The sequence below is a fragment of the Euleptes europaea genome, chromosome 14, assembly GCF_029931775.1.
Source record: "Euleptes europaea isolate rEulEur1 chromosome 14, rEulEur1.hap1, whole genome shotgun sequence".
In the NCBI taxonomy this organism is placed as follows: Eukaryota; Metazoa; Chordata; class Lepidosauria; order Squamata; family Sphaerodactylidae; genus Euleptes; species Euleptes europaea.
The window spans coordinates 35,912,272-36,024,777 of record NC_079325.1 but is presented as its reverse complement, the minus strand read 5'-3'; the positions used below and the strand labels follow the sequence as shown (position 1 = coordinate 36,024,777).

General features: G+C 44.8%; 1 protein-coding gene across 4 annotated transcripts; it reads right to left on the bottom strand.

Moving 5' to 3' along the window:
• Positions 1-3,741: 3,741 nt before the first annotated feature.
• STRBP (spermatid perinuclear RNA binding protein) lies at positions 3,742-95,646 on the bottom strand. Of its 4 annotated transcripts, none has more exons than XM_056860048.1 (18): positions 95,551-95,646; positions 49,112-49,296; positions 47,613-47,830; positions 40,803-40,968; positions 39,608-39,752; positions 33,360-33,454; positions 32,784-32,879; positions 31,872-31,983; positions 30,072-30,169; positions 28,869-28,980; positions 23,576-23,668; positions 21,932-22,131; positions 17,254-17,412; positions 15,974-16,108; positions 14,787-14,927; positions 11,635-11,758; positions 9,445-9,495; positions 3,742-4,110 (listed from the first exon to the last, which is right to left on the bottom strand). In XM_056860048.1, the coding sequence occupies exons 2-18, from the start codon at positions 49,112-49,114 to the stop codon at positions 4,016-4,018; spliced, it is 2,043 nt and encodes a 680-aa protein (XP_056716026.1). In that variant the 5' UTR covers positions 49,115-49,296; positions 95,551-95,646; the 3' UTR covers positions 3,742-4,015. The 4 variants fall into 4 exon arrangements, with proteins under 4 accessions (XP_056716026.1, XP_056716027.1, XP_056716028.1 ...); XM_056860049.1 differs by having other exon boundaries at positions 33,360-33,451; XM_056860050.1 differs by lacking the exon at positions 3,742-4,110 and adding an exon at positions 6,325-6,834.
• Positions 95,647-112,506: the final 16,860 nt, after the last annotated feature.

Sequence of the window (112,506 nt, the reverse complement as noted above, 5' to 3'; positions counted from 1 at the left end):
GAGGGAAGGGCTCCCTGACTGCCTGTTAGTTTTATCACTTACTCCTAAATCAGGTTTAGGTAGTGTAGATAAAAACACCACAGTGGGCGGGAAGGACAATGCATGGCAATAAGAAAGGTAGACACAACTGCTTTGGGCCCTAAAAAGAAGAAGCAAAGCAGAAACTGGTGTGTCCTGGCTTGGACTTTGGCCCATTAAAATTTCTTTTAGACTGGTAGGAGAAAGCTCTACAGCCAACCCACCCCCTTAATTGCACTTGAAGCAAAACGTTGCCTGTTTTCTCCAAGTGTCTCCCCATTTGGGAACACCTTTTTAAAAGCAGTGTGGAAGCCATGAGTTACAGCAGTAACATGCTCCATAGCAAGGGCTCAAAGGTGTAGGGGAAGTTAAGAAAAAGTTAATGGTCTTGATGCTGTTAGATTAAGGCTTTCATGCTTGAAAAGTCAGTCTGAATATATAAAAGGCAAGGCAAGAATGAGCAGGAAAAGGTTAGTCCCAGCCTGTGGTGAAGAACATGGGAGGGAATGAAAGAAAGCAAATCAATGTGGCAGCCTTTTCTAACAAGAATGCAAACTACTTTGTGGCTGTTTACAACTGTTCTGGAATATCAGCAATGGAAGTCTCCGTACATTTTCCAGGAAAAGAGCTGTGAGGAAGGACTTGGAAGAGATGGTACCTGGTCCTCACACCACTGGGCATTTTGGTTCTGCATTCTGATGTTCTTCCAAAATTGTCAGAATTTCCATTTGTACTATGTGGAATGAAAATTAAACTGGGCTGAATGTCGTACTGGGAGGAGTTGCCTTTTCTCTGGGCAGCTCAGCTGAGCTACCCAGGCATATCCGTTTCGTATTAGAGGAGGGCAGAACATCCATGGCTGGCTGGAAAGGAATAGGGTGACCTTCCTGGAACTTAAAAATACTGGTCTTTTTGTAAGAGAAATGGCATTCAGTGTGACAGGCGACATTTCTAGAAGTCACAGTGTGAACTAAACATAAAAGTTATCATCCCAAGCAACACTGAAGAAAAGTGTTCTTTAAAAAGAAATCGATCAGTTGCCTTTAAAACAAAACCAGCCGCAGCAGCTGGCCCCTCTGCTTCCACAGCCCTCCTGTGCCATTGTCCATTCTGCTCCCTTCCAATAGTGACTTATTAGTGCAAACTTAAAACTCTCTTCCAACACCACTCTCTCACACAACCATAGGATTTAATTTGCTCTATTTATAAGCTGCTCTCTATGGATTTTTAGCTTTAAATATTCTATTTTTTTTTTAAAGCCCCAAACCATCAGGGCTTCAAATAAGAGACCAGCTTCAATTATTGATTTGGGGGGGGGGGGAAATATTAGCTACCGGTACTTATTTACGATGGTCCATCAGTTTCTTCTCTTTAAGACAGTTTTGCATTGATGTTTCTCACAGCAAGCCCTAATGGGGAACCATCAGGAAGTACAGCATCCCATTTCCCTCAGTGGCAACCAGATACTCTAGTAAGAAATGTAGAAGCAACGCATGCAACCGACAGCATCCTTTCCCAGTAGCTGGCACTCAAGATACACACTAACCGTGTGCATGGAGATTTCACTTAGTCATTAAGGCCAGGTCATTCCTGACCCATGGGGTGACGTCACATCCCGACGTTTACTAGGCAGACTTTACCGGGTGGTTTGCCAGTGCCTTCCCCAGTCATCTTCCCTTTACCCCCAGCAAGCTGGGTACTCATTTTACCGACCTCGGAAGGATGGAAGGCTGAGTCAACCTTGAGCTGGCTACCTGAAACCAACTTCCGTTGGGATCGAACTCAGGTTGTGAGCAGAGCTTGGACTACAGTACTACAGCTTACCACTCTGCGCCACAGGGCTCCTTGGTTGGCCTAGCCTCCATGAATTAATCTAAATATATTTTGAAAACTATCTATGTAAGTAGCCATCACTATGTCTTGTGGTAGTGGAGTTCTGTAAGTTAATGTACTGCATGAAGCAAAACTTATGTTTACCTTGAATCTACTACCCATCAATTTCACAGAACACCTCTAAATTCTGTTTTGTTTCTCTAACCCATCCACCATTTGTGTCTTTTTTTTTTCAAAGCAAAAAGGCCCCAAGTGTTTCCTTGTCAGGAAGGTGCTCCATTTTTCCCATTGGTTAGGATTCCCTTCTTTTGCCCCTTATCCAGTACGGCTTTTTGAGATGAAGTAACCAGAACTGAGCACAATATTCTAGATGTAGTGGTACCTTAGATCTATACAGGGGCTTCCTGACACAGGCCATTTGTTTTCAACCCATCTAATCTTTCTTGGCATGGAATTTTGCCCTTTTCTCCAGGTGGCCTTGTGCCTGTACCCAGAGCAGTTTGTTTGGATGTTCTTCCAAAATTGTTAGACCACAGCACCAAGAATTTCCACTTGAACTATGTAAAATGAAAACTAAACTGTGCTGAATTTCATAAAGGGAAGAGTTGCCTCAAGAGAAGTTTTTGGACAGAAAGGGAGCAGCTGAGATCTTGCAAGCTGAACTCTTCACACACACACACACACACACACACACACACATATATATATATATATATAGAGAGAGAGAGAGAGAGCCATGGAACAGTCCTCACCATGATCCAAGACTGGGGTAACAGGATTAAAAATGAAACAACACAGACATGTTTTCCTTCAGGTTGTTTTCTTGAGCATGAAACTTAAAAATATCATTTGTCTTTCACCAAATAAAATAAGTTTTAAAAAAAAGTTGGCAGTTTGGAAAAGAACGGCCCTTCCTGGGGCTGCAGGACTCCTCCTCCTCAAATATTTACATTCCGTTTTACAGTTCAAAACATAACAGCGGAGGACATATTGAGGTTCAGCAAGATAGCAAAATGATTGAAAAGCAGCAACAGAAATAAGTCTCTAGGCCAAAAACAGAAGTGCTTACCTCTTTCAGACACCCCAACCTCGGCACACAGCCACTGCCTTTCTGCTTATTTTACACACAGAGAAGCCTACAGGCTACGGCCAGAGTGGAAAAGGAAATTGCCATTAACCTGATTAGCAAGGGTTCACCTGCCCCATACAGAAACCTCACCTCCACTGGGAAATAAGGGCACGATCCACTGGGATCTTCTCTCGCACAAGCTCTGTTGGAACAAATGAACAGGAGTCTTGCGAGAATAACAGCTGCACTCTGGGACACCAGTAATTTGAGGGGGGCTTGAACGTCTTATGTGGGGTACACCTTTTTAAAATTTCTGTCCTCACAAAAAACCCTATGAGGTAGGTCTAATAATTCATGTTGTACAGAGAGGGGAGGGCTGGCTGCAAATATACCCCCTTCTTCCCAATCCAAGCTCCACAGTCTCCCTACTGGCATTTGCGGGCTTCACAAGCTGCACCCTGCCCTAAGACGTTCATCGTAGCCATCCCCAAGCATTCCTTTTAAACCTAAAGCAATGTCAAGGGGCCACTGGAAAGGCCATTTGCTTCTGAAATGGCTTGTTTGGTTAGGGCTGATGCTTTCAGAAGAGGCTCTGCAGACACGCCATTGCAGATAAGGCCAAAAGCCAGAAACCTTCCACCACGTTGCTACAGGGGGGGGGGGGGGAAAGGTTAAAAGCTTTCCCACAGCCTCTGTTTCGTTATGTGCTTCCCATTCAAAAAGTAAATCAGAATAGTTAGCAAGCCAAAAGTCGAGTTAAAGCTAGCTAATTCGATTGAGAGCCAGGCCAGTCTTCAAAGTGGAAACATGGTTTAAAACAATCCGTTTCTGTCTTAGTGCAAAGTAGAAACAGCCAAGCGATGCTCTATGTACATCTATTGCTGTGGTTCTGAGAGCAGGGGGCTTGTGAGTATTGCTTTTTGGAGTTCAGGAAAGGAACAATTAAAAAAATATAAATAAACTTTTTTTTTGAAAGAATTCCCAGAGTCCCATTCTGATGTTGAAGGCTCCTCCCACAAACAAGTCACATTAAGCTCTTGCTTTTAGGAAGTAATTTATGAAAAAGCACTTTGCAAACCACATAACCTGCTTGCTCTAGAAGTCAGAGAAGAAATCTTGAGGGCCCAAGTGAATGATAAAAGGAGCGATGTTGAGAGGTTGGCAATAAGGGCTGTCAATGAAAAAGCCACCTACAGCAGAGAGAAGAGCAGAGAAGCAAGAAAAAGCGCAGGTTAATTTTCAAAAGGGGATGACGGTTAAATTTCTCTGCTCTTTCAAGCTGTACGTGGGGTTTTCATTGCAAAACTGGGCACTTTTGGAACCCCCCTTTTAAAAAACTAAATAAAGTAATACTGAATCATCCTCTACTAGCAATCTCCAAAAACCGGTTACCCCTTGTCTGTTTTTATATTTATGCATATAAAACAAGGAACCAACAGCTTATTAAAAGGATTTCAGTAAAGCAGAGAAATATAAAATGTGCAGCAACAGGGCAAGTTTACAACGTGGGGTTAGTAACTCCCGACATGACAAAAATAAATGGAGAGGGGGGAAAAATGACTTCATATCAATCATTGAAAATGACGGCCATCGTGTTGGAAAAGAGTAGAATGCCAGCAGCACCAGTGGCTGGCCAGAAAGAGATTCTCTCTGGTGAGGGAAGCCTTTAGAATGTCACAGAAGGTATTGTGCACGGTTTCAAAACAGCGTAAGAGATTCATGACATTAGCAAAAAAAAAAAAACCTCCCCTCAATTTACAAAATGGCCAATTACCCAGAAAGAATAAGTATTACTGTATCATCAGCCATTCTTTTCCAGCTCCGTGATGGCTTCTTTTCATCCATAGGCCAGCAAGACGGTCAACACTGTGGTCAATACTGTTCTCAATTTGAAGGTGTCCCCCCCAAAAAAAAATCTATCCTGCTCCACCCTCCTTTTTAAAAATTTCTTCTGCGCTAAGGTAAGGGAGAGCAAATAGCATCCTTGATGCTTCCCGTGTTTTATTAAAGCACCACCACCACTGAACTGCAAGCAAGAGCTCCGGCACAGTGTAAACAGTTATGAAAGATAGAAAAAAAATGCACATTCCAAAAAGCACAAATATTTGGGTGCTCGTTTTCTTCTCCCTCGTCTTCACCTCAAACCACAGGTGTGGTTAATTCCAAGGAAAGCTGCATGTTTATATACTCTGACTCTCAAAAAGACAGCTCAATGATTGCTCTTCTATCTTCCCCCACCCCTGTTTTCAAGGCCCACCGTGTCCCTGTTCCAGTCACCTGGAGGAGAGCAGAGTATATAAAGGCATCCACGGCCCAGAATGAAAGTATTATGAATGAACCACAAATGGGTGACCTTTGAAGAGAAAAAGAGAAACAGCAACACTTGTGTGTTTGTGGAGGTGATGCCTTAATAGCAATCCATGCTCCCTCATCTTCACCAGCTTCAAAAACATCCCCCACCCCAGAACAGCATTCCTTTCTCAGCGGAGATGATATACACACTGGGCAAATCTCACACACCAAGAATTGCAAAACCCAGAACAAGACAGATACTGGCCTATGGCTGAAACGTCTTTTAACTTTTTTCACAGCAGCACTGAACAAGACCAGGGACAATTAAAGTAGCAAGTATTCTTGGGGACCGTGTTGCTGCTTTAGATTCTTAAGAGTTGGTCAAGGTTGTGGGGGAGGGGAAATTAAAAAAAAGGAGCACCCTTCGCTTTAGCTCTGAAAATCCAAGGCTGAGTGAGGGAGGCCACAAGAACATGAGTGCATTTGATTATCTGAAGTTGGTTTCTTTCTTGTTTTTAAGTGGGAGAGATTTAAAGACACTTCGGCGTGGAATTTATTTATTTATTTTTAACTAAGGAGCATCCTCAATTTGGTAATGATTTTCATAAAGTGCTGCACTTCTTTTGTTTACTGTGCCGGCAGTTGCCTTGCAAAAACGAAACCATCCTCAGGGAAAGGATTTCTCCAAGGCCCCTTCTGTTCTTGCTCATCACATACTAATGCAACGTCCTCATCCCTACGCAATGGTTTCCGTTCCGGGGTATGGTTCTCCTTTGTGCCAGTGCAAGAATCATAATGATAGAAGGGTCTACAAACTCAGTCCGCTTACAAGACAGGCATGGGCATGCTCTGATTCTAAGAGCACAAGGCATTTCTCATGTGTAAACAAATCCCACATTCCTCAGGATTAGACCCTCCCATGACGGGGGTGGGTGGGTGTTAACGCGACAGAGGACGAGCCCTACAGTAGCCCTCCAATTGAACTAACGCTAAGCTATACTTTTAGAACAATAAGCTAGAACAGAAGTAGTTAATTTTTTGTTGGTTTTATGTTTGGTGCTATTCACATATTAAAAGTCTAATGAGGCAAACTCCAGCCAGTGGCTCTAAATTAGGAAACAGGCAAAATACTCCATTACAACAAAAAGCAGGTTTTATTTTATGATCGGCGTATTATACTCTATACATCCTTCACAAGTTTTAAATTTTTACATAGTTCGAATACTTCATTTAAAACATAAAAGGTTTTTTTTAGCATCTAAGTTTCTTCCCTATAACAGAAGGCTGGTATAAGTTATTTTGAAAAAAATAAAATAATGAGGTAACCATTTTTTTCACAGACCATTGTTTTGTTTTTCTTCAAGTTTTAGAGAGAACTAAATTTGCATTTTGTTAAAATAAAAAAAAAGTAGGAAACGATGTTTCTTTACAAATGGTTTTTCGCTCAAGTATCTGTTCAAAGAAAACCAGGCTTTAAAAAGGCTGTGTGTCTCTGAACTGTACTGTGGCATTCGGTCAGGGCAGGGAAGTAGTTTCTCCCGTTTGTTAAAAGAAAGAATAGTGGGGCATAGGGTAGGTAGGAAGCTTCATTACTGGCAACAGAAGCATTCTCTTGGGCAAACCTACAGAGAGAAGAAACCAAAAGTACTCCAGATAAGTTCTTAACACTCTTTAAAAAAGCAAGATTAAAAAAAAATAACCCAAATCCTTACAGCTTTATAAAGCAATCCCTAAGCAAGTTACTCAGATCTATTCAGATCTATTCAGTGGGGCTTATTCCCAGGAAAGTGTTATTAGGAATGCAGTTAGTTTCCTGATTTATTTGGCAAGGGCTCAGCAGCCAGTGTTCAGAGGTAAGGGTTACCCTCCCAAAGTCACCCCCCCCTCCTCACCAACCAGACAAGAAATGAAGAGGGACAAACCAGGCCTGGCTCATTTAAGGCCTCGGCCCAACTGTCAGGATAGAAGGAAGAAGATAAGGCAGATAAGGGCCAGGCCAGGGTTCAAAGGGACTCCATATGATCAGGCTTGTTAATAGGGGGCAGATACGGCACCAACCCGATGCTGTGAGCAAGGACAAATGCTACAGAAAGCCACATAGCAGAGCGTGACACACCTCTCCAGATAAGGCCTCAAAGCAAGCACTGGAGATGCAGCCCAGAGTGAAATATTCCTGGGCGTTTGTGGCAGAGGAAGGGTAGCAATTTTTTTTTTTTAAGTCTCTCTGTCTGATCTGATTTCAGATTATGTTAACATTCTTGTGGCCTCACTAAAGATGCTTGTTTATTAGGGCGGTAGTTTTTGTTTGGTTTTTAAATCTGCAACAACAAAAGGTTCCTGGTTGATGGTCTCTCAGTCTTTTCGCCTGACATATCCATTTTAGAAATCAGAAAGCAGCAACAGCAGGTGTTCCAAAAGGATCAAGATGATCAGAGTGAAACTTTCCCAACATGCAAACAGCTTCACAGAGGCAGAGAAAGGGGGAGGGAATACCTTACAGCCAGGAGCAGCGCTTCTGTCCCAAGACTTAGCACCACAACCAACCAACCAACCAGACATTTAAGATAAAAACAACCAGTAAGAGATTTTCTTTATGCAGGGAATGAGGGAAGCATTTTGAACAAAGCAGGTGGGAGTCAGTGATGAGCTATGCTAGACAGGGAAGGGGGCAAAGAACAATTTGCGGTTTAGTGACAAGTCATGCCCCACATGGCAAAATACTGCAGCAGTTCACACGCTCATCTGAACGGAGAATGGGGGGGGCACCTTTTCACTCCCTCCTGACCTACTTTTTGAGGGTGTATATGTATGAATTATCAGTTCTCAGAAGCCCCCCCCCCCCAGTATTTATGCATGGGTCATTGATCTGACTGGGTAGAATCAGGCCTCTAGCAGCAACTTATACAGAGGCACAAAAGGCAGTCTCCTCTGACCTGTTGACTCTGCTGTGATGTGATAGAAGTAATTAGGGATCCAGTCATACCCAAAGCAGAGATATGAGGTGGCAGAATTCCTCAGTGGGTGCTAGGTCAAGGGAGTGACGTCAAAGGAAAGGGTTTAATGGCCACTGGGATCTGAAAGGGATGCCATCCTGAGTGCTGTTACCAGAAGGGATGGAAGAATCCCCCAAATAATTGCATTTTTAGCATTTAGCGTCAGCTGCCTTGGGAATCCTTCTGGCTCAAAAAGCAGGGTAGAAACCAAGTAACCAGATAACTGCCTCTGCAGGGCATAGCTGGGGCCTTCTTTTGTGCTCTGGCATGTCACATAGTCTGGGGAGGCCTGCCTCAGGGGATTCCTTCTGGGGAAATGGGTTGGGATACATCACTGACTCCAAACTGCTCAGCCCTCATTGCTACATAAAACTACATTCAAAGAAATCCAAAGGGCCAGTTTTGTTTCCCGCTAAAAAGAGTGAGGTGGATTCTTTTGGTTGGGGGTAACAAATGGGAAGAGAAACCCACATGTCAAGTAGCACATGCTGGAAGGAAGGCAGGTCTTTTGCACTCAAGACCACATGGTGCTGCCTGGTATAGGGAGCAAGCTGGATGTAGTTGGTCATACCAGCCTCCCCCCCCCCACCTCTGTGGGCAGAGTTCACACAATATGCTGGTCAAACAAAGTTTAGAACTGGGAGGATGCCCAGCACTTAAATGTGTGAACTCCCCACCAGAAACAATTCCGTTTGTCTGGCGAAGAACGGAAGGACTCAAGTGGCCATGTGGGTACCACATGTGCCCTGGTGGGTTTATGGTAAACAGCTGGTTCCCAGCAGACTGCAAAAAGGCAAAGGCTCCAAGCAATGCCTGCCAAGAACCAGCCAGCATTCGATCAAGGTAAAGGGGTGGCAAGAGATTCAGATCAATTATATAAGCCCAATTGAGAGTTTTGGCCCTTCGGGGTGCTTTGAATGGAGTACAAGATGGCTGTAAGAAGACAGGAGAATTACTAGGGTGGGAGAGATTCATTCAGTTCTGATATGAAAGGGAGGCAGGCAGTTAGAACAAGCAGGCCCTTCCACAGTCAGGCAAAGCAAGAAGGCAAGAAAGAAGCTCCAACCAGAACGAGAACCACACGGGTTACAGCCTTCAAGAGACAAAACCAAGTGCTACAACTGCCACATTTGAAGGGAGCTGCTGTTTGCCCCCAACCACCTGCACACAACTGTTGGGCTGCCCTAAGAGTTAACAAAGATATCCCTGCGCTTTAGATAAGCAAGATGCTGTACATACCATAAGCTGGTGTGGTGGCAGCAGCACTGTACCCATAGGGTGCCCCGTAGCCTGCAAGAGAAATATATGTAGGGTTGGTTAAGAACATAAGAAAAGCCATGCTGGATCAGACCAAGGCCCAAAAAGTTCAGCAGTCTGTTCACACAGTGGCCAACCAGGTGCCTATAGGAAGCCCACAAACAAGACAACTGCAGCAGCATTATCCTGCCTGTGTTCCACAGAACCTCATATAATAGGCATGCTCCTCTGATACTGGAGAGAATAGGTATGCATCATGACTAGTATATACTTCCTTTTGTCTGCTTTGAATCTATCACCCTTCAGCTTCAGCAGATGACCCCGTGTTGTAGTATTATGAGAGAGGGAGAAGAGCTTCTCCCTGCCACTCTCTCCATACCATGCATAATTTTATAGACCTCTATCATGGCTCCCCTTAACCGCCTTCTTTCCAAGCTAAACAGCCCTAAGCGTTTTAACCACTCCTTATAAGGCAGTTGCTGTAGCTCCCTGATCATTTTAGTTGCTCTTTTCTGCACCTGCTCAAGCTCTGCAATATCTTTTTTAGGTGTGGTGATCAGAACTGTACACAGTATTCCAAGTGTGGTCTCGTCATAGAATTGTACAAGAGCAGTATGATAGCAGCAGTTTTATTCTCTATTCCTTGCCTAATTATGGCCAGCATGGAATTTGCCTTTTTCACCGCAGCTGGGTTTTCACAGTCACTGGGTTAACATCTTCATCGAACTATCCACTACCACCCCAAGATCCCTTTCTTGGTCTGTCGCTGCCAGCATAGATCCCACCAGTGTTGGGATTTTTTGCCCCCTTATACATCACTTTACAGTTGCTTACACTGAATCTCATTTTCCACTTTAATGCCCATTCCTCCAGTTTGAAGAGATCCTTTTGGAGCTCTTCACGGTCTATTTTTGTTTTAACCACTCTAAATAATTTGGAGTCATCTGCAAACTTGGCCACCTCACTGTTAACCCCCAACTCCATGTCACTGATGAACGTGTTGAAAAGCATCAGTCCCAACACAGATCCCTGAGGGACCCCACTGCTCAGTTCCCTCCATTGTGAGACTGACCATTGATTCTTACTCTCTGCTTCCTATTTTTCAGCCAGCTTTCAATCCGTAAGAGGACTTGTCTTCTTATACCATGACTGTGAAGTTTGCTTAGCAGTCTTTGGTAAGGGACTTTGTCAAAAGCCTTTTGGAAATCCAAATCCAAATGCTCACTCCTGTCCACTTGCTTACTGTGGGCAGCAGAAGGGCAAACACTAGGTTCAGCAAACAAACACACATGCAAAACTTGGATTTCTAAAGGGGAAGTGAAAAACAAAAGACAAAAATTTACCTATGGAAGCCCCCTGCCCATAAAAAAAAATACTTAGAATCTTCCAAGCATTCAATTTACTGAAGCTGAATGTGCCAATTCAGTCAGAACACACACTTCCTGCAAACAGGCACACTCTGAAAATGTGCATTAATGGCTGCTGGTCCCTTTTTTGTTGCCACAGAGGCCATTTATGCTTGGTAATTAGCAGCACGTTCCAGGCTGAATTGCCCAGCATATTTTTTTGAATTTTTTAACACTGAACTGTCATTAAGGAAGTGACTGCAGTGACTGCAAAGCCGGCGCATATCTGCTTACCATTACTTAAGAGCCCCTTTAACATGACCTTTGATGTTTGCTCTGCCCCTGCCACGAAGAATCCCCTGAAGGAACCATGCAAAATAACAGTGGCGCATTAGCTATGCACATGCTAATGGCTATGGAGACAGGAACAAAGGAGCAGGTAAGTGGGGTGTGTGTGGAATTTCTCCTTTTGCGTTGGGACCACGAATAGTCATTTTTAAAGTCGCATTTTAAAAAAAAGCTTTGAGCATCAAAATTGATTGCATCCATGGCCACAGAAATGTGGCACAAGACTCAAGGTGGAGTTAAGGCTATATGCCCAAATGTGACTGTTTATAATGAGAGAAGGAGGGCAATGTCACTACTTGGACCCAAAGAGGCTGAAGAACCAGAGGTGAGCACCCACAGTCTCTCCCATCTGCTGCCTGACACCCTGGGAACCAGACCATGGATTTTCCACAGGCAAGGACTGTTCGTAGTTCCCTCCTATGTAGGTTGTGCCCCTGCAATGGTTGTACTCATGGGATAAACCGGGATTGGTCAATACCTGGTGCAAGATAACTAGTAGCAGCTGGTACCCCAACAAAACCACCTCGCGTGAGAGTACCCCTCCCTCTGCCTCGAGCCGCCTGGACCGCCGCCGACATGGCTGTGTTGACGATTCCCTTTGTCTACACAAAGAGAACCAGAGATTAGTACAAGTGCCTGGTGGAAAGCAAACATGCCACAGGATGTGCCCCAAAATACCCACTCTGTCGTGCAGGGGGCTAGTACTCAAAATTTGATGCTGGCTCCTAAGATATTTTTTTTCTGGTTCCACACATTAGCAACAAAGTTCTGCCCTCCTCAGGACGACGGGGCTTTCCCCACTAAAGCTATTTCACACAAGCACATCAGGTGTTTGGCACTTGGCTCCCCTGGTTGCTGTGAAAAAGCGTGGGTTGTGTTGAAAGACCCTGGTTCAGAACCTCAGCTCTGGGGCCAAGCTTGTTTGTTGCAGGCCTTCGTCTCTCCTCCTACCTGGTCTCCCTTATTTTGTAACCTGCTTTGAACACATCCACAGAGAGCAGCAGGAAAGAAATTGAAACTGTTTGCTCTCTCACCATCCTGTCTCTCTCCAGTATGATCTAGAAACTGAGCCCACAGTGGGGCTATGCAGACAGGAACAGTCGGAAAGACGCTTTTGGAGCAAGAAAAACAACAACCAGATTATCAGCGCATTCCTGAAAGGAATCCCTGCGCCGGGTTTAGGAGGCAAACTAGCGGCACCGCCTCCTAAAGAGGTTTCGGCACTGCCAATACCTCTGCCTGGCGCCAAAAACCCGTGCAACCCTCATAGGGTTGCATGGGAGAAATGCCAGCTAAAAGCTGGTGTATCTTGACAAAAATAAAAAGGCGTTCCCGAGCCAAAAGTGCTCAGGAGGCCGACTAATGTCGGCCCCGCCCTGCAACCGGCACCGGAACGCCCTGGAAACACCTCCCAGGGCGCCGGAACGCCCTGGAAACACCTCCCAGGGCGCCGGAACGCCTCCTGGCTCACTGCTGCAGCCTGTGCCAGCATCCGGAGGCTGGCAGGAGGCTGCGGCGGCATCCAGGCCCAGCGCTGCCGCAGTGGCAGCCAGGGACTGGTGCCCGAGCCTCCACGCCAGCGCTGGGGCCACTCACGCTGGCGTGCGCCTTCCGGGTGCCGACGGTGTGGGTCCCTGCGCCGGCAGAGGCCGGCGGAGGCCTCCTAAGGGCTTTCGCCCCAAATTTCAGGAATGGGCTGTGAGTAGTTTAAACCAATACAAGGTTCTCCCTTAGCATTAGACATAGGATGGGGTTCTTGTTAGTCTCCTGAAGACCCCTTTTGGTTTCCCCTCCTCTTCCAGAGAAATGTTTTGTACCCATTGCTATTAGGAAACACTGAGAACCTTCAAGGTTAATTGCTCTTAACCTCAGACTGTGCAGGAGTCTTGTAGAAGAGGCTGTATCCTCTACATCCCTCCAGAGTTATCTTATTTGTTAATTACCTTTTGGCTCCATCTGCTCTACTCATCCTCAACAAAAATTCTGCTCAATTCCTGTGCCTGATTTTAGAAGGCAGAGGGGGTTGCATACGCTGGTAATTAGGGTTGCAAACCTCCAGGTGGGGTCTGGGGATCTCCCAGAATTACATCTGATCTCCAGACCTCAGGCATCAGTCTCCCTGAAAGGGCTGCTTTGGAGGGTGAACTGTATGGTATGTGGCGAACCACAGTGGCATAGGGATTAAGAGCAAGTTATTCTACTCTGGGCTATATTAGCCTCCCATACAGAGTTCCCTTCAACAGTGGCAGCCCCTGCTCCAAGCCCCAGGGCCCACAACGCGGGAACCCTGTTTTTCCATCTGCTTCCAGAAAAAGGCTCCCCTCTCTGAAGAGATGGCAGGCTGCTGCTGCTGTTGCTAACAGGATGTTGGAATCAGTGCAACAGCAGGAGCTGACGCCATGTTGGCAGTGCCAAGGAGCTGCTTTGCCAAGCATGTGTTACTTCTCCTTTGCCCTTTCCCTCCCTCTTAGCATGTTTTTGCACTTAGGTGGGTGCAACAGGGTTTGAAGGAAAGAGGGGCCCAAAGGAACCCTAATTCTACTTAATCTGCCTGTTGAAGATCAAAGTGCTAATTGCCAGGCCTCACTCCCAAGTGTGGTTCCCCAGAAGAGACTCTGAAGCTTTTGTTCTGTTCCAATGTTAATCTGAGAGAACTCAGAGAAGGGTGCTGCCTCTCTGTAATGACTCCGAACGTTCAAAACAGGATTACAAATTTATATCCCCTCATTCCACTACATCAGACAGTACTGCACAATCCAAAGCTGAATATTGAACAGCTCACAAGGTGTGTAGGAGTAACAACGCAGCTGCAGAACTAGAAACTGATGGCAACTCTAGCAAAGCAGCACAATTTAAAAGGACAAAAATGTAGCTGGACTTGGTTAAACTCAATATACAATGGAGCAGAACTTTGTTGGATACCAGAGTCCGCAAAGCTAGAACAAGATGCTTCACAGCTACAGATAGAGGCCTTAGCCAGCATGACACCCAGCAAGCACTAAATGTGACCTAGTTCTCAAGACATTCCAGGCTTTGGTTTGATACATAGACAGACGAGCTCCTTTCCATGTCAAGTCAAATGCACTCATGGCCAAGAATACCAGACCAGGACAACTCTAACTTGGATTGACCTGACTTCCTCAGCCTGGCCTCTTGCTCTTCTTCACTGAATCCTTAACTTTACAAGCTGACTCTTCAGACCTCAGCCTCAGCCACCATCCAACTATCTCGTGCGTGTGCTGTCAAGTTGCAGCCAATTTATGATGGCCCCAGAGGGTTTTCAAGGCAAGTGACTGAGGAGGATGGCATAGCGAACCATCTCTGCTCAAAGTCTTCATTGGTGGTCTCCCATCCAAATACCAACCCTGCTTAGCTTCCAAGATCTGATGAGGGCAACCTATACTATACCATTTCACATATCTCATGGCACTCACCAAATCCCCAAACAGCAATGGACTGAACTACAAACTCCAAGCTGTCATTCTAAGTATATCGTTATTCAGGGTCTAAACATCTGCAGGACCAGCTTCTGACATCGCTCTCCCCTGTGGTCTCTTGGCTTGGGTATTGCTGCTTCATTGGCCAAGCAAGAAGCTCTCCCAAGTGGCAACCCATCTCAATGAGCCTCACCTGGGGGAGAATCTTCTTCTTCTTGTTGGCAGCTGCATTGGGGCCAGAGAAGAGTTTTTCAAGAGCGGCCAATGCAGCACTGGCCTTGGCCACCTTCTTGTTAGGACCAGCGCCTCGGAACTTCTGCCCATCTACTTCAACCTGGAAATGAGATGATGAACACATGAAGCTGCCTTATACTGAATCAGACCTTGGTCCATCAAAGTCAGTATTGTCTACTCAGACTGGCAGCGACTCTCCAGGGTCTCAGGCAGTGGTCTTTCACATCACCTACCTGTCTAGTCCCTTTAACTGGAGATGCAGGGGATTGAACCTAGGACCTTCTGCATGCTAAGCAGATGCTCTAGCACTGAGTCACGGCCCCTCAATGGTGGTGATGGATTTATACCCAATGCATATCTCCTGTCAGGAGCCATCCAGAGCATTTCAGAACCCATTCCAAGAAGGGACAGGAACACATTCATGGTCTAACCCATGGGCAAGCCTGAACAAGTGTATTCTTCAACACAAAAATATTTTTAATTTATGTATTTATTATATTTTTATCCCGCCCTTCCTGACTAAAGCCAGGCCCAGGGCAGCTAACAATGTGGAATTACCATTAAAATAATAAGTATCATATAAATAATTTTAAAAATTAAATTATTAATAAACAGTAATGGCACCCTGATCATGGCTATCAGATGATATTGTCGTTTCCAGGTTTGGAGAAACCTTGCGTACCCAGTGTGGGAAGCCACAGGTGTTAAAGGGAGGGCATAAAACAGGGTTAGGAAAAAACATGTCAGGAAAAGGGAAAAGAGAGAAGGGAAGTGGGGAGGAGGGGAAGGGAAGGGATACACATAACCACAGATTTTCATAAGCTTTGACCTCTCATCATCTATTGATAGCTCGAACAATCCTTCCATCCCACTATTACTTCCCTTCTACTGGCCTGTTACAAGGAACCAAAGCCAGATCTGTCACTAAGCATACACTGAACACGCGCAGCAGCCATTCCAGATCACTCTCAAGGCAATTTGCGTGATAACAAGTTTAAAAGAGAGACATCTGCATTCACGCTTTAAAGTATACATGTGTACAAATGGGTACACTCGAATATGCAATGTGTGAAGAAGCCCATTTCTCCTCGTTGCGCACAGCCCCTTGTGCACTGCCAAGATGATATGCTTCCCTCCCTCCCTCACCTCCATCACAAAACGCTTGTCGTGGCTGCCGCCCGTCTCGGAAATGAGCTCGTACTTGAGGCCTCTCCGTTTCTCATTCAGCTCCATCACTGGGTTCTTGCCGCTCGCTGTAAGGATGGGACCCTGAGTTCTTACCTAGGAAAGACAAGATACCCTTTAGAGGATGGCACGCACAGATGCAAGAGCAGTAGATATCGTAGAAGCAAAGAAAAGGGGGAAGCAAAGAAAATGGGGCAGGCTCTGTGTCCAGCAGCGGCTTGATCCACATCATGGCTGTGCAAACACTCGCTTGCAACACAATTGTAAGTGCACATTTCTAGTATGCAGAGGCCCTCCAATTTATGGAACGTGGAAGGGAAACAAAACCCTATTTAGAGCCACATTCCAGACTGGCAGCCCTAACAAACTGCTTGCTGTCCTTTCTGACTGTTCCCTCACCTTCCATTCTGCCTGAAACAGAAGACAGGATCTGAAAAATTTAACTCCTGCCTCCCTGAACATAGGATGATAAGACCCGCTGATGATGTCCTCGAGCCTCAGTTGGAGAATACCTGGCTCAAAAGGCCAGCTCCTGCAGGAGCAGTTGCAATCCAAAGTGTCTAGTTACCCCAGACACCTGCTCCAATCCAGAACAAGGGGATCAGCTTACTCATTCCTTGCTCCTGACTACAGCCCCCTGACTCACACAATCCCACGCTATGACAGATTTTGGTCTAACTACACAGAAAAAGAGCAAGGCTGATCAGAGGAACCATGGAGACGCCCCGGAACAGCTACACAGCCCTGCAAGCACCGGGCCATTACTGTGCAAGCACCGGGTTATTCCTGACCCATGGGGTGACATCACATCCCAACCTTTTCTATGCAGACTATGTTTACGGGGTGGTTTGCCAGTGCCTTCCCCAGTCATCTACACTTTAGCCCGAGCAAGCTGGGTACTCATTTTACTGACCTCGGAAGGATGGAAGGCTGAGTTAACCTTGAGCCGGCTACCTGAATCCGACTTCCATCGGGATCGAACTCAGGTTGTGAGCAGAGCTTTTGAGTGCAGTACTGCAGTCTTACCACTCTGCGCCATGGGGCTCATTGCAGAGAGAACCTAGCTATCCCAAAAAGCTCAATTTTCATTTTTTAAAACCAATTAGATCTCATGAAGAAAAACCAGGGAACAATAGTGCAAATTTCTCAAGGACAATCAAGATAGTAGGAGACCTAGAAAGGATTTCCTATGGTTGGCTGTATGTGTGTGTGTGGGGGGGGGGGGGAGATGCAGCACCAACCTCCAAGGTAGCAGAGGTGTCGATTGTAGAATTTCCAGTATTATTGCTTGAGTTTGAAAACATTGTCTCATTTTTGCCTTCCGTATCCGACTTCTCATCAGAGCTTGTACATTCCATGTCTACATCAAAACCAGTGGGGTAGCCCATCGCTTGCAAAACCTGCAGTAAAGAGGGGGAAAAATCATACGGGGTAGGTCACTGAGACATTTGGTTCTTAGATTTCAGAACTTGATCTGTTGCGGGAAGAATCAACCTCTGCTACTGAAACATGGGACCACTACGACCCTCTGTGCCAAACATCTCCCTTCTTCTGCTGCAATTGTCAAAGTTGCCTGTGCATCACAAGTAGAAAAGGAACATTCTGTCCTGAGCCAAATCCCGTCTGCATAAATTATGCTACTCTGCATAATAACGCCTATTACTTTACATAATTTATTCTTTTTAAAAAAAACTATTTGACCTCACTTATTCTGGTCTTGCTTGTCATAAGGAGGGAACGAGAAGTCACGCAAGGCACTGAAGCCGTATCCCAAACAACCCTGGAACTCTGCCACCCTTTCTTGTTTCCAAGGTTTTGGCAGCTGTAGCAACGCACTTCCAAGTGCATCTTCACAGCCACGAGGGCTAGAAACTTGCCAAGTTTTTAAATGGACAGAAGAAGAAGAGTTGGTTTTTACATGCTGACTTTCTCTCCCACTTAAGGGAGAATCAAACTGGCTTACAATGACCTTCCCTTCCCCTCCCCACAACAGGCACCCTTTGAGGTAGGTGGGGCTGAGAGAGCTCTAAGAGAGCTGTGACTAGCCCAAGGTCACCCAGCTGGCTTCATGTGAAGGAGTGGGGAATCAAACGTAGTTCACCAGATTAGCGTCTGCCGCTCATGTGGAGGATTGGGGAATCAAACCTGGTTCTCCAGATCAGAGTCCACCGCTCCAAACCACCACTCTTAACCACTACATCACGCTAAGTTTAGATACTCGGGAGACTGAACCCTGCCCCTTTTCTGTGCTCCTACAGAATTCTAGCACACAAACAGCCCTCATCACATGTTTCAACAACACAGGAGTTGTGGGACTTTCTTCCTCAGGAGATGCTCTTCTGAAAGATGCCTGGGCTTAGGCAACGATAGGATGCTTTTGTGAGCCTCACTTTCTCACACTGCAGTTGATTTCAGTATTTGTTCCCTTCTTTACCCTATTTCTAAATTGTTCATTCTACACAGGAAACCATCTTTCCCATTGTTACTTGCCCTGAGAATATATGATAACCTCATCTACTGCTTTGGAAATGAATTTCCCCAATACCCCAAAACTCAGATACTAGATTCTGCCAGTGAGGTACTCTACCCTCCTCCCCAGTCCATGGCTCAATACAACATGGATGGGAGAACAGCCAGTGCTTTGCAAGACAAAATATTAAAATGTTTTTGGGGAAAACGGGGAGGAAGAGAAGAGAACCAATTTTAACAACTGGGTGGGAGGAACGCTGTCCTGAGAGAGGAAGAAAGCTGCTATCAGATATTTTAGGGGTACTTTCATGTTCAAAGGAAGCGAGACCAGAAAGGAAAATTCCTCTCAGCTCCAAAACCAACAAGAAGGAGCCAAGTGTTGCCGAATGAACTTTCTGAAAATGAGAATCTCTTTCAACATCAGATGAAATAAGCCCGAGATAAAAACGACAGATGGAACAGATATGGAGCTCCTCGCCTTTGCAGCTCTGCCAGCTCAGAGAAGAGAATTTCCTTCTTCTTGTTAAAACTGGATGATGATGATGAAGAAGAAGAGCTGTTTTTTATATGTCGACTTTCTCTACCACTTAAGGGAGACTCAAACTGGCTTACAATCACCTTCCCTTCCCCTCCCCACAACAGACACCCTGTGAGGTAGGTGGGGCTGAGAGAGCTCTAAGAGAGCTGTGACTAGCCCAAGGTCACCCAGCTGGCTTTGTGTGTAGGAGTGGGGAAACACTTCCAGTTCACCAGATTAGCGTCTGCCGCTTATGAGGAGGAGCGGGGAATCAAACCCGGTTCTCCAGATCTGAGTCCACCGCTCCAAAACACAGCTCTTAACCACTACACCATGCTGGCTCGTGGTGCAGGTAGGCTGCAGCCCATCTTAACACTGGCAGACCCTGGAGCAGAGCCTATTCTGCCTCTCTGGTACCTGGAAATGTATGCCTGTTTCCCAATGTGTGTGTCTGTTTCCTAATACTGCAACCAACACTTGCAACAGAAATGAATGGCTCCAGACAGCCAACTTGCATTGTCATCACCATCATTGCCTCCAGAGACATTTTAAAAAGCTACTGCTATTTGCCTCCGACCTCAGCTCAATCCCGACGGAAGTCGGTTTCAGGTAGCCGGCTCAAGTTGACTCAGCCTTTCATCCGTCCGAGGTCGGTAAAAGGAGTATCCAGCTTACTGGGGTAAGGATAGATCAGTGGTTCTCAAAGTGGGCAGTACCACCCCCTGGGGGGCGGTGGGATTACCTAGGGCGGCACTAAGAGACAAGGGTGCAGCAGAGTGGGCGCTAGAGGTGGGCCCCTTCAGCTGTGTCGTTCCGTAATTTACAATAGATCAGGCTATGGCACCATGCTGGCAAATTTGGTGGAAACAATCAGAGTTTTTTTCCAGACTGAAGAGCTGGTACCACTGGATCAATTTCATCGGTTTTACTGAATAAATTTCAACTAAAAGTTTTAATTTGATTTTGAATAGATGTGCAACTAATTGTTACTGTTCTGAAGTGTTATTGTTATCATCTCCTTTAATGTGTCATGCAAATCCCTATTTTGAATAATGCTTTTTATAGGATAGGGTAGGGGGTGCTGGAGTTGAGTTTGTGGAACCAAGGGGGCGGTGGCCCGAAAAGTTTGGGAACAACTAGTGTAGATGATTGGGGAAGGCACTGGCAAACCACCCCATAAACATAGTCTGCCTAGTAAATGTCAGGATGTGACGTCACCCCATGGGTCAGGAATGACCCGGTGCTTGCACAGGTGACTACCTTTAACTTTTACCTAAGGACTCTAACCTGACATTGGTCATCGTTCCCATTTCACAGATGGTGAAACTGAAACACACATGTGTACCATTTGCATATCCCACTTTTGTGGGTTTCCTTGATCATAGCAAAGAATCTATTTCAGAATTGGGACTTCAACCCAGAAATGCTACAACCATCTTCTGCTAGGATGTACACTGTGTAATACAGATTCAAGTTGAACAACCCTAAAATTTGGTTGAGGGAATAGTGGTTGTTTGTGTGTTGTTTTTATTTTGTTTTGTTTGGTCGAAGTTGGAACCCGGAATATGTTTAGGAGGTAGATAATAGCTAAACAGAACCTTTAGATGCCAGTTGCTGGGTGACAGTGGTAGGGGAGGGCTGCTGCCTTCACGCTGTGCTCAGGAGGTTCCCAAAGGCCAGTAAGGAACACGATGCTGCATTAGATGGACCTTTGGTTTGAACCAGCAGGACTTTCCCTATGTTCTTCATTTCCCCAAAAGTCACCAACCCAGAGTCACTGAGCCAATGCAAAACTAACACCCACTGATGTTAAAGGCTGAGCTCTGTTTTTCTGTTCCCAATGGTGACCTCAATTCCTGTGCCATTTCATTTTCTACTGAGGAAAGGGAGTTCACGTACTGTCTCTCCCCCCACCCCACGACTCACTCTCTCTGCCAGACCCAGCAGCACCTCCAGCTTTGTGCCACAACTTTTGCACAAGCGGGCTGCAGCAGCAATAGTTTGGTTCCTGTTCTTGAGGCCACTAATAATTGTGCCCCAAGAGATTCCTCTTCTGAGAAGGTGCCCTTTAAGGGCTCAGGGCTGGCTGTCAGGGAACGGACCACCAACACTTAAGGAGGGTGGAGCCTGGGAAGGGTGGGAGAATAGAAAGCCCCAAAGAATACTAGAGGGGGGTGAACACATGAACACATGAAGCTACCTTATACCAAATCAGACCCTTGGTCCATCAAAGTCAGTATTGTCTACTCAGACTGGCAGCAGCTCTCCAGGGTCTCAGGCTGAGGTCTTTCACATCACCTACTTGCCTAGTCCTTTTAACTGGAGATGCCGGGGTTTGAACCTGGGACCTTCTGCATGCCAAGCAGATGCTCTACCGCTGAGCCACGGTGGAGTGGGATGGGGAAAAGGAGTAAGATGAGGTCAAGGTGGAAGAATAAGAACCAGGTACCAGTCTTGGTCTGATATACTTCCTGACACCTGGTGAGTCTTTGCCCCTAAGCTATTTGGGGCAAGGCAGATGGAAACACCAGCCCTAATAGCATATTTGAGGGCCCAGGTGTAACTGTATAAAGATGAAATAAAGGACACGGTGCTGATTTTATTGACTGCCTGGTTATTACGATGGAGAAGAAGAGTTGGATTTTATATGCCGGTTTTCACTACCTTTTAAGGACAATCAAACCGGCTTACAATCTCCTTCCCTTCATAGGTGAGGCTGACAGAGCTTGAAGAGAACTGTGACAAGTCCAAGGTTACCCAGCTGGCTTCATGTGGAGGATGGGGAAACCTACCCGGTTCTCCAGATTAAGAGTCCGCCGCTCCTAACCACTATACCCACCAAAATGCAATGGTCCTATTTAGGAGCAAATAACTTGAGTTACTAGTATTTCTCCTTTGTATTTCTGAGCGCTGCAGCTCTACCATAATCTTACCTTCACCGCAACATGAAGCTTGGCTGTTTTCTTGGAAGGGCCTGAAGCTTCATACGTCGTACCATCCACATCCACAGACATTGTGAAGACCGGGGCATGGACAGGGCCCGACTGGGACAGTAGCTTGTACTGCAAGCCGGGCCGTATCTGATTCAGGCGCATCAAAGCGTTCATGAGATCTATTGCTTTGCTGTCGAGGACTGTCATGGGGGAAATCAGAGAAAATGAGAACGGAGGTGGAGCAAGGCTGGGCACCACTGAATGAAGAACGGCAGAAAGGTTTGGCAGTTCTATTTTTCAGAGCTTTCTGCACCGAACAAAAGCTAAGCTTCATAATTTACTCCAAGAAACCTTAACACGTGTACCATGCCGTCACAATGTACGTGACACTCCACAAAGAAACACAAGCAAAAAAAGCAGGCGGTGTCTGCTCCAAGTAACTTCCAATCTAAATTATGACAGTAGTGAAAGGCAAGGAGAGGAAACAGCTCATATAAAGGAATAGGCTTACTCAAGCATCTCCAAAAACAGACTACCTACTGAAATTATGCAGACTGCCTATGGAAAGGTTACCAATCATTTGCATTAACTTAACTCAGTACTGGGCTGAAAACATTTCCCTGGGCCCCACTTCTGTGCCTTTAATAGCAGCCTGACACACAGGAAGTAGGTTGCTGCAGGTTTCTATCCCCCCCCCAAAAAAAACAAAGTGTTAGGAAAAGCTTCACCTGCCATATTGCTGTGTGCCAGGAGCGAGGCCAAGAAAAAAAATCTGGAAATCCCTTCCACGTACAAAGAGGGAGCTTCTTCAGTGGTCCCCACCCATTGTAGCTGGGCTTTGCCAACCCGAATGTAGTCCCACCCCTGAGTGATGACATGATAATGGTGATAAGGGAGGGGACAATGGAAAGACAGGCTTTGGTTGCCAGGATGCAGCTGCAGTTGACGGAACCCTGGCTTCCATAGCAACATTCCAAATGTTACTGGCAATACCCAGTTTTCCTCATGCCCAATGGAAATCAGATGCAAACAGGTAGAATATTTCTGCATGCATCCTTCAGGTTCCACCTCATGCATCTGAGGAAGAGGACTCCAGTCCTCAAAAGTTCATACTAGAATTAAAATGTTAGATTTTACGTTGCTGTAGGACTCCTGTTGGTTTCCTCTTGAAACAGATGGGGAATTTATTGGTCACCAAGTGGTACGCAACAGTTCACAGAGCTAGTCTCTGCATGAAACCAGCATTGTCTAAGTGATACTCCAAGCTTAGAAATTCACGGGGTGGGGGGGGGTGCTTGTCCCACAGGTTAACAGCTGCCCAAGGAGTAGGAGAGGGGTCAATCTGATGATAAACGTTTGTGCTTGTTACAAGCCACATCATAAAAGCAAAGATGGCATTATTGGCTAGGGACGGCAGCTGCTGAAGTGTTACAACTTGCCAGATACCATAACAGTTGTGTTGGTTCATGTTCCCAGGATACTGCAGCAGCTCATTTTCCAGGGTTCCCCCACCTGAAGTTCTTAGTAATGTGGTACTGTAGAAGGAACACAACAGTGTCTGATCCCACGTCTTTCAGAATTTCCTGACAATGAAGCTCCTTCAAAAACATAACCGGGGGGTGGGGGGGGTGGAAGCTTCCTTACTTTTCCTCAGGTTACGCTTCATCTTCTTATTGGGATCTTTATCATCCCCCAACCCGTCTTCAAAAGGCCTCTTCAAAGCAGAGGAGCCTGCACCTAAAAGAAAACACTCTTCGTTAGAAGGCTTAGAAGGATGATGCAAACTTAGCTTAGGTTCAAGTACTGTTACTAATTATTGCCCAGGATGCAAGTTCTGTGTGCTCAGAACTAATTAAAATCCTGTGCCAAGAAAAGCTGGCATAAGAACACACGGAGCTACCTGATCGGGAGCACATCCTTCGATTCATCTAGCTCAGTGTTGTCTCCTCTCCAGACTCTCAGGTGGAGGTAGATCCTTCCCAACACCTGCTAACCGCAATCCTTACAGTGAAGATTCCAGGGACTGAAACCGGGATGCAAAGAGGCATCTGGACTATCACCAAGTCAGGGGCCTTCCTCTCCCCTCAAGGCAATTCCTTCAGCCTGTGTTAATTCGCAGGATTTCTGTTTTTGCTTCTCTGGGAGGAGAGGCAAGGAGCCTTGCAGGGCATTGACCATCTACCCCACCCCTTTCCCAATTGCTAGAAATCTTCTTTAGCCATCCCTCTGGTTTCTGCAACTTTAGCAGCTGTTCACTACACACCACTAACTCTCATGGCTGTGAAGATATGCTTGGAAACTTGTCATTTTTCTAAAGCAAAAGCCCAAAAATCAAACCAGCGCCTAGTCCCATATTTTGCGGGCCTTCTGTGCTCCCACAGAATCATGATGGACAGACTGCCCTACTTACTGCTTTTAAAACATGACCATATACTCTTGAGACAGTGCAGAGATGGTCTCAGCCTCTCCAGTCCAGGTCCAGCTTCTTCTGTGTAACACAGATCACCAATGACAAGCCTGGCCCACCTAAAGCACACAGCAGGCTGCTCCCTCCAGATGATCCCTTAGCCGCTTCCAACAACAGTGCATGCAGATGCATGCAGGAAACACGTGGGCTTGTTAGTGGTATCCAAGAGGCTGACTGTGTTTTTGCTGTTTGCAGTCAACAGTGTATGGCAAAATCCTCACCACTTGGTAGAATGATATAGACTATATTACCTTGGGGAGAGTTCACATTGGGGCAATTTGATCATTGAGTTCCAGAGCTGCATAGGACCTTATAAGCCATCTAGTCTACACAGTAAGAGTTGTTCAACAGTTGTTGTTTTTTACAGTAGTTGTTGAACAGTGGAATCAGCTACCCAGGGAGGTGGTGAGCTCCCCCTCACTGGCAGTCTTTAAGCAGAGGCTGGACAAGCACTTGTCAAGGATGCTCTAGGCCAGAGATTCCCAAACTTTTTGAGTCATGGAGCACTTTTCAGGAGAGAAATTCAGCACGGAGCACTAATTTTCACCTTGCACCTATATACTAAACTGAATGACAGTAGTATTTTTCTTTCCAATCTCTTCATGCAGCACTAGGAGATGTTTTGCAGAGCACAGTTTGGGAAGCTCTAGGCTGATCCTACATTGAGCAGGGGGTTGGACTAGATGGCCTGTATGGCTCTTCCAACTCTATGATTTTACCATCCCCCCCATGAAGAAAATCCAAAGCTAGAATGTTCCATATTGATGACTGCCCAGCCTCTTCTTGAAGACCCTCACATGAGGTCATCACCTGTATGGAATTCTTCTCTCTTGCCAGGGTAACATAGGCAATTGGCTTGCCAAATGTTTACCATATGCCTCCTAGTAAATGACCCCAGTAATATGAATTCAGCCACACAAAAGAGAGCACCAGTGTAGTGCAGCAGGCTACATTTGCACTTGGGCTACAGAAGGCTCATCTACAAAGCTGCCTTGGGCACGTCTAACCTCTGGCAACAGACAAAAAGTTAACTGCATATTAAAAAGGTAAAGGTAGTCCCCTGTGCAAGCACCAGGTCATTACTGACCCATGGGGTGAAGACACATCCCGACGTTTGCCTTCTCCAATCATCTACACTTTACCCCCAGCAAGCTGGGTACTCATTTTACCGACCTCAGAAGGATGGAAGGCTGAGTCATCCTTGAGCCAGCTACTTGAAACTGACTTCCTTCAGGATCGAACTCAGGTTGTGAGCAGAGCTTTTGACTACAGTACTGCAGCTTATCACTCTGAACTAAGGGGCTCTAACTGCATGTTTACCTTCCCTTAAAATTTAAGGGTTAAATTTAAGGCTTAAATAGTTGTTGGCAAGGCAAGAGACAAGATGGATGAAACTAAAATAAGTCCAGGGTGAAGGTCCCCCTACTCCCACTCAGGTCATGGTTTCCATCCTGGCCAAGCGTGTCCTTCTGCCCAGACAGCTCCACATTGTGGGAAGGACTTTACTCTGAACTCAGCTAATTCTATTTTTAAAGAAGCCTTAATGTTAAAAAAGAGACTGATGAAGTCAGGAAATGAAACCCAACAAGAAGAAAAAACAAACAAATACGAGGGACAATATTGACTGTGCTTTTCAGTAAATCTCAGATTTATGGCTAAATGGAGAGAGCTTTGCTTGCCTCCGGTGAAAGGATGCAGCACTCGACAGTGTGGGACTTCATCTGTGCCAGGCGAGCACCACAGCAGAAGTCAGTTTTGCCAGCAGCTGGCTTCAAAAAGATCTGGGAACTAAGTGAGGCAGCTAAGAGAAACTGCACCTGCACCCGCAAAGCCCTGAGGTGGTCTCCTTCCCTTTGCAGACCCATTCTTCCCCCATTCTCCAATGCAGCCTTCAGGAGAACACCCTCTGGCTGTGTCACACATGCTCCCAAGCCTACATAAAACAGGTACACCTGGCGGCCCCATGACTGTGGAACTCCCTATGTCTGGAAGAAAAAAAAACCCAAGCCTGAGCATCATTTGGAGATACTACAAGACCTTCTAAGCTGTGACGGTTTTTCTTAGCTAGAACTGAAAAACAACAGGATAATTTTAATCCAGGGGTGTGTTTCATTATATTCTTCAGTGCCACATTTTGACACTGTGTGCTTAATTTAGTTTGCCCCTCATTAACTGTCATTCTCACCTCATTTGGACCTCTGCTGTTCTTGACAAGTTTGCAGGAAAGCTGCACACCCAAACAGCAAGGGTGCTGCATACAAGCATGCTGGTTCAAGCTGGGGTAAACACATGAAGCTGCCTTATGCCTACTGAGTCAGACCCCTAGCCTATCAAAGTCAGTACTCAAAGTCGGTCATTAACTGGTTAGAGCTCTCTAGGGTCTCACGTGGAGATCTTTCGCACCACTAACTATTTGACCCTTTAAATGAGAGATGCAGATGATTGAACCTGGAATGCTCTGCATGTCAAGCAGATGCTTACTGCTGAGCCACAGCCCCACCCGAGTGTACTTGCTTAACAAAACTAACAAGCACAGCATTGAGAGGACGACAGAGTCAGAACTCCACTTCCTAGTTTTGTTCAGGGAAGTGATGCTTTAACAAGGAATCAACTAATTTTGTACAATGTAGGCAAACTATACATTTATCACAGGATAAAATCTGTGCTTCTCTAACACCTTTCCTGAAGGAGAACTGAGAAGCAGAACCCCTAATTAGGGACAACATCCAGGATGAACAGCAGCCTCCACTAATTGCTCCCCCATGTTCCAGAGCAAAACTTACTGAAAAGCCAACGGTGAAATCAGATCATTCACTTAGGTCATTTATGCATGGGTACTTGAACTCACATTCACCCCGTCTGACTCAGTTGTTCCTTGGAGTTCTGCACATGTTTTCCATCCATTAGAAATGACCTCGCTGCCAGCCCTCACAATGTCCAGGTCTTCCCATTCCTCTGTTAACCTGACTCTTCCCTCTCCCCTGAGCTCAGCCCAGCTGAAATCTCTGTGCAGAAGGCAAAGCACAGGCCACAGGAAGATTGGCATCTCTCACAGCCAATCACAAAGCAGTGTGTAAAGAGACCGGGATTCAAACGCTTCCTGCTTCCTCAAGGCTCTTTCTGAGCAAAATAAAGGTTTTTTAAAACCGAGGCTTGGCTTTCTCCCCCCTCTTTCTTTCAAATTGCTACATTTTTTGTTCTTTGTTCTTAAAATGCTTTTTTATGTGGCAATTGGGTTTTGGGGCGGGGAATCTTCTCTCACAGAGAGCACTGCAAAGTAAGCCAATTACAAAGCAACATTTAAAGGGGCGGGACTTGATTTGAGTTTGGAGAGAGCTTGGTGCAGAGATTCCCAACTGGAAATTACCTTAACTGATTTCATCAGATTATACTGTGTTCTCTTAGCTTGGAGGTTGAGGCAAGCTAGATAGGCACATGAATAAATCTCTCTTTCTTTAATGCTCACATTCCTTAATGGTTAAAGGACTGGACAGTGAGGGACCCATGAACCATAACAGAATCAGAGGGACAAAGAGCTTATTTTCCCTAGTTACCAGGTTTAACGAAGCCTTACTCTACACAACAAGGATAGCTGAATGTCTGTTGATCATAGAGCAAGAGAGATGTCCTGTTTCCTCACTCTCCCCCAGTTTTACTGGGTACTAATAAAATTAAATCCAGTTCAAGAATCCTGCCAGTGAGTCTATCAACATGCAACAAGAGGTCAAAAGACAGAGGGGTCTGCTTGGCACCTAGGTTCCCGTCACAGGACACCCCCCCTCCTGCACCAAACACCCACATACTCTACAGGCAGCCTGCATCAGAAACAGCCTTCTGGGGGGTTACTCAATGAGATCAGCTGTAATTATCGATGCAGCCCCTGCAAAACTACTGATCATGTCATGGCAGCTGGATATGGTATCCTTAACCATGAGTAACCGGCCCAAGCTGTTGTTTCTTGCGTGCAACGGGAGACAACAAGGAACATATACATCAGCAGTTTGCAGGGAGCTTGAATAGTGGAACCACAAAACTAAGAAGTGTTCATAAATTAATCTTGAGTAGTCAAGAGGAACCACACTGCTTTGAGGGGGGAAATGATAGGATTTCTTTTGGTTTTTCGTTTTAATTTAAATCCTGATTCATCCTATGCTCAAGGCAGCTTCTAAAGTAATTAAAAAACAGACACCTAAACTTAAAAACCTGTTTTAAATTTCAATAGGTCAGCATAAAATATCAGCAAGCTCTGTCCTGCCAAAACACAGTGTACTTCTTCTGCAAGTCCAATAAGAAGGTGCACTGCCCAGGTTCTTTGGGTAGCTGACTCCAAACCCATGGGGCCACCACATTAGAGTTCCTGCTCCTACAACCCCTATTCCTACCAAAAAGAAGCAGTCCAGTGCTTAGTCTTGTTCTGAACAGCATTCATTGATGCTCCTGCACCAATCTGCTTTGCCTCAAGAGACCCACCTTCTTTGTCGGTTCCTGACCAGGAATATTTCTGGAACGACTTATTAGATGGGAGAGGGTCCATCTCCAGCACCTTATAGATCTGACCAAAAGCCGACAGTCTCAATGCATGCTGCAAAAACAAAACCAGTTATTCTCAAGGGATGCTGACCCAATACTCTTCCATATTCATGACAAAGATGGATACAAAGCACTCAGGAAATAGTAGCCACAAGCCAACAGCAGCGCAGCAAAGAGCATCCCATTCCCAAACTAGCTGTCAACAAAGAATAGCTAAGCTGTAGGCAAGAGGATGCTGGCATATAATGCCCTGCAAGGAAATGACTTCACTTCTGTGAGCAAATCTACTTTCCTAATCAACTAAAGCACTGTGAGGTAACCAAGTCCCTGGGGCAAGAAGGAAGCCCACTGAAAAGAGGGATGGGCAGGGAAACTGGTGATACTGCACCCATTCTTCCCTACCTGCCTCTTCTCCCAAAGGAGAGATATAGACCATCTACATGGGATCCAGCGTAGTGTAGTGGTTAAGAGCAGTGGTTTGGAGCGGTGGAGTCTGATCTGGAGAACCCGGTTTGATTCCCCACTCCTCCACCTGAGCGGCGGAGGCTAATCTGGTGAACTGGATTTGTTTCCCCTCTCCTACACATGAAGCCAGTTGGGTGACCTTGGGCTACTCACAGCTCTGAGAGCTCTCTCAGCCCCACCTACCTCACAAGGTGTCTCTTGTGGGGAGGGGAAGGGAAGGAGATTGTAAGCCAGTTTGATTCTTCCTTAGGTGGTAGAGAAAGTCGGCATATAAAATCCAACTCTTCTTCCTCTTCTTCCACATTAGTAACGGACAGAGGAGAGCCAGGGCAGGGTAGCGATTACAGTGCTGGATTAATACTTTGGGAGACCTAGGTTCAAATCACTACATAGCCACGAAGCTCACCGGGTGACCTTGGGCCAGTCACTCACTCTCAGCTTAACCTACCTCACAGGGTCATTGTGAGGATAAAAAAGAAGGAGACCATGTATGGAAGAAGAATGGGGAAAGACATGAAAGATAAAGGCAGCCTCATTTCATAAAAGGGAAATTTCTAAGACGCATATCATGAAGACACGCACTAAGGACAAAACTGATTGGCTTATTTCTCAGCACCATAATAGATGGTCCAAGGGATGCTTGAAATCTCCTTATCTCAAACTGCAGAAATATTTTACCTGGGCACTATGGGTAATGGCTTCTCGTTGTTGAACAGTCAGGTTGGACAAGGCATCTGTCGGCTCCCGCTCGCAGGGGTCGTGCACGCCAGGCCCACCTATGGGGCAAGAACACTGGATGATTCGTGTTAACACAGACGGCGTAACTCATTTCTTCCTCACCAGGCTGTCATGAGGACGCAAGGTGGCGGCACGAAAATTAATTTTGTTCATGAATAAATGATAGACCCTGAGAACGTGTTTTTGGAATACCAGACAGGCCCACCTCCTTTTGAAAGCTGCTTCTAAACTTTTGTTCCACCAAACGTTTAAGCTGATTCTTTGCTGCCAAACTGCTGGTTTTATTGATTAATTATTCTTACATGTTTTGTGCGCTGCAGCGTTTTAAGTGGTTGAAATGGGTTTTCAATCTTGAGCGTGCCACAATGAGGCAGGGAGCAGTGATTAAAACCTGGAAGGAGGGGAGCTAAAGAAGCAGCTATGTTAAAAGACCTGTTCCAATGTTGTTTTCTTGGGCTAGTGCTTAGACTGATTGCATGTAAAATATCTCGCCCCCAGTGCTTGGAAAAGCAAACAAATAAGCCTGAGTCCCTCTCCTTATCCTCCAACTGCAGGAAAAAGGGCTGCATCAGAGACTGACAAAATCCTGAGGCACCAAAAACACCACTGGGGCTCAGTTTGTGATTCACTACTCAGTGAGTACTGCCAAGTACAACTCTTGTCTACCCCCCCCTTTTATAGTTTTGTATGGCAGCACACTAGGGTTGCCAACCTACAGGTGCTAGCTGGAGATCTCCTGCTATTACAACTGATCTCCAGCCAATAGAGATTAGTTCACCTGGAGAAAATGACCTTTTTAGCAATTGAACTCTATGGCATTGAAGTCCCTTCCCTCCCCAAACCCCACCCTCCTCAGGCTCCGCCCCAAAAATCTCCTGCTCGTGGCGAAGAGGGACCTGGTAACTGTACAGCACACTAGTATCCTCATAGAAGGTGCATGGGCTTTTTCGGCTTGGGCTAAAATAGGATGCCTACCCCTGGTCTGGACAGAAGATTACATGCCTCCTAGACCAACCACCTTTGGAGACTTTGGGTAAGTCAACCTCTCTCTGCTCAGTTCCCTGCCTGTGAAATGGGAGCAACTAGCAACCTCCATCAGAAGGTTGTGAAGACAAACAAAATTAATGTAAATACATCTTATCTGATAGAATGATAGAAATGATGTAACTGCTGGTATTGCCTATATTCATGGATCTGTAAGCACAGAAGCCTGCTAGCACAATCCACAAGGGGGAGGGGCTGAAAGCACTGAGGAGGTGCTGGCATAAGGGGCATTTATGACGGCACTGGGGAGTGGCGTGGCAACGCCACGCATGGGCACCACCACAGCCACACACACCAGTGCACCTCTGAGGCTTGGACAGGCGCCAAAGGGGGCATGCCTGGGGGCGGGTGTTAGTCAGTTCCCTGAGCCCTTTCAGCACAGGAACACCCACATTTGCTGGTGTGAACGTAAGCCAACAAAATGCAGGCACAGCCCATTGAGATTAGTTCATACAGCCCATATGAGATTAGCCCATACAGCAGATCGGGGAATGTCCCTGTTAGGTTTCTGGCTGCAGCACAGCAAGCTGCTTGGAAGCCCCCCACCCCCACCCCCGGAATGTGCTGTGCATGTCCTATAAAGACAACAAAATAGCCCTCAATCAGTCTATGTGCTTGAAGAAAGACTGTGTGAAGGAAGCCCTCACAGGACTGGAAATAAATAGGGTGGCACACAGTTGCTGGGGCAGCTCTTACCAGGTAACAGGATTCCCGATGCCAAACACTCCATCACTCGCCTCAGAGCTTCACCGGCACCCAAAGGTCTATTGCATGTGCCGATTGCTTTCTCACATATAAGCTCCAGTGGCTACAAGACATTGGGATTGTGGTCAGTGCTGATGCCACTAATGGGGAATGGCAAACATTATCTGTATCATTTTTGTTAAAATCAGTTCTACCACAAGGGATGGAGACAGCCAGTAATGGGACCTTGGAGGCCACATTTTATGTGGCCTGTGTCTTGAGGGGTTGGGGATACTGACAGTGTGAACTACTGGGGCAACTGTACAGTTGGGTTGAACGTTTCAGGGCTTAAGATGGGAGTTGCACAGGCTGTATTTTAATTAATGTAATTTAGGCAAACAAACCACACATGTGACGCGAACACAGAGATTTAAACCCCTCAAAACATGCAGTACAATGACCGCTGCATTTCTCCACATGTGCTTCAGGCCAGCAGGCAATAGGAGCATCATCTACAGACATCTCCCATCCAAGCTCCAGTGAAACAAACGGGAGCTGCATCAAGTTCCATTCACTTCAACAGGACTCATGTGACAACTCCCCAGTGGATTGTACCCAGTGTAGAATAATATAATCTACTTCCCCTAAGGCCTACCAAGGAACTCTGTGCCAGTAGCCAACAGCTAAAGCACTGTTTAAAAGGGAAGAGACCCAACTGAGGGGCATTTTCTAAAGGCACATCCTCATGGCAAGTCTGGGATATGCCAACAAGAGGAAGTGTCTTCAGACGTCTCACAATTAAGGAACAGAGTAAGTTCCTTAATTGAAAAGTCAATTCTGCACAGCATCCTGCTTTCGCCTTTCTCCACAGGCATCTCAACAATTTACCAAATGCTATTGGTTCTGCTCTACCCCAGTACTTACCCATCCTTTAAGCGGCACCCAAGTGGGGACTCTGTTGCACAAATCTCGCAGAATACGCAGCACAATTACACAGGACTTTAGTCCATTTGCCCTGGCCTAAAACAAACAGAACTGTTCCAATACACCTGCAAAACACTCAACCTACACAACTCAAAAAATAAATTTAGGTGTTTTTTTTAAAGATATACAGAGTTTTTAGGAATAGGCTTTTGGGGGGGATTACTGTATTAGCACTTTTAAAAAAAACATGCAAAAATCAAAAAACAACAATGAAGTTAACCCCCCTCCAAAAAAGACAAAGAAAAGAAGAGAGGGGAAATTGTTCATTTTTACATAAGGCTGGCTTTAAAAAGATGAAAGCATAAGCATTATGACGCAGCTTCACAACCACACTAAATCAGCTGGCTTATCTGCCATCAACATTGGAGAACCCTGTGCTCATAAGTCTGTAAATACTAAGTTATTGAGTAGAGAGGGATACTGAAAAAAGCTAAAAATTAAGAAGGAGGCATTTCAGGAGGGGTCTCAAATAAAAAACCTTGCAAGGCTACGATAAGGAAAGAACAAAAAGCCAACCTGGAACCATTTGGCGTGCCGCAGAGATGCCAAAGCATCAAGGCATTTCTGCCTGTCCAGTAAGTCCGGAGGATCTTTCATCGCAACACTGTCTACTGGGGAAATGGGAATATAAGAAAACAAAAAGAAGAGACAGACACAGTTTGACCAAGGGGTTTCTGTCACAAGTACACAGAACAGCGGCAGCATGACGGGGAGTTAATAAGGCTCCCAGAATTTCTTGCTTTTCCCCCCCTGAAGTACAAAATGTAATTTTTAATTCAGCTTTTTTTCCAATGGTTGTGAATATGCATAGATGGAACAGAGGCAAAATTAAGGCATTTGTTCAATGGCCGGTAAGTCAGTCAATCTGGGATCTTACTAAAAAATGTAACACGTTTGGGGCAGACAATATAAAGTGCAGCACTTTGCCTGATTCCTTCCAGTTTTAAAAGGTTTTCAGAGCCAAGGGGAGGATCAGTATGTTTCAAAATGTTGAGTGACATTCTGTTTCCTGGGACTGTCAGGGAGAGGGTTGCCTTCCTGGATGCAATGCTAATATTTTTGAAGGGTTAGATTATACAGTTTCTGTTCATATCCTGAAAGGCTCCTTTTCCCCAACTTGCAATTTATTCAAAGAGTGACCAGATGTTGCCATAAATATCTCATGGGGCAGGGAGCCCTGGGGGCTCAGAAATCTGAGGATAGTACTCAAAAATGATTTTTTTCCCTTTTAGCCCAAGCTTCAACCCAGAAGCAAGATTTTGCCAGTTGACAACAGACATCTCTGCTGAAATGTACACTCTGCTATTAGGGAGTTACTGTTTGAAATGATGGAACACAGTTTTTGACTGAGTCAACCAGATTTATTTTTAAAGGGAAATATTGAAAATACCACACTATTTTAATACATAGATAATACAGGTGATTGCTGCTGCCAAGGTGTTAAGAGAATCACATGGGGAAAGAGCCTTCTCATCACTGAGTTACTGAGAACATAGCTTTGTGCTTGGGGAATGTCCCAGGTTCAATTCCCGGGTAAAGTATCTCAGGGAAAGACCCTTGCAACCAAGACCTTGGAGAGTTACTGTCAATCTGTGTAGATGCAACTGACAGATCAACAATCTGACTTAGTACAAAACAGCCTCATACCTTCAATGTAAAATCCCACCATCCCTTAGAGGGTGGGGGCAGGCAAGTTCTGAAAAGTATACACAGCCTTTTGAATTTCAACGGAAGCCTCTTCTAAACCAAGTTGAAAAGTCTGCATCTGTCGCATCGGCAATACGTAGGCAGTTTGTTAGAACACCAGATATTCTTGGAGTTCTATTTTCTGTCATTCGCCCAAAACACTGATTTGCAAGGTAGCACCTTTATCTACTTTTATTGGTGCAGGAAGATCTGGAGGTACGGGAACAAAAAGGGGGTCGCTTTTATAATAATCTTATCTACTAGGATAGCTGGGAGGTGACAGAGGACCTTTTCCTCTGCAATTCCACAAGGAGACCCACCTTGTAGTTTGAGGAATACAACAACCATAAACAAGTGGAAGGATTTAAAATCAGCAGAGTGTAACCCTCAATGAGATGCCATGTCTGTCTTGGCTTATGCCCCTTGGCTTTAGTGCTGGAAACAAGCAGAAAAGCGCCACACAGTTATTGTCCGACCCCGATTAACTTTGCAGCAGATATTTGTATTGTGTTTGCAATACCCTCATCACCAGAATTGCAACAAGATTAATCTGTGCTACTCCCAATAAAAGCTGCAAAGTCGTAAATAGGATTAGCCGCTGAGTGGTTTACAAGCAAAAAAAAAAGTACTTTGGCCATTTTAGTTGCTGTTAGGGTTTTCCCCCTCCCCACTTTTGTCAGCATCTTTTAGTCACTGCCGGAGGAAGGGCTGTGCCATTTGCATTCTTCAGCGGTTAAACCAGGATCTGTTGTGTGAAACAAAACATTTGATTTGGGGGGGGGGGACAACAACAGAAACATCTGCTTCAAGAGCATGCTTTTGTACAAAACAGCAACTGTCAATGAGTGAGTAGAATCTCTTTCAATAGTTAGGAAAATGACAAGTAATTGACCGGCTGCAAGGCTGTCCTGCCAACCATGCCGAGATTACGCGGCCCCCATCTCGCAAGAAAATCGTGCAACCGGGTAACCATTAAAGGCTGCTGGCAAAGCAAGTGCAAGCTTGGCGTGCCAGCAACTGAGAATTTTGCTCAAGCAAAACAGATCCTCCCTCTGTGCCTTAATGCATCACCCGGAGGAAGATAACCAATGTGAAAGTGCAGAATCGACTTCAACGGTGTTTATTCAGTGAATAGAAGAGGCCACGTTAGGAAGGCCTTTTGAAAACAGCGAGGCCATCAAGAAGTTCAACCTCTGGGTGCTCTTGTGGTAGCATTCCCCACCATTGCAGACAGCCAATATGTGAGAATTAAGTATCATAGGGAAACGGAAAGATGGAGAGGGAAGAGGAAGCAAGGAGAGGTGGGTGGCTTGCAGCATCAGGAGTCAGTTTTAGCAATCCTCACTAGAGCAGCCGTGTCGGTTCATGCTGTGCCTGCCAGTCAGTGCAGGGGAAAACGTTTGTAAAAAGGCACTCCCTTCTGTCCCACATTTGACATTAACCAACTTACTCCATCCTGGGGGAAGGTAGGGAGAAGAAGGAGTTGTGAGCCACAATAAAAACAAAACCAGGGTGGAATGCCATTGCATGAGACTGATCTCCAACCTTTACCTATCTCCTGTCCTCATTCCCTATTTTTTTTTGGTCCAACGGCCATTGCGTGCCAGCTCTTTAAGAGCAACAGAAAGGTGGGGCTCACAGCTACAGGGCAAAACAGGTTCTCTCATCCAACTTCCACCTAGCCAATTAAAATAGCTACCCCGCTTTTGTGGACATGGTCACTCCTCCCAAGATGAAAGGGAGGAGGCTCCAGAATTCCACATTTACAGCCAGAGGGTCTTTTCCTCTGTGTTAAAAAACAGAGGTTGAACAGAGTTCAGGGTCTGCTGTCCCAGGAGAACTGATGGTGTAAACAGACTATTCCTTAACCATAGAATCTGGAGGAGAGAGCTCGTGAGGAGCAATGAGACTGGAATACTGGAATGCACAGACGGCTTTTCCATACAAGACAAGAAACAAAATCCATGTAATACCTTTTATTAAGGCCAACTAAAATAACACAAAACATTGTGCCAGCTCACCAGAACTCTTCATCAGGCCAGATGTAACAAAACAAAAAGAATTTTTTTTACAGGAGGGGGGAAAGCAGATTTTTCAGATCAAGATTTTCAGACCTGGCTTTGCAGCATTTGGTGCTAAATTCTGCCAGGGTTGAGATTTTATTGTTGCTGATGTTAGATTACAGCATTTGCATTCTAGGAAGAAGGAGCAAACAATTTTTGTTAGAAAAAAATAGAGTCCAGCAAAGTCTATGGGAGACCTTTAAGAAAAATAATTACGACCTTGTTTATGATAAAATGGACTTGTTTAGAGTATGGTTCAGAAAAGGAAGATCATCAAACATCATAACCAACTGGTGTCTGCTTGTTATCTTCTGCTACAAATACTAGAATCAGAATATTACTTTGCAAGACTGCACTCCACCATTTACCGTGTCCTTGGTTTTTTAAAAGTCACACTTAAAAAAGAAACCCAGGAAACCGACAACCAGAGCATGAACCTAAACATGGCACTTCCCAGAACACCAAAAACTGCTCAACACGCCTTCTCCTGCTCATTTCGTTAGAAGAGAAATTAGTTGACTAATCAGACCATACTGCAAGAAACCTTGGTCAGTTCCACTGGTTTGCTCCAAAACACAGCCCTCTAAGTAGGCCAGCAGCCACCAAAATAGAGGAGCCCAGACCTCGAACAGCAAATGAAGCAAGTGAAGAAACTGGCAGCAACAGTGGTGGTGGTAGGAATAAGCTGCCAATCGATCCTTTTGCTACATCACATTTCTCCCTGCTTGACTTTTGCCCTGACTCAGTTTGAATCTCCACATCAGTTTCATGGCAGTATCATTGTGGAAGTCCCTGCCCCAGGATGTGGTGTCAGCTGCCAACTTGGAAGGCTTTAAGAAGGGAGTGGACATGTTCATGGAGGAGAGGGCTATTCATGGCTACTAGTAAAAATTGATACTAGTCATGATGCATACCTGTTCTCTCCAGGATCAGAGGAGCATGCCTATCATATTAGGTGCTTTGGAACACTGTCAGGATGCTGCTGCAGTCGTCTTGTTTGTGGGCTTCCGAGAGGCACCTGGTTGGCCACACTGTGAACAGACTGCTGGACTTGATGGACCTTGATCTGATCCAGCATGGCCTTGCTTATGTTCTTATGGCTCAGCCCCAACTTTCACCATTCTCCAGTCTGAAACGTCCTCCCACTCTCCCTTATTCATCCGTTCATTCTCACCCTTGAACTCCCCTTTCCTCCACTTGCCGTACCTCCTCCTTACAATCAGAGCAATTGGGGCAAGGGATCAGATTTTTCCCCACTCTAAAAAAAATAGTCAGTGTAGTATAGTGCTCCTACTGGTTACAGAATTAAATGTCCGGTTGCCACCAACAACCCTATTTGTGAACTCCTGCAAGGGTGCGACCTTGTACAAGTGGTTTTAAGCCCACAGCTCTGACCGAGTTGAGTCACATCTGCCCTATGCCACCTACTACTTCCCCTACACCTCACAGTTGTCATTCTTTTAACAAAGTTCCTTTTGCTGTTCTCTGTCGAGGCTTTTCTCCATCCAAAAGCTCCAAACACCACGCAAAGAACAACCCCCCCATCCTTGACATGAAAAACTGACCAATGTTTCTGACAGTGATGGTAGTGTAATGGGGGGGAGGGGGAAGCAAGGTATGTATGGCAAGTCTAGAAATGAGGAGAGAGCAAACGGGAGGGGAGAATCCCTTCCTCAAATGGGATTCAGCTGCCTCGACTGTCATGACAGAGTGGTGCCAGTTGGTCAAAAGTCTGACATTGTTCAAAGGCTAAATTTTCCTGAACGTGTGTATGTGTGCATTTGTAGAAATAGTTCGGGAAACAAAGGAAGCAATTGCCATCATAAAGATTAAGGTGTGTGTGTGGGGGGGGGTTTAAAAGAGAAGCAAGAAGACAATGATACAGGAGCTCTATGGAAAGCGCTTTGGCTGTGTTGCTGGTTTCTCTTTAATGCTGAAGAAACATCCTCCGAGGATACCTTTCCATGGGGCCGAAGAGCAAAGTAGAAGTGCGTAACAGGAGAAGGAACATGGGGAGGCATTAGGGAGGTAGAGTTTCGCAAAAGACAGAGTACACCCGGAACATTACGTGCAGCAATTTCAGGAGGAAATTTTAGCCGCTAAGTCCAGCTCTGCCCTGCCTGTGGGTGCTCTTTGCTTAAAGACAAACACATCAATAATTAGTAGGAGAGGGAGGATTATAGGACGGAACCCTCACTGTGGCTGCAGTTTGAGGAGGAGAGAGTGGGGGTGGGCTGTTGCTTTTCCAGCATAACTACCAACTGTTATGACGCAGTCAAATTATTTAGACAGCGTCAGCTGAAAAGCAAACCTACTTTGGTATTTATTATTAACCAATAGCTAAGCTTAAAAAAAACCAAGAAACTAATACTGCAGCACATTCAGTGTGACAAAGTCCAGAGTACTCTTGGAGTCTGGTTTTTTCCCCTCTTTTCAAAGTGTGCGTCTCTGAGTAGGTATAAAAGCAGAAGCTCAGCTATGAGTTCGTCTTCTCCTTAGTCCCCAGAGAAAACGACACGAACACAAGAACACAGCTGTTACTTGCCTTTTAAACAACCACAATCACCGAGATAGGAGAAGCTGATTAGTAGTTAGCACAACTCCTTTCCCCCAGAAGTAGGGTATTCAGGGAAAAACTCTTTTTTTTTTTAAATCTACCTTTCTAGAAGTTGAAATAGATTTTGAAATAGGCCTCTAATGATAAGGAATGGAAGATCAGCAATTCACTACCCCAGTGAGATGGGACATTTCCCAAGGAAGACCAAAGCTGATCCTCTGAACACTTAGCAGAGTATGGACTTGGAGAATTAGCAGCTGTGGTCTTGTGCCCCTCACTTCAAATGGTGCAGGAGACATCCCTACCTAGTGGGACTGGGACACCTTTAGCTATCACCTCAGTAAGCAACTGGAGATTTACTGGTAGCCCAAGGAGAATGGAAATTCCTTTGTCTACATTCCACAAGGGGGGAAACATCATCAAAGCCAAAGGCATAGAAGGAGAACTCATCTCAATACCTCCATTCTTCTTCTCAGCTTCATCCCGGATTCGAGGAGAGGTTAGGGTCACCTTGAGTGTTAATGGAAGCTCCTTTGTGCTACGGATGACGATGGCGGCTTCATCCACATGATGCTCGACATGATATTTTTCTTCTGTGAGTTTCTGAAACAGATGAGAAGTGCTTGGCTGGGTTGCTGAGTAGACCCAGCACACAAATGCACAAGTTTTTACTTTACCGGCAGGGAACAGCATTAGGGTGTCTAAATAATGGATCCCTTCCCAGCAGTGCTGCTTTCACAAGTTATCAGAAAGCTTTCTTATCCTGCTTCAGCTTTTACTCTTTTCAAGACACTTTCCCTCCCATCTGAACAGCCCACTGATAGATCCCTGTTACTTCTGCTTAGTACAATCACATATTTTGGCCATATTTTTATAGCATCTGATGCTATTCAGCAAACTCATAAAAAGTGAACTCTAAAGGAAGATTTGGGCGCAGTTAACTCATTGCTTTTTTTCAGCTTTCCACTACAGCCTCCCCAGTACTTAAATGGAACCTCACTGGATAGAAGCAGTCTACCTCTGAATATTAAATACGGGGGGGGGAACAGAAGGGAGAAAGCCACCGCCTTTCAGATCCTGCCTTTATTTTCTCAGAGGCATCTGACTGGCTACCGTTGGAAACAGAATGCTGGACAAGGTGGACCTTTGGCCTGACGCAAAGCAAGGCCATTCTCAGGCTATTCACCAAACCGTCAGGGAAAATTTAGAGTGGAGAGGGGAACCACAGTCACAAATTGTATGCTGGATGCATACAAACACACAACCATTTGCTGTGAACCTGCAGAATTTGACTCTCTTTTGTTGCAGAATGTCAGCTTTTGAACGGCAGCAATTCATCACCCCTGGCTCAACACAGCAAGGGCACGTTGCAGAGAAAAGATCTCCCAAGCCGTTGCTCAGAGCAACAGGCTGAAAAAACAAAGCCAGAAGGTGAGAACTTTGTACCGCTTGTGCTCACCTTCTCTGGAGACCAGCCTAGATCTTTCCTTCTATTAAAGTACACCGTTTGTTCTCTGCACTTTTAAAAAGGTTTCTATTTTTTCCCTTGGATAAGATTTCATTTTTTGCCCACGAAAGCCAATGTTGAAAATACAGAACACTCATGCAGAGCCATTCATCACAAAGGCAGGACTGCCCTAATTTTTTGCTCACCTGGATTTGGATGGGGAGATTGTCTTTGACAAGAGATAATAACGTCTCTGTGGGCTTCTCTTGGCACATAAGAACCAATTCCAAATCCATGTCATCCTTTATCAGCAGCCCTTTAGCTACCAAGCCAATCCGCATGACCCCACACAAGACCCGGCTACCTTGGTCCCTGGAAACAAAAAACATTTTTAGAATAATTGCCCTAATATTTTGCACACCCTGACAAAAAGAATCAGCAATAATTCTGTTTCAAGTTCTTCACACAGGGCAAGAATGCATACACATTCGCTTCAGGGCTCTGGAATGAAGTCAGACAGTTATATAAAAGAGAGATGAAGGGAGGGGGATGATGGTTAACAATATGCACAGAGATTTTATATAGCAATTTTAAGGTGCAAAATGCAGTATAATCGTCTCATGTTCATAGAATCATAGTTGGAAGGGACCACCAGGGTATCCTTCAAAGCACTGATTTAGACTCAAAGTTTGACAAGTTTAAGCAGGGTAGGGAGTGGGGGATATTAGCACTAACATATGATTTGTTCGAAGGGTCTATTTTATGTTTTTATTTTGTTTCATCTCTATTGCCACCCACTCTGGGCCTCCAAAGTGGGGGAAAGTGGAAAACTGAGGGAGCATCTGATGAGGACCCTTTTCTCACACCCCAGTCACACTGCTATGGGAAGCTGCCCCGGTGGAATCAGCTGCCTTTAATGAGCTTAAACAGGATAGCAGTTTTATTCTTTCCCAAACAAGACTGCAACAGTCCCCTCCTGGTGCAATCCCCATTGCCACCTGCAGAGGGAGACAATGGGTATCTTTACACTCACCCCAAGAGCAGTTGCATTTCTCACCTAACAGACATCATGACAACTCTAGCATGGCAGGTAGATGATAAATATAGCCCTCTTTGTCCAGCTACTGAGGCTGCTTTCTTCTACTATCAAATACCTTTTAAGTACCGCCAGAGTGCTAAGGGGTTTCTTTTCATCACACTGTTCTAAATAGTTTTGTTAAATTGTGATCCCTGTAATATTTTACATGTCTCTGACCCAATAAGCTAAATAATATTCTAAAAAGTATATTTAATTATTTAAACTCTCACAGGCAGTTTTCTGATTTTGCATAAGTGTGGCTTTCATGACAACTAAGATAGCCCAAGAGGGTTATTTTAATCTGAAGCAATGGGAGAATAGCTGATTTTCCTTGAAGGAAGCCTCAGGGCTACTTTTGCTAACTTCTGTATTGGGTAAGCAGGACATTTGCTATTTTTTTTTTTACATAGAATCCACTATGCTGCGGATGGTTTAAAACTTCCAGAATCACACAGCCATCGTGGCTGAAACCGGCTTAGTCTAGGAAAAAAGTTTCCATCATTAATTTAAAAAAACCCTGAGGAAAATACAAATGCTACAGGTGGCCTCATTGCTAGGAACGGAAGAATACTTCCAAACACATTTGTTCCTGCTCTGCTATTTTAACCTGGACTGTGTTTATTTCAAGATTGTGATGCAGAACCACAGAATTAGCTCCTGGGTACAAAATTCAGCATGATTCTAGTCCTGGCATAAAAATAAATAGCAGTGCTATTTATTTAGGGCCCTGACCTGGATGGCCCAGGCTAGCCTGATCTCGTCAGATCTCAGAAGCTAAGCAGGGTCGGCCCTGGTTAGTATTTGGATGGGAGACCACTAAGGAATACCAGGGTTGCTGTGCAGAGGAAGGCACTGGCAAACCACCTCTGTTAGTCTCTTGCCATGAAAACACCAAAAAGGGGTTGCCATACGTCGGCTGCGACTTGACGGCACTTTACACACACATTTATTTAGGACTATCTCAGACAACTTCATTATTATAATTTTCAAGGAGATTCCCAAAACCAGTAAAAACCTAAAATTAATAGTAGTTATTATAATGTCAATAATTCTAACAAGTAGTCATAAATAAGTGAATAAAAATATAATCACAAAAGTCACCATTATAAATAGCAGCAGTAAAAACGAGTCAAGAGTGAGAATTATCAGAGCACCTAAAACACTAGTTATCACCAAATGCCTACAAAAATAGAAACATCTTTGCTTGGTGTCCTAATCTCAAAAGAGGAGTATCCTAAAATGCCTGAGATAGGTGGGAAGGGTAAAGCATAAGAAACCAGTAGAGGTGATCAGGGCACACCTTTAAGGGAAAGGGGGTGGGGTACTCAGGTCTGAGCAAGTGCTGTTGGAGAGCAAGCAATATCTGGGGATGGGTCTCCCCCTTCTCTTCAAGAACATGAGCAGGAACTCTGCACGCAGCAGCTGGAGGACCAAGTTGCTCAGTTCTCATCCTTAAGGTCAATGTGTAGGGAAAACAGCTGGGCTCTATTGGAAGATCCCACTTATTTATTTAGATTAATCTATACTTAGCTTTTCTCCCCAATGGGAACTCAAAAGAGCTGACAGCACTGTTCTCCTTTCTTGTGTTTGTCCTCTCTACAACCTTGTGTGATAGAGTAGGCTACGAGCGTGTGACTGGCCCAAGGTCACCTAGCAAGCGTCCATGGCAGAGTGGGGATTCAACTCTGGGTTTTCCAGACCCTAGTCCAGCACCCTAAATACTAATCCCGCTGGCTCTAAACAGGAGAAACACCCATGATCAAAATAATCTTTAATATCAATTTTGCCCCAATCCATATAGCAATGACAAGAAGCAAACTGCTCAACTTTCAACCACTGGAAAGATAAATTTGCAGTGGAGTCACAGAAGGTTGATGAAGTTGCGGAAAAGGGTTTGGAGGAAGAGATGAAAATGTTTGAAAATGGTGGTGGAGAGAGGGCACATGCTCAGAGGGACTCCCCAACCCATCTCTTCTTTTCAAAATGCAGACCAAGTGAAGAAGTATCTGTCAGTTCCCGCAGGGCACATACATGCACACCCTCACACACGCAGACAGTGAAGAAGCATCTGTCACCTTGCTGGCTTTTGCAAACAGACGAGAATTAAGTTTGTCCTGCTTTGCTGCCAAAAGACTTCTTCCAATCACAACACATTTTCTGCTCTGCAGAAGCCAGGACATGAATGTTCTCTGTCCCTTTCATGGGCTGCATGCATAGCTCATCAAAAGAAAATCTCTCCCCACAGGGTGAGCTTTTCATTGCAAAGCCCTGCAGAAAAAGATGAGCCTTTTTGTAGGGGGAGGGATGGAGGGGAAAAAGAAAGGCATCACACAGCAACGCAGCTCTGACAGGCAACACCTGGCCTCGTTGCAAACTATTCTGCAGTTAACTAGCTCTTTGTAGGAACATCTGGACACAGGAGCCCTAAATTTAGAATGAAGTCATGAAAAATCCGGTACAGAAAACCAGTAAGAAAAGAGACATCAGGCTGCTGGAATATCTCAGCAGCGCTCAGCACAAGCCAAGAGTTTGCACCAGAAGTGTTTGCAAAAAAAAAAAAAAAAGAGGCAATCAGCCTCATTTACTCCACAAAAGGAGAGGCGAAAAGCAGCCTGCTAGCACAGCTTGAGAAATAGCTCATGTATCATGGGCCAGCTGCTGACATGGACAGGAGGCCGAAAGATGACCAGCTCGCATTCAACGAACATGACCAAGCTAACTGTGCTCTTCACCTGTCCCTAATTTCTGTTACCGCTGCAGGAGGTGATTACGTCAGTTTAAAGGAGGAGAGGAGAACAATGTCAGCCGCTTTCTCCCACTGGGGAGAAAGGCAGGATAAAAACGAAATGAAATAAATAAAACAATCTGCTGCTTAATTTCATGCTAATATATGTCTGGACTTCTATTATCCTTGTGGATTTCCAAGTATCCCCAGGCAAGCTTCTCACATGAAAGTGCCTGACCTGCTACAAGAAGTGTTGGGGGAGGGGAGACATCAAAGGTGACGTGGGGGGGGGGGGGGAGAAACTTTTACAAGGTTTCCAGAAAAGGACATTGACTAATATAGAGACAATGATTCTGCCCTGACTCCTCAACTTGCTTTCAGCAGTGGACTCTGATCTGGAGAACCAAGCTTGATTCTCCACTCCTCCACATGAGCGGCGGACGCTAATCTGGTGAACTGGATTTGTTTCCCCACTCCTACACATGAAGCCAGCTGGGTGACCTTGGGCTAGTCACACACTCTCTGCCCCACCTACATCTACAGCAGGATCTACCCCACAGGGTGTCTGTTGTGGGGAGGGGAAGGGAAGGTGATTGTAAGCCAGTTTGATTCTTTCTTAAGTGGTAGAGAAAGTCGGCATATAAAAACCAACTCTTCTTCTGCTACGTATGGAGGCCATGCACATATCTCGGTAGAAAGAACCTGCCTCGGGTGTGTTATCCACAAATAGCCACTATGCAAATTTATTCTTCCCACCTTAGTTCTCAGTGACAGAAAGAAATTAAGCACCGGGTAAGAGGAGATGACTGGGAAGATGACTGGGAAGATGACTGGGGAAGGCACTGGCAAACCACCCCGCAAACAAAGTCTGCCTAGTAAACGTCGGGATGTGACATCACCCCATGGGTCAGGAATGACCCGGTGCTTGCACAGGGGACCTTTACCTTTACTTAAGAAGAGAAGCACTAGGAGGTTCAAGTCTACCTATAAGCCTGTAACCCACAAGCCCTTTCCTCCCACTCCAGATGTGTGGAGGGGTGGTTATAATTACTTAGCAGTGAAACAAAGGCACTCTGCACATGCCCAAGCAATCTTTTCTGTCCCGGGAGCTTGAATATACCGTTGCAACTAAAAGGTCTAACCAACACAAACTGAATCACTGATAGTGATTCACACAGAAGAACAAACAGAAGAGTGACCTGAGAATTTAGGTCATTTTAACTACAAGTTTGGACTCACTCTTGCAAATGGGGCAGCATTCCTTCAGCTGTATGCCAGCTGTACCGGCAGCCATGGACAGCTCTGATTTATGACAATGAGGATGACACCCCCCCATTCTGTTATGAAATCTGCATTATAGGAATACCAGAAGCATCCCCATTTACCCAAAAAGCAGTCCCCAACCCTGAGTCCTGAAAGACCGGGCAAAGGGGGGCATTAAGTGGACTACACTGCAGTGGCCTACCTGAAACATTATTGCTTGCACAGCATTAACATGGGTTGGATCCTACCAGCTTTCTGTTGGTGGAAATGGATTGTTCCTTGCTTTCCCCTTGTCCCAGAAGCTCCTCTGACTCCCCCCAAAAGATATGCTGGGGATGGGTGGAGCCATATGGACAAAGCCCACACAGGATGGAGGGCAGCAGCCAGGAGTGGAATCGGGCATGATCGCTCCCTCCTCCCTCTTGCTCCAGCAGAATCTGGTAGCAAAGGTCTCTTGGGCAATTCAGTCTACACGAACACAAATGCTCATGCGTGGGAGAAGGGACATAGTGCAGTAGATGCTTTGGTTCAGCCTCCAGCATGCTCAGGAAAAGGCTGTCAAGTGGTGGGGAAGACCTTCTCTGCCTCAGACCCTGCAGAACCACGGCCAATCGGAGAAGAGACTGGGCTAGATTAATTGATGGTCTGACTTGGCAGAAGTTAGTTTCACGTGCTCACGTAGATGTACTCTCAGGCTCATACCACAGCAATAACTGCAACCAGAAAACACCAAGTACCAACTCAACTACAAATGTTGCCAACAGCCCTCTTAATGAAATGCAAACACTTTGGGCTGGTAAAAGAGGAAATGCATATTAAAATATTAATACGCAAAAGCTCCACTTTGAATTGTAATTAATGATGCTCATGTTAAACAAGTTCAGCAGGCAAGGGATGGGTGAGGGGGAAAGCCAAGGCAGGGAAAAGGTGTTTTGAGACCACTTAAGACAGCAGTTACCAAATCAATTTTTTTCTTTTAAGCACAGTTAATTTGCACAATTGCCCTTCTCTCTGCGGCATGTGCACTAAAAGGCGTGATTTCTACACTAATGCTCACACCAGCTCTGAAAACATCAGAAGTCCAACGTTTTAAAGTCAGGCTAGAGGGGGAGGTCAGTTGTTCCACCTGTTTCCCAAACTGCAAGGATAGGACTAGAGGACCAGAAACCAACCCAGGCAGAGGAAGCAGATGCAGACTCATAACTACAGGTGTTCAGAGCAATCTGTCGCCATGCCAGATTGCCTCTCACGCCACTGGTGAAGCTATTCCTCCTGGCTAAACTGGACAGTACTGCCAACATGTATCCACAGCCATTAACTTGGCATGGCTGCAAAGGCGCATGCCTTTCCAGTGACGGGTTGCGGCATCTACTCCATTTGTCTGCCTGCAAGGAATTCCAGCAGCTGAGCTGCAAATGCCAGAGAAATCTTAACCCGAGTCCCTTTCAGCATTAGCACCTTGCCTTATATAACCCCGCCACACTCCCAATCCAGCAACTCCAGGAGTTTCATCACAATAAGCCACAGAGGCAAATATTACCTTCCTTCATAAGCAGGAAAGAGATGTCCTTCCCCTGCCATCTACAGCAGGACCTGCAGTTTCACTGAGCTCAAGCACTGAGCCCTCTGCCTGTCATCAGAAGCGCAAAGCTGGGAGAGAAAACTTTGGGACAGCTGGGTAATTTTTGTTTTGGTTCCACCAAAACCCTGGCTGGGAAGACATCCCCCAGTGCTAGAGGAAGAAGTGCCTACGGAGATGTCTTCCTTCCGAATCCCTGCAGAATTTCTGGAGCATCAATGGCAGGCAAGGAAGCCCAGGAACACCACCACCCCAATTCCCACATTCCACAACAATACCCTAAAGCCCTCGGTGGCATTGTAGCAATCCAATCAAATGCAAGTAATTGCCTTCCCAGTGACTCTATTTGCCGGAAGGCTGAATGCACTCACTTGCCACCGCTGTCTGCTACTTCCTCTTTGCCATCTGTGCTGCCCTCTGCCCTGGCGGACTTGCTCATTTCATCCATCCAATCAGAGACCTGTTTAAGGGCACACTCAACTGTGGAAACCATGTTCTGTACAGCTTCAAGTTCCTCAGGAGATGGATAAATGGTTGAGTGTTTCATCATCACGTGCCGGTCATCATTTGCAAATGATCGGATAGATCTCTGTTAAGAGAGGGAGGAAAGGATTGAAGGGGAGGGGGTTATTTGCAAAATGGGAGCCAGACAATGTCACGGTTCGCAAAAGAGATGGAAGGATGTCCTAGAACTTATTAGGGGTAAGCACATGTCCACCTCAGACCTGATATTTGCAAGGCCTCTTTCCAAAGGAAAAAAAAAGCTAGAAGGCTCAGAAGAAACTGGAAGTCCAGATCTCTCCGCTCTCATCTGTTTTCTAGCACTTATGTTCTCTTGGTGTGGAGGAGGAGGAAATGCTCTATCCTGACGGTGCCCAGCAGAGTCGGAGTTCAGCCTCCCACCACCTCCTGGTTCCGCTGCCACAGGAGAAGACAGGAAGGGCAGCAGGGAAGCAGGATGGTGCCAAAGCTGTGAAAACACCACGCTCTCGCCATGTGGTTTGCAGAACCGCAGGCTGCTTTTATCTAGAATTGGATAGCTACATTAACTCCTCTCAGAATCCTGAACCAAAAAAAAAAATTTCCCTCTTACATCTGACACAGCACCCACATATATTCTTTTCATGCTGCCTCTGAGCAATAACATTTGGAGGACCCAGGAAATCAATGGATTGCTTTCCCATCAGTTGGCAGGCAAAAATTCATTAACAGCGTGTGCATCACCATGCAGTTTCTCTGCTCCGGATGCTTTTTTGTTGTTGTTGTCTAAAATATAGATTTTGAAGAAACTGCAGAGAACTGCAATAGCTTAGGTCCAGGAAGGCACAGCTATCCCTCCTGTTCTGCAACAGAAACAGGAGAAGGGAAAAGGACATCCCTGGAGTGTTTAACAGGATGAACAATTACGCTGGATCAATGTGCTCGGAAGATGAGCGCAACAGCTCACCCCCCACAATAAGAAAGGTACAGCAATGGCTTTGCCTTGTGGGGAAGCAGAGGAGCGTCAGCGTTTTTTGGTTATGTAACCTGGTGGAGTTCAAGGTCACCTGAGCCATTCTCGCAACAGCTTGCTAATGCCACTTTTATTCCAAAAGGTTATTTATGACCATCCCCTGCGTTTGCACTTAATAATTCATGCGCTGCAGCCTCCTGCTCAGTGGTTTTGACGAGGCTCCGGCAATAAATCAAAACCCCGTTTTGCTCTGCTTAAAAACTGTGCCAGCCCGCCCTTTAACTCAGCACCAGTTCACAGCCTCTCCCCCCACCCACTCCGTTTTTTGTTACCAGCCTAGAGAAGCGTGCAGGAGAGAGCAAGCTCCCTGGCTTGGCTCGTGCATGCTCATTCTGAGACCAGCATCTGGGACCCTACCATGGCTGGCCACAGTATGTTTCAGCTCCGGTGCCTTTCCCGTTTCTCCTTCTCCCTCCTCCTCGGTGTCTTTGCTAGGCACTGTTTCGTCTGACAGAACCTCCTCATAAGCCTCTCAGTCTCTTGACGGCTCAGGAGGTCACACAGGCACAATGCTCTGGAAACTGGATTCTGAAACACGCCTCCTGTGAGAGAGAAACAAGAGAAGGAAAGCCATGCTCAGATAAACATGAAAACTGCACTTTTCTGATTGTTTCCACTGCGGGCCCAACATGGGAAGGAAACCCCAGTGTCTCAGTGACAGGCAGATGCCTCCACAGAAGGAGGTTAACAACAGGCACCTCCAAGTGCCAGAACAGGCCATCCAAAAGGATTCCCCATGTTCTTCTCCCTCCAGATGGCAACCTGAAGGCAAGACTTATGGCAGTGATCCCCAACATAGGGTCAGTGGATACCATGGTGGTCGTCAGTGTGTTTCTTGGTGCCCGTTTCCTCTTCTACCAAAGCATCTCCTCATCAAAGCAAAGAGCCCACTTGTCATTCTTCTACCTCACTGGAGCAGGAGGTGCTTCAGAAGAATTCAGGAGGCATCATCTTTGCATCTGCAGAAAAACCCACTCAGAAACAGCTGCTACCATGATAGAAAGATGCCTGGATTCAAACTTCACTAAATTTTGAGATTGGACAACAGCCATTTTGTGACTGGTCCCACACATCATGTGGCAGCCATTTGGTTTGGTGCCTACTACCTGCTCTCAAAATTTCAAATGTGGACATCCGAGTTATGGCAATGCAACTTGTAAATGCTTCCAGTGCTTAGGGATTTACCCCATTACTTCCTCCAACCCTTCTCAAGCGACCCTACCTAGTCAGCCACTATAGACTTGCTACTATGACTAGTAATAATATATACAGCACTTATAGAATCACAGAATCATTGAGTTGGAAGGGACCACCAGGGTTATCTAGTCCAACCCCCTGCACAATGCAGGAAATTCACACTACCTCCCCCATACACCCCCAGTGACCCCTACTCCATGCCCAGAAGATAGCCAAGATGCCCTCCCTCTCATCATCTACCTGAAATGTGCAACATCAACTGTGTTCCATTCAACAACAAAACCTTTGAAGTTGGTCACCATTATTCCCATTTGCAGATGGGGAAACTGAGGAGCTGATATCTGGTGCAACATTTAATATCTTGAAAATATCAGCTTAAATTTAAAAAAAAAAGAATTCCAAAGAAGTTTCTCACTGTCATGATCAAAGAGAACAGTCTGGGAATGTGTGGCAGTATCTAGAAGAAACTCAAACAACTTGAAACCAGCATGTGTTTGTGTGTGTATGTATAAACAAGACCCAAGAAGTGACATCCTCAACAGGTCCTTCCCCCTCAGCTATTGCCCCCACCCCGTCTCATATAGCCTCCAAACCCTTCCCTCTTTTCTCGACCATTACCAATACTCCGCACAACATTTCTTAAATTGCTTGTATATTTTAATTGTGGATGAAGAGTTCTATTAACTAACTGGAGTGTGAACAAACTTGAATGTGCAAAAATAACCCCTGCCTGAGGATTTACATTTCCTGAAGACAACTGCTAGATTTGCAGGTGGGGAACATTTCCTTTCCCCAAGACAGGATATGCCTTAGAATGAAATGGCGACAGACTAAGAGAATTATAAAGGAGGGAAAGACACCTACTCCATTCAACACTATGCTCCACGGGGCTTCCAAGCACAGAAGGGAGTCTGCAAAAGAAGCAACAGCTTCACTGACTTTGGCATTGTGAGATGGGCCACAGATGCATCTTCTTTCTGTGAGTGAAGCTTTCCCCCTCTTTGAAGAGAACTCCTTGCAGGCAGCTGAAGTCCCCACATGGCAAAGGGGGGCTTATTTATGGGTTAGCACTCACACCTACAAGTTCATGCCATGGAATCCCTAGCCATGGCAAGTGACACCATCCTTTTCAGAGGACAAGGAAAGCGCTAAAAGAAAGCGCTACCTCCTTAATTCAATCCCACAAGAAGAATGGATTCTTTTTTTTAAGATCAGATTTCTCTGGATTTTAAACATTTCAACCGTATCTCTTTTTAAAATAACTTGGTTTAAATGTAAATCTGAACTTAATGCAAAACCCACTCTGAAAACTGAACTAATGACCTTCTTATGAAAAGCTGCTTTTCTATTTAAAAAAAAAACTGTGGAGAAAGCATCTTTGCTGGTCATCATACAGCCTAATGGTTCATATTATTATGGCTTGATTCTGGGGGGCTAGCAACTAGCAAATCCCCTGATCCAGCTGGCCAGCCCTTTATTCTTTTTTTATGCAGTTGGAGTAATATTCTAATTATAACTAGCAACCAAAGAACATGAACATCTCTCTCCTTTTCTTTAGTGATATATTTCCTTTATTTTTGTTCATGTTCGCAGACCAACAGGTCAGCAGCAAAACAAATCCAGTAAATTCAGTAACACATAAATAGCCAAATATACAGAAATACAAAATCTGAGGTATACAGTTAAAAGGAAGCATCATTAAAAGCCACTGATTTAAAAAATTGCCATGACGAGGGTTACATATGGATCAGTATCAGCCAGTAGCTGATCTTTCTAACCTCATGGAGAACATTGAATGGCTTAGTAGCCTACTTCTGGTTGAGAATATTTGCTTTGGGGTGGGATGACGGTAGGGCAAGTATGACATGGAGTATACTGAAGCAGAAGGAAACTCTGGAAAGAAGAACTTACTGGTGTTGATGCTAACCAACCCTTGCCTACAAAAACCTGTCATGGCTGCAGTCAGAAAAGAGACCTTATGCAGGTCATCATGAGTATCAACTTGTAGGGTTGCTGATCTCCAAGTAGGGTATGGAGTGCTCCTCAAATCACAACTGATCTCCAGCCAGCAGACATCAGTTACCCTGGAGGAAATGGCAGCTTTGGAAGGGAAGTTCTATAGACTCACATCCCATTTGAGCTCCCTCCCCTCCCCAAACTCTGCCTTCCCCTGGTACTGCCCTCAAATCTCCAGGAATTTCCCCAAGCTGGAGTTGGCAACCCTAGCATCATGTTGCCAAAATAAACAATGAAATGTATATCACTTTCTAAAAATAGTAAAAATATTAAACAAGTAAATTGTTGCATCCCCCAAGGCTGTATGAAGATTGTGAAAGTCAAGGAAAAAAATCAACATTCAAGGCCAAAGATTATACAATGTAAAGGTTATATCAGTACAAAATATGTATATATTTATTACAGGCTAAAACGAATAACATCTATAAGGCCCTGCAATAGCCTACCAAACCAACATATTCATGTAAACATACAACACAAATGGACAATCACAGAATTAGACTTTGACCAAATGCAAACCGCCAACAGCGTTTGTACTGATATAACCTTCACACTGCATAATCTTTGGCCTTGAATGTTGATTTTTTTTCTTGACCTTTGGGTACTTAATTCTGTTGTTTTTAGGGTTAAGTTTTCCCCCCTTTGTTGTTGGTGTATGAAGACTGTGTTCAGTTTTAAATCAAAATGGGTTGGATACTACCCATCTGTTCCACTGACATCAGCACATTACTTTGCATCAAGGCAAATCCTGCCAACGCAAGAGCCTCCTCCACCACTGGAAGAGCCTGCATTGTTGGCGGAAGGCTCCTTGCGCCAGAGGAATGTGCTGGCACCAACAGAATGAACCAGTAAGATCCCATTGTTATGGCTATAGCAACAAATATGCACTTTTATTTAAAAAGCACCTACATAATAAGGGGAAATGTTGGGTTTTTAATTTGTTTTAATCAGGCAGAAATCCACCCAGCCAGCAAGTATGTACTCTGCAGGTGTACCTTTGTAATCCTGAGTATCAAACCACTTCAAATGAGGTGTTGTCTCACAAACAATTCCTACCTCATTGAGGGATTATCAAACTTCTGTTTGGCAACAACAGCCAGGGCAGGAGAAGCAACTTGAAAGCAGCAAAGGTGCTTTTGGCAGCTGGGCCACAACAGAGAATAATTAAACCACTGTGTCCCTGTGAGAGTCAAACGTGCCAAGATAGCGCATAGAGGATTCTACTGGGCTTGTCCTCCAATTAAAGGGGGAAATGAAAGACCGATTTTACCACTAAATAGATTTGGCAGTAACTGAGATTCACTGCTACTTGCAGGAATATCCTCCTCCTAAAGCCAGCATTGGGTTATTGGTGTGTGCACGCATCGCTCCTGGCTCTTGCAAGAATGGGGTGCAATGGGCTCCTCATTTCACCTTTGCTATCATGCGACACCATCATGCACTAACTTTAAAAAAGGTCATTTCCTATACACAAGAGTGTTCTAAGAGTCGCAGAAGGCAGCCAAAACACTGATCAATGCACTGAGTTGTGATCCTGTCTCAAATATAAGCACTTCCTATATTCTAGAGAAATAAAATATAAAAGAGATAGCTTCAGAACGCCAAAACCTGGCTTTGTTCTAATTATGCTCAGAACTTTTCAACCACCAAGGTAGAAACAACAGATTTGGGTTCATAGAATCACAGAATTATAGAATCAGAGTTGGAAGGGACCACCAGGGTCATCTAGTCCAACCCCCTGCACAATGCAGGAAATTTCAAACTACCTCCCCCATACACCCCCAGTGACCCCTACTCCATGCCCAGAGGATGACCAAGATGCCCTCCCTCTCATCATCTGCTTAAGGTCATAGAATCACCATTGCTGACAGATGGCCATCTAGCCTCTTCTTAAAAACCTCCAGGGAAGGAGAGCTTACCACCTCCCGAGGAAGCCTGTTCCACTGAAGAACCACTCTGTTAGAAAATTCTTCCTAATGTATTTCTTTCTTTCCTTTCTTCCTCTCCCCAGCCCACAAACTGTCAGAGCTGTTGCCCACCCAGACTAGTTCTAAAAACAGCCCCATCTGATCCCACAACATTAAATTGGGGCATTTCCCTTCTTGCCCCCCATTCCCATCCCAACATCCCTCCTGCCTCAACCTCAGCAAAATATTTTATTCTTTTCCTAGTGTTGAAGTTTGCCACCAACAACACTGAATTACAGTTCTCTCTTGGTGCCTGCAAGCTGCCCCTCCTTGGTGGCTAGCTAAACAGAATCTGATATCTTGCTAAATTGCCAGGTAGATGCCATATCAAAGAGAATGCACTTGTGCGCTGTCTAGGGATCAAAACACACCTCTGCAAAGGATGCATCAGGTTCTGGTTGTATCTTCAGCGTATCTTCACAAATGCACCTCAGAGGATCAGACCTTTCCCACACTGGAAAAAACAACACCCAATATTCTGCAACCCGCAGTTAATTTTGGAGAGGCAGCAACAATACAGCTTTTAAGAACCTCCGTGTCTAATTAAGCAGCAGGGCAAGTCTGACAGGTATCATTGTTAAAAGCTTGTTCTACCAGCCCTTCCTCCTAGCAGATAAACAAAAGGTCTCTGGGCAGGCCGAAACCCTGCAACATTTGAACCAGCTAAGAAATTCTTTCCTTTAGAGGCTGTTGAAGAATCTTTAGGGAAAGTTCCACCACAATGCTTCACTGGAGCAGGAAACGTTCACTGTTTATGAGTGCATGTGAAAGTATTTAGTAGTAATCACTATACAGGGACCAAGTCTGTACTTTTTTAGAAAGCTTTAACCCAGGGGTCCCCAACATGTCGTCTATGGGCACCACGGTGGAAATCTGATTCACTGTGCAATTTTTAAAAAACACATTGTTTCAGTAGCAGCTGCCATCACAGCACAACAATCTTTGCTGCACGACTGAAGGTAAGAAAGCGCCAGCGTGGTATAGTGGTTAAGAGCAGTGGTTTGGAGCAGTGGACTCTGATCTGGAGAACCAGGTTCGATTCCCTACTCCACATGAGCGGCGGACACTAATCTGGTGAACCAGGTTGGTTTCCCCACTCCTACTCATGAAGCAGCTGGGTGACCTTGGGCTAGTCACAGCTCTCTCAGCCCCACCTACCTCATAGTATCGAGGGAAGGGAAGGTGATTATAAGCTGGTTTGATTCTTCCTTAAGTGGTAGAGAAAGTCAGCATATAAAAACCAACTCATTCTTCTTCTTCTAAGCTGTGCGTAGCAAGACAATATTTCTAAACAATATGTTCATTTTAAAAGGCATCCCATTAAGCAGAGCTTCTGCCTGAAATGCTGAAGAGTTACTATTAAAGTTCTGCAGAACCTCACTCCCTCACATTTTGTGACTGGCTCTGCCCCCTGCAGCAACCATTTTTTAAAATTGCACTCACCATCCCTGTGTCACAATCCCAAAGGTGCCTGACGGCTCAAAAAAGTCAGGGGCCCCTGCTTTAAGCTGTAGGTTTGAAAAGTGGTATTGTGGCACATGGAATAGGTAGATGCTCAGTGATAAAGCACACAGTTTGCAAGTCAAAGAGCTCAGGCACCTTTGATAAAAGGATTTCAAGCACTGAGCTAGACATACCAGCACTCCACCACTGGAGTGAACACGGCTCAGTGGCAGAGCACCTGTTTTACATGCAGAAATGTCAAGGTTAAATCTCCATAATCTATAGTTACAGCAAGAGGTGTACAATGTATGGCCCGGGAACAACATGCGATCTGTCAAAATAGGTGGTGTGACCTAGGGTCTCCACTGACAATTCAGCAGGCATTCCTAGAACTATACCCCTCGCACTGCCCACATCTCCAAGTGGGGCGAGCTCAGAGGACTAGGAAGTGCCCAACAAGCACACCAGGAGGGGCAGCAGAAAGAGGGTGCCAGCAGCAGCATGGAATGGGAACAAGAAACATGGAAAGTCTCCCTGATAAAATGACACCCAAACGAAGTGGTGCCACAAGAGAGGCTCAGTGAATCACCTTCCTCACCTTCCACCAAGCATCTGAGGCACTCTCAACTTGCCTTCAGCAGCTACTAGTCCAGCATGGTGTAGGGGTTAAGAGCAGTGGTTTGGAGTGGTGGACTCTGATCTGGAGAACCGGGTTTGATTCCCCACTCCTCCACATGAGCGGCTGAGGCTAATCTGGTGAACTGGATTTGTTTCCCCACTCCTACACACGAAGCCAGCTGGGCGACCTTGGGCAAGTTACAGCTCTCTTAAGAGCTCTCTCAGCCCCACCTACCTCACAGGGTGTCTGTTATGGGGAGGGGAATGGAAGGTGATTGTAAGCCGGTTTGAGTCTCTCTTAAGTGGTAGAGAAAGTCGGCATATAAAAACCAACTCTTCTTCTTCTACTTCCCCAAGAAAGGAGGGGAAGGTGCAACCTCCCCAAAGTGAAGATATGCAGTAGCAACAGCTTTGCCAATGAAGTATGATTTCAGGGAGGAACTTCCTACTGTTGAAGGATTGGGCTAAGCTTCCGAACAGGGGAAGCAGCAACTGCTCTGCAAGGACTTCAAGCATAAATGTTCCACTCCTCTCCTAAGTAATGGGGTCGTGCCCAATGTCATATACCGTATTTTCCGGCGTACAAGACGACTGGGCGTATAAGACGACCTCCCATTTTTACTGTTAAAATATAGAGTTTGGGATTGTCCCGAGTCCGCGGCCTAGGGCCAGCCCTCGGGACTGCGCCCCAACCCCGCGGCCGCCCCCAGACCTCCTGGAGCGGCCCAACCCGAGTCCGCGGCCTGGGGCCGGCCCTCGGGACTGCGCCCCAACCCCGCGGCCACCCCCGGTCCTCCTGGGGCGGCTCAACCCCCAGGGAAACAACACCACTTACCGGGGCAGGAGAAAGAGGGGCGGGGGCGGCTGGACGAGCTGGCAGCGCGCCGGGAGGCGGGGCTGGCGGGAGGAACAGGAGGAGGCCGGGGGCCAACCTCCCGGCATGGAAGAGTGTGTGCCGACCTGGCCCGGCCGGAGCAAATCCTGGAGGCGAGGCGGGGAGGGAGCCTCCCAGGGCAGCGGGAGCCCCGCAGCCAGAGACGCCGGCTGTAGCCAAGGCTCAGCCCTGGGCTCCGGCGGGAGGGTGGGAGCCCGAAGCGGCGGGATGTGGCTCTCAGGGGGAGTCGGTGAGGGGAGAAGGGAGCGGGGAAGAAGAGGGGGACGGGGGCGAAAGTAAGGGCCCTCGAGAAGGGCGAGGCTAAAGGCGAGGGGAGGACTGAGCCGACGGCCCACGGAGGACGGGGCTAAAGGAGGGTTTGGAGGGGAGGGAAGCCCATAAAGACAGAAGCTGAAGCGGAGGCCGGGGAGGAAAGGGGGCATGTTGGGTGTGCTAGGCGGCAGCCAAAACATCCTGTGCCGGGAGAAGAGAGTGGCCACCCAGCCCCAGCCAGCTGGCCAGCCAGCCGCCTGCCTGCCTTGCGCTGAGCACTTCCCTCTGTGCATCCCGGCGCGCCTGGCTCCGACTCCGAGCCGGGCAGTGAGCACCCTCGCCGGGCTCGCCTCCCCTCCCTCCTCCGGCGGACATGGACAGAACGGAGGCGGCTCCCCAGGCAGATTCTCCAGTCCGGCTCGGAATTCAGCATCCGGCGTATAAGATGACCCCCGGCGTATAAGACGACCCCCGACTTTTGAGATTTTCCTGGGTTAAAAAGTAGTCTTATACGCCAGAAAATACAGTACTTTCGCAATGGGCCCTCTTAGATTTTAGAGGTTGATTCTGGCCCATGTAAGTAACATTAAAAAAATGTCGGACAACAGGTGTTGGGAAAGACCTTTCTGAACCAGGTGGACCAAGGAACTGACCTAAGGAAGTTTCATATATGCGCCTCTAACACTCATTGCATGCAGAAGGTCCCAGGTTCAATACCTATCTCCAGCTAAAGAACTCCAGGCAACAGGGCTTGGAAAGACCTCTCTGCCTGAGACTCTAAAAATCACCACCAGGCAAAGCAAACAATATTAACCTAAATAGACCAATGGTCTGGTTCACTATAAGACAATTTTATATGCGTTGGGTGGCACAACCAGCCAGGATGCTGTGGTGGGTGACTCTCAACATTTCCAGTCGGTTCTTGTCCTTATAAATGTTCCTGACATTCCCAACCAAGTCCTTCTTTTGCAGGCGAGGTGCTGCCCAGCCTTGCATCTAGAACATTGTCCTTTGGCATTTCAGCCCACCCACAGCATAATCTCATCCCTTGACCAATGACTACATAAAGGCGCTCACTGAGCCGCAATATTTCTTCACAGAAAACTTAGCAGCAGAATGTGCTCCAATTCACACTGAATGTTTTTTTTTTTTGCCGTCAAGTCACAGCTGACTTATGGCGACCGTGAGTAGGGTTTTTAAGGCAAGGGATGTGGGGAAGTGGTTTGCCATTGCCTGCCTCCGCGTCATGCCCCTGGGTATTCCTTGGAGGTCTCCCATCCAAATACTTGCCAGGGTCAAAGCTGAGAGTGTGTGACCGGCCCAAGGTCACCCAGCAAATTTCTACGGCTGAGTAGGGATTCAAACCTGGATTTCCCAGATCCTAGTACGACAACTTAACCACTATACCATGCTGGCTCTCAATGATTTAGAGGATGGGACAAATAATTCAATACCGTGGCAGTGCCCAGTTTGCCCCAGGCCCTTCCCTTGAGTCATCGCAGAGTGAGCTCTGGCCCCATACATTGAAATCCCTGGTGCCAGACCGCACTGCAGAACCATCAACTGAAAAGCAGACTCACCAAGCCAACAATCCCACCACCTGCCTTTTCCAGTATCTCCACTGCAAGCTAGCTTCAGCATAGAGGGCAGGACTGAAACTATGCGCACACACACACACACGTCCTCTTTTGGTAGGATGAGTGCTAGAAGAGCGTCTTTTTATCCCCGCTCAGACGCCCAGCAAGCAGCTGGTTGTTCCCATGCAGAGAGCATCCCCATTGAGTCACTGCTGAGAACAGAAACAATACAGAGGGACCTGGCAATTAGCCAGTAATTCCCAGTGGAAGCTGATTCCGGAGTTGCTGGCTGCAACCTACGCACCTTGAGTTTGGAGGGCTAAAAGACATGTGACTTCTCAGGTGAAGCCTATTTGCCTCCAAGTTAGTTTGGACATTTCAAAAAGGGAAACCCACTTCCACTGCCTTTCCCCCTACATATTTATTGGGGGTGGGGGAGAAGAATTCAAGAACCTCCTGAGTGTTAATTGCATGTAGATTTCCATTCTTGTTCCACACCCCAAACAGCAGATGTCTTTTGCAGGTAGTCCTTCCCATATCACACACACAGCGCCAAAAATTAGAAAGCGCATCGTGTTCCTTCTGCAGTATAATTTTAATTCCTGGCCTCTGTCCAAGCTTCTCTCTGGCAGCATCCGTCACAGTGGGAAACTGTGTATCTGGGTCAGAAGAGACAAGGAGCTGCTTAGAGCGGCTTGGCTTTGGCGCTGGATGTTGATGGTATGATTGAACCCTTTCAACAACTTTTCTGACATGCTCAGGCAGTGGCCAAGCAAGATCCGCAGTGCTGACCGAAGTAAAAAAAATGCAAGTTTAACAGGAAAACAGAACTTTAAAAACAGAAAAGTTGCTACGAGGCAAGATGCTGCTAGGACCAGGTGTCAGACCAATTAACCATCTACCTAACTTGGCAGTGTACCTACCACGTCCTCGGGCAGAGGCCTTTCCCAGTACTGCTGCACAAGAGCTTTGCACTGGAGCTGCCAAACACATATAGGTGCCCTGCCCTAAGATGCTGGAAAACCTTTCTGGAGGTGTGTACATACTAATATGTATTTTAAACCTAGCTGGTATTTATTGCCGGACTGTAAATATCCACGGACTTAAACATATGAGGCTGATGTGCAGGCATTTGAAACATTTTTCCAGCTTTTGTCTGCGTGCTTAAAATTCCATAGCTTAAGGCCAGGATTGAAGAACTCAAGACAGCCAGCATTGTGCAGTGGTCAGAGTACTGATCAGACAATGACCAGTAAGGCCTGGGTTCAAATCTCCACTCTGCCATGAAGCTAGCTGGATGACCTTGGCCCAGTTGCTCTTCCACAGCCTAACCTCATTCATGAAACTGCTGTGAAGTGAGGTAGGAAGGGACCACATGCATTGCTCTGAGCCCTTGGGAGATGAAACACTCAACAACAAAACATCAGTTTAGGTACATGTCAAAATGGGCTTTTGCATATCCAGTGAGGTTTTTGACTTCTTGAAGCAGCAGGTGCCCCTTATTCTATGTCAAATAGTTTTGAAACTTCCCTGTGTGTTAAAAATGGCTTGCCATATGACATAAAGTCATAGCTGACTTATGGTAACCCCGTAGGGTTTATAAGGCAAGAGACATTCGCAGGTGGTTTGCTTCTGCATCACGACCCTAGTGTTCCTTGGAGGTTGCCCAACCAAATACTCACCAGGGCCGACCCTGCTTAGCTTCCCATATCTGACAAGATCCGGCTGAAAAACACGACATCCAAAGCCCCCTTGTGTGCGCAGAACTAGCTACGAGGCTCTTTACATCCAGGGCTCAGATCAGTTTTAATAAATACTATAATTTGCCCTGACCAGGATGACGTAAAACTTTCCCAGCAACTTCTTGCACCATCCCAGATGCCAAGGCTCCTAAAAGGAATGGCAACTTCATTCCTGGGATAGACAAAAGCTGGTGCCAGCTACATGCCAGAAGTCAATCGCTGTTAATATGTTGGCCCTGTTTCCAAAGAAAGACCTTGTGGTTGAAGCACAGCTCTGCCAGGATGCTGCTTTTTTATCCAAGGAGATACACTTTCCTCCGTAACCTCACAAGCACAACTGCCCTATATTGTGTTTATGCAATAAGAAAATTTCCCCACATGCTGCTCCTTAAAACTGTTTCACATGTAGCATGGGACCATCTTCCTTGGCTGCACCTGGAAAAAAAAACACCAGGACAACATTTCAAATTCCAGAAGAAGGATTTTTCACCTAGATTACAAAGATGCTGGATTCCTTTCTGGATGATACCTGTGCAATTCACTTTGGAGATTTAAAAAGCTGTCAGAGGAATGGATTTACAAGGGTGATAGAAGCCACGGTAAGCCTACACATTCCTAAGAACACTGGGCCTCTCCAAGATACCTCAAACATTTGCAAACCTAAGAGGAACACTTTGCATGGGAGAGTATAGACACAAGCAGGGCTGCATCCTGCAAATCCATGACTGCACGGCCCAAGTCCAGAGTTCAGCGGGCGAAGGCTGGAAAGGAACTGCTCACCTGGGCACATTTGCCCAAGCAGGGTGGGAGATGAGTGATGGTGTTGGACCTGTGTTCCTTGAACCACAGATGGGATGTGGAGAGGGCAGTGAGAGTGTTTCATCTTCAAAGTACCTCTTTGGCTACTGACTTCCTTTTAAACAGATTGCCCATTTCCGACTGCAGAATTTGGCTGGCAGATGGCGTGAAAAGTCTTTCTTCGCCTGAATCCCTGCTGACAATTTTGAATTAGATGGTCCAATAGGTGGCTTAGTAGAAGGCAGATTCATACAGTCATATAAGACCCTCTTCTGTAGAGCAGCCACAGCTCAAAGAAAATTGCCTGCCTACAGAAGATCTCTGGTTCAATCCTCAGCATCTCCAGTTAACATTATCTGCAAAAACAAAAAACCGTTATCTGAACCAGAGACCCTGACTGACGACCAGGATCAGAAATTCGAACAGCAATTGGGATGTATTTTGTCTTCAATATTAAGGCCTATGGGCCAAGGCCACTGATAAATCTGAATCTGAGCAAGACAATAAAGAAGGCAGAAACCAAGTTAAGCATTCTTTGTTCCCCTCAAAACGAAGCACACATTTGTTCTGGAGCAGCCTTAAAAGGGGCAGTTTATGCAGTCCCAACCCTATTGGGTTCTAATGGGACAAAAGGGGATTCCATTAAGAGCTCCACCTCAGCAGGGATAATAAAAAGGTCAAAGGCCATTTTAGAGAGTCATCACAGGAAAAATTCTGTTTGCTGCATGGAAAAGGTAAAAAAAAAATTGCTGGTCGTGGACTGTAATAAATACCTTTGACTTTGAGGTAAAAAAAAAAGTGCATCCATGGAAGACTCAACAGACTAGCTGAAGGAACTGTGGACTAGCTGCCAACACACAGGCTGATAAAGAAAACTTTGATGATCCATCCAAAATCCAACCCAAGTGAGAAACCCCAGTCGGATTGATCAGTGCTATCTCCCCACCTGCCACCCAGCCCTGTGTTGACTCTCACTGCTTGGATACTTGCAGAATTATCTTGAGCAGAGGTCCCCAACATAGTGCCCGTGGGCGCCATGGCACCCACCAAGTGTTTTTAGAAAGCGGGCATGGCCGGGTGGGGCTACTGTCCAGCAGGGCTTCTGATTAGTATCGGGGAATTTGATTGGCTGTGCAGATTAAAATAACATGGTTTCAACACAAGCTGCCACCATAGTGTTTATTTTATTCTCTCTCTCCTCTTTCCCAGTGCATTTTTTAAAAATTACTTTTCATTCCCCTGCATTTGAGCCTCCTACAGTGGTACAGCAACCATTTTGTGGTTGCACCCACCACCCTGCCAGAATTGCCAATGTGCTCACAAACTCAAAAAGGTTGGGGACACGTGATCCTGAGCAACTGTTTACAAAGTCTGTTACTCTCCTCTCCCGCACCCATTTCTGCTTAATGCCATATCCCACAAACCCTATGTCTGGCCCTCCGTATAATGGAAGACTTCCCAGCAAACCTTGATCTTACCTGCTGGCACCTGAACAGCCAGCAGGAGAAAATGGCAGCAAATCTGGGGCATGCAACAGCATTGTGCCACTTCAGTGACGTCACTTCTGGCAAAACAGGAAATGATGTCATGACATTGGGGGTGCTCTAGGATTTTCAGAAACTCTACCCTTTCCCCCATGTCATGATATCACTTCTGGGTTTTTGCCAAGAGCGTTATCAGTGCCCCAGTCTCTGACCCCAAAATGCTCCTGGGGGTTTCTGGGTGTGGCCTGGCAACCCTAGTCTGGACAAACCTTTATAGCAGAAAATATAGCCTTGGATACTCACCGTGAGGGCTTATTCTCCTCTGAGGCGAAGGGCATCCTGAGCTGTGGGTTGTTTTCCACTCCATCTGGGTAGGCAGGACTAAAGTTTCTGACTTCCTGTATCCCTTGGCGGGAAAACGGCCTGAGGAAGCCAGTTACCGTCTATACTAGCTATATTAACGAAAACGAGACAAACTAACGAGACAACTGTATTATAACATATAACTGAATATAACCCAACATAAAGATCAGATGTAACGCTATTCATGCGTATGGAAAGCACGGAGGCTGGAGAAGGGAACTACCCGCGTCCTATTTGCAAGACCTATTATTGAAAACAGGGAGGGGCAGGATGCCCTTCACCTCAGAGGAGACTAAGCCCTCACGGTGAGTATCCAAGGCTATATTCTCCGCTGAGGCAAGGGCATCCTGAGCTGTGGGACTTATAAGAGCTCCCATAAGGGAGCTCCCACTACGCTTTGCAGTACCCTACGGCCAAAAGCCGCTTGTGCTGAAGACCAGGTATGGATTCTGTAATGCCTGACAAAGGTAGAGACTGAAGACCAGGTAGCGGCTTGACAAATCTCTTCCACTGGCGCCTGTTTGTCAAAGGCAGCCGTAGTGGCGGTGCTTCTAAGAGAATGTGCCGTAATCCCCTCCGGTACAGGCTTGCCTTGTACCTTGTATGCCTCTGCTATACATAGTTTGATTGTATAACTAATTGCAGCGGCTGACATTCTCTGTCCCTTACCAGGGTTGGAAATCCCTATGAACATGTAGTCAGTCTTCCTAATGTCTGATGTGCGGTCGATGAATATACGGATAGCCCTTCTTAAATCTAGGGTGTGCCATGCGGATTCCTTTGGGCCATTTGGTTTCGGACAGAATGAGGGAAGGTTGATCTCCTGAGTCCTATGGAAACGTGAATTTATTTTTGGTTGAAAGGTGGGGTCGGGAGTTAGAAAGACCTTATCTTTGTGAAAGACACATAGGCCTTTCCTGATAGACAGTGCCCTAAGCTCGGACACTCGCCTGGCCGAAGTGATTGCCGTAAGGAACAGTACCTTCATGCGAAGATATCTCATGGGCACTGTTGTGAGGGGCTCGAAGGGTGACGCCGTAAGGGCTTTAAGAACCAGGTTGAGGTTCCAAGTAGGGAATCTGTGTACTACTGGGGGTTGAATTTGGGAGACCCCTTTTAGAAAGGCGGAAATGTGTCTATGATGTGCTGTAGGAATTCCGTCTAGAAAGGGAATTACGGTGGAAATGGCAGCCACTTGCCATCTCAGGGTGGAGGCTTTGAGATTTTGTTTGACTCCCTCTTGTAGAAATTCCAGAATTGTGGAAATATCTGGGTGCAGAGGATCAAATTTCTTTCGCCTGGCCCACCGGGCAAAGGCTTTCCATGATGTATTATATATGCGTCGGGTGGACGGCCTCCGGGCTTCAATGATTGTATTGACCACTTCGTTGGAGTACCCAAGGTTTAAGAGAGTCCTCCTCTCAAGCGCCAAGCGGTCAAACAGAACCATTGGGGGTCTGGGTGTGTTATGGGCCCCTGGTGGAGAGTGGTCTTTTCCGGAGGAATTTGCCACGGATCTTGGCAGGACATGCGTTTCAAGGTTACAAACCAAGGTCTCCGAGGTCAGTAATACATCGGCTCTGTGTTGATGTATTTTGCGGAGGACTTTGGGCAGGATGGGAATTGGAGGGAATGCGTAAAGCAGTCCCTTTGGCCACGGGCTGAGAAGAGCATCTGTGCCTTCTGTTCTTGGGTGGAAGTACCTGGAATAAAATCTGGGAACCTTGCGATTTAAATCGGAGGCAAAGAGATCTACGGAAGGGGTACCAAATATTTCTGTAAGCTGCTGAAATGTTCGGTCTAATTCCCATTCTCCCTCGTCTACGCACTGGCGACTTAGCCAGTCGGCGCGGAGGTTGAGGTCTCCCTTGATGTGTTCCGCTCTGATTGATGGGACATTGGCTTGTGCCCAAGTGAATATTGCCACTGCTTCCTTGTGGAGGGCAGAGGACTTGGAACCGCCTTGTTTGTTGATATAGGCTTTTGTTGTAATATTGTCGGTTCTTATAAGGAGATGGTGGCTTCTGATTGTGTGTGTGAATTTTTGTAGTGCCAACTTCACCGCTCTCAGTTCTAGGAGGTTGATGTGGAGTCGAGACTCCTGTTGAGACCAACAACCTTGGGCTATCTGATCGCCTAGGGTGGCCCCCCAGCCGGAGAGGCTGGCGTCTGTGAAGATTTGGATGGGATCTTCGTGTATGTATTGTGTGGCCTTGCGGAGGTTCGATGGGTTGATCCACCAGCGAAGGCTGTGACTGACCTTGGGAGGAATAGTTATTGTTTTGATCTTTTTCTTTGTTATATCTGTCTGGTATGGTCTAGAAGCCGCTGTAGAGGGCGTGAGTGGAATCTGGCCCATGGTACTATGGCAATACAAGAAACCATAAGGCCCAATAGGGCCGCTAGGGACATGAGCATAGCAGTGTTGTGCTTGGCCGTGTTGCGTGCAAAGGAAGTCAGTTTTGTGATCCGTTCCTGAGGTAGGGATAAGGAGTTGTTTTTGGAGTTGATTTTTGCTCCCAGATGTGTCATTACCTGAGATGGTCGCAGCGAACTCTTTTGAAAATTTATGAGGTATCCATGTTCCTGAAGGACCTGGATGACCCTCTGTGTGTGAGAGAGAGACATACTGTGAGTTGGGGCACAGATCAGGATGTCGTCCAGGTACGGATGTACCTGGATTCCCTCCTGTCTGAGGGATGCGATGATGGTTACTAATATTTTGGTGAATACCCTCGGGGCGGAGGTCAACCCAAAGGGGAGGGCCTTGAATTGGTAATGGTTGTTTCCATAGGCAAATCTCAGAAAGGATCTGTGTAGAGGGTATGGGAACGTGGAGGTAGGCCTCCGTGAGGTCCACAGCCGTCATAAAGGTGCCAGGGAGTAACGATTCTACTATTGATTTGACCGTTTCCATCCGGAAATGTCTGCGGGCCATCCTGTTGTTGACATACTTTAAGTCCAGAATGGCCCTCCAGTCCCCATTCTTCTTCGGGACGGTAAAGAAAATGGAATACACTCCCTGGCCCTTCTGAAGGCTGGGCACTGGCTCTATGGCCTTGATTTGGATTAGATGCTGAATAGCTGCTAGTGTTCTTGAGTGTTTCCCCTTTTTGAATGACACTGGGGATCGTAGGAATCTGTCCCGTGGTTGGGTTGTAAACTCCAGGAGATATCCGTTTGTTAAAATCTGTGAAACCCATTTGTCCGGTCTAGACATGGACCACCTTGCTACGAACTCCGGGAGTCTTCCCCCCACCTGAATGTGACTGGCGTCACTGAGGGGTATTTTTTGTGAACCTGTCTCCTTTTTCCGATCTGGGTTGAAAGCCCTGGGGTCTGGAGAATCTTCCCCCCCTACGAAAGGATCTGGTATTGCCCCAAGATCCCCTGTTTGATCCCCAAGAACCTCTCCTGAATTCTGACCTGAATTTGGGTGAGAACTTGGGGGGACGAAAGGAAGGATATGACGGGGAGCGATGATCTTTTCTACCCTGCATGGGAAGAGCTTGCTTTTTATCTTTTGTTTCGACGAGTATGCTGTCAAGCTTCTCGCCAAATAGACGACCCTCTTTAATAGGGTATGCCATGAGGTTGGTCTTGGCCTTGAAGTCTGCAGGCCAGGTCCTAAGCCAGAGTCCCCTTCTGATAGAAGTAACAGCTGCCATTGAACTTGCCACTGAAGATATGGTGTCAAGAGAGGCATCAGCCATTAAGGTTATGGCATTTTGGACTCTTTCAAGGCCCCCTAATACCCTGAGATTTTCCTCGGGAACTAGCTGGATAATCTTTTTTATCCAGAGGTATGATGCCCTGGCAAAAATGGATGTGGTGGCGCTGGCCTGAATAGCCATAGCCGATGCCTCATGTGCCTTTCTGGCCAAGTAGTCTGATTTTCTATCTAATTGGTCTCTCAGAGAGCCCACTCCGTCCTCCGGGACCAAACCAGGGGATTGCAGGTCCAGGACAGGAGCGTCTACCAGGGGAACTTTGAGCATTGACATGGTGTGGGGTGCCAGATTGTATAGTTTCCTAATATTAGTGGGAAGTTGCCTGTTAGGAACTGGGTGGTCCCACTCCTCTCTGGGAATGGGACCGAATTAGAAAGTGGTTTGGGTCTAGGAAAACATTCCTTGACGCCTTTTTTCAATTTGGACTTAGGTTCGTCAGTCTGGTCCACCTCCTCGTTAAGGTCAAGAGCGAGGATAGCTTTGGCCAAGAGGGCTTGATAATCCTCCCCCGAGAACAGTCTGGTGTGTTGGTCTGTCTCTTGGGGGGGATCCTCATCCGAATCAAATTCGCCTTCCTCTATTTCTTCCTCTTCATATTCAACTGAAGAGATAGGGGATTTCGCAATTTGGGGCTCCCTACTCTCAGAGGGCTTAGCCTTCATAGCTGCTTTTGCGGGCCATGCCTTGGTTCCCCTGTTAGCAGCAGCATTTGTGTCACAATCCTCCTCAGTGTTTTGGAGGGGTTGGGGTTGAGGGTTGGGGGGAGTCCCGTAGGGGCCCAAACCCATGGGAGGAGGAAGGTGGGCCTGAAAGGATTGAAAGGCCTGCCATTGGCGCTGCAGGGCATAGTTTATTAATTCATCGGCGTTCTGCCAAGAAATAAAATGGCCGCCCTCCGCCGCCTGATTGGGGGGGGGGTTTGCCAACTCCCGCCGGGAATGCTCCCATTGCCGCCATTGCCGCGAAATTACCAGACCCCGTCGGGAAGGATGCAGCCGCCGCCACCAGGAATGCAGCCGCAGCCGCCGCCTGGGTTGCTTCCTGGGCTTTGCAGGATACTATTGGGGCTGTTGGCGAAGAGTCGGGTGTTTTGCGCCCGGCTTTCGTCCCGGAGCCTGGCTTGCCGCCGCGCCTCTTCCTCTTTGCGCCAAGTTGCGGCGGCGCGGTCTTTCGTGCCTTTTTAGGCTTGACTTGGGCCGTGGATGTTTCGGCCGCCAGGGTCTCTCCCGGATCGATAGCACTCCCTAATGGTCCGCCTGAACGGCCGTTGGGAGATCCGGAGCCCGTGGAGGTGGTTTGGACCAACCCCCTTTGATAGTCCTTCTCTGAGAGAAGATCGTCTTCCCTGACTAAAATGGCGTCGGCCATTTTGAAAATTACTACCTCAATACACTTAAGGGAGAAGGGAAGACGAAGGGGAGCCACAAGAAGGTAGGGAGGGGTAGACGAGGTAGGGAAGGATAAGGAAGGAGACTCACGATACTCTGGAGAACAAAAAAACACAGAAAAAACCTGTCCTAATAATCCTTATAGAGCCTCTGGCACGGAGCTGTGCAAGGTTGCCTGCTCTACCCGGATAGGCAGGACGGAAACTGGCTTCCTCAGGCTGTTTTCCCGCCAAGGGATACAGGAAGTCAGAAACTTTAGTTCTGCCTACCCGGATGGAGTGGAAAACAACCCACAGCTCAGGATGCCCTTGCCTCAGCGGAGAATAGAGTCCTGAGGCACCTTAAAGGCCAGCCAATTTATTGCATTTTAAGTTCTCATAAGCCACATCTCACTTTGTAGCATGTATGTGACTGCCAACTGAGCATCTGACAAACAGCAGGAGAGCAGTAGCGGGAGGGAGTTATTGCAAAGGGAGGTCAGAAGACCCCGTTTCCCTGGACATACAAGTACTAATTACATTGCAGAGCACAAATGAAAATGAGATTCAGTCAAATGAGCAAAGAACTCACTCAGAGTGGGTGTATGTCCTGGGAACTAGGCCTTCTGACCTCTCTTTGAAATAAAGTCACTCACTTCCCCCACTGCCCTTCTGTTTATAGATTTGCATGTATATATCTTTGCGTACTGAATGCAACAATTCATGCATTTGATGAACTGAACTCTGCCCTATGAGTTTATGCCATAATAAATTGGTTAGTCTGTACAGTGCTATGACACCCTCTTATTTGGGCTGCAGCAGTCTTAACATGGCTCCCCTCACCCAAGTCTGCCCTTATACTGCATAACCCTAGATGAAGATGAAATGGCTTTTAGGAGAAAGTAGCTTGAGAGGGGCTTTGTTTCCATGTGTGGGTATACATATGCATGCACACATACTTTTTGTTTCCATGATTGTTTCTGGTCAAACAGACTTTGGATAAGATACAAAAACCTGTTTACTAGAAGCAAATAAATAAATAGGATGAGAATACACATCATGAGCAATTCTTAAATGCACTTTTTATTCTCTTGTGGGGGGCATCCTATGTCTGCAGCCAAATGTACTTGAATATTTTAACAAAAGAACACAAGAGGGTATAAATTAAATAAATAACAGACAGTAGAAACAGAACAATCTGCATGCATTATTGAGTTTCAAGATTTTTTGTTTTGAGATGCTGCCTCTCTAAAATGTTTGGTGGAATTGGCAGTGGCGGTGGAAGCATGTAAGCAAGATTCCATGATCTGCTAAGAATGACGTCTGAACCTTTTACGAAATGCATTTTAAAAAAATTCTTGGCTTCCCTTATGTTCGCATCCCTTTTTAAAAATGCATAAAACCATTGAGACAGGGCCTGACAAGCTAGCAGTGCATTTAAGTGAAGGCTCATTAATCTTTAAACCAGCTAAGAGAGACAAGGAGGAGGCCAGGGTGCCAGCCCAGATTTGCAACATGAAAGGAAAGGAAGAGTGCCAACTTGTTCAAAGTATTACCAATCCAGGACAGCCCAAGAGGTAGTAATTCAAGAGGGGAAACAGCTGCAGCTACCGTATTTCTTTTGGTAAGGGCAAGTAGTGCCGGGAATAAAAATAAATATTCAGATTCCAGGCCTTTGCTGTGTCCACATAATGCATCCTTAAGAAATAAACAGAGGCTTTGGATCTTCTGTAATTTGGAAATGGAACAGACAAGATTAATTCTTTTTTCCCAGTGATACTGTTTTTATAAACAAGCCCAAGACCATTAACATGAAAGAGAAGGTGTTATTTCCATTGGCATGCTCTCTGCTAGCCTTCCTGACCTCTACCATTGTGGCAATTCAGATTGTGGCATCCTATTAGGATAAGAGATGATCCAGCTTCAGAGCATTTCTGTAACAGACTCTCTATTCCAATCAAGCATCTCCAAGTTTGAGGGTACAGGACAGCTCCCTTGTTAGTCAGCAGCTAAATTATCCCATGGGCCAATCTTCAGCACACAATCATGGGGCCCAACTAACTACTTCACCTCTTATATTCTGGGCCCCATCAATGGATTCTATTCATTCTCAGGAATGCATTACTCAAGAAGGGAAGTTTTGCTCAGGGCAACATAGTAGGGCTCTGGGTATCACCTCCACCTACTCCCAAATGTGTGGCACGGCCTACTTGCATGAATCATCCAGCCATTTTGCTCTGCCTGCAGCTTCTTGCAGGGCGCCTGCCCTCTGGCTTGTGACACACAGCAGTCATGAGTGCGCCAGGTCAATAACTGCCCATGTTGAGTGCACGAGTTCATTTAAGGGATGGTAGACAAGCTAAACGTTTTTTGTCAATGTACGGAAACTCTTTACAGATTACTGGAGGTGCGAAAGTTTAAGAGACTGATCCTCACAACCACTTTTAAATTATTAAATTACAATAAAGAAAAGACAGAAAGTATACTTGTATGTTCCTGACAGTACTTTTACAATATTTGTCTGTGTTCTTATAAAAGTAGTTATTTTTGTAAGCATTTTGTTGGTTAAAAAAATAAATTTTAAAAAAGGAATGGGCAGAAGGTAGTCAACTGATGGACCACTGAGGAATTCTTATGGATCATGTAAGGCATGCAGGTTTTTTGGATTCTTGAAAAAATGCTGGGCTGGAGGTCCTTGGTCTGACCCAGCAAGTCACTTCTGATGTTCTTAAGCAAAAGCAGAGACTCTTTCCGAGGATAGCCATGTTGGTCTGCAGTAGAACAACTTGATTTGAGATCCAGTAGCATCTTTAGAGACCAACAAGAATTTTTTGGTGTAAGCTTTTGAGAGTCTAAGCTCCCTTCATCAGATACAAGTTGGAATGGAAATTTCTGAGTCCTTATAGCCTAATTCTCAGTACTGTGCAATGTACTTTTGTATTCTGAGTTCCTTCTCTGCAACACCCCTCCCACCTTCTGACTGGGATACAAGGACTCAAATCTCCATTCCAACCCATATCTGACAAAGGGAGCTTTGACTCTCGAAAGCTTATACCCAAAAAATCTTGTTAAGTCTCTGAGGTGCTACTGGACTCAAATCTATCTGTTCTAGATGACCAGTTAGTTATTTCTTACCTATTAAGAGATTCAGAGTATGCACATTTGCTATGCAAGTTTAAAACATAGTGGTGGGCTATGGAGATTTATGGTTGCTTTAAAAAGCAGACAATGCAAGACTGAAGTTAAGTAGCTTCAGGGATCTTGCTTCCTCTTCCCTGCAAGCAAGAACACTACTCCAACTGTCATTTGCCCATAACCACAGAGGCACATGGTTCCTGTCACTACTGAGCAGAGCATAGGACTAGAATGCCTATGTGGTCCCTTCCAACTCTAAAAATGCTTCATCTCTGTCTCAGCAAGGCCCTGAAGGAGCCTGGTCCTAAATGAACGTAAATTCTCGCTAACAACTCTCCTCTTTTATTAAAGCATTCCTTTATCTTTTCACTCATCTTTCCTTGCACAGCCTGTCTTTCAGGGCCAAAACACATGCAGTAAGATTACTGATCTCCATTAATCTGTACAAAGTAAACTCCGCTGCTTACTGGGGAAGGGCTATGGCTCAGTGGTAGAGAATCTACTTGGCAAGCAGAAGGTCCCAGGTTCAATCCCTGGAATCTTCAGCGAATAGGATCAGTTGGAAGGTGATGCGAAAGACCTCTACCTAGGAAAGCCACTGCCAGTCAGAGCAGATAATACTAACCTTGATGGACCAAAGGTCTGATTCCATATAAAGTAGCTTCATGTATGTACTGGCTTGGAATTAGAGATTAGGGTTTGGAAAGGGATTTAACCCCCTCTTCCCTCTCTGCTGATTAAGCATCAAGTTTCAGAGTGACTTCTGTGTTCCGTTCATTTCAAACTGCCTTGGATGACGCCCCACAGATCTGTCATTTAGAAACAAGCCTGGGGTCAGTTAATGAAAGTGCTCCTCCGGTGTGCTCCCACAGAGAAAAAAAGGTAGATGCAACTATGCAAGATTGTTCTGTGAAAGAAAGGAGGTTTCTCTCTCATTAGGGCCCTCAGTAATTCACAGAATCAAACAATGCTCTAAAGGCTGCGGATGGTAGGAAGAGATCTCAGAGCCTAAACTGGGCACCACCACAATACACAGACCAAGGGCAGATCAAGAGCTGACAGAAAGGGCTGTTCTTGATTTGAGAGCACATTAGTGTCCACCAAATGCCAACTATGTAGTAACCGAAAGGTCCCCAACTTTGAGTAGAGATGTGCTGTGCTTTTGGAACCAAACTAGTAGTTAGATGATATAGCTGTTACACTAAGAGACCTAGGTCCAAATCTCCATTCAGTCAGTCACTCTCTCTGCCTAAAGTATCTTAAAGGGGTTGCTGTGGATACACGGGAGGAGGAAAGAAACTTGCATGATGCCCAGAGACCCTTGAAGAAAGTCGGATAAAACTGCGATATTTTGGTGGATGAAACTAAAAGCTAAGTGCCAATAATCAATTTCCCTCAAGAAAACCCAGAGTTTCTGTGCTACATCGAAACTCTGTATTGTATCTTGGCATTCCAGAAGGGTCTGGGGTCTTGAAAAGTGCGACTTAAGGGACATTCTGTTGTTCGCTGACACCAGATTTCAAAAGTCACACTTCCAGCTCTCAGGAGCAAGACATTTAATTCCAGTGCAGCAGAGAGTGAAACTTCCTCATTGACTGTAGTCTGAGTTTCCTGAACAGTAGACCTTCAACACATAAAGCTTCAAAGGCTGAGCTACAAACTAAACAATATAACAAAATAATTACATTTATTTCTAGGTGTACACAGTAAAATTGTTAACACTGGGCCTCGAATACAGGCTACATATAAAAATCAGTTATAACATTCTTATGCACTGTTGATATAACAATGTAAATGACCAAGACACACTTTGGCCTGAGTAGGCCTTCCTCTGTGGCCATAAATACATACAATTATAAAAACACATCCAGAAATAGACTTATGAAATATTTTTATCTAATATTGTCAAAGGCTTTCACGGTCAGAGTTCATCGGTTCTTGTAGGTTATCCGGGCTGTGTGACCGTGGTCCTGGTATTTTCTTTCCTGACGTTTCGCCAGTAGCTGTGGCCGGCATCTTCAGAGGAGTAACACTGAAGGACAGTGTCTCTCAGTGTCAAGTGTGTAGGAAGAGTGGTCCAATTTCAACTCTTCCTACACACTTGACACTGAGAGACACTGTCCTTCAGTGTTACTCCTCTGAAGATGCCGGCCACAGCTGCTGGAGAAATGTCAGGAAAGAAAATACCAAGACCACGGTCACACAGCCAGGATAACCTACAAGAACCGATTTTTATCTAATATTTTGTGTGGCTTGATATGAATTCTTAACCCAAATTGTGGGTCTTGCCACATGGACAGTTGCTCACACAATCTGATGCAAAATGAACAATGCTTCCGGATGTGTGTACATCAACCTGTGATGAATCTGAATTGACCTTCAGCACATAGCCTGCAGTTTGGACAAACACTCCTGGCGCTAACATTCCCCAAAGATCTAGACATAACCCTCCTTAAAATCTGTCTTTCCTAATGGCATAGATCACTATAAATTCCCCCTTAGGCCTATTCTACTTTCGGTTCTTGTGCCAGATAATTAATGGTCCAATTTCAACTCTAGCAGCACTGCATATCAACACAGAGTTCACACTCAAACCTGCCTGCACACCCCCCACCTCACCCTATTACTGTGCGCACAGTGGAGAAAGTAGCAGAGAATTTAATTCTGGATTGAAAATGGATCTCCAGCGACTCGTGAAGGTATATGGGCATGCCGACAGACACCACTGGCAAAGAATGGCATGCTTCCAACTAATGGGATTAACTGTCACAGGGAGAGATCCTATGGAACCCACTGCCACAAGACGTTGCAATGGCTGTTAGATCTAGGACAGGGATGGGGAACCTTTTTTCCGCCAAGGGCCATTTGGATATTTATAACATCATTCGCGGGCCATACAAAATTATCAACTTAAAAATTAGCCGATCAAGCCCCAAGCAGGCAGCTGCCCCAGATGACCCCCCAGATGGTGGCACAGGATGGTCTGTTGTCCTTCTATCACTTAAGTCTTCCCAGTTTTAAGGCTTAAGGTGCGACTTAGTAGCAGGGGATGAGGCAGTAAATCATTAGCATAACTAAGAGCTTGAGCGCTCTGTGCTGGGAGCTCGATAGCTCCAAAGGCCTCCCTTCTCTCAGCTTTCATTCTGCAGCATGTCTCCTGTCCATGGACAGAGAGCACTCACAATAACTGAAACACTGGGCCAAATTCTTGGGTGGAGCGGAGTTTCTCCACATACCACTCTGAGAGGAAGTCTTGATGGCTGATTCACAGTTATGGAATATTTCCGCCACTAAAGCCTGCATGTTCGTGAAAGATAGGTCTATCCATGGCTACTAGTCAAAATGGATACTAGTAATGATGTATACCTATTCTCTCCAGTATCAGAGGAACATGCTTATTATATTAGGTGCTGTGGAACACTGGCAGGATAATGCTGCCACAGTCATCTTGTTTGTGGGCTTCCTAGAGGCCACAGTGTGAACAGACTGCTGGACTTGATGGGCCTTGGTCTGATCCAGCATGGATTCCCATATGTACTAGGGGTACCTCTCAGTCTGCAAAAATCCCAGGATGCAAAGAACACAGGAGCCAGAAAAAAAACAAGACCCACCACTGAATTTGCAAATTAATATCCAGTATAACTAATACACAATGCAGCATGCAGGCAATTTTATTTCAGTGTTGCTGTGTTCACTAGTTAACAGACGTTCATGGAATTGAGTGCCTCTCATACTTGTGCATAACCTGGCTCTTCTGCGGAAATTTCTTGTGGCTATTGCAACAGTGGGATATAAACCGCAGTCCTGAGCCTAGAATACAATGGGATCTGTTAAATCCCGCACTGCAGAGCTAAAAATAGTTACATGCTGCAGGACTCTGGCATATCCAGGAATAATTCCTGAGGGACTGATGCTGAGAAAACAAACTAGGTGGCAGGGGGAGGGGAGACAGCAAAGAGGAAAAGAAGTAAAGGGGTGTGTGAAGACAAAAATAATTGTGCATGCCTACTACCATCCTCCCAGAAGCTGATGACTAGCTCCTAATTGAGAGAGGAAAGAGTTACTGCATGCAGCTTTTTCAAAAAGCAAATCATGACATTTAGTGTATAATTTAAAACAACCGTCGTGATGTAATACCCAAGTACAAGAAAGTAACAGCATGAACACGGAAGGGATGGAGAGGGATTCTGTTTGTATCTCGGCTGATTTTTGTTGCTGCTAATAGAAAATACAAGGAGCCATAGCATTTTTGCTTCGCAAAGGGCATTTTTTCCATTGGACAATTCCAAGTATAACCCTCTATGAGAGATGTACACCAAAACAAAATCCCCATAAAATGTGGCTATGAAAAGAGTGATTTTTGTATGGGAATGCTCCCAACCAATTGTGCCTCTGTACAGTGGCAAACTCTGTACAATGGCCCGTGCAATCCATGTAAGAGCCCTCAAGGGTTTCTCAAGCTCTGATTTTTGCTTTCCCCCCCAATGGGGACTCAAAGCAGCTAAAATCTTTTTCCTCTCTTCTTTTTATCCTCACAATAATCCTGTGAGGTAGGTTAGGCAGAGAGAGAGAGAGAGAGAGAGAGACTGGCCCAAGGTCACCCAGTAAGCTCCCATGGCACAGTGAGAATTCAAACCTGGATCTCCCAGATCCTAGCCCAATACTCTTACCAACACACCATGCTGGCTCCCAGCCAAGCTTAAAACAAGCTATCCTAAGACAACAACAGAAAGGTTCAAATGTCACAAACTCCATAGAAACTCCATAGAAACATATGAAATCACATTTCACAGTTTCACAAAGGGGGAATTGGAAACTGAAGGTCACAATTCAAGCAAACCTGTGGAGAACATAGATCCAGCAACCTGCGCATGCACCAGGACTCCAAAGCATATGGGGGTTACTCTAGAATGCAAGGAAGGAGGGTCAGATTCCACAGGCCATGTTAAGAAAAACAGCAACAACTATGAATTATGTACTATATAGATCATTTTAATCCCAACAAAAGCTCTGTTTTTAGATAAAAAAACATCTGCGACAGAGAACTTGTTCATGCTCTGAGGCCTCCTAACTGGCATGTTGATTTACATTATCAAATATCATGGCTGCTCAAATAGGTTTCCTAAAAACCATCAAGATTAAAATAGTCAGACGGTTTTCAATTGTGACAAGGCATAGAGCAAAAGGTACCTCTTATTAGCCTACTAAAAAAAGGTAAAGGCCCCCTGTGCAAGCACCAGGTCATTCCTGACCGAAAGGGTGACGTCACATTTACTAGGCAGACTTTGTCTACGGGGTGGTTTGCCAGTGCCTTCCCCAGTCATCTTCCCTTTACCCCCAGCAAGCTGGGTACTCATTTTACTGACCTCGGAAGGATGGAAGACTGAGTCAACCTTGAGCGGGCTACCTGAAACCAACTTCCGTCGGGATCGAACTCAGATCGTGAGCAGAGCTTGGACTGCAGTACTGCAGCTTACCACACTGCTACACAGGGCTCTTTATTAGCCTACTAATTGGCTCCAAATCATCACTAAATTTTGGTCATTGAATTGCTGGCAGTGGCCCTCTTCGGGAGGCCCAGACCACATTTTCAGTTTATGCTAAATCACAAGTTGGTTTTTATGTGGCAAGAACTCTTCATAAAACTATCTTGCCTCATCGTTTTCAAGTGTTCAATGTTTCTAGCAAACACACCTGAATGTAGAGAAGTCTGGAATTTGTTCACAAGTCTCTACACCAATACTGTTAAAATAGGGCTGCCTCTTGAAATACTGCCAACTGACCATTTATTTGACTGTGGTCAAAACTGTCATATAGTCCATGAAGCCAAGTATGGTGATGTATAGGTGGGCACATAACTTTTTCTTCCTTATACTGGCATTTGTCAGTATTATTTTGAATTGCTGCTGTTACTTTGTCTCTTTTCTGCTTTAACTTCATTTTAAAAACCTGAACCAAAGTTTCAATAATTTATCTTAATCTTTTTCAAAAGTTGACTTCACCATTTCACAATACCAGATAACTATTTTGTTTTTGTAACTAGTCTAAGTATTCAGTCTGCTGATTATTAGAGTACCTTTTTAGTTGTTCTAATAAGGTAAATGTTTTTTTAATTGACCATTATTGGGATGTATTTGGCTGGTTAAACGACCATTTTTTAAAGAACTGGTCAAATCCCCAATGCTAGATAGAAACATGCCGTCTATAATGGAGGATATGCCTACCACAATTCTATATTAAGAGGAAGAGAATAAGGGATTCATGATTTCAGAAACAATACAATAAAACACTTTCAACAAGCTAAAGCAAAAGCCGGTGTCTGGAACAATTATCATTCCGACCAAGTGCAACAGAAGCTGCCTCTGCAGTCAAGCAAGCGAACAAAAATACTTCTGTACTGATGAGGAATACACTGAATGAGACATCCAGAGGAATGACAGAGGATGCACAAATGAAGGAACACAGCTGGGAAACTAGTCTTCCATCTGCTGGTTAGGCAACGAATGTCTACACAATGGGTTTTCCCCGGGATATGCAAGAAACCCCTGATCCACCTAACCCCCAGCGCCAATCTACTCCTTATCATGTATTCTGCATAGACAAATACAAAATATATTTTTCTGCATTAACACTCCTATCCCAAACAAGTGACTGGGGCTGACTCTTTCACTCACTCCTATGTTTCACTGCATAATGCAGAGCACTGGATTGTAAAACTTACTGCCATGCTCTGGTACTGAGGCACAGGCCTACATCTCCTTTACTGATACTGTAGCAGCTGCCACCATCAGCAGTACTGTATTAATGCACCAGAACGGTCGCTATGTGGCGAGCTATGCAAAGTGGTAGAGTGGTGATGGTCTACTTATTTGAAATACTTCTAACCCCACATTTCTCCTAAAAAGGACTCAGGAGCAGGTAGCGGTTAAGGACATTGTAAAGGCAAGCTGAGAAGAAATGTATGAATTTGCCCCAGTGTGTAAAAAGGGTGGGGGTCAACTCTCAGGGGTAAATTAGTACATGCTTTGTATGTAGAATGTCCCTTGTTCAAATCCCACAGATCTCAGGATGTAGAAATAGGAAAGACGCTTCTCTGCCTGCCAGTACTGGATCCTGACCTAGAGGACCAACAGCCCAATTTGGTATGAGGTAGTTTCGTAGGATCTGCTTGTTACTCTGCAGCTGAAGTTGCAATAAGATTGGGATTCCAATAGTGCTCAATGTACTCCAAATGAGTCACCTGATGGCTTCACAAATGCAAGCAGCATGCTGGGCTGAAGGGTTCACACTCCAATGCAGACCTGCTTCCCAAGAGGTGCTGAAGCACTAAAATGGAGGTATGGGAATTCCCCCTGCCCTTTTAGAGGTCAGGGGGTCACCAGCCAAATGGAAATGTCACAGGAAACAAGTATTAGAAGAAAACTCTGTGCTTACAAAAAACACCCCCAGTTGTCCTCTCTATTCACCTGCGTCCTTGCAGGTTACTAATTCCCAAGGTGGGTTGAAAGTATTTACTGGAAGATTCTGGGATGGATTACCCAAAGCATTTCCAAAGTCTGCATCATCCATCTTACACTCTGCAGAGCTGCTTTTATCAATAACCAACAGATGGCACAAAATGGATCACGTGAAGAGCAAAACAGTTTTCTGTTTTTAGGGTTAAGATAACAAACACGCTCTTCACATCCAGACTGCCACCATTCCAGAATATTTTTGTGTATCTCAAGCAAGCAGACATCTCAAAATCCAGAATTCTACTTCTGAAACAGCTCTTCCATCCAGGTTGCTGTTTCTCTAAGATTAGCGCGCAAAACAGTTACAATGGACAGCACGGTCAAGAGCAGATATTTCATTCAATTGCAAAAGCTGCTGCCATAAGCAGGTCTGAGAAAGTAACCTTCAGGTGAGCCAAACACGGCAACCAGTTTATCCCTGAGCATGAAGCAAAACTCCTTCACGAGGTCCAATCCATCCTTTTCCCAACACCTCAACAAAAAAGGGAAAAAAAGTCAAGTGCTCAATGTACTCCAAATGAGTCACCTGATGACACCATAAATAAAATATCCCTCAGAGGTATATCCAGCTTTATTTTGAAACTATTTGCTCCCATGACAGTTCTGGGAAGAGTATTCAGATGTTCACATCCCAAATGCTTTAGAGCACCATCTTGTTTGTTTGCTGCAATTCTCCTCCTCTTTTCCATACCACTCTCAATGCAATCCACAGCCAAAGATTATAAACACCACCCCAACTAAAAATACACAAAACTGCTTTTAAAAATCCAAAAATATGCAATGGAACAAAAACAATAAATGACTGGCAATAAAGCGATCATTAAGTGCCGAAACAGATTAAAAGACACCGATCAAATCAACCAAACTGAAAAGGTTTCCGGGGGGGGGGGGGCTTTTCCATTTGGGATGGGGGCCATTTATTATTTTTAGCTCACATCAACATAATGCTCTCCACTAAACCCCAACTTGACATTGGAGAAGTTTCTTCTCAACCTTTCTGACCAATCCTTTACTGACCCACGTACTGCACAATTATCTTTCTACAGTGACTAAGAAGCAATTCCTGCTCCAACTTTCACTGTGTGTATTATTTTTTCCCTCCCCCAATCTGGCAGGGAGGGCATAAAACCAAGATATAGCTTTGAAACAGATGGAAGCCTTCGGAAACAGAAGAACAAGTCTACAGCTCTGTTTCCGAAAAAGATTGGTAGCTTTGTTTTTGGAGCGACTTCAAAAAGGTCTGGATAAGAGCGTTGTTTTGCATCTAGTATGCAGCAAAGAGGAAATTCAAACCCTGATATACATTTAAAAAATTCAAAACCTGCCTGAACTAGGAATGATGGTGTCCTGAAAGACCAGGAGATTTATACACAAATATCAGGAGAAGTGGACTCTGAACCCTACACAGGACATTTCAAGTCCAGCATGCTAGGTGAACTATATGGGAACAGACCTTGACCTATCCCAGTGAAACTTTAGGGAAGCCTTTTATTGGCCCAGTCTAATTGGCAACAAGGAGCCCCGTGGCGCAGAGTGGTAAGCTGCAGTACTGCAGTCCAAGCTCTGCTCACGACCTGAGTTCGATCTCAACAGAAGTTGGATTCAGGTAGCCAGCTCAAGGTTGACTCAGCCTTCCATCCTTCTGAGGTCGGTAAAATGAGTACCCAGCTTGCTGGGGGTAAAGGGAAGATGACTGGGGAAGGCACTGGCAAACCACCCCGTAAACAAAGTCTGCCTAGTAAACATCGGGATGTGAGGTCACCCCATGGGTCAGGAATGACCCGGTGCTTGCACAGGGGACTTTTACCTTTAATGTGGTTTTGGGGCAGATCAGCCTGTTAGCACAGAAGAGGATCTGGGATCTTTACCTTTTTAAATTGGCAACAAGGTCTCTCAGTCAATAGTATACAACAGGTCTGAGTAAATGCCTCTCCTCTTGCTCTTGCTGCTGCTCCCAGCACCTATTCCCATTTATTCTACTCCCCCTCAAAACAAATTCTGTCCCCAGAAGGATACAACTCAACTTGGAATACTTTCATATATTATAAGGTGCACACTGATTATCTTCCCAAGGTTTTGGCCTTAACATTTTGCTTTCTTTGAACTTCCAGCTTGCCAAGGACTTTGAATGGATTATGGATATTAAAAATCACACAAAGAGTTAAAAATCAAGCTAAACAAAATATACACTAAAATCCCATTCCAATTATGCAATTAATTACAGTGGGAACTGTTTTAAAATTCCATTTTCTATTCCACCATCAACATTCCTGCCTTTCTGCCTGGAGTTGCCATCTTCTAAAAACACCAAACAGAGCACTTGCTCTCTTTGTCCCCCCTCTCCACTTTCCCTAATACCATCTCCCCCTCCCCTTGTCTATGTGCAGGAGCACATAGGTATACTCCCATTCTGCAGCACTCAACTGCTGCACGAGATTGACAGGTCCCATCCTCAACTGCTTCTTCACAGTGCTGCAGATACAGCACGGTGCAGCGCAGGGGCATAAGAGGTTAGATCAACCCTGCAGGAGATTCTGCAGAGCTAAGCTGCAAGGGCGGGGGGGGGGGGGGAAGAGACGAGAGTGCAAGCTTTCCAAAAACCCACTCACTGATTTTTTAAAGACTATTGAAGCAAAAGATTCAAAATAGGAACAAAAGCTTCCCTGCAGAAGATGACTACGACTTTCCCTTCAAAGAGCAATGAGGACATTTTGGTGGGGGACTTTTACAGCTACCCTGGTAAATCTAAGAGCATGCAAGTCCCAAATCTTATATGTTCCAAGATCACCAGATTTTTGTTAATTTCACTTAGAGAAGTGTTTCTTAAGGACCTGGGAAGAGCCCCATCTCACCCAATGAACTCACCATGCCCCTGCCATACGGCTATCCATTTCTAAAGCAGCAGGAACGGGATCTGAAGGCCTAAAACCCATCTTAATGGATCTGCAGATGACCTCCAGGAGAAAAGGGGTGTGGGGAGAGAAAGATGCCGTAAACAGCTGACACTGGAGAGCATGAGAATGCAGTGTATATCTGCTTTGCCCTCGCATAGAAGAGGATCTGGGTGATCAAGTTTCTGGTGCAAAGGCAAGGGGGGTGCATTAGAGGGGAAAGCTAAGGATGCATTGCTAGCAAAGAATTATAGAGCCTAAGCAAAGTACCTGTACCTTCCTGATCAGTGCTACCAAAACAAAGTACACAGCAGAAACACATTCCAAGGGACCAAGCACCTGTGTCTTTCCCAGCCATGTCAATGTCTGCTCACAATGCAAAGCACTGCAGAATTATGGTGGTATAGAGTCAGAAAAGAACTTGGGACAGCCAGGATCAAATTCCCAAGTAACCATGAAGCTCATAGTGACCTTGGGTTTGTCAATCTCTCTCAATCCAAATTCACTCACAGGGATGCTGTGAGGGCAAAATGAGGCAGGGAAGAATCACTTATGCCATACTGACCTCCTTGAAGGGCAGGATAAAGATATAACAGATAATCAAGTGAGCAATTCTAAAACAGACCTACTCACAATCCTACTCAGATCTATTCAATGGGGCTCATCCCAGAAAAGAGTTTTTAGGATTAAACTGCAAGTGTAAACCTGCCTACAATGACTATCCACCTTGACCCAGCCCTGCCTAGCAAGCTTTATATCCTCTCCCTTCTTCATAATCCTCAAATTTCTTCATCTACTTACACAGGCACACATAAGGAGATGTATGATAACCATACATTCATATTAAACCACCACAACAATAATCAAATACTGAATACCCATCTCAAACCAAGCAGTAGCAATAGAGTTGTGGTTTCCAACCTTTTTAGTATGGTAACCCATACAGACCTGGCCCAAGGTTTTTTGGTACCCTAGGCAAGCTATTACCTTAGCACCCACCTATTCCAGCATCCCATTTTCTATAGTACTGAACCAGTTTCTGAAAAACCAACAAACATCACACAAAGTGTGCAGCTGCCCCCACGATGAACCCCAAGCAAGTGGGAGTTCATCTCTTCCTCCTCTGCCAGCTGAGCCAGAGCAGGAGTTTGAGGATGTGCGCTCAGAGGATGCTGGGTTGAGGAGATACGTGAGGACGGCAGATGGTGGTGAAGAGCTGGGCAACAAGTGGCTGGGTGCAATACATTTCCCACAGCAGGCAGAGGGAAGAGAAGCACCACAGGGGAGTGGGCAAGAGGTCAGGCTGCTGAAGTCCGTGCATACACATATGCCTCCTTCTCTCCTCTGGTTTTTCCATGTCCTGCTGAACAGTTTGTTATCTACTCTCCAACCTCCCCCTCCCTTTCAAATACTACCATGAAGTTACTAGTAGCTGGATGGCTCCCCCCCCCCCACACACACCTCCCGTATTGTCACAAAGCTGGCAAGGAGGAAAGAAAGAAGGATGCAAAGGGCAAGAGCCACCATTAGGGAGGGCTGACCTGCAGCCCACTTTCAGAGGCTTCGTTGGGGGGACAAAAGAAGTGTTCCAGAAGGTCAAAACATGCTCTCATAGCAATGCACTACAAAGCAATAACAGCTGTCCAGAGGTTTGCCACCATGTGGCTTGGAAGATGCCAGAAATAATAATAATCACTGTAATTAATCCTAATTGGTAATAAGAATGCAGAACAGACAACCCAATAACGTTCATGTTCAACATGAACACCATAAAATAAACACTCTGGTTCACCCTCAATTTTCATTAATCCACAGGTGCCCTCCCACATAGACACTACACGTTTTTCTCACACACATACACCTTTTTAGTACATTTGACAAAAATGGTACTTCACTTATTAAAAGTTCCTTAAAACCAATTTAAAAGAAGAAGAGTTGATTTTTATATGCCGACTTTCTCTACACTTAAGGAAGAATCAAAGTGGCTTACAATCACCTCCCCTTTCCCACAACAGACACCCTGTGAGGTAGGTGGGGCTGAGAGAATGTGACTAGCCTAAAGTCACCCAGCGGGCTTCCAGAGTAGGAGTGGGGAAACAAATCCAGTTCACCGGATTAGCATCCACCGTTCATGTGGAGGAGCGGGGAATAACCCGGTTCTCCAGAACAGAGTCTACCGCTCCAAACCACTACACCACAGGCAAGTCCCATTGAATGAAGTGGGCTGTGCGACAACAATTTGTGTCTTTCTGGTGTCAGGAAAAGTCCGTCCCACCAACACACACTATTCCTTCCTTTGAAACACAACAGCTACAGACAGGAAGGGGAATTGTGGACCATACTACTATTAGGGTACCCTGGCACTATGGGCAGGGATGCTTGTTCCAGGGCAATCTCAGTAGAGCAAAAAACAAAAACAAAAAATATGTCATAAGTCTTTTATGACAGAGCCCTGAACTTTGCCATGCATTACAACAAACATCAATGGTACGTCGACACTGACCCTTGCTCCCAGATTAGGCCTTCTTCTTGATCAAAGCTCTCAAGCAAGCAGGAAAGATGGCCCAAAGGATATTGTCCAAACCAGATTCTTTTCCTTTTTTTCTTCCCCAAAGGGGATTGCTGGGCTGGTTTCAAGAAAACTGTTTAATCAGTCATCCATTAGCAAAAGAAATCCAGTCTTATTATTAATAATAGCTTTGAATGCAGAGGCAAGGCACAGGAGTATCAACACCTACTACTACACCACCATGAGGATGAGCAATGCAGCCCTGCTCTGGTGCTAAAGGATCCGGTGGTCCTATTTATAGATGCTCCCTCAGACAACAGTTCCTAGGAATATATCCCTTGACAAGTCTATGGAGCGATATAAAATTAAGTTCATGCATAAATAAAAGGTGAACCCTTTTTGGGCCAGCATGCATGCTGAAGCTCGCCCATTGGAATCAAGGACCAAGCAGAGAACAACTTCTGCTCATACTCAACTGTTCTTACCTCCTCCCCCTTATTGTTCCTTTACTATAAAAACCTAGGTTGTACTGATATGAATGAATGATACAGTTTCATACTAAGTTAGACCATGGGGCCATCCAGCTCAGCACTGTATCCACACTGATTCGCAGCAGCTGTCCAGGTTGTTGGACAGGGCAAGGCCTTTTTCAACACCTTCTGTTTGAAATAACCACCTGGAGGCACCAAGATACTACAAGGTACCATTTGCATTTGCTCTACCATTGAGAAATCATAACCTCTTACAACAAACTCCTTGGAGTCAGGGAATCCATCTCTTGTGCTATGCTCCTCTGTAAAGTACCAGGTACATAGAAGATCCCATAAATCATGGCAGACACAGGTGAACTAAACAGTCACAAATATTGCCAAAAATATAGGGGAGCAGTTGCTGGTCTCGATTAAAAAGATAATGGAGAATGGCAAAAACACCCCACTAAATAAATAAAAGATACCGTTCAAATATTGATTTGTCAGTTAAAACATAACTATTTAGATTTTAAAAATTAATTTAAAAAAAAACAGAAGCCAGGATTCTCTTGTAATATTTTTACTTGGATACTATACCCAAAATAAAACAAAAACATTGTTGAGGTGTACCTCTTGTCATGAGATTAATGATCTGATAAAGGAAAGCCAACTAGGGCTTCTGAAGTGCATGCCTATATCTGAATCAGACATGACCCCACAAAATGGTGGTTACAATGTCCAAACAATTTCTCGGCCAACATTGGGATGTTTAAGTAAGTTTCTGTACAGCTCACAGGTGCATACATTTCCAGCACAAACCAACCAAGCCAGGTGCTCTCAAAGGAGCTGCAACTTGTGGTTTAAATTCAGCATGTAGTACCCCAAAAGTGCAGATCTAAGAATCACCCCGTCTACCATTAGCACATCCCAAGGCCTAAAGAGACCACTTGAGTACAGAGTGAGCGTCAGAATGCCTGGATTCTTCATACGTAATAACCTTGCAAGAAGCCATTGCCAATAATTAATGGTTCATGGTCATTCTATTTGGCAGCCAAAAAAGCCAAAAGCAAGACTTCACAACAGAGCACTCTTTGTAGATGACAATAAGAAGAGAAGAAACCAGCCGTAATATGGTTGTTTGGTCAATCCAGGCTACAATTGCCCCAATGGGGCAAAAAGCACCCTCTGGAATCATTTAGGTTTAGGGAAACAGTGTGGGGAGGAAGGCTAAAGCCCCTGTACCATGGCCCTGATCCAAATCAGGGGCATGGGCTCTTGAAATAGAACTTTTCCTGCTCCTGACATCAAACTGCTGGCATTAAAGTTAGGTTGGGGAAACCTCAACCCTATATGTTACAAATCATAATGGCAGTTTGGGCTTTAGTCACAAAAGCCAGGGACCATGCTTGCTCTGAAGTTGCTCTTGTACATAAGCATTAGGATATACGATAGACAGGTTGGAATGGAGAATCCCCCAGCAACCACATACGCAAAATGAATCAGCAAGCAACCTATGTTACGGAAACATCCTAGTATTCCCTATTCATGTAGGTAAAATGCTGGCTTCTTAACAGAAGCTTGCAAGAAAAGTCCTGCTTGATCAGATTGAATGTCCACCTAGCCCAGCATCCCGTTTCCCACAGTAACCCAACAGATTCTTCAACAACTGCACAAATGCCCTTGTTGTGGGTTCCCCCAGCATCTTCACTGGGTGCACAACAGTTTTGCATTGGCTCTTTCCTTCATAACCTGCTTGTGGGCTTCCCAGAGGCCTCTATCTGGCCACTGCTGGCAACAAAACACTGGACTAGGCAGGTGTGGTCTTGCAGGCCTCTTAACATTCTTGAAAAGCATCTATCCCCTGTGCACATGTGCATCAGAGGCTATTGGTCAAGAAAGCCAAATACGGGATCTCAATAGTCAAAGGAAGAATACCTATTACCTCCAGGTGACATGGACAGGACAAGAAAGAGAAATCATCACCTTCATGCCCTGGCTACTTGTCAGGCATCTGGCTGAAAGCATGGAATCCTGGGCTAGATGGACCTTTGGTCCACTCCAGCAAGGACATTCTTTTGTTCTTAACAAATACTGACTTAGCAACCCTAGATAGCTGAGGCTGTGGAAGCAGCCCAAAAATCCCCTTAAAAGGCATTTAGAAAACAAAGCACACAAAATAATCAAACCTTACTATGGGAAGATCTTAATAGCTAGGGGTGGCAGGTGTTTTTTTTTTTTCTCCACTTCCCTTTAAAAATACATAATTTAACAAATTTTTTTTTTTTTTTTTTTGGTGGAGAAAAACAAGACTGGGGAGAAAGCCACTGTAATGAACAGCACTGAGCTTTCCTGACATATAAACCTCAAGTTGGATGAATTAGTGCCTAGTAAAACAGCATATAATTTACATTTTGTTATGTCAATCACTGGCAGAATCTCAAGGCTCTTTATGACTATGCTAGCCAAACCACAACATACACGAACTGCTTTAAATCATTTCCCCCATAGAGAGAGAACAGTGAACAATCAACAAACTGGGGGGGGGGGGGGAGGAAGATCTCCCAAGAACTAACAAGCCACTAGATTTTCTTGCAGAATTTCAAACAGTTACTCCAGGCAAGTGCTTATTCCACTCCAAAAGAGAGAATGGTAGCATTACATGCAAGTTCTCTCAAAAAGTTTCTAAATAACCAAAGAAAGAAAGAAAGAAAAGCCACAAAGCCATAAATCAACACCCTGGGAAGCCTAAGCCACAGGTTGCCAACATACTGATGTTTATTAGCATAAGAAATCAAATGAATGGGCCTGATGAAGCAGCCTGGTGGTTTAGGCAAACCCCAGAACTACCAACTGGAAAAACACAGCTGGGAAAAGCATGGGAATTCTTGCACTATGCTGAGAGACCAAGATGACACCACCAAGTGGCATACACTTCACATTGGTTTGAGGCTCTGGGCCACCAGATGCAAAGAGTAGGACATCTGTGTTCACCCTTTCAGTTCACTATTGGTTTTGCTGCTGATCTCAATGCTGCAGGGTCTACATGGAAATTAGCACAGCTTTAACTCTCTACTTGAAGATCCAAATGTAATGTACCACTATATCCTGTTTCCACTGCAGGTGGTTCAGGGAGAAACTTGAGTCCTTTTGTACAAGCTGGCTAGTGTTCTTTTCAAAGGAATCTTCCTTCTCATGGGATATATTTTACCACCTCAGCATGAGAGCAAAACAGGAACAGCACCAAGACATAAAGCATATCCCTGCTGAAAGTCACACATATGAATATATGAAGCTGTCTTATACAAAGTCAGATCATTGGCCCATCTGGCACAGTACTGCCCATTCTCTCTGGCAGTGGTTATCCAAGGTCCATCCAGCTGTTACCTTTGATCCCTTAAGTGCAGATGCCACAAGTGAACCAGGGACTTCTTGCATCAAAAGCAAGTGCTCAGCTATGACTAGTCCTGTTAAATTTTTAAAAAAGCATAGTTCATGAATGTATGAAGCTACCTCATATTAAGTGAGGCCATGGTCCCATCTTGCTCAGTATTCTTTTTCCTAACTCATTGCAAGTCTCCTGGCTGGGAGGAAAAGTCTTTTCAAGCCATATTACCTAACCTCCTGTAGCTGGAGAAGCTGGAAAAGCCACATGTTGAACCTGGACCTTCTGCATGCAAAGCAAGTCCTATATCACTGAATCATAAAGGAACTTAGAAAAAGGGAGGTGGGTGGTCTCTAAAGGGGAAAGTCTGATTTGAAAGCCATAATGAGCAGTGTGGCTCTAAAACAGTCTTACTGAAGAAGGATTTTACTGTTCAAGTGCTTTAATTAATTTTGCTAGCTCACTTGAACAACAAGAGAACTGGCGTATAACTAGTTCAAATAAATTAAAAATAAAGCCACACAGACAGTATTGCAAGTAGTAGCAAAGCTTCCGAGGCTAAGAAGTTATTTCAGATCCAAGGCTCCACATCCATCATCACAGTAATATTGAAACAGCCTTCTAAAGTAGGCTGGTATTGATATCTACACATTGTCGGGATGGTGGTAGTGGCAGTGGAGAGGAAATGGACACTTTGGCCAAGAGAACAGCAGCTTGCTTAAGGTCTCCTGGCAATTTTGTTGTTGATGAGAAATTCGAACCAGCAACTTCCTTGCTCGTCCTCTTAGCTACTGTGCTACAGGAAAAAGAAAAAGGGCTCAAACGTTGTGCCTCATAGAAGCTGGACCTTTGACCACATCCAACTCTTGGAGTCCCACCTTTTGGTAGCTGGGTTGGCTCTATATTAACACAACACAACACATCCCACAAACACAAATTTATTGTCAAGAGCACAGAACCCAAACCAATGTGTAACCAATGTGTAACCAATCGTTGATTTCTGCAGTGAGGAGGAGGGTCCCCTAAATAATTAGAAGCTGTTCTGAGAAAGAGCTATGAAGCAGCCTTCTCAAAGTCCCATACCCTTGCAAAGGCAGCTTGAGAACTGGATAGGCTGAGGGAAAAGAGAGAAAAATTCTGCCGTACACAGGGAAAGTTCTGCCATAAACTCTGCTAAGTATCTTACCAGATGCCTATGAAGCTAAGCAGCCTCTCAAGTAACTCCTGGCCAGTGCCGTGGCTGGCGGCTTGGCAGAGCCCTTTCTTTGCCCCTTCTCCTCCTTTCTTCCTTTCCCACACCTCCACGAAGCCAAGTCTCCAAGCACAGTTAGTTCCAGAGCAATGTAGAAAACGTGTGGGTGCTTTTTAAAGCATTATTTCTATAAAAAGATTAAGTTTTCAAACCTTGCATAAGAATGTACTCACTCACCAAAAATACACCCACCTGAACAAGATTTTCATCTTTGAGGCGCACAAGTTAGGAAGGAAGGAAGACAGCTCCAAGCAAAGGGGATGTTTAAAGAAACACATAAGAAGTTTGGAATAAGCACAAACTAGCCATGTTAACTGAAGCATTTATAACCGATCGATCCTCCACAGCACAGGCACCGTTTCCATTAAAAGACGCAACATTCACTGAACATAGAGGCTCATACTATTCCGAGCTAGTATTTTAAGCAAGTGTAAACTCACACCCACCTCTTTTCCTGTCAGCATTTCAGGCATTTAATGCTCTTATCTCAGCATCCAAGGGGCTCTGTGGTCTTTATTTAGACAGCTATGATGGCACAGAACCTAACCCACCACTTTACCATTGCACCAGCAGGGAGAGGCACGGAGACACACTGATCCAAATAGGATGCAAAGTGGTCCAGGTGGCTTTCTAAGGAAGGAGGAGGAAACCAGTAAGGAAAACAAACTTTTTAAGTGCACAACATTTCCCTCCAAACAGGAAGGAAGAAGAGTTCTGTGCAACCCAAATATTTTCTGTGGCAACATTATTGGTCCAACGGAAGGCAATACCTGATTAAGCAGCAGAAAAGAGTTCTTAACTTCCAGAACCTGGAAAAAAAATAGAGCCAGCAGAAAAACATTTAAGAGCCATCATGAACAAGGAAGGAAGAACACTGTAAGAAGTTCTTAGACACCCAAGTTGCAATTTTTACATGCCTAGTTGTCTTGGGCCACTTGCAAACTCTCATAAACACTCTTGCTGCCCACAGGGACACCTGGTCATAAGACAAGAATTTAAACCCAGGACTCCCAAAAGCCACTTTACCAATGCTCAGGAGCTGCTGCTACAAAGAACCCACTAAAACAAAGCAAGCAAATAAGCATATAAACAAAACATCTACTTGCTTTGCATATTTTGCTCTGGAAAGTGCAGAAGAGGCAGCCTTGAAGACTTTACAATCCAAATTTCAATAATGGAGGATAGGGCTATTCATGGTTACTAGTCAAAATGAATACTAGTCATGATGCTTACCTATTCTCTCTAGTATCAGAGGAGCATGTCTATTATATTAGGTGCTGTGGAACACAAGCAGTATGGTGCTGAAGTTGTGTTGTTTGTGGCTTCCTAGAGGCACCTAGTACCCAGCTTGCTGTGGGTAAAGGGAAGATGACTGGGGAAGGCACTAGCAAACCACCCCGTAAACAAAGTCTGCCTAGAAAACGTCAGGATGTGACGTCACCCCATGGGTCAGGAATGACCTGGTGCTTGCACAGGGGACCTTTACCTTTTTTTTTTTTAGAGGCGCCTAGTTGGCCACTGTGTGAACAGACTGCTGGACTTGATGGGCTTTGGTCTGATCCAGTATGGCTTACGTTCTTATCTATATTGCTTTGCTTGACAGGGAAATAACATCTCTGGTTTTCCTGGACCTCCAAGCAATTTTTTAAGACCATCAACCATTGTATCCTTATGAACCACTGAACAAGGACTGGTCATGGAGGTAGTGTTTTATGGTGGCTCTGGTTCCTCCTGAAGGATGGGTTCCAGAAGATGATTCTGAAGGATTTTTGCTCTGCATCTTACGGGGTTATGCAGGGTTGCATGTTGCTTCTCACGTTATTTAACATCTGCATAAAAATCTAGGGAGAGGCCATTGAGAAAGAGACCCCCCCTTTGTCTACATGAAGCGAGAGGGTACCTGAGCAGGCTACTTAGACAAAACACAACCAAAACTTGTAGCCAGCCCTTCCCTTTTTATATACCTCAGAACAAGCCATCTTCTACCCAGCAAACTGTTCTGTGCAACACAAAACCTTGTCCCAATCTACACCGATTAAGAGATACCACTAGCTTGTATGCAAGAATCAGTGGCAGCAGTTACAAAGATGCAACAAAGGCTAGTCCAGTCAAGACCTTCCCATATCTATTTCATATCCCTACACACTGACCAAAAAAAAAACAAACCCACAAAGCTTCCATTGCTTAGCTTACAGCAACCCTTTTGAATATACACACAAAGAAACTGGATATTTCACAGCCTAGAAAAGGCACTGAAGTACTGCTTTGTTGGCCTGCACAGCTTTCTACATAAAGTGAGAACTTTATATATAAAGTCTGAATAGGATCTATTTAGGAGGTCTTTGTCTCCTTGCCTTCTAAAAGGGAACTTCAAAATTAAAGCAAGTCTGTCCAAATCATCCACCTTCAGCCTTTCTTGTAATAATCTCTCTATCCCACAGGGCACAAACCAACTCCATCTTATCCTTTGGATCCCTCTTAAAGTGACATACTTCTTACCTTGAAAGGCACCTGTTGTTACAAGCAACCATGTCACACTGAACATTCTAAACATTCTTTGTAAAGTTCAATTTGCATGGCACTATATTATGCCCCCCGACATTTATCTCATTTGGCAGCGAAAGGAAGAAAAATAAATAAACTTAAACCTATTTTTTTCCTGTAATGCTTGTTTCATTCCTCTCAGCCACACAAATCTTTCCACCTTAACAAGGAAGTCTGCCTGAAAAGAATACCAGACTTGCACTGAGGCCTCTAAGGTTCAAATTCCTGCTAGCCATGAAGAACACAGGGAGATCTGGGGCCAGACTCTGCATCTTACAACAATCCTCTAAGGTTGATTAGGCTGAGGATAAAAAGGGGATCTCCTCTGCCCTAGTAATCTAGTACGAGATCCTTAGGTTTGCACACCTTCAATTCATTTCAATGTAGATGGCCTTCAATCTGAATTTACTGATAGTGAGACAATCAGGGATTCATTCGGAGCCACGAAACAGCACAGCTGATCTCTGGTCCCCATCCCATGGTTCAATACAGCGCTGCCTCAGTCAGACCAGTGTCCAATCTAGCTCTGTCCTGTTTCCTCTGACTGGCAATGGCTCTCAGGCACAGAAAAGTCTTTCCCACCACCAGCTTTGCAAAATCCTGGAGACTTTGGCATATAAAGCTTGTCCTACTATTGAGCCACAATGTCCCTCCTGTCCCTCTTCTCAGAAATTAACCACTGCATCCATTGAACACAATGTGTACAGCAGCAATATTTATCAGACCAACACTAGCATTTATTTTATTTACATCATTCATACCCTGCCTTTCTCCCCAGTGGGGACCCAAAGCAGCTTATATCTTTCCCCTCTCCTCCATTTTATCCTCACATCTACCACCCTGTGAGGTAGGTGAGGATGAAAGTGTGTGACTGGCCCAAGGTCACCCAGCTTGCGTCCATGGAGGAGCGAGGATTCGAATCTGGGTCACCTAGATCCTAGTTCAACACTCTATCCACCACACTACATTACAATGCAAGTTACTAAAATTACTAGCCAACAAAACCTTCTGTTATTCAATTTGTTCATAGCTACTTCCAGCAGTGCAAGGTCTCCTTACTTCGTCACCCAGAGGAGACTCGTAATGAGCACAGGCAATGAGATAGGTAAGTGGTTATTGAGCATTTACAAGCCTCCTAAAAAACATGCTGTGAGATTTAGAAGCAAGTTCTAAAGTATATTTTTTAAACCTCAGGTAAAACTCACAAAAATCACAAAAACTTACAGACAACAACACAGGAGACAGTAACAAAATCAGAATGCTACAGCTTGGCCAAAAGTCACTTGCCACCTCACACCTCTAAAGGAAAATTTGGTCTTACATTTTTAGGGGCAGGTCAGCCCTTTAGCACAGATAGTACAAATCAGAAGATAAGAAGCAAAATATTTACTCTTTTCATTCCAACCTTAAACTAAGAACAGATGCATCCATCCCATAGGACACCTTCTACAGATGTTGCTCTTCGCTCTGTCTGCATTCCTCCCCTAGCTTCTACTCCAGACTTTGAGTTTAATGATTAACAATAATCAGAAGACAGCAAATCCGGGGGGAGGAAAGGAAAGCACGAACATTTGCAATTAAAAATTGCATACAGAACTGCCACCAAATTTGGAACTGCTGCTTGGTCACAGCACAGTGTGTTCATAAGCCACCAGGAAGTGCAGATGCTTCATTTTTTGAAAAATCGGGTCAGGCTAAGAGACAACATGATGCACCAAACCAGCTGTATGAAGGCTGGATTTTGCAAGCAGAGATACATACGCAGCAAAATCAAGCAGAGAAACGCTCCCATCATCAAAATTACCCCATTTAAAAAAAAATGGAATGGACCACCTATAAAAAATGTTATTTCTATTCATGTTCATCTTGCTGGGGGGAAAAAGCTTGGCAAAATTCTCCACAAGAGACGTACTTAGCCTCAGCTGTCTGCAAAGAATTGGACAGTACTTGGCCACTATAGCTGGAATTTAGTGGTGCTTCAGAAATTCAGCTCTCATTCTGCCTCTTACCTCCACATTACCTTTTCCTTGCAAATTCGCACATAATCATAATGACAACCCTCCCAGTATATTTGAGCTCTACAACTGCTCTACAAAGTCACCCAAACCATGGGCTTCTTCCTAGCAGATACCACATCACAAGTGGAGCAAAATCCAAACACAGAAGACAAGATTTTTTTAAAAAAATGAAGCTACTGGTATTTGGAATTAAAGGCTGGATTAAATGGTGGAAGTGGTACCTTCCCCAAGTAAAGACAACAACACTTCTCATGTATGTGTGTTCAGTGCCATCAAGTCGCTTCCGACTCATGGCGACCCTATGAATCAAATACCTCTCATATCAGTCCCCAAAAATTGCCCTGTGGTCAAACATCAGAAATATAAATAAAAGGAAAACTTTAGATACTTCTGTGCCCAAAATTACTCTAAAAAGAGTCTTGCATTACTCAAACTCCGGCGTGCATCACCACACCACTGAATTTCATGCTCATACAGAACCCCCTGGTTCAGAATTGACAACTGCTTTAGAAGATCAGAATCCCCACTAGCTGCATGAACAGATGAGGGGAATTCCACCCTTTTACTACCCTCATTGTGGATCCAACCTAGTATCAGGGCTTCTTTACTCATTGCCAGATCCCGTAAACGAAACAATCCAGCAGTAGCCAATCTGGCCTGAATTATCCTCCTCCCAAACAATGCCTGATCCAGTTAACCTTTCCCTCCAGGAGAACTCCCAACCCCAAATTATCAGGTTACAATCCTCCAATCTCTTGGAAGATCTACCCCTGCCATTTTCATTCTGCAGGTGTTCACACCCATCACTCGGTGCCCCGCTCCAGCTCTCCATACAACCTCCTTGTTCTCCCTTGCTGCACCCACTCTGCAAATGCAGTTTTGGCTGCTTGGGGGCTTCCTTCTAGGCCCAACTCCCCACAAGTGAGCACCTGTCCTATCAGCTGTCCCTCCCTGCTCAGAATCCCCATGCTTATTCCTAGACCCAGCTGCAACTCACAGGTCACACGACACTCTCTTCCTGCTTCCATGCACCAGTCCCGAGCGGTACTCCTTCCTAGCCAACCCACTCTGCCTCTACCCAGCCCACTGCAGATCAATGGTGTCCTACAACTGATACCTACTGCCCCGAGTCAGGTACCTCACCACCCTCGCTCAGCACCTTCCTCCAAAACCCCTAACCATCTGTCTCCCTCCAGGTTGTGTATTTGCTATTCCTTCTCCGCTCCAAACCTCACAGCGCCTCTTCCCACAACGTACCCAGCTTCAGATCTTGGACTCTACCGCCCCATCACCACCCACTACTTCAGTTCCATACAAAACACAGAAGAGCTGTTGTGGCTGGCAGCGTGTGCATGTCCGTGCGGGGGGGGGGGGTGGTAGTAAACGATTGCAAATACATCAATAAGCCACCTTGCTCTTAACAGGCCACCCCCGCCCTTTCCCAGACCTCCCTTGAACGAGCCCTCCCCTTCTCCGCGGCATCCCTTGACCCCCTGAATGGACCCCCCCCCGGCTTCCCATTGCCCCGCCCCCTTGCATCGTGCATTTGCGACTCCTCGGCGTCCCACTCGCCGCCCCTCCCCCCGGTGCACGGCGAGCCCCCCCCCCCCCCCGAAAGAACAGGGTCCCTACCGCCCTTCCTTCACTCAGCCCCCGGCCCCGTCCCAGCTTGCTCCGTTTCTTGCAGCTCCGCAGCAGGCAGCTTTCGGGGCTCCTACAGCACGTGACAGCGCCCAGCGCCCCCATAGGCTGGGCCCGGCCAGAGCTGCCGGGCAACGTGAGCCCGCCCCATCCCTGCACCTGAGAAAGGCAGAGCTTCCTTACGTTAGCCGCGTAGCGCGGGACCCTGCCCGCCACGCAAGCGCCGCAGTTCTACCTCCGTTCTTCCCCGCCTCTGGCCACGCCACGGACGGAGTTGGCGTAAGTTGTCTGTTACCCTTACCTGCGAAGCCAGCTCCCTTTACGCGAGTGGCGTAACTCGGCTCTCTCTTCCCTCCACCTTCTGGGAAAAGAAAGGGACGCTGTTTCACGAAGAATCCGTAATGTCACCACAGTCAAATTCACCGCACTCGAAGTGGAGGGAGAAATTTCTCCCTCCCTGTTTGTGAAATACTTAAAACTTCTCCTCAGCGTTCCAGGAGGGTGGCCCCTAAACACGGGGTTGGTTTCACCGTACCTCAGAAGGGTGCCGTTGGGTTGGCTGTGGAGCCTCGAATACCTCGCCTGTTACTTGCGCAAAGTACGTAAATCGACGGGCGGAATATGAAAGGCTTCCCCTCACATGGCGTATCATGGAAGGGGGGCTTTGAAGGGGGAGGAAAAGCTAAGGGAAAATGGAGTTGGATGACAGGTGTGTAGACTAGAGAAAGGGGTTGAGATACGGGGAAGCGAAGCAGCGTTGTGGTAAAAAAAAAAAAACCCTTATGTGAGAGCAAGTGCGTGTAGATGAGGGCTGAGGTAAAAAGGGGGTTGGGTAGACAGGTGTGTAGAGAAAGACAGCTGAGGTAAAATGCATGAAGGAAAGAAGGGAGTACTGTGGTAAAACTGGAGGCGCGGAAGAAAAAAGAAACAAGTGACAGGCTGGTGTTTGCTTCTGCTAATCCCTGAGCTGAGATGGCAATACAACAACACATGAACAATAATAAACTAGAGTTAAAAACATTCTTTTCTTTTTTTTTAAGTGCACCAAAACCAGCAAGTGCTGTTCCACAATCAGACGGAAAGCCTCGTGGAACGGAAATGTCTTTAATATAGTCCAGGACACCAGTGAGGATGGCGCTACTCTCATCTCTAGGGTGAGGGAATTGGACACAAAAATCCAAAAGTCCTTTAACAACTGCCTTCACGGAAGGACTTTTAAAGGACTTTTGGATTTTTGTGTCCAATTCCCTCACCCTAGAGATGAGAGTAGCGCCATCCTCACTGGTGTCCTGGACTATATTAAAGACATTTCCGTTCCACGAGGCTTTCCGTCTGATTGTGGAACAGCACTTGCTGGTTTTGGTGCATTTTTTTTTTAATGAATGCTTTTAACTCTAGTTTATTATTGTTCATGTTTTGTTTTGTTGTATTGCCATCTTGGGATTAGCTCCATTAGCAAAAGTTTATGCAATTTATTTTTAGATGGAAGAGGGAGAGGGGGAAGTCATTTTATTGTTAAATTAGAGATATTACTTGTTTTTCTTTTTATTATTACTATTATATTGTTTTTGTTGATATATTAAATAAGGAAAATGAAAATTATATAAAAAAAGAACTCCCTTCACGTCAAGTTGGTTCCTGTAGGAAACTACCATCTCTGGGTCGCAGAGGAATAGTTTGTGAGTGGAGGCAGTCCTCCTGGTACTTTGGAACCAAACCATTAATGCTATAAAGGTTTAGGAAAAGTTCCTTGAACTGAGTATAATTTTATACTCTCGCTGCTATGTTATGAAGTGTTTTTGTCTTCAAGAGCAGCCCCATGTGGAGCATGTTACCATAATCTATCCTGGATGTTAAACAGTATTTTTTATAAAAAACCAATATTTTTATTTATGGAAATTGTTTTGCAAATAAACTACTTTTGTTTTTGTTTATCCTGGATGTTACCACATTGTGTGTACCTGTAAACATGTCTGCTTCTCCAGGAAATGCTGCAGCTGATGTTACCAGTCTAAGGACACACCTAATTGCTTCAGGCTGTTTACCCGGGGACAAAGAAGCATTCAGAAGTATCCCAAGCTGTGTCATTGCTCTTCAGGGGCAATGTTATCTCCTCTAGAACGGATCGAACACCAGTTCCTCCCAATGTACAGTACTTCCATTTTTTCTGGTTTCAACTTAAATTACCATCATTTAGTTTTTAAGTAACTTCAGATTCTTAAAAACAGATGTCCTTCAGTGTTACTCCTCTGAAGATGCCTGCCACAGCTGCTGGTGAAACGTCAGGACAGAAAATACCAAGACCACGGTCACACAGCCCGGATAACCTACAAGAACCAATGAACTCTGACCATGAAAGCCTTCGACAAAACTTCAGATACTGATTTAAAATTCTTACCATCTCCCTAGAATTTGATAGAGAGAGAGGTAAGTGTCATCACTACTGCATATTGATGGCAGGGAGCCCCAAAATCTCCAGATGAGCATTCCTAGTGACTTTATGTGGGTTTAAATAGCATAGGGGACAATATTTAATCTTGTGGTATCCCATAAGCCAATGTCTGTAGGATAGAGCAAAAGTCCACCAGCAACATCTTCTGGACATTATCTTGAATTAAGGATTTAAAGCAGGGCAACCATTGTGCTTCCCAAGCCCAGCTTTACTAGGAGGTCCAGAAGGTGTCCATGGTACTGAAAGCCTTTGAGAAATCCAGGAAGAGCAACACAGAGACAGGCTCCCCCTGTCTGCTGATTGGTGAAATAAAGTGATGAGCAAACAGGTACGTAGAGAAAGGACAGTGAGGTAAAAGTGGGGAGAGAAGCACAGAGGCAATGCTGAGGTAAAAAAAAACAAAGACGAGAAAGTAAGTGTGTGTAAATAAAAAGGGAGAGACCAAACCGAAGATTGTAAACAAGGGATACAGGTGCAAAGGTGGATGGGGAAAATATGAATGGGGTGCTGAGGAAAAGACCAAAGGGAGCAATGAGAGGAGATGAGGTAAAAAGTCAGCAAAGGTGGTAAGAAGGGAAAATGAGCAAGCAATAAATGAGAGGTTAAGGTAGAATGGAGAGCCCCGTGGCGCAGAGTGGTAAGCTGCAGTACTGCAGTCCAAGCTCTGCTCACAACCTGAGTTTGATCCCGACAGAAGTTTGTTTCAGGTAGCCGGCTCAAGGTTGACTCAGCCTTCCATCCTTCCGAGGTCAGTGAAATTAGTACCCAACTTGCTGGGGGTAAAGGGAAGATGACTGGGGAAGGCACTGGCAAACCACCCCGTAAAACAAAGTCTGCCTAGTAAATGTCGGGATGTGACATCACCCCATGGGTCAGGAATGACCCGGTGCTTGCACAGGGGACCTTTACCTTTAAGGTAGAATGGAGTTGGACAGACAGGTATGTAGAGAACTGAAGTAGAGGTTAAAATACAAATGTTTGCTTATAAAACAATAGAAAGCTTGCGATAAAGTATGATACAATAATAGTGATTTTGGAGGAAAGTATGGAAAGAAGCAACAGTGCAGGAGTGATGTAAAAAAGTGAAGGTAAGCAAGCAATTAAGTAAACATAAACAGGGTAAAGACCAATAAAAGGTTGAAGTAAGATGTCAGCAGGTATGAAGTGCAGAGGTAAGATGAAAATGAGTGAGACCACATAAATAAGGGGCTAAGGTCGAATGGAATTCAATAGTCAGGTGCAAGGAGAAAAGATGCTGAGGTAAAGGACGCTGAACAGCAGGACTGGGGTGGAGGGAAGGGAAAACAGCTGTGTGAGGTATAGATACTCGGGGGAAAAAGGAGATGAGCAAATGTAGATGAGATGAGGAAATGCTTCACTGTATGTGGAGAAGGGAGGCAGAGGAAATGGGGGAATGTGAGCAAACAGTATATTTCTGAGCCTCTCAGGAAGAAAGGAGAAATTATGTTGCTACCTTTCTCTGATGCACACACATATTGAAATAAATGTTGTTAGTCTTTAAGGTGTCACTAGGTTTTTTTATTTATTTTGCTATCTTTCTCACACAGCATGTGAGGGAAGTGGAAGAGTGGAACAGCCAGAGTCTTGCTGCAGCCACACTGTAGTCTAGGGTGTCTAATAATAAGTGTGGATTTGGAAGAGAGGTCATCGGTGCCCAATATGGTTTTCAGAGTACACATAGCGAAACAACATTGTGTTATTTTTACAGCATGTATTTCTAAAAGGCTCCCCCCCTATTTTTTCCTTCTTCCTTTTCTCTCCAATACATAATTTTTAAAAGGAAGGAAAGGCTGACTGTAATTCAGTGTGGCACATAGCTAGGTACTCACAAACTATATGGAAATGTCCCATCCATAATATGTTTTCTGTTGAGCTCACTGTGGCCTAATGTTCCACTTCTCTGTGTGCTAGGGAAGCTCAGGGGCTGTTCCCAATCAATGCACCATGCAGTATGTCTTGGCTAATAGAAATGTGGAGGACAAGGATCTGGAGGTCCCTCCCTGATGCTAGAATCAGACACCTTAACTTGAAAAGGAGGCCTTCCTTTCCTAGGAATTCCACGGCATCCTAAACCAGTGATTCAGTTATGCAAAGCTATAATGTTTATATTCTTTTGCATTTTCCAAAGAATTCTTACTGAGAAAAGAAATCCAATTCCTGAGATTCTGGATAATCTTTTAGTTCCTGAAAAGAACCCAATTTATGCTATGGGCCAAAAACAGTATAACTAGTCTGGAGTCTGATCCTGGAATTGCAACAGAGACTCCCAACACACCGGATCCCTCCTTCTTTCATCTGATTTCTTTGCAGAATAGGACAGGTAATCTTTGTGACCCCCCCCCCTTATTTTCCAAATTACTATTCCCTATTTTCCACAAATGTACACCTTTAGCTCAAAGATTAACTCCTGCTCCAAATTGGAGGAGCTCTTTTGAATGGTTGTTTTTGATATATTAATTGGGACAAGGAATGTGTCTGTGCCTTGGTGTAGTGCCGCTAATACTTGTTTAGGATATGTTCTCCTCCCACTATTATACCAAATCCCTCAATAAACTCTATATTCCTTTTAAATCAGGTCTCTGTCATCCTTTGCCTACTGAAAACATGCTACTCACAGATCCCGGTTTACTGTGCCCTGCAGAAACACGCAAGCCGATTCCCCATGTTAATCTGAATGTATATTCACATGTTTGTGGTGGTGTGGTAAGAATAGTCCCTAAGTTAAATTCTCACAGCAAACACCCCAACTCAAGCTTCTCAACTACAGCTTTTAGAACTTGGGATTTCTTCTTTGTATCATGAAATAACTGTTTTGCCTTTTCTCCTCCTTCCCCCCCCCCCGTTTTGAATTTTTTTTGTTTATTACAAAACATACAGTCTGAGGAAACATTCCATGGAATTCAAAAGCTTGTTTGCTATTTGTAACATTTTTGTAGGTCTTAAAAAGATCTTGCACTACTTCTGCCAGCAATTGTTTTTCAAGTGTACTTTCAGAAGGCTTCCTTTTGTAAAAGCAGTTGGTCCAGTTACAAATCACCACCTTTCCAACAAGAAAAACTAATTAAAATGCTTCTCTGAATGGTGATAATCTACAAAATGTTGGACAGGCGGCGTATCCGTGATCTTTTTTTGTAAATTATATTTTTGTGTTCTGTTGTTCTGGTCCTAGCTTGTTTTCCTAAAATACAATAAGTCACAGACACTGAATTGTGTAGATATGCTTTGCATAGGAACAAGGGGCCCACTTAGGGGTGCCAGGTCCCTCTTTGCCATCGGCGGAAGGTTTTTGGGGCAGAGTCTAAGGAGGGCAGGGTTTGGGGAGGGACTTCAGTTCCATAGTTCAATTGCCAAAGTGGCCATTTTCTCCAGGTGAACTGATCTCTATCAGCTGGAGATCAGTTGTAATAGCAGGAGATCTCCAGCTATACTACCTGGAGGTTGGCAGCCCTAGGCACACTTCAGCCCTGTAGAACAAGGTATGCCAGTTTCAGCCTGCTGCTTCTTCTTGGTGGTTCTCCAGGACTCTGTTCACACAATTCATGGCACTGTGCGTAGTGCTGTAGGGGGATAGTTACCTGCCCTTCCATGATCAACTGTCCACTGTTTCAGTCTGCCTACCAGTTCTGCCTGTCTCCAGCAGCTTTCCTCTGCTTTACCGTACCATGTCCAGTACCACTCTAGTGACACTTGCAGTGTTCAATGTTCTGTTACAGTCAACTAAGATACCCATTTTTCTGCAATTTAAAACTAATATGATGATCAATAATAGGAAAGATTAACAACAGAAAGAACAGAATAACAGAAAGAAACATCTGACTGCATGTGTTGAGTCAGGACAGACTCATACTGAGTGAAGGGAGCCTCTACATACAAAGGCAGCAAACCTCTGAATACCACTGCTGGGAGGCAGCAGAAGGGAGGGCCTCAACCGCTATGCCCTGTTTGCCCTCCAAAACTTTTAAGACTTTTCCTGGGCAGAAAAGATCTGGCCACTGTAATGCTCTGGTTAAATATAGGTTTGATTACTGCAATGTACTCTACATGAGAGTTCCCTTGAAATTTCAGAAATTTCAATTGGTGCAGCATGCTGCAGCCAGGATATTGGGCAGAGTGGGCTGTAGGGACCACATCACTCCATTCTTGGCCCATCTTCACTGGCTTCCAATATGTTTCTGGGCAAAAAGTGCTGGTTTGATCTTTAAAGTGATATGTGGTTTGGGACCAACATACCTGAAGGATGCTTACTCCTTTATAAATCTGCCTGAGGACTAGAGTCATCTTCTGAGGCCATGCTTTGGGTACCCCCATCTTCTGAGATTAGGTGGGTAGCAACCCTGTACAGGGCCTTTCAAGTATATACCCCAACTACAGATGCTGAAGAGGAAGAATGTGAAAGCTTTTATTCAAGTGTCCGGGAAGAATCTAAACAAGATGTGCTGATAGTCATAGGTGACTGGAACCCAGAAATGGAAAAAACGTAGAATAGCACATTGTTGGAAACTTTGGGATAGGAGCACAAAATGAATCAAGAGAGAGACTCATAGAATTTTGTGAATACAACAATCTGTTCATTGCAAACACATGTTTCAGGCAACCAAGTAGACAATTGAATAAGTGGACATCACCGGATGGCCAATACAGAGATCAAATAGATTTCATAATTGGAAGCAGAAGATGGAGAAGCTCTATTCTCTCCGCTAAAACAAGATCAGGAGCTGATTGTGATACAGACCACGAATTGTCAATATTGAAAAATAGAATAAAGCTGAAGAAAAACACAAAACATTCATAATGCCAAAATACAATTTAAACAACATTCTTGAAGAGTTTGAAGACTATGTAAAGAACATATTTGCATTGCTAAGTTCAAGTGAATGGGAACCAGGAGAACTATGGGTTGAAACTAGAGATATCATCAAGGAAGAATATACAAAGACTATTCCTGTAGCAAAATAAATGAAAAGCCTCAATGGATGACTAGTAAAACTCTTAAAATTGCTAAAGATAGATGAGAAGCCAAAGTAAAAGGTGACAGAAATGGAATCAGAAGTCTAAATGCAGCATTCCAGTTACTAGCACATAGAGACAGAGAAGTATTATAATAACCAGTATAAAGAAATAGAAGGAAACAATGAAAAAGAATGATCAAGAGATCTGTTCCACAAGATCCAAGAAATCAAAGGGAAATTTAAAGCACAGTTAAGCATGCTGAAAGGTCAACGTGGAAATATATTAACTGAAACAGGACAAAATAAAGAAGTAATGCACTGAAGAACTATACAGAAGAGATTAAAGGATGTCCGATTCCTTCTCAGAATAATTTTTTGAAGAAGAATCCGCTTTGACTGCAGCTTTCACTTCACTTTCTAAAATGGCAACTGGAAAAACAAATCACCAGGAATAGATAGGATATCAACAGAACTGTATCAAGCCACAGAAATGGAGTACATCAAAATCTTAACAAGAATATGCTAACAAATATGAAAAACAAAACAATGACCCAAAGACTGGAAATGTTCTATCTACATTCCAATTCCCCCCCAAGAGGTCAAAGACTGCAGCAACTATCAGACCATAGCATTAGTTTCTCACCCGAGTAAAGTGATGCTCAAAATCTTAAAACAAAGATGCACCAAGAATCCACTTTCAGTTTCCATTTGTTTGTTTGTTTTAATGTCAATTAATAAGCCAAATGATTATCTTTAATGCAGGTCATTAAAATTATGTAAAATATTTATATGCCTGCCCCTGTCCTGAGCATCTCAGGACCCATGGTTGACAGCCAACCAGGAGCATAGAGGGAGGGACCAGACTTATAGCTGAGGCAGATTTTAGTTTGCTGAGATGTCTATCTGTTGCTTGAGTTGCAAAGCTGGGAGGAAGCCAGGCTCATCCTACAATTTGGGAACGCATTGTGAGCCATCTTTTTATGTGGCATTTATTTCATCCAAAGTCAACCTTTCAAATCCTCAAAGTTAATTTAGTCTATGAAAAGAAAAATATGATCTCGGTGAGCGGGGGAGTGAGAACACTGACTAATACTGGTTTCACAATCAACTGAGTATTAGTGGAACTAAGCACACCATGTCTACATTTGTGATAATTATATTATCAAAGTAATTATATTTGTATATTTCTACATATGTGATGCATGGAAGAATACCTAGTGGCAGAGGTTATGAAGAATCATGAGGTTAAAAGTTACAATAGTAATTGCAAGTACAACCATGGAAAACATTTGGTGACATATAATTGAGGTTGCTTGTGTGTGTGTGTAAAGTGCCAATTTATGGCAATCCCATAGGGTTTTCAAAGCAAGAAACTTACAGAGGTTGTTTGCCATTGCCTTCCTCTGCATAGCAGCCCTGGAATTCCTTGATGGTCTCTCATCCAAATACTAACCAGGGCCAAGATTTGATGAATCTGGGCTAGCCTGGGCCATCCAGGTGAGGGTGAGGCTGCTTCGACACGAGGCAATCTCTGGTTGTTCTTCCTGTCCTCTCATGTTCACCTTCCCCCCCCCTGCACCACCTGATGTCTTTATGCCAACTTTAAAAAAATGTAGTAAATATATCACTAGTGTTGCAGTGCTAGTGCCATTTTTTCATGGCAAAGGGCCCACCTATGGTGTGTGTGTGAGAGAGAGGGGGGGGATGGTGGGCATGAATTTTTTTGACTCCAGAAATAGGTAGAAGTTTGGGAAAGGGTTTTTGTGTTGTGGTACTTATGAGGGAGAGACAAAATGAAAGAGGAAGAAAGAGTTGTTTTATTGTGACTGAATTTATATTTGAAGTCAATGAACCAGAGTGAAATCTGCAGCTAGGGTGCCCCAAGGGACAACATGCTTGGATGATATAATAAAAGCAATTCCTGCTACAGTGAAACTAAATGGCTATTAGCTATAATAAAAGAAGGAAAAACATATTTAAGCGAGCAAGAATGAAATGTAACCCATCAAATATGGCACTGTTTATAGACAAGCAGGAAGTCTCAAAGAGAATCCTTGCAGGGGGGGTTGTTTATGAAAAGCACAGTTTATAAAACAAAATCTTTCTGAATCCAATACTTTGTTCAGAGTTCAGAGTTTTGTATGCTGCCTTCAGGGGTTTATTCACAATTCCCTTCTGGAGTTAATGGGATTTTTGTCGCCTTTCTGGAGGCAGAATTTAAATTTAAACACCACAAGAGACCTAGCTTCAAACAGGCACACAGCATGTAAAATGTTTAGAACATGGCCAGTCTTACTGAAATCAATAACATTTTACAGGTGGTTTGTATAAAAGGAGTTACTGCAGCACATGTAGTTGGCTATGTAGGTTAATAGTTTATTTGGTTTTCTTTCTTTCTGTTTAAATCCTGATTTAGATACCACAACCCTTTGAGATGAGCAAGTTCAAAGATACATTTACTCTGGGAGACCTCATACTTCTTTTTAATGAACTGTAGTAGTACTACTGCATGGCATGCTTTTTATCTTTCTGATGGTTTTAAAAGATCCAGATCTATTATTTTCATTTTTCAAATAACATTTTTTAAAGTTGGGGAGGGGTGTATATCACTGAAAATATAATTCATAGCACCCTGTACTCAATATGAGACAGACCTATTTGGAAAGACTGAAAAAACTTTTAAAAGAGTTATTTTCAAGGTGAACTTTGATGTTTAAAGCAAGGAGTAGCAGGGAGAAGAGATTTTTAGTGTAACTAATAACACTGGGGACATTATTTGACAGTTGTACCTATGTATACCAGGCTGCATATGGTAGCAAGTAGGGATTTCCACCATCATGGCACAATTACGACAGAAATTGCTTCCGGGAACTACTAGTTGAATCTGTGTGTGACCCAGTTCATGCTGATATTTCTTAGGGTTGCCAGCTCCGGATTGGAAACACCTGGAGATTTTGGGAGTGGGGAGATATCAGTGGAGTATCATGCCATAGTTAGGGTTGCCAGCTCCGGGCTGGAAAATACCTGGAGATTTTTGGGGCAGAGCCAGAGGAGGATGGGATTTGGAAAGGGGAGGGACTTCAATACCATGGAGTCCAATAGCCAAAGTGGCCATTTTCTCCAGGTGAACTGATCTCTATCGGCGGGAGATCTCCTGCTAGTAATAGCGGGAGATCTCCAGCTAGTACCTGGAAGCTGGCAACCCTACTGTAGTAGTCCTTGATGGGAAGTGAAGTTAATAGCAATACTGGTTAAAATCTGGATTTGTGGTTAGTACTAAGTGTGTGCTTCGAGCTGTGGACAGAATGCATCTATCAGTAACATCAGGAGACCAGTTGACATATGCTTTAAATGAGACCCCCTTGGCCAGCACACTTTGAGGTGGAAACAATCAATGAGAGCAAACCAGGCTATAAATGAGATGGATTTTGAGGGTGAATTTAATACTTTTTAGAGAGCACCGAAGCCCTCATCTGCTGCTTCTTGTACATGTGAGTCATCCCATTGATGCTAAAGAGAGCACTCCAGTTAGGAAAGTGATTCACAAGCAAAAATAGTTTGGAAAAGCAACTGTTGTAAGATATAACTGTCATAGAAAGAAGGTTGCCTCTGCTGCTTACTCCACTGAGACTATCAAGTGTACCTTGAAATTAAAAAAAAAACTCTCTGGAGTTCTTTTTCTGTGCAAAGTACTTTAAAATAAAATCAATTTTAATTAGGGATGAGCAGAACTATGTCCTCTGAAGCCTCAGTGAAGTGCCTTTAGGAGACAGAGGCCTGTTTCTAAATACAATTCAATGGGGTAAGGTACACAGACAGTGCAGTAATTTTCAAAATCAGTGATTTAAAATTGCTTAAATCAGAACATTTTTGTTATGAAGTACCATGTATATCATGTTCCAAATAGTTCCCTTGGTGAGCACATTCACTCTGTCTCCAACACTTGTACATCCTCTGGAAGCATCATTTTTCATTAAAAATCTCCCAGTTCATTTTAATTTTTAAAAAGAACTTGTTTCTACAGTATCATCTGAATGATGCTGGTATCAAGAAGGGACTCTCCGAGAATCAGCTAGAAGATATTTGTATTAATATTTCTAGTTAGATTTGCCAGGTCCCCCTTGGCCACCGGTGGGAGAAGGGGGGATAGGGTTGCCAGATCTAGGATGAGAAATTCCTGGAGACTTGGGGATGGAGCTGGGGAGGACAGGGACCTCTGTGGGGTATAATGCCATAGAGCCCAACCACCAAAGCATCTATTTTCTCCAGGAGAACTGACCTCTGTAGCCTGGAGATGGGCTGTCATTCCAGGGAATCCCCAGGTCTCACCTGGAGGCTGGCATCCCTATTTCTAGTGCCCTTCTGAGAACTCTTGGAAACCAAGCTTTCAATGTCCTATTTCTATGAAGGTGGATGAAGTTAAAGCACTGAGTGTCATACTGGCATCTTATTATTCAGAAAAAACACCCCCCCCCCCCAAAAGGTGGGGAATCTGATGGAACTCAACCAAAATGCTGATTACAAACAAAAGAGGTTGAGCTGAAAAATGCTAAAATTACAAATATATAAATTTTAATAAGGTGCACATATAGATTAAAAGCATAAAACTCCTAATAAAGACAAAAACTAACACATTCAATATATACAAACATGAACAACTGTGATGTACAATCTTTCATTGACCGATATGAGATCCAAAAAGGACCAGACACGTTTCTGCCTGGAAAGGCCTTCCTCAGTGGTCAGTATAAAATTATAACTTATCACACATCCTAATAATACAATCATATCAAAATGGCCAGTAAGAAATATCTAAAAGTCCTTCTAGTACAATGAAGCTCCCTGTAAATTTCTTAACTTCTTATATGTTAAAACCTGGCTTCACTGTCTCACCTTCTATTGTATGCTGGGCTCTTAAGGATGTGGATACATCAAGCTGTGACCTTATACACTGCTTGATGTATCCACGTCCTTAAGAGCCCAGCATACAATAGAAGGTGAGACAGTGAAGCCAGGTTTTAACATATAAGAAGTTAAGAAATTTACAGGGAACCTTATTATTCAGACCATCAAATAATCCATATTGTATTATGGAGTGTATTAGAGAGATTGATCCCTAATAGAATTACTATACCAGATCTTTCAGCCAAGTACAGGAAAGGCAAATCAACCAATCAGGGCCAATATTGTATTTATAATTGTCTTAAGTTTATATAAAAAAAGGTCCACCTGCATCCTTTGCTTCTGTACCCCCAAATTCTCATTCAACTCTTAGAGGCTCTTCATAAATTTTTCCCTTTCAGAGAGATTAATTTTTTATTCCGAAGCAGCATATGTTTTTGTAAGCTCTGCTTGGCAGCACTAGTGTGTTTCCTAAGCAGAGTTGAACCTTTCTAAGCTTATTCACTTCTATAGATGTAGAAGAGTGTACTGATCTCATCAGATTTTGGAAGCTAAGCAGGGTTAGCCTTAATCAGTACTCGGATGGGAGACCACCAAGGAAGTCAAGAGTCACTAGGCAGAGGCAGGCAATAGAACACCACCTCTGTTTGTCTCGTGCCTTGAAAACCCCGCTGGGGGGGGGGTCGCCATAGGTTGGCTGTAACATGATGACACTTTACACAGACACAATTGTGTTTAGGATTGCAATGTTAATCTACCATTACATGGACTGGGCAGCTGCAGTGGGCAATAACATCCTGGTTTATGTCACTTTAAAGGAAAACATGTATGCCATCCTTTATATATCCTTTATACATAGAGAGCAATCTGACAAATTTCTGTATGTGGCATCCAAAGGAAAAATAGTCTTTAAATGTAGCATTTTTCCAACTGAGGGTTTCTGTGTTGGGGTACTGTATTGCTGATGTGACTGAACCAGATGTTGGGTGCTCTTTATTGGAGGTTATCTTGTGTGGAACATAAAACTCTGAATTGTAGGAGCAGTAAAAGAGGAATAAGAGTTCCTTCCCTTTCCAGGTTTTTACCCAATTATGCTGCATTTTGTATAGCCATCCCACATACCAGCAGAGACACTCATGTACAATGACAGTCTTCCAGGTTTGTATTGCTTGCTTATATACTGAAACACAGCTTTTCTTCCCATGGGGCCCAGGCAATTCTGTTTCTTGACTCTGCAGCTACTAACTGATGTCTGGCTTGGTGACTTCCAGCAAGGTCATTGAAATGGCATTGCCAAACACAAAGCAAAGGAGCACCACAGGGATGTTGTAAAACAGTGTTATGCCAGTTTCTCCTTGTCTGTGACAGAACATTTGTCTAGTTACTGGGCCTCCTGTTTGATTGCAATTTATTTCCACCATATTCCATTAAAAAGAAAGCAACAACTGATAGGAAGAATGTAGAAGTTAGTATATCTGCTGCAACAATTGTGTGTTCAGGGGAGGGGGGCATTTCGTGTGCCAAACAAGCCTTTGTGCAGAAAATTATATTTTTTGAGCAACTGATGCTATTTCTCTTTGTATTCCATTCTGACAAGGCGTCAGTATTGTAATTAGTGTTCAGTGCTTCTACAGGTGAAATGATTTCTATATAAGAGTAATTTGACCTTTTCAAGGTCCATGCACGACTGGTCTATACTTTACAGATGGCTTATCTTTCTGCTGGTGCTGAAAGGTGCCCTCTGCATGCCTTTGTGGAAGAAGTGCAACTCATATATTTCTGATGCTTCAGTGAATGGAGACACTTAAACTGAAAACTCATTTAAATGTACACAAACCGAGACTGTCGGTCTCTAAATGCCAAGCCCGCATGAAGAGAATTATTACAGATATGTCATTAGCAAGGATTATTTGCATATCTTTTTAATGCCCCTGGAAGAACAGGCTGCTTAGAATAAATGTCTCCCTGTCATGACACTTTGTATATCTGCATTTAATCCCTGAGGGGGGTAACATTGCCAGGAGGTTGCCTGCCCAGCATAGCCAAATGCTTTAATAAAAGCCAATTTCATGCAATTGTGATGAAAGCTGTTCAAAGGATACTAAGATTATTTCCTGTTGACAGAGTTAGATTAGGCAAACTCATGCTATAATAAAAAAAATTACAGTAGAGTGCAATTGAGAGTCAGAAGATGGACTTGGTCTCATGTGACATATTGATCCACCAGCAAGTTCAAAGCAATCTATTTTCAGTAGTCTCCCTGCTCTAGAGATATATATATTTTTAATTGAGATATCCATACCTGCTCCTCCCAACAGTCTGAATCTGCCTATGGCTGATGGGCTCAGGAAGTATCACCCTACTGGCTATGGGGATATTCCTGCTGAGACTGTAACAAAGCACAACAAAGATTGCTCTGTTGAGACATAAAAGATTCAAACAGGATTTCCCCATGCACAAATGGGGTGGAAGGTTAGAATCTTTTCTCCGTTGAGAGGTGTTGGGCCTCAGGTGAGTTGCAGAAGCTGTGCTTTGTGGGTGATTCAGGCAAGCATGAAGGACTTCCTTTCTGGGTCTGCAGGGGTAAGTGAAAGGGGAAAATGCTGCTGCAAGCAGCAGAAGAAAAATGCACTGGATGAAAGAACTGTTAAAAGTCTCTATTCTGCTTGTTGAGCAAAAAGCAGTGCTGCTTTTAAATTTTAATGAGAAGGAAGGAATTGTACCCTGAGATTTCAGATGTGAGTTGGCCTTGCTTCCCCTTCGTTGAAGAGACACACTTAACTTTTTGACTGCTAAAATCTGGAGACGAAATATTTGTGCTACTGGGATATTTTTGCCACATTACAGGCAGTCTCCAGGAATCCAGTGTCCTAAATTTTCAATTTTTATAGGTAATACCTATATGTTGTACCTGTTACAGCTAAGAAGTAGAGTGTATGACAAAAGCCACTTTTCTATCTTATACCCAGGGATCTTGGACTTGGAAATGCTGAATCATCTAAGGCAGTTGAATGAATCTGCAACTGAGCATAGTTATGGCTCCAGGAGAACCCCAACATCCAAGTTCCATGCATTGTCTGCTAGCCCACTTCAGCATCTGCCTAACACTCATGTCTTTTTGAATGTTATAGATGTGGTGCACAATTAATGATTTTTCTGGTTGTGGTCTGTAAGGGGCCAGTTCTCTCCCCTAACTCTAGCCTATAATGAAGGGAAAACCTGCATCATGATTTCTTGCCTCTTAAAAAAAAGCATCTTCAGTGGTAGAACACAGAATGAACTGTTGGGAGTATGTGAAAATTATTAATGGTAAGTAGATTATTTACATGCCAATTAATGGATTTAGGGATGAGATATATATTTTTAAGGATACAGTTTTGGTAACAGGTTGATATGACCTATAATAATGATAATAATAACAACAACAGATGCAGGAGCTACAACATTCATCTACAGAGTTTATGCATTTTGTTTCCAAAATAGGTGAGCAGATTACATTTCCAGTTTTATTCTTTCACATCTCTTAAGGCTCAACATTGAAAGTCATATTGCCTGGGTTTGTTTTTTTACTCATTTATTTAAATTTCAGCATAATTTTACAGTCAGTCAAAGCAGTGTAACATCATTTGTAACTGTGTTGATCCTCGTACCCCTTACCCCCTCCCCAAATCTGTAGCCTTTCCTTTTTCACTCCCATGCTAATAATAGCCATGGGAAAGGACAAAAGACATTTCATTTGGCAAAACTGTGTGGGGAGGGTTAAACATCTCTCCATGATGTGTCCCTGAGATGAATAAGGGGGCACTCCCATGGCTAAAATCTTTTTAAAAGGCTGGGCAGATCCATTTATAGCATCTCATCTAGTTTGCCTCTGAGAAACAGCCTTTTGTCCCAAAGTTGTACGCAATTCATTTTCAGTCCTGTATTTGTGATCTCATCTTCTCCCTGTACTTATGATAGTAAGGTCTATGGGGGGAAGGGCTGTGTCATACCTGTGTTCTGTACAGTGCCTAGCACATAGTGTGTACTGAATAAATTAGTAGTTGTTAATAATTAATAGCTACCAATAAAAGAGAGAGCTTGGAGAGCAGAGATGTGATAGAGAGTAGATCAGGGCAACACCTGGACAGGTGATCATTGTATGCATTTGAAGATATACATTTTTCTGAAATTTTGAGGACAATTGAAATATATGCAATACTTTCTTACCAAATGCAAACTTATATTACTGTTTAAATACAAAATGCAATTTCATAATTTTGTTTGCATTTAAAATTGTATTATTTGGCCGATTAGTGGAATTTAAAATTATGAATGCCTTTGTTCAAACAGATGCCAGATAGTGCTACAGACTGCTGCATCCTGTGCTACCAAAATACACATACCCCAGTTTTAGACATCTGAGAAGGAGGAAACATTAAAAGCTGAAAATAGAAACTGTACATTTTGTAGTAACGGTTTATTATTTGGATCTAGACACAGTCTTCATACAGTCACTTTATTAAGAACCATCTGCAGATTTGGATATTAAATTTAACAACATTGAATGTATTTATTTATTAGGATATTTATACCCTGCTACTCTGCCGAGCAGGGACTCATAGCAGCTTACAACATCATTCT

Excerpts from the sequence above, each read along its gene's own strand:
- STRBP (XM_056860048.1), bottom strand. Across the intron at positions 32,880-33,359 it reads GGCACGCCAAATGGTTCCAG|GCCAGGGCAAATGGACTAAA; the intron begins GTTGGCTTTTTG and ends TGTTTGTTTTAG. Across the intron at positions 14,928-15,973 it reads ACAAGCGTTTTGTGATGGAG|GTTGAAGTAGATGGGCAGAA; the intron begins GTGAGGGAGGGA and ends TCTCATTTCCAG.